Genomic DNA, 143,451 nt, shown 5'->3' with positions numbered 1-143,451 from the left:
CGTTTCCAGGAATTCAGCATGAACTCGGCCACTCTGAGCTCCTAGCGGCCACACTCAGGTCGAAGCCACGTGGCCCCGTGACAACATGGCAGCTCACTTCTTCAAAGCCAGCAGCAGACGCTCTCAACAGGTGGACTCTAGGAGCTGAGGTTCTCAGTCCTACAACCACAGGGAATGAATTTTGCCAAAAAACAGCGAGCTTGGAAGAAGACACCAAGGCTCAGATGAGACAGCAGTCCCAGCCGACACCCTGATTTCAGACTGCAAGATCCAAAGCTGAGACCCCAAGTTGAGCAAGCAAGCCCTGATTTCTGACCTACGGGAACTGTGAGATAATAAATGGGTATTTTCAGCTGCTGCGTAGCAATAGAAAACTAATACAGATTTCAGTGCCTGGAAGTGAGACATTGCTGTAACAAATACCTAAAACGAAGAAGGCTGGAGGAATTTTGAGGAGCATGATAAAGCCTGCATCTCCTTGTAGAAATGTGGGTGGTTGCTTTGGGAGGCCGAGGCAGGAGGATTGCTGGAAGACAGGAGTTCAAGACCAGCCTGGGCAACAAAGTGAGACTCTGTCTCCACAAAAAATAATTTTTAAAAATTAGCTGGGCCTGGTGGTGCGTGCCTGTACTCCCATGTACTTGGAAAGCTGAGGCAGGAGGATCACTTGAGCCCAGAATTTGAGGCTGCAGTGAGTTAAATTGCACCACTGCACTCCAGCCTGGGTGAAAGACTGATGTTCAGGATGTGGCAATAAGAGGAAGGAAGTGAGGAACATGTTATTGGAAACTGGAGGAAGGGGATCTTTGCTGGATAGTGGCAGGAAGCTTAGCAAAATTGTCTCCTGCAGTGCTCAACATCACTAATCATCAGGGAAATGCAAATCAAAACCACGATGAGCTATCATCTCACCCTAGTTAGAATGGCTATTATCAAAATGACAAAGTAACAAATGCTGGCAAGGATGCAGAGAAAGAGGAATGCTTGTACACTGTTGGTGGGAATGCAAAGTAGTACAACCATTATGGAAAACATCATGGAGGTGCCTCAAAAGTCTAAAAATGGAACTACTACATGATCCAGCAATCCCACTGCTGGGTATATATCCAAAAAAAGGAAATCGGAATATCGAAGAAATACTTGCACTCCCACATTTATTGTAGCACTATTTACAATAGCCATCAACCTAAGTGTTCATCACTAGATGAATGTATAAAGAAAATGTGGTTTATATATACAATGGAATACTATTCAGCAATAAGAAAGAAGGAAATCCTATCATTTGCAGCAACATGGAGGTCATTATGTTAAGTGAAATAAGCCAGGCAAAGAAAGGCAAATATCACATATTCTCACACATAGGTGGGATCTAAAAAAGTGGGGCCAGTCACAGTGGCTCATGCCTGTAATCCCTGCACTTTGGGAGGCTGAGGCGGGTGGATCACCTGAGGTCAAGAGTTTGAGACCAGCTTGGTCAACATGGTGAAACCCCATCTCTACTAAAAATACAAAAAGTAGCCAGGCGTGTTGGCAGGCACCTGTAATCCCAGCTACTTGGGAAGCTGAGGCAGGAGAATCACTTGAACTCAGGAGGCGGAGGTTGTAGTGAGCCGGGATCAGGCCACTGCACTCCAGTTTGGGCGACAGAGGGAGACTCTGTCTCAAAAAACAAACAAACATACACCACTGGACGCAGTGGCCCATGCCTGTAACCAGCACAGTGGGAGAATCACCTGAGGTCAGGAGTGCAAGACTAGCCTGACCAACATGATGAAACCCCGTCTTTACCTAAAATACAAAAATTACCTGGGCATGGTGGTGGGCACCTGTAATCTCAGCTACTTGGGAGGCTGAGGCAGGAGACTCTCTTGAACCCTGGAGGCAGAGGTTGCAGTGAGCTGAGATCGAGCCATTGTACTACAGCCTGGGAGACAGAGTGAGACTCTGTCTCAAAAAATAATAATAAATAAAATAAATAAAAAATTAAAAAATGGATCTCACAGAGGTAGAGACTAGAGTGAGGATTACCAGAAGCTGAGAAGAATAGGGGGAGGGAGAGTGAAGTGAAGTTGGTTAAGGGGTAAAAAAAAATACAGTTAAATGTAAGGAACAGTTTCTAGTATTCAATAGTACAGCAAGGAACTTATAGTTAACAATCATTTATTGTGTATTTAAAAATAGCTAGAAAAGAAGACTTGTACTGTTCCCAACATAAAGAAAAGATAAATGTTTGAGGTGATGGAGATATGCTAATTACCCTGATTGACCATTACACATTGTATACAGTTATCAAAATATCACACCTAACCCGCAAATATGTACAACTATTACATATCAATGAAAATAAATATTTTTAAAAATTTAAAAATTATCTCCTGAAGTTATGTGGAAAGCAGAACTTATAAAAGATGAACCATCTATTTATTATTAATTTTAAGTACAGTGTGTGGAAGTAAGGGATGAGCCTTGTTGTGCAGCAAAAGATTTTCATCCAGTGTTGCCAATGCTGCTTGGTTTCTCCTTGATGCTTAGAGTAAAATGTGAGTGAAGCGAAAGACAGAGAGAGAGACAGAGGAAAACTATGGCACAAAAATGAACTAGGACTGAATTGTTTAGAAAAAACTCCACCTCTCCAAGTGGCAAAAGGTGCTAGAAGTCAATGGCTGTGGAAAATGTGACATAGAGAAGAGGCTGAGTGTGTGGCTGTACAGCCTTTGGCTAAAACCTCAGAAAGATCAAAAGGTCAGAGTACTCAGTTCCACAAAGGGCTCTTTCAAGAGATGAAGGGTATGTGCATCTCACAGATCTTCTCAACTCAATCAGGGACAGCTAAGGAGCTCAAGGCCATTATTCCGTGGACATCTTAGCAGGAGTCCAACATAGAAAAGGAATTAGCTTGGAAAGATCTGTGGATGTGGCTTCTGTCTAGTGGAATGAAAAGCACTGAAATCCATGCAAGACCCACAGAGTTCTTGAGAAAATTATCCAAGTAGAAATGTTGCCAGCTTGGGCTAAAAAAGTCAGGAAGCAGGCTGATAAAACTACTCAACTGCAAATATGTGCTATCTCTTATAAAAAAGGAAGAATGGTGAGAGGGTGGAACCATGCCCAGGGGAAGGAGCTAAGAGCCCCTGAGATTATTCCTAGGTCTTGCAAGCTAATCAAAAAGAGTCAAATATTTGCCTGGCTGGATTTCCAAACCATGATAGACTCAACAGACTCACGATGACTTTTGACTTTGTATTCCCCACTTTTTGACCCAGAATGTCTACAGCTGTAATTCCTGTGCCTGTCCCACCACTGTGTATTGAGAGTGCTGGGGCAGATAACTCAAGTTTCCCAGGACCACAGATGGGGAGGAATTGTGCCCCAGCGGCTGCACCTATTGGCTAACACCCAGAAGCCCATCTGTACCTGGACTTGATTTAGATTTTGAACTTTAAGCCACTGATATTTAGATTAAGATGATGACACTTTAGACTTTGAGCTCATGCTGTAATGAGACTCTAGGGAATCTTGGGAGGGTGTAAATGTATGTTGCATGTGGAAGGGATGTCAACTGTTGGGGGCCAGAGGGTGGGCTGTGGTAGGCAAGAATTCAAAGAGGACCCTGATGTACATACCCCACATAATCCCCTTCTCCTTGAGTATGAACAGGATCTGTGAATATGATGGGATAGTACTCCAGTGATGCAATTATGTGGATGTAATTAAGATCCCTGATCAGTTGACTTCTGTGTAAACAGAAGGGAAATTATCGTGAGTGGGCCTAACTTAATCAAGTGGCCCCTTGAAAGAGATAAGAATCAGTAACAAACACTCTCCTACTAGCCTTGAAAGAGCAAACTCTCATGTTGTGGAGAGGGCCTCATGGCAGGGAATGGGAAATGGTCTTTTAGAGCTGAGGTTCTCCATCCTATCACCCCAGCTAACTGATTTCTGCCAACACCCAGTGAGCCTGGAAGAGGACCCTGAATCCAACATAAGATTACAGCCCTAGATGACACCTCGACTGCTGAGACTCTAAGCAGAGAATCCAAGTAAGCCATGACCAGACTTTGGACCTACAGACACTTATATTTGTTTTAATCTGCAAAGTTACAGAGGCTTCAAATGGGCCATTACAAATATGGTCAAATAATTAAAGAAAACTATATTCAAACAATTAAAGGAAAATGTACCAACAATGAGTCAATATATAGGGAATCTCAACAGAAAAACAAACACTATAATAAAGAACCAAATGGATATTGAGTTGAAAACTACAATAACTGAAATAAAAAGCCATGAGATGGCAGAAGAAATAAGTTAACTTAAAGATAGATGAAGACTGGTTCCAGTGGTTCACGCCTGTAATTCCAGCACTTTGGAATGCAGAGGTGGGAGGATCACTTGAGGCCAGGAGTTCAAGACCAGCCTGGGCAACATAGCAAGACCTTTAAAAAAATACAAAAAATTAGCTGGGGGTGGTGGTCTGTGCCTGTAATTCCAGCTACTTGGGGGGCTGAGGCAGGAGAATTGCTTGAGCCCAGGAGTTCAAGGCTGCAGTGAGCTATGATTGAACCACTGCACTCTAGTCTGGGTGACAGAATAAGACTTTGACTATAAAAACAAACAAACAAAACCAGCAGAAGTCCAATTTGAAGAACAGAGAAAGGCATAGAAAAAAAAAGAAAAAAGAAATGATGGCTAAAACCTTCCCAAATTAACGAAAAACATTAAATTACATTCCAAAAAGTTCAACAAACCCCAAGGATGAAAAACACAAGCAGACCACACCTAGACACATCATAATCAAGCTGCTGAAATATAGACAAAGAGAAAATCTTGGAAGGCAGCAACAGAAACATGAATCATCACACAGAGGTAACAATATCAACAGACACCTTCCCATTCAAAACAGGGGAGATCCTACAACAGTCCAATCACACATTCCAGGGTTGAAAGGAAAAAAAAAAGAACCTATCAACTAGAGTTGTAGATCCAACTAAACTCTTTCAATAATGGAAGGCAGAATAAAAATATTCCCAGATAAACAAAAACTGAATTTGTTGCAAACTGACCTCTTCTAGATAAACTACTAAAGTTCTTATGTTGAAAGAAAATGGCACCAAATGGTTACTCAGATTCACAGGAAGTAATGTAGACCATGTGAAATGGTACATATGTCTGTAAATACAACAGACTCTGTGTGTGTGTGTGCGCGCGCACATATATATAAAATCTTTTACTGTTGAAAGTGGTAATTATACCCTTCTATTATTGAGTGTATAACATACATAGTATACATGTCCATAATAGCACAGAGGAGGGGCTAGGAAGTAGATCTGCACTGGTGTAAATTTGCCAAATTTTACTGGAATTAACTCCATGCTAAACTGATAAAAATTGTGATGAATTCAGGAAGCACACTGGAATCCCTAAGGCAACCGCTAAAAAAGTAACTAAGAAATACAGCTAAGAAATCAACAGAGGACATATTTATCCTCCTTATACAGATAAGAAAATGAGTCTGGAGTGAATTCTTATAATTTTATGTTGCCTCAGCATCCGTTTTGAATATAAATTGGGCTTTTTCATGCCAGAAGCAGGACTTAGTCACCCTTGAGACACAATTTCCAGTTCTCCACCTCCTCCCAGTTCCTCAATGTGGTTGATCCAGATATCTGCTTATACAACTGCCTTCTTGTGACAACCTCCCTAGGGGACAGCTAGATACAACCTACTTGAGTTGCCCACCGATCCCTACACTTCACGACCTGTGTAGATATGCACAGCAACTATTCCCAGTCACCTGTGACCTCCCAGAACTCCTGCCTGCTTGTTCTAAACCCATCAATTAAAACTCCCCTTGGGAAACCTGCTTGGTTTTCCTGGATCCCAATAAAGGCTTTGGCCCTGGCTGGGCATGGTGGCTCATGCCAGTAATCCCAGCACTTTGGGAGGCCAAGGCGGATGGAGCACCTGAAGTCAGGAGTTCGAGACAAACCTGACCAGCGTGGTGAAACACCTTCTTTACTAAATACAAAAAATTAGCCAGGTGTGGTGGTGCCTGCCTGTAATCCCAGATACTTGGGAGGCTGAGGCAGGAGAATCGCTTGAACCCAGGAGGCAGAGATTGCAGTGAGCTGAGATTGCGCCATTGCACTCCAGCCTGGGCAATAAAAAGGCTTTGGCCCAAAGGTCCCTCTCTCTTGCTCCCCACATGCTGGCTGAATGCATATTCTGAACAGCTTTCACCCTCCTATTGGCCCTGTGAAGTCTCCTTCCACGGCCTCTCTGATCTGTAATACGCTCTTCTGTTAGTTCATGTGGGGTTTTTTTTGTTTGTTTGTTTTTGGTTTTTGGTTTTTTGTTTGTTTCTTTGAGACAGAGTTTTGCTTGTCACCCAGGCTGGAGTGCAATGGCACGATCTTGGCTCACTGCAACCTCCACTTCCCAGATTCAAGTGATTCTCCTGCCTCACCCTCCTCAGTAGCTGGGATTACGGGTGGCCACCACCACACCCAGCTAATTTTTGTATTTTTAGTAGAGATGGGGTTTCACCGTGTCGGTCAGGCTGGTCTTGAACTCCTGATGTCAGGTGATCCACTCGCTCGGCCTCCCAAACTGCTGGGATTACAGGTGTGAGCCACCACGCCTGGTCTTATTTCATGTGTTTTGCTGAGTTGCTCTTCTGTGTCTCACCTGACCAACACACCCAAACCTACCTTCTTTCCCCATCAGGGCTCTCCTAGAGAGGGGCTGTCTTGGTAGGAATAAACTGGGCACATGTCAGACAAAAGCCACAAAGGCCTCTTCTAGTATAAACAAGTTTTCTGTGAGAGGAACACCCTGTCATGGGTTGGACATCCAGGCATTAGGCTGTCTGCCAGGATGAGGTGTCCCATGAAAGACACACTATAAATATTCATGACCCAACCCCTGGAGCCCTGGCAGGGCAGGGCAAGGGTTTTTACCTATGCTCCTGAGAGAGACCTCAAGACCAAATTAGAGGAGACTACAACAGAGTCCCAGAAGGCGAAACAATCTGTCACAGCTGGGGCTGGCCCCCGGGACTCCAACTCCACATATCAGCCCTGGATTCACACCTGCCAGTGGGGCAGATGGGGCAGGTGGGAACCCACGCAGGCACAATGAATAGATGTGAGAATTCCCTCACATCCCTATGGGCTTTTTCTGAGACTCTTCACCCATTGGTGAAGGGAACGTTTTCTTGAGATATTACAAATTCCTTCCCAGTCTGTGTAAAGATTTCTCTTGACACCTCCCAAAATACGATTTTTATTTTATGTTGACTTTTTTCTAGCCTAAAAATGACTGAATGTGAGCAGATACAGGAGTTAGAGGGGTGACTTCTCAAGCAAAGCTAATTAGCTGCCATGCTCAGCAGACGCTCCAGAAATGCAACCTCTGCAGCCTCCCTGCGCTCTTGATGGATTTTGTCATCATTAATTTTATGTCTGCCTGAACTGTCTCCCTGTATCTGGGAGGACCCAACACCCCTTCGTCAAGCTCACACTGACATGGCAGAAACGGTGGGGAGGGGAGGCAGGGCAGGACTTCCTAACTCATGGGTTGAGTAGGGCATTGCGTCTGTTTTCACAAGTTCCCACAGCGGTAGGAAGGGAAGCTTGGCCCACACTGCCTCACATTTATGAGAACTGAACTGTGTTGAAAGCTATTCCTGCCTGCTAAGGAGCTGCTTAATCCCATAAAGATTTAAAAAGCTAAACTACTTAGTGTTTATTTTTGAACAAATATTAAAGTACATTTCTGAAAATAGAAGCTGATATTTAATAAGCCCATACTGTGGGCCAGTGTCAGGGGTGTTCAAACCACAGTGACTGCATCTTTAACAGGGACTGGGTAAAATGAGGCTGAGACCTGCTGGGCTGCATTCCCAGGAGGTTAGGCATTCTTAGTCACAGGATGATAGAAGGTCAGCAGAAGATACAGGTCACAAAGAACCCGCCGATAAGACAGGATGCAGTAAAGAAGTCGGCCAAAACCCACCAAAACCAAGATGGGATGAAAGCAACCTCTGGTAGTCCTCACTGCTCATAATACATTAATTATAATGCATTCACCTGCTAAAGACACTCCTACCAGCATCATGACAGTTTCCAAACGCCATGGCAATGCTAAGAAGTTACTCTATATGGTCTATGAGAAGGAGCCCTCAGTTCTGGGAAATCCTTGCTCCTTTCCCAGAAAACTCATGAATCATTCACCCCTTGTTTAGCATATAATCAAGAAATAACCACAGAAATAGCCAACCAGTAGTCCTCGGGGGTGCTCTGTCCATGGAATAGCCATTCTTGCTTCTTTACTTCTCTAATAAACTTGCTTTCACTTTACTCTGTGAACTCACCCTGAATTCTTTCTTGTGCGCAATCCAAGATCCAGATCCCTTTCTGGTAACACCAGGGCCTAAGCCCTGACCTGCTCTGTGCTATTTAATCCTCACAGCTATCCCATATCTTGATTTCATTATCCCTGTTTTTCCAAAGAAGAAACTGAAGTACAGGGAAGTTAAGATGCATCAGATGGATTCGAGCCAGCCCAAGCCAAGTTGTTTCTGGGTAATTGTTAAACTGGTCCTTGCCAGGATCTGAGTGGAGAATGTATATCAAAAAGAGCCTGAGACACATACCTTTTAATCAATTCCACGTGTGTCTTCATCGCTCCCATCTGATTGGTCCTGTAAACCAAAAACTATCTGAGACAGGTCTCAATTTAGAGGTTTTTTTTACCAAGGTTAAGAATCATGGCCTGTGACACGACCTCAGGAGATCCTGAGAATATGTGCCCAAGGTGGTTGGTTACAGCTTGATTTTACACATTTTAGGGAAACAGAAGTTATAAGCAGACGTAACTTGTTTGGCTGGAAAGGCAGGACATCTTAAAGAAGCGGGAAGGGGGTGGGGGAGGGGCGGCTTCCAGGTCACAGATGAATTCAGAGATTTCCTGATTGGCAATTGGTTGAAACAGTTAAGCTCTGCCTGAAGAGTCCAAGTCACCTTGAGCTAAGGTAAGTGTCGGATGGTTGTGGAAGCCAAGGTTCTTATGTAGATGAAGCTCCAGGTAGCAGGCTTCAGAGAGAATAGACGTGAAGGTCTCTTATCAGACCTTAAAAAGTGTCAGACTCTCTTGCAAAGACCTAGTTAGGGGAGGAGATTCTCTACAGAATGTAAATTCCCCCCCCCCCAACCTCCCCACCCCCAGCCCTGCCCCGCTCTGGCTGGCAAGAGACAGCTTTGCAGGGCCATTTCAGAATATGCTAAAGAAATATATTTTGGGGCAAAATACTTGGATTTCCTTCAGGGTCATAGGATGTTACATCAGAGTCAGGTTGGAATTTGGTATGTATTGCTACAAAGAGTCTGTTTGGTCCATCTTAAGAGCTGTGTTTTAACGTGAATGCTGGTCAGTTGTCTTTAAACTCCAAAGGGAGGAGAGGGTAATGAGGCTTGTCTGGATACTGCCCCCTTCTCATCATGGCCTGAACTAGTTATTCAGGGTTTTGGGGGGTCTTCTTGGCCAAGAGAGGAGTCCATTTCATCAGATGGGGGACCCCAGAATTTTATTTTTTATTTTTTGAGACAAAGTCTGGCTCTGTTGCCCAGGCTGGAGTGCAGTGGTGCGATCTTGGCTCACTGCAACCTCTGCCTCCTGGGTTCAGGCGATTCTCCTGCTTCAGCCTCCTGAGTAGCTGGGATTACAGGCGCACACCACCAGGTCCAGCTAATTTTTGTATTTTTAGTAGAGACGGGGTTTTGCCACGTTGACCAGGCTGGTGTCAAACTCCTGACCTCAAGTGATCTGCCCTCCTTTGCCTCCCAAAGTGCTGGGATTATAGGCGTGAGCCACCGCACCCAGCACTAGAATTTTATTTTTGGTTTACAGTACAAAAACAAAGATCTGCAGTCAGTGTTCTCACATCTTTTTAATCATTCATATTGACTTAATCAGGTTTACAAAATCTCAGGGTTGATCTGGGATCATTCACAAATCAGAATTACTCAGAGAAATGTTCACAGCAGTTGTGGCAGCACAAACTCGAACGCTGATTTAAATTACTAAATGCTATTAATGAACAAACTTGTAAAAGGAATTTCATATAGAACATTACATTTCTCCCTGACACTACTGTATGATAAAAATTAAAAATGGTATAAACATGTTTTAAAGTCATAGTGGTAGCTGCTAAAGGCAACCAGCCACACTACAGTGAGGCATTGTTAGAAGTTCGCTCTCAAGTTTACTTAGCTTAGTAAAGCAAATTGTTCTTTGAGATTTCAGCTTTGATTAGTCCTCTTTGGCTGACATGAACATTATGGAGTGTTAACTGTGGTAGCAACACATAACCAAAAAGCATTCTTTTTAAAATACATCTAGAAGATCTCAAGGACCTGAATAAATCAATATAGTGTGCCTAGTGTCAGTCTCTCCATACCGGGAAAACTTTAACCCCACAGCTGAGATATAATCAGTTAATGCATAGTACGTTGTTTGAACCTGATTTCCACCCATGCAGATATCTTCTCACCTGGGAATTCTGTAAATATCAAAATAAAATCTTTACCTTTTGCTAAATGAGAGTAAAAGGCTTGACTGTAAAATATACATCTTGATAGAAAAATATTATAAGGTTTTAATTTTCTAAACACCAAGGGTTAACATCTTATGATTACCCTTTGAAAATAGGGTATTTTGGAACATTTAAAAAGTTTTCAAAGTAAGTACAAAGCTTATTCACATTTTTACTAAATCGAACACAACTTTTACAAATGGCAAAATGATTCCCTCCTCAAAGCAGAGCAGCCTAGTTTTTGGAGGGCTCTGGTCACTGCTCAGCTAAGTCTCTGTTGGGCAGAGTCCTGGCTCCACAATCTCCTTCGATGGGCTCCTTGATACACAAGGCTTCATAACATGCGCTCCTTGAAGAACCATTTCTGATGATCTGAGTTGGTGCAGTCTCGTAAGAGTGGAACGAAACTGTCACTCGACTCCTTCCTCGCAGCCTGGACACATTTCTTGGACTGTTCGTGAAATAAAGAACCATCCTACAAAAGATAACAGAATGACAGGCAAGTTCATCAGAAAAGTCTCTTTTTCCTAAAAACATGTTCTAAAGAGATCAGGATCTGATTTTTACCATTTTAGAAATATTTTTATTGAGGGGTAAGTGTCTTCCGTGTAACGCAGCAACTCAGGACTGTCCCGGGGAAGGGGAGCACCAGAGCCCCAGGCTTGTACAGGCTGCGTCCTGCTTGCCTCTCACAGGACTGATGGTGCCACCTGCTGGCTGCTCTGGGCATGTGTCAGACCCTACATCTCCCTATTGCACTTGGCTTCCTTCAGGGAAATCAGGAACAGATTATTTGTTTATCTCTTTCGCTCCTCTTAGGTCAACTCATTTCCGTGTAGGGTGATCTCTTTCTCTTAGGTATTTAAACAGAGAGTGTGGAAACTTGGCTGTAGTCCCAGCTCAGCCACAGACCAGCTGGATGAGGAAGCCAGTCACTTGGCCACATGGCCTGAACTCACCTGTCACACATTAGGGTGAGTAGTGGGTTATATGCCCCATGCGAATCCCCAAACCCCAAAGACGATGGTCTTCTTTAATGACCGCCTGCTTCTCTCCTTTCTGTCAGCCCTTGCTCAGTTATCTCAGCAAGTCTGTCTCTCAGGCCTGGGGTTTATCTTTTCCCTCTGCCTCTCTGTTATAAGCAGTATGCAATGCACTTAATCATGGCTGAGCAGCAAACGGGCAGAGTGAATAACAACATCGGTGAAAAACCTTTGTGATGTGCTGTTTTATATCACTAAATGGAACTTGTGTTTTCATTCAAAAAAACCCAAACTCATGTTTTGTAGAATCCAAGAAATGACATTTCAGAGGTTTTTAGGCCTACATAAGAAAATACAAGGCTGGGCACAGTGGCTCATGCCTGTAATCGCAGCACTTTGGGAGTCTGAGGCGGGTGGATCACTTGAGGCCAGGAGTTCAAGACCAACCTGGTCAACATGGCAAAACTCCATCTTTGCTAAAAATACAAAAAATTAGCTGGGTGTGGTGGCATGCGCCTGTAGTCCCAGCTACCAGGGAGGCTGAGGCAGGAGAATCGCTTGAACCCAGGAGGCGGAGGTTGCAGAGAGCTAAGATTGCACCCCTGAACTCCAGCCTTGGTGGGGCAAGGCTCTGTCTCAAAAAAAAAAAAAAAAAAAAAAAAAAAAAGATCCAGCCCTAAGAACTAAAAACAAGCTTTCTATTATGGTCTAGTGAATATAAGTGGGGACATTTCCTTCAGAATTCAAATGTTTCTGTTCAATATATATTTGTTTTATATATATATATTTAGGGCATGACTGATGAAATATAATAAATCAAGCTGTATCCTTTTCACATATGAATCAAAGTATTAAGTGTCCTGAAGAAAGGTAAATAATCCAATTAAGTATCCTTCTTCCCAGCCTCCTAAACAAACTCCCTTTTCCTTAAATGGTCACTGAAGTTTAAGATAAAATTTTTGATATGTCAAACTAATTTTATTGTTTCTCATGTCCACTACCATTCCTTGAGGGCTTATAATGGCTTATGGTTGGGAGAAAGCTGGGAAGAGGAGGACATTCAAGAAGATCAGAGACTTCTGGGGTGTGCAGAAGTATTTTTCCTTCTTATTTTTCTATATCCAATAGATAACACTATGGTGTGTGGCTTTTCTGGGCAGCCTGCAAATGTCATTGCTAGTGACATTTTTCTGCAGGAAAACATATTCCAGCTGTTAATCATCTTTAGAATAAACCCATTTATAAGCAGTACATTGGGAGTGAAAGCTGCCTAGGGAGATTAAAAAAACAATGAATTTTTTTCTTTCGAATGATTTTCTTTGGATTTATTCCCTCGTGTGCTTTTTAGTGAGTCAAAGGGTATGATCGATTTACAGGTCCTGATGCAAGCTGACTGCAAGTGTGACGGGGCTAGCACCCTCAGGTCTGAGGTAACCCTCAGTTTCAAATCAACTGTGACCATCCGGGGAGCCTACTCCTCACTGAAGTAAGGCTGCTATTATTGCACCTTTTTTTTTTTTTTTTTTTTTGCGATAGAGTCTTGCTCTGTCTCCCAGGCTACAGTACAGTGGCATGATTTCAGCTCACTGCAACCTCTGCCTTCCGGGTTCAAGTGATTCTCCTGCTTCAGCCTCCCAAGTAGATGGGACTATAGGGGTGTACCACCACACCTGGCTAATTTTTTGTTTTTGTTTTTTAGTAGAGATGGGGTTTTGCCACGTTGGCCAGGCTGGTCTCGAACTCCTGGCTTCAGACGATCCACCTGCCTTGGCCTCCCAAAGTGCTGGTATTACAGGCATGAGCCACCGTGCCTGGCCTATTGTACCTATTTTAGACCTGGGAAAAACAAGGCTTAGAGAGATGGGGTGGCTTATATCTGGATCTAACACTTTGGCTAACATCCTTACACTTGGGCTATTTGGCTCACTCGTTTAAAGCCCTTTCATCTCTGAATGCATTTGTAAGAGCTGTTTCCATGCCGATGCCTGCAGCTCATGGGGGTGCAAGGGAAATGGAAAAGACTGAAAGGGACTGGACAATGAGGAAGGAAGGCAGTGCTTATGACACTGCGTGCCAGGGGACTCCAATCTCCTGCCATTACCGCCCCCCAGGCTCACTGGGGCTGAGGTTCCAGGTCTTCCAGAGCAGAGCTCCTGTCCATGCGTGACCACATCCCTGATCCTCACCAGGACTATGCCAGACAGAATGTCTGACTCTCACACTCTCCCTTATAGCCCAGGGACCGTCAGCAGGAAGGAAGGAGAGAGTTCACCTACCTCCTGCAAGATGAACTTCTGATTCTCTGGGGCAGTTTCTTCGCAGAGATGCATGATAAGGATATCCATTCCTGCTTCCACAGCAATGCAGCCCTCTGGCTGGCGGGTGTTATAGCGTATTTCTTTCTGGGACGTGTACTCGAAAAACTAAAAATGGGGTAGCCAACATGTAACACAACGTATTCCACTGACATGGGAAGAGGAAAGATCGCTGGACAAGAACCTGGGATCACGAGAGCGTGGGTGGGGTCATGTATTCGCGTCACCACCAACACGAGCCTGTGTGATGGGTTCCTCTGCATCCCACAGCCCTCAGTGGACCGCTGCTGCAGTGCTTCAGGAGCGTGGAGGAAATGGCCCTTCCCATGCCTGCCCAGCTTGCTAGACAGTGAGACAGGGCTCGTGCATGTCACCCCCTGCCTGCAGTGCTGAATGCTGTGTTGGTGTGGGATGGGAGGAAGGGAAATGGACCCATCCCAGCACTAGCTCTTCGGGGCTCTCTGTGACCTTGACTAGCTACTTCCTCTCCTTTTCCTCAGTCTCTCCTCCCAAACCCCCAATCTGACAGTTCCCAGAAAATGTAAAGTGTTGTGCACAAGTAGGTAATGTGACCGCTAACAGGAAAACTTGGTTCTTCCCAGACAACAGTTTTCCTACCTGAGTGTACTGGGAACAACCTACAGTGCCTGTTAAAAATGCTGATTGCTGGCCCCATCCCAGAGACGGAATAAGGATTCCTTGTGTGTGAGGTGGGGCCTAGGAAGCTGCATGTTCTGTGTCTTTGACAAGACACCCACCCAATGCACCAACCCCTTCCAAAAATTCTGACACAGGTGGGTGTTCTTAAGGCACACAAAGCAGGGCTTCTCACATCATTATCTCCTGAAAAGCTGCTTAAAACAAGAGTCTGGGATTTGGTAGGGTTGGGATCAGTCTGAAAATGTGCATTTCCAAGCTCCCAGATGATGCTGATGGTAGCACTCAGGTACTATCAGCTTTGAGGAAGGTTGTTCTAAACAGTGTTGAAAACCTAAATAATTTAAGGTTGCAGGGGTTGGAATTAAGAAAGTTTACTGTTGACCATAAGAAGGCTTCACATTCAAGTGGCACTGGGGTGAATCCAGATTGGAAAAAAAACATTTGAGTCTCCATCCCTTCGTTTCCTGGCGTCTGATAACTCCTTAGTACGGTAAAGCTTCAGAGGCCCAGAACCAACACTTCTCTCCATTCCTGCATCCTCCAAGGGTCCTGTCAACTGCTTTCCAGCGCTGGGGGTCCTTTTCTGGTCTTCAGACTCCCCCAGGACTGAACCTCCCCTGCCCAGCCTGAAGTACAGCCCTTTACCAGATACACCTGGGCCCCTAGTACAGGCAATGTCCCTAAACACCACCTTGCAAGGTGGCCCTATGCATTAAACCTATCATTCCACTTAACAATTAATTATAAAGAAATCATCTGAAACGCAGATCTGTTACTTTATCCTTCCTTCTGTCTGACCCAAGGTGTTACAGGCAGAGTTATTTATAATTGCAAAGACAGGGAGGCAGAGAACCAGTTAACTAAACAGCAATACAGGTACAAAATGAAATATCAAGAGGCCACTAGGAATGATATTCTCAAAGGATATCTAATAACATAAGAAACGTGTGATGAAGGGAATGGAAATGATGGAATATAAAACATACAGACATTATGACAACTATTTACAACACATAATCTCTATGTGTCATGTATAGAAGATGATGGGAAGAAAACACATTTTAATTTTAACAGTGGTCTCTCTGAGTCTGGCCATTCACCCCAGGCTTCTACTTTTTATATTTCCCAAATATTACTTTTACAAGAAAAAAATTCAAATATTTAATTTTTTTAACAAAACACATAGCTTTCTCCTCTTTTGAGGCTCATACCTACCTGATTATGGCCCATCCCATGACAGACGTACAGAATGACCTGGTGTCCCACGATCTGGTTTTCATCGGGAGGGTTATAGTCAAAGCAGTAATCTTTCAGTCCTTGGTTCTGGAGCTAAATAAAACATAAATGTGGCATTTCGGTCCAGATTTATACACACTAACAGATGCCACACAAGGCTTGGGGAGGGTACCTGGCATGAAAGGAGAGCCTGCTTCAAGAGCTAGATGCAAAGGTAAGAGGCTTTTCTGCACAGCACCTTCTAGCTTTAAAAGTGCTTCCTTGGCTGGGCGCGGTGGCTCATGCCTATAATCTCAGTACTTTGGGAGGCCGAGGCAGGCGGATCACAAGGTCAGGAGATCGAGACCATCCTGGCTAACACAGTGAAACCCCGTCTCCACTAAAAATACAAAAAATTAGCCGGGCGTGGTGGCAGGCACCTGTAATCCCAGCTACTCAGGAGGCTGAGGCAGGAGAATGGTGTAAGCCCAGGAGGCGGAGCCTGCAGTGAGCCAAGATCGCGCCACTGTACTCCAGGCTGGGTGACAGAGTGAGACTCCGTCTCTTAAAAAAAAAAAAAAAAAAAAAGTGCTTCCTTGTTCTGTAAGCAAGAATCCTTACCCCTGTTTTAAGTTGATAAGCCTGAGGACCAGAGAGATAAACTCTTCATGGCCTGAAAGCTCCTCTCTCTTCCTTTCTCATTAGTGGCAGCCTTACTGCTGCACAAGTTCAAATATACCTGGGTTGTTACCTCGAACTAGATTAAGCTAACTAAATCAAGCAGGAGATAGACACAGAGAAAGAATTATTTTAGGCTGGGTTCAGTGGTTCACGCCTATGATCCTAGCACTTTGGGAGGCGAAGGCAGGTGGATCACTTGAGGCCAGGAGTTCTAGACCAGCCTGGCCAACATGGCAAAACCACGTTACTAAAACACAAAAATTACTAAAAACACAAAAATTAGCCAGGTGTGGTGCCATGCGCCTGTAGTCCCAGCTACTTGGGAGGCTGAGGCGGGAGAATCACTTGGACCCAGAAGGCAGAGGTTGAGCTAAGATGATACCACTGCACTCCAGCCTGGGCAACAAGGCAAGACTCTGTTCCCCACCTCCAAAAAAATAAAAAAATTAATTTAAATCACTTTAGAGCATGGTATGTTTGAAAATACTACCTATGAAATATATTCTATAAACAAATTGAGCTGCAAAGAAATTACAAACCTCATTCAGTATAATACTCTTAAGCTACAGTACTGTATTAATTATCTTGAAACTATTTTAAATATATTTTAGGATAAAGAAAATAAGTAATTATGTTAATATTGTTTAAAACCAAGATTTTCAGGGGAAGAACAAAGAAATATGAGTATGCTACCAAAGAAAATTTTTTAAGACTACATTGGATTTTCAGATATTAATATAAGCTCATGATCTATTTCTCAAAAACACAAATTTCCTTTCTCTGCCCAATGAGAAAAATTTACAGCTATGCTATTCCATGTGGCGGCCACTGGCCACTGTGGCTACTGGACACTTGAAATGTGACTAATCCAAATTGAGATATGCTATAAGTACAAAATTCACACCAGATTTCAAGGCTTAGTATGAAAAAAGAATGTAAAATGCCTCAATGAATAAATACTTATATTAATTATATATTGAAGTGATATTATTTGGGATATACTGAGTTAAACATTTCATTAACTTTACTTTTTTAAAATATGTTTACTAAAAAAAATTAAGTTACAACTGTGGCTCTCATTATATTTCTGTTAAACTGCATGGTCTGGAGGCAATGACAACGCATAGCAACGGGTACCACCAGCATTCAGACTGACTCCCAATACCGTTACCCAACAAAGGAGCAGGGCTTCTGGGAGGAATGGCAGGAAATGTTTAAAATCAAATGGGACAACTTGGCCAGAATCAAGGAGGCTATCAACGCCACTATAAGGTGTCAAAGACCACAGAAGCCAAAATAAAGGGTCTGCCACTGGCCAAAAACAATAAAAGATGAATTGGGCTGGGCACAGTGTCTCACACCTGTAATACCAGCACTTTGGGAGGCTTGGCAGGAGAAATGCTTGAGCTCAGGAGTTCAAGACCAGCCTGGGCAACATAACAAGACCTTGTCTTTACTAAAAATAAAAATAAAAAATTAGCCAGATGTGGTGGTGCTCACCTGCAGTCCCAACTACTTGAGAAGCTGAGGTGGGAGGATCACTTGAGTGTAGTGATCCAGGCTGCAGTGCGCTACAATGGTGCCACTGTGCTCTAGCCTGGGTGACAGAATAGAAGCCTGTCTCAAAAAACAATACAAAGAAAAAAAGATGAATTGATTGAAGCACACTGGCTATTTAAACACCCATTAGTTTACAACGACACTCAAGAAGAGAAAAAGCCAAAAAAACAATGAGCCAACAACAAAAAACAACCCACTAGATACAACTGAAGGAAACTAAAATACCAACTCTTACTCTGAAAATAAGCAAATAAAGAAAAGACGTAAGAATTTGTCATGCCTTGGCCGGGCATGGTGGCTCATGCCTGTAATCCCAACAGTTTGGGAGGCCGAGGCTGGCGGATCACCTGAGGTCAGTAGTTCGAGACCAACCTGGCCAACATAGTGAAACCCCGTCTCTGCTAAAAATACAAAAAAAAAATTAGCCTGGCGTGGTGGCAGGTGCCTATAATCCCAGCTACTCAGGAGGCTGGGGCAGAAGAATCGCTTGAACCCGGGAGACGGAGGTTGCAGTGAGCTGAGATCGCACCATTGCACTCCAGCCTAGGGGACAACAGCAAGATTTGGTCTCAAGAAAAAAAAGAATTTGTCATGCCTTTTCTGTATGAATTCTAAAACTCACATATACCAAATTGCTTTAGTTAATGAGGGAGTGTTCTTTATAGAAAAATTTCAGCTAATAAATGTAGAATAAATGAAAGAGAAAAATCACCATTTGGCAACTCCATTTGAAATAATGGGTCTAGGCAATGGTTATCAGTGGCTACTAAAAACATGAGACAGAAGCTGATGGGGGGTCTTATAATGACTGGTCCAGGTGAGTAATACTCCATGAACCCCACTGGTCAACCTTATCACTAAAGATGACCATACTTCGTATGCTCCTGATAGGACACAATGTGAACACATAACATCACCCACAAAGTGTTCTTGCCAAAAAGGTGGATCCTGACTCTAATCAAACCTTTAGAACTCACTTCTATCTTAAAGAAATATGGGAGAGAGAGGCACAACTTAAAGACACCACAAAGAAAAAAACAGTAATTGCAAGAGTGAGACACTCCACAGGTAACTGACCTTGTTTTTTCAACAAGTTTCAACATTAACAAGAAAAAGGAAGATGACTGCCTTAGATTAAAAGAGATTTAGCAGCCAAGACACAACCGCCACATGCAATGTGTGCACCTTGTTTGGATCCCAATTTCAATTAGCCAGCTACTCAAAGAGAAACTGGAAAAGTTGGGGGAATATGAATTAGAACTAGACATTAAATGATCCAAGAAATTCTTGTTCATTTCTACAGTTTTGTAAGATAATGTCCAAATGTTATGAAAATGCATAAAATGCAGAGGAGAGAAATGACACCATGCCTGGGATTTGCTTAAAAAGAGGAAAATGTGGAGGTGAAGCAGAGGAGAGAGAAAGCAAGAGAGGCAGGATCTTGAAAATTCTAGAATCTCAGGGATGGTATTCATTATGCCATTCTCTCTGCATTTCCATATGTTTGAATATTTTCATAATGAAAATAGAATGTCAGATGAATATACTGCTTTGTATTTATCAAAGATTTCCAGAACGGAACACGAGCACTTCTGATCAACACATCGCAGCAGAGGAGACCTCGCAAAGCTGGTGTCATTCCCAGCACAAACAAAAGACACTGGACGTTTTATCTGATCTCATCCCAAAAACATGTTTTAGCTTTTTTGAAATACTGGAAGTGACTCCCCTATACCCACTATTGCCTCTGTAGACTCCCAAACTTGGAATTATGAACTAGTCCAGTCATTGAGACTAGAAGTAATATGATAAGGTGTTAGTAAAAACTAGGACATGGAAACACCAGATAAGCCTCAGTTTCCTTATCTACAAAATAGTTGTCAATTTTGAGATGTCTTCCAGCTCTGACATTCTGCACCTAAGGCCCAGACGCTCACAGGGAGAAAGAAGGGCAGTGGATAAAAAGGTGGCAGGGGGTGGGCAGGTGGGTGGGAGTGGAGGGAGCCAGTGACCCCTATGATGGGGCCTTTCTTGCCCAGGATTTGTAGATCAGACCTGGAGGCCAGGGAACTCCCTGCCTACCATGGGCCCACTGCCCTCACTCACCATCCCGAAGAAGCCAGGCCTGTCCTCAGGCACATGCAATTCTGGATACACAGTCTCCAAGAACCACTTGAAGTCCTTACACTGAAGCTTGGCCCGGAGCTGCTTCCTCTCTGTCACATCCCCAAAAGGTTCCTGAGAAAACAACAAAACAGTGAGACCCCACGGGTCCTAGTGCTTCCTTTCAAAGCCCCTGTGTTCACTGATGCTCACTTACTACCAGCCAGCTTTGACAGAGCATTCATTGCATGCCAGGCCCTGTGTGGAGCACAGAGGATAGAAAACAGCCTTGGGTCTAATTCCAGTTTCTAGTATGAGAGGCTGTCACAGAGACAATTCCATTCCTAGGTGCTCTGTTGGCAGGGCGGTGAGACCAGATGCACGAGCCCGCCTGCTGATGGAGTGAAGGAGCCAAGCCCTGGGGCTGCACTGGCATCTATGGATCCTGGACCTGTGACCCATGCTTGTGATCAGAGGTCATCCTGAAACCCAACCGGGGAAATGTCAGTTTCACCGAGACATATGCCGTGACTTTCCGGTTTACTACTAATACCTGAATATCCACTTTCAAACACAGGTAAATATTCTAGATATAATCATGTTACTAATATGAAATAAGCAATAAGAAATACTTGTGCAAGTTTGGTTTTATGGACAAAACTAATGACTGAGAGCTTTTGAATATTTAAATACAGCAAGCCTCTATTTAGTATGGCAAACGTGCAGCCACTAGAAAAATGCTGAGTGCAGAAATGTTACCGTACCTGCACTGTCATGTTAAACAATTAAAAGCTGACAAGTTAAATATTGAACAAAATGGTAATAATAAGTAAATGTTTGAATAAGATTTCAGATTTCTGCTATTTCCCAGAGGTCTGTCATTGATGAGTCACTGTGCCCCCAGCTTCAGCAAAGGATCCATTTAGCACTCAGCCCTTGGGCATGCAGCCTAAGGGTGCATTCAGTGCCTCCCTAAAATATTCTCTGGGGACCCTCAGGAAAAGGGAACTATGGGTTCCAGACTGTGCATGAGGAAAGAGTGGGTGTTTCTACTGTATGGTGCTGGGCAAGACAGAGGAGGCAGAAGCAAATGACTGTGGAGCCCAGAGCCAGAGAGGGGCTGAGTGGGAGTCTGACTGAGAGCCCATGGGCTCTGCAGAGCAGAGCAAGAGGTGTGCTGCAGAGTACAGGCCTCAAGCCCAGTTCTACCTCCCATCAGTTATGGGGCCTGGACAAGTTCCTTCCAACAGCTTCTCTCTGAGCTTCAGTTTTCTCATCTATAAAATGAGAATTTTATTGCTACCCTGCAGGGTTGCTGGAAGGACTCAGAAGAGCCTTCCATGAAGTGGCCTGATGAGAAGCCTTAGAGCAAGACCTTCTTGTGTTGCCAAAAAGCCCTACTAGCTACGCAAATGCAGGGCGAGCAGGCACCCTGCCATGGGTCATGCAGAGCTGGCTAGGGCAGACGCAGTGGACTGTGTTGCATGTGAAACCCAAGATCTGGGAAATAAGAGGCAGATCCCTCATCCACAGTGGTCCCTGAGGTGGAGGCAGAACAAGGATCTGGACCAGGCAACAAGTCCCTGAGATAAATAGCTCTGAGGAAGGACACAGTCTGGGCTGAGCCTCAGCCTCCGACAGGCTCAGTGCAGTGGGTGGTTGGGCCAGTGTCACTGCAATGTGTGGCTGGGACCCAGAGGAGCAAGCCCACAGAGCTGAGACTTCAGCAACTACAGGCACACCTTCACTGTCATTCAGAGAGATGGGCCCAGCAAGTCCTCTGAGTGAGGAGGAAGATGGGCATCTGTTATGCTGGGCAATGGGGGCGTTTCCATGACCATGACATATGGTGAGAAATAGTAGCAGCGGGGGCCTGGGCCACTCTCCAGTAGTCCTTCCATCTGGAAATGGAAGCAGAACAGACTCCCTGTTTTAGAAAGGGGAAGCTTCCAGGGTGCTAAGAAGAAGTCTCTAGAGGGAGGTAACAGACCCCTAACTAGTAAGGTGGGTGTGTCCCTAAGCAATAGCTTTAAGGTAAAAAACTGTGCCTTAACTTGTACCCTGTGTTTGTGGATTCACCCCTACTGGCTACAAAGAAGAAAACCATAACACATGGACAATGTCTGGCCTGTGGCACCAGGTATCCCCAACTGTCTATGTTGGTACAGTCCAGCCTCATTATTTACTGGTTCTGTAACTGTGAATTTCCCTACATGCTATAATAAAATTGATTTGTAACCTCCAAATCAATACTTGTGGTGTTTTCTAATTTTCACACACATTCATGGACACAAATTTTGAGTTGCCCAACATTCCCATTCTCAGGTGACGCAGAACAAGGGCAACCGCCTTCCTGTTTCAGCTCTCATCCTGTAAACCACTGTCCTTTTCACCGTCTACTGGGCACCACATTTTTTTCTGCTTTGTATTGGTGACTGCACCAGCTATTCTAGAGTGTCCTCCAATCGTAGTGCTGAAGTGCCATCTAGTGTTCCTAAATGCAAGAAGGTTGTGATGAAGAGAATAACACGTGCTAGGTAAGCTTCATTCTGGCATGAGTTATCGTGCTGTTAGCCATGAGTGCAATGTTAATGATGCAACGATATATGTTAAATAGGTGTCTTTGAACAGAAACACACGGAAAACAAGGTTCTGTATTGATCTGCTGGCAAAACTGTGCCGCAAGGCTGGCAGGAACCTAGCCCTGTATTTCCCCAAGAGCAATGGCTCTATTTTCACGAATTCAGTATTTGTGGTGGCTTTATGGAATATAACAGTTGTAAATAACAAGATTTGACTGCATATAATTATTATAAATGGAGGAATAAATTCTCCCCATACTCGTATCTGAGCACCCAAATTATTCCCTATTTCTGGAACCCGATTGACTATGTTGGGGAAGCCACGATTAGCTGCTGTTGTTCAGATGAAGCCAGATGGAGTGCAGGTGGGCTGAGGCACTCACCAAGCGGGCATGGGGGTTGCGATGGTAGTAGAGCTCTTTAAATTCATCCATCCACACTTCAGCTGCACGCACACTGTTGGCCAGAGCCTTGTTGCGGGAGTAGGGAGCTTGCTTGGGGAAAACATGGCCAACATGGGAACACGGGTGTGTTTCCAGAACCCCACCACACTGCCAGATCTGCACACAGAGAAAAGAAGAGGTCAGGTGGTGAGCAGGGGATGAGCTGCAGGTCCACAGTATCTGCAGCAAGGACGCCAGGCACACACAAGGCATGATGGATGCTGCCAAGATGCTCAGCCTCCATCGGCAGGAGGCCACCTACCCAGCACACTTGTGACACAGAATGTGGGTAAAGAGCAAGAAAGCAGCTCCCAAAATAAATAAGCTGTGGGAACCAAGACCCCAAAGTCCACGCACTAAAGCTCATGCACTTGACTCACAGGAGCATCCACAGAGACCTCACTGGCAACCCACTTACTCATTACAGAAAACACAGGCTTGATTACCTGATCTCCTAGCCACAGAAGATAGGAAAGCAGCAAGGAAGAAGAGAGGTTTGGAAGGGGGAAAGGAAGAGCTTCTAGAAACAGGTAGAGCAGCCTGACACCTAGGGAAGAGGCAGAGAGACCATTAAAAGCACACCCAAAGACTCAACAGGCGGAGGCATCTGAGCCCATCTCACACTGGGACCGATGGCCTTGAACATCTCATTTTCCCAAAGATGGGACAACCAAGCCCAGCATCTGGTACTTATTATGGAGGGTGTAAGTCCTCAGTAGAAGGCCAAATTCTTGTTTATTCACAGTTTTTATGAGGGCAGAACACCATATAAAATATTATTAAAAATCTTAATTTTCCACTGAAAAGCACCAACATTCACACAAAGTTTTGATGTTTAAAATGTAAGACTTCATTAACTGGAAAATCTACTGAAATGCTAGGAGTTTTCCAATATGGTTTCCATGGGCCATGTAGACTAGCATCAGTAGATAGGCTTGTTACAAAAAGCAGAATCTTGGTCCCACCCTAAAGCTATCAAATCTGGCTTTCTAGATTGTGCTTGTCAATCTGTCTTTCTAACAAGTTTACCCAGCAATTCTTATATGTGTTGGCTGGGTGCGGTGGCTCATGCCTACAATCCCAGCACTTTGGGAGGCCGAGGCAGGTGGATCACCTGAGGTAAGGAGTTCGAGGTCATCCTGGCTGACAGGGTGAAACCCCATCTCTACTAAAAACACAAAAATTAGCCAAGCGTGACGGCACATGCCTGTAAACCCAGCTACTCAGGAGGCTGAGGCAGGAGAATCACTTCAACACGAGAGGCCGAGATGGCAGTGAGCTGAGATCGTGCCACTGCGCTCCAGCCTGGGCAACAGAGCGAGACTCTGTCTCAAAAAAAAAAAAAAATTTTCACATCTGTCAAAGTTTGAAAGCCAATGTGCTAAATAAAGAGGCCACTTCATAAGGAATTAATCAAATAAAGGCTCCAGAAGACAGGATCAGGAGGAACCTAACCCTGAGCAAGTTACCTCTCTCCTGGTTTCATTTCCTCCTCTCCATAAAGTGAGAGAGAACTACGTGACTTGCAAGGCCCTTTCTGGCCCCAAATCTAGTAAAAGAACGCTTTTTAAAGAGCTGAAACAAGAAGGCAAGCATGTTTATAGGATATGCATGTCATCATCTTCCAGGGCCCACCAGGCTCTCACAGCAAATCCCATCATTCCCAAAGAGAATCAGTTAAGAACATGTCCAAAGAGAAGACTGGAATACTTACCCTAAAGGAGAATTCGAGGTTTTCTCCTCCCCAAACTTCCATTCCTGTATCATAAGACCCCAGATATTCAAAATATTTCTTACTCACAGCAAACAGCCCACCGGCCATTGTTGGAGACCTAAAAAAGTGTTACATCCATATTTCACTGTAGGCAGCAGGAAACCATCACAGTTATCCAACTACCTTCCCACCACGAGCCCTTTCATCTGTTCATCCATCATCTCTAAGCATACCCTGCCTTCACCTCCGTGCCCCACACTAGGCTGGGCCTGGAAGCACTGATGTACCCTATAGTCCCTGCCTTGAGGTGGCTCCCAGGCTTCTCAGCAGGCACTGTTGAGTACTGCTCAACAGTATTAGCACACGGTACTCTGTGTGTGCTAAATATGTTAACTAAAGTCAGCCGGGGTCCTGGGGGAACACTGAGGAGGGCAGGGGCAAAAGGGTAGGACTAGGTTCCCTGGAGGAGGCAAGGTCTGCAGGACAAAGGACAGTTAGCCAAGAAGAAGGGAAATTGAATGGTTCTCCAGCATGAGCAAAGGCTTAAGGGTGGGAGAAATCCAGGGACATTTAGAAGCACAGAGTACAAGGAGAAGAGAGAAGCAAGAGACCACATTCCAAGAGGAAGGGAGGCTCCAGGCCATGGTCATCTGAGGAGGTGTGATCTCACAAGGCAAGAACTCACAGATACCAAGGAGAGGCCAGTACGCAGAAGACCCTAAAGGCAACTCTGGCATCTGAAAGCACCAGGAGGGCCAGGTCCTCTCCTGCTCGAGTGGTTTCCCCCACCAGGACCCAGCTAGCCAGCCTTGTTTCCCCCCACCCGCCACCAGGTTTATCTGGAAGCCAGCACTGACTTCAGAAACGGCCCACAGCTTCCAGCCTACACAGCAGAACAATGTAAGGTCAGCACGCCCCGGAGTTGCACAGGCAAAAGGATGAATGCAGAAATAGGGAAAGGGCTGGGTGCGGTGGCTCATACCTGTAATCCCAGCACTTTGGGAGGCTGAGGTGGGCGGATCTCCTGAGGTCAGGAGTTCGAGACCAGCCTAGCCAATATGGCAAAACCCTGTCTCTACTAAAAAAATACAAAAATTAGCCAGGTGTGGTGGTGGGCACCTGTGATCCCAGCTACTGAGGAGGCTGAGGCAGGAGAATCACTTGAATCCAGGAGGCAGAGGCTGCAGTGAGGCAAGATCGTGCCACTGCACTCCAGCCTGGGCAACAGAGCGAGACTCCAACTCAAAAAAAAAAGAAATAGGGAAAGAGAACATTGAGAGCACAACCGCTGAAAATGTTAACATCCTCCAGCATCGGAGCCTGCCCTGGACTCCAAGCGTGGGGTCAACTGAGAAGACAACAGCAACATCCCCAGTGGGAGGGAAGGTTCTAGAATACAAAGCACCTTCATGTGTGTTTATCCTAAAAATCTAGGAAACAGGCAGGCTGGTACCTATTACACAGATGAGATAACTGAGGCACAGGGATATTATGGGATGGGGAGGATAGGTGCTCTGAGCATGTGGGGTAAGGGTGGGCAATCAGAATTCATGGCCCCCCATGAATTCATGAGAGGCTGCCTAAGTAGCCTGGATTAGAGCCTCCTACTCTGTGTCTCAGTTTCCAAACCTGTTCAGTGAGGGATTGAGCAGGATGTTCTCACTAAGGGCTCCTACAGAAGCCTGGGTGCCATTCTCAATTCCTTCCTTCCCCAATTCCCACTCAGTTTCTCCCAATTCTTCCATCTTAACATCTCTGGAATCCACAGTGCCCACCATCTCCTGAACCATTGCTTCCGACCTGGAGGACTGCAGAGCCTCCTAATGGTATCCCTGTCCAAAATGGTCCCTCCAGGGCCCTCACCACATGGCAAGCAGCACATGGTCAGGTCACTTCCTGCTCGGATCCCTTCAGTGGCTTCTGTCTGCTCAGGGTCAGGTCCAAACCCCTTCCCTTGGCCCCACCCATCTCTCCAGCCTTATCTCTGGACACTCTCCTCACTTGCTCCACTCCAGCCAGCAGCAGGTCATCTTAAGGTCAGGACTCTGGTGAAAGGATTCAGAAGCCCAACTGCCAAATGTGGATGTAGAACTAAGAGCCTCCTTCCGGTTCAACACACCAGTGGTGAGGCTGAAGTCCTGACCTCCTTCTGCCCAACTCCCACATCTGTCTCCCACTTGCTTCTGAACTTGGAAGGGGAGGAAGAAGCAAGGCTATCACTTCAACACCTCCAGAATGAGAGCTGCTGAGCCTCCCTTGGGCCCACTCTACTCAGACCTTGACTCATCCACTGGCCAGAGCGGGCTCTTCCACCTGCCATGGATCCACCCACACCCCAGGTCAAAGGGGCCTAATGATGTTTCCTCAAGAATGCGCATATGACCAGCAATCCCCCTCCTAGGCATATACCCGAAAGAACGGAAAACAGGGACTCAAGCAGATAAAAGTACACCGATGTTCACAGCAGCATTATTTAACAATAACCAAAAGACAACCCAAGTGTCCACCAACAGAAGAATAAATAAACAAAATGTGGCATATATGTACAAAGGAATATTACTCAGCCATCACAAGGAATGATGTTCTCTAGGAAGCTTGAAAACATGATGTGAAGTGAAAGAAGCCAATTACAGAAGGACAAATATCGTATGATTCCTCTTACATGGGGCGCCTGAAAGAACAGAGGTTCCCAGGGGCTGGGAAGGGGAGAATGGAAAGTTATTGCTTAGTTGGGGATATTTTCTGTGTGGGATGATGAAAAAGCCCTGGAAACAGGTAAAGATTATGTTTGCACAATACTGTGAATGTGCTCAACGCCACTAAAATTGCGTGCTTTATTTAATTTATTTATTTTTTATAGAGATAGGGTCTCGCTCTATCACCCTGGCTGGAGTGCAATTGCGTGATCATAGCTCACTAAAGCCTTGAACTCCTCGACTCAAGTGATCCTCCTATCTCAGCCTTCCAGCTAGTTAGGCCTACAGATATACACTACCACGCTCGGCTAATCTTTATTTTTTTGTAGAGATAGGTTCTTGCTATGTTGCCCAGGCTGGTCTCAAACTCCTGGACTCAAGCAATCCTCCCACCTTGGCTTCCCAAAGAACTGGGATTATAGGCATGAGCCACCATGCTCAGCCTAAAATTACATACTTCAAAATGGTTAAAATGGTAAATTCTCTATGATGCATATTTTACCACAATTTAAAAATTAAATAAATAAAATATACTGATATAAAATTGACTTGTGTAGCAGACATGTTTAATAAAAATAAACAAATATTCTAGGCAAAAAAGTGGGAAGAGGAGAGGTAGTTAAGCTGACAGCTAATCATTCCACCCGAGGGCCTCCACTGACAGGTCAGCCAGATGCAACGAGGCGTGCTTAAAAAACAAGTCACCCAGAGGTCAGCTCCTGACCTGATGACATCGATGGGGGATCGCATCCGTATCCTCTCCCGCTCAGGAACCATGTGCCACGTGAACGCCAGCCTCCAGTCGAAACCGCCGATCTGGGGCTCCCCAGAGTTCCCCAGGTATTCGAAGGTGTTCCAGTCGATCACATCAATCACTGGGCACACAACTGCCGACTCCTCTTCATGGATCCTGAAAGCACCCAAGACATCCATCTGTCTCTCCTATGCAGACGGGCAGCAGGAAGACAATTGGGAAATTCAAGGGTGAATTCATGTCTTCCTTCCAAAAAGAGGGAGGACCACCTGAGAAAGGCCTGCTTTTCTTATTCCAGGTGTCCGTAGCCGTGTCGGAGCCCTGGCAGGTGACCACCATGGGGGGGATCTGGGGGCCAGGGAGGGCTTTAAAACAAAAAGTGCCGTGACTTTAACATGCTCTGATTCTCTCCACAGACATTCTGACCAAACACTCTATGATTTCAATTTCTCAGGAGTGCAAGAGGTTTAATCACAATGAAACATCTTAACATCAAGAAATACTTATCTCCTAAGAACAAAGGTACACCCAGACCAAAGGGTCACCTTTGGAATTAGAATATAAATTCTAATCGTGCTATTTATTTGCTGTGTGACATTAGCCAAGTCACCTAACTATGGCCTGTGGTCACCTAACACAGAGCCTATGGCCTCAGTGGTAACACTGGAATTATAATATCCATTCAGAGGGTTAATGTGAGGATTTCCTGGGAAAATGTTTCTAAGATGGCTGGCAGAGAACCTGAAACTATTGCTATTTTTTTTTTTATTTTTGTTATTGTGAAATATTACACATAGTGAAAAATGCTATAATTTCCTTTTGCAGGTATCAGCCTGTGTGTTGGTTTCAACTGTTCTCTCCACAACATTATTACAAATCTGGCCATCCCTCAGCATGCTTCCAGGCCGTGTTTCTTTGCATTTGACACCACACCAGGAAAGATGGACTGAGACTAGACCACATGTGAACATGAGATTTCCTTGAGTACATTTTGAGGAATGTTGTCTGGAATTTGAGACCTGAATCTCCTAAGAGTCACACCACACAGGACAATGAAACAGAGATCAATCAGACTCGAGCTTTCAGTGTCCTTAGAATGGTGTGAGTCACGCCACACAGGACAATGAAACAGAGATCAACCAGACTCGAGCTATCAGTGTCCTTAGAATGACACCAGAAAGTCAGAGAGGATATTAGAAATACCACTCTGGGGTAAGAATGACAACTATCGGGGAAATTGCACTCTTCAGGACAGGTTGTGTGAGACAGAGTTTCAGATCTGTGAGTTCCCCAAATTGAGGAACTTGCATACTAGGTATCCACCAACATCCGCTTATTTAAAGACATTGAGGGCATTATTTAAAATGTTGAAAGGGCCAATATCAGACCTGCTGGGCAAGTTCCAGCTGGCCCCTGGCAAAGGCCAGCTCCCCCAGGAACTGATGGCTTGTGATCAAGCTGGTGGGAACCACAGACAGCCTAATTTTTACAAGAAGGGGAAAACTGGGGAATGCTGTACCAGCACTGGAGTATAGGACTCCTAGTCCTGGCTGGAGAATGTGCAGGACCCACAGGGATGCTATTGGCATCTGTGCCAGAACCATTCTCCACTGCACAGGGCTGATCTGCAGGATAGTTGGCCTCCCTGATACACAAAATGCCAGGAACCCTACCTGATTGACATGACAACCAAGAATACCCTCCCACATTTCCAAAAGCCCCTGGATGGAAAGGGTAAGTTACCATTCCCGTCTGGGGCCACCTTAGGGACAGTCCACAGTCTGATGTGTCCCAATGCTGGTACACACCAAAGTCCCCTGGGGAGCTTCTGAAACATGCAGAAGCTGAGGTCCCAGCCCCAAGAGTCAGATCCAAATGGGACCAGGCATTGCTGTGTTTAAAAAGCTCCCTAGGTTGAACCGTCATACACCGTTAGCGGGAATGTAAATTAGTACAACCTCTATGGACAACAGTTTGGAAGTCCCTCAAAAAACTAAAAATAGAACTACCATATGATCCTGCAATTCTACTCCTAAGTACATATATCCAAAAGAAAGGAAATCAGTGTATCGAAAAGATACCTGCACTCTCATGTTCATTGCAGCACTATTCACAATAACCAAGATTGGGAAGCAACCTCAGTGTCCATCAACAGATGAATGGATAAAGGATTTGTGGTGCATATACTCACAATAGAGTACTATTCATCTGTAAAAAAGAATGAGGTGCTGTCATTTGCAACAACATGGATGGAACTGGAGGTCATTATGTTAGGTGAAATAAGCAAGGCACAGAAAGACAAACTTTGCATGTTTTCACTTATTTGTGGGAGCTAAAACATAAAACAACTGAACTCTATAGACAGCGAGCAGAAGGATAGTTACCAGAGGTTGGGAAGGGTAGTTGGCTGGGGGAGTGGGGATGGTTAATGGGTACAAAAAAATAGAAAGAATGAATAAGACATACTAGTTGCTAGCACAACAAAGTAACTATAGTAAAAAAAAATAATAATTTAATTGTACAGTTAAAAATAACTGGGTGGGCATGGTGGTTCATGCCTGTAATCCCAGCACTTTGGGAGGCTGAGATGGGCAAATCACTTGAGGTCAGGAGTTTGACACCAGCCTGGCCAACATGGTGAAACCCCATCTCTACTAAAAATGCAAAAATTAGCCTGGCATGATGGTGCACGCCTGTAATCCCAGCTACTCGGGAGGCTGTCAGGAGAACCACTTGAACCTGGGAGGCAGAGGCTGCAGTGAGCCGAGATCACCCTACTGTACTCTAGCTTGGGCAACAGAGCGAGACTCTGTCATAGATAGACAGACAGATAGATAGACAGACAGATAGATAGATGGATGGATGGATGGATGGATGGATGGATGGATGGATGGATGGATGGATGGATAGATAGATAGATAGATAGATAGATAGATAGATAGATAGATAGATAGATAGATTAAAAAAAAAAAATACTAAGAGTATGACTGGGCCAGGTGCGGTGGCTCATGCCTATAATCCCAGCACTTTGGGAGGCTGAGGTGGGTAGGTCACTGAGGTTAGGAGTTTGAGACCAGCCTGGCCAACATGGTGAAATTCTGTCCCTACTAAAAATACAAAAATTAGCTGGGCATGGTGGCACCTGCCTGTAGTCCCAGCTACTCAGGAACCAAAGCAGGAGAATCGCTTGAACTTGGGAGGTGGAGGTTGCAGTGAGCCAATATCATGCCACTGCCCTCCAGCCTGGGTGACAGAGTAAGACTCTGTCTAAAAAAAATAATAAAAATAAAAATAAAAGTATGAGTGGATTATTAGTAACATAAAGATAAATGCTTGAGGGGATGCATATCCCGATTACTCTGATGTGAGTATTATGTATTGCATGCCTGTATCAAAATATCTCATGTGCCCCATAAATATATACACCTACTATTTACCCACAAAAATTAAAAATTAAAAAATATATTTTTTAAAGTTCCCCAGGTATTTCTAATAGACAACCGAAGTGGAAAATCCCCTCATCTACAGGTATGCGGCAAGGAGGGGGCTGGCCCGTGTCCAAAGGGTGGAATGAAGAGAAATTCTAAAAGCCTTAATCAGTTGAAGAGAAAGAAATGTCCTCCCCCCATGACTTCAGACCTGCGTAGAGGTGGTCATCTATGAGTGCAGTGGGGGAACAGAGGAGGGGGAGCCCACTGGTCCAGGTTACAGAGGGAGCACTCGGCCATAACTGTGCTCTAAATAGTCTCCAGCTCCATCACAGGCCAGAGGAGCCTCGAATCTGCTGCTAGGGAAGTTCATCAGAGCTGAGGAGGAGAAAGAGACAGCTATAGCACCCGCAGCTGACAAGAAGCCAGGACAGTAGGAAGTGGCAGGGCAGGGGGCAGCTGGGTCACACCCAGAAAGAAAGGCAAGTGGGTCCCCAGCTCTTCCAGACAACCCTAACAACCACAATGTTGGCGTCTGTGGAGAAGTAGTTTCCCAGCTGCAGAGACCCTGCCCCTCCAGCCTTTTGCCTGCTCCACAGAGGGGAAGCCAAGCAAAGACCCCTTCCTTCCTCTCCCACCTGGGGAGCTCCTGGTTGGCCCGCCCAGCTCCTGACTTCCATGACACAGAAACAGAAAGGGCAGAGAGACGAGGCAGAGCATGGGGAGGAAAGAGACAGAAGGAAACAAAAATTGGGCCCCAGTAGATGGTGGTTTCTTGATGGGGGAAGGTAGGTGGGTGAGAGTGAGATGCCGTGGAACAGCAAGGACAATGGCCTTGAGAACAGGGCCACATTACAACTTTCAGGGGCCCTTCCTCTAGAACAAGCAGACAGATTAAAAAGCATATTTTATGACTGTACTGGTATAAAGACAAATACAATCCATGCTAGATTCATTATTACATACTCATTATTATGATATTCATTTTTCCCTTCTGATTTTAAAAGAAATACATAACATTTATGTGGGTTCCTTCCAGTTTCATGGGCCCTAGGCATTGTTCCTCCTGGGTGTGAGGGATAAGTCAGCCCGGCTTGAAAGAAATACATCGAAATGTGTATTCTCTAGGAGTGCCATTCTACTTGATTGAGGATTTTAAAAATGTCTTGGTTGATGATACTTCCTCGGTTTTCTGCAACAAGCTCAGATAAGAAGGAATAGTAAGGCCGGGTGTGGTGGCTCCCGCTTGAGGTCAGGAGTTTGAGGTCAGGAGTTGGAGACCAGCCTGACCAAAGTGGTGAAACCCCATCTCTATCAAAAATACAAAATTAGCCGGGTGTGGTGGTGCATGCCTGTAATCCCAGCTACTCTGGAGGCTGAGGCAGAAGAATCACTTGAACCTGGGGCGGAGGTTGTGGTAAGCCGAGATCACGCCATTGCACTCCAGTCTGGATAACAAGAGTGAAACTGTCTCAAAAAATAAAAATAAAAAAGAAGAAATAATAAAAGCAAACAGTGACACAGGGCCTTCTCCAGCTGGCACTCCCAAGCAGCTGCCATGTATTAAATCATTTAACAGCCTCAACAGCCTAACAAAGCAGGACTGCTCTCCTGCCCAGTGACAGAGGAGCAGCTGAGCCCAGGCAACCCGTTAACTCTCAAGTGACATGATGAGTCTGTTCCTCATGCTACCTACACCAGGTAACATGCTGTCTCTCCCGTGGTGGGCGGCTCACGCACCTCTGCAGCAGCGGCTCCAGCCACCCCTCGTGGCACTCACAGTGACAGTCCAGGAAGGTCAGGACATCGCCCCTCGCCGCAGACGCCCCCAGCAGCCGGGCTCGCACCAGGCCCTCTCTTTTGTTGGCACGGATCAGGCGTACCTTGGGCAGTCCCGAAAGCTCACTGGCCAAGCGCTCCTTCAGGTGCTCTAGGGAGGCAAACAAAGCAACAGGGGTCACCGTGACAATCTTGGAGGAGTGCCTCGTCCCAAGCCGGGGCCTTCTGGGCCTCCCTGTCCCAAACAGAAGATGAAACAGACAGGAGCCTCCTTTGCTCTGCCACCTGGGACATCCTCACCTCACCCAGAACCAAGGCTGGAGGTGCTCTGAAGGCCAGGAGGAGGTTGGGGGAGGAATTCCAGAACCACCATTTGCTCCCCATCAAAACACATGCACGTTGAACTGTGCACTTCAAATGGGTGAACTGAATGAATTATTTCAATAAAGCTGCTACAAAAAATGCTTTAGTTTTGACTCATGAGCATTTAAAAACCAAAAAACACATGAACCATCTAATTGCAATTTTTATAAAAACAGTAGTTATGCTAATAGAAATTTTCTCAAGAGTACTTTACAGTTTCAGTAGTAGTAACAATAATAATAGCAGCTAAAACTCAAGAGGACTTGCTGTGCCAAGTAACACCAAGGCGATTTCTAGATAACCCATCTGATCCTCATAACAATCCTCTGAGGCAGCTACTAGCATTATCCCCATTTCACAGATGAGGGCACTGAGGCTGGGAAGGCTAAGTAACTTGCCCAAGCTCAGAGTAAGTAAGTTGAAAAGCCATGAGGGGAACCCGGCTCCAAATTCTACAAGCTAACACTACTGCCCAGAGCAGCCACCAGAGTGACAGCCTGTCTATAAATAAGTCAATAAATAAAAGCATTCATTGGTTGATTTTTATTTTTTTATTTTTATTTTTATTTATTTTTTTTGAGACAGGGTCTCACTCTGTCAGCCAGGCTAGAGTGCAGTGGTGCGATCACAGCTCATTGCAGCCTCAACCTCTTGGGCTCAAGTGATCTTCCCACCTCAGCCTCCCAAGTAGCTGGGACTACAGGCATGCGCCACCACACCTAGCTACTTTTTAAATTTTTTGTAGAGATAGGGTCTTCCTATGCTTCCCAGGCTGGTCTCAAATTCCTGGGCTCAAGCAATCCTCCCGCCTTGGCCTCCCAAAGTGCTGGGATTACAGGCATGAGCCACCGTGCCCAGCCAATTTTTTAAAAAATCCAAATTATAACCACAAATGAGTTGATGGCAGGAATAAGGCAGGTAACTTTGCAAGCAAAGCTAATTAGCTACAGTACCCAGTGAACCCATGAGTGCAGCGTGGCTGCCCTGTACTCGTGATGGATCTTGTCAGTGTTAATTTTATGTTTGCTTGAACTGTCTCCCTGCATCTGGGAGGGCCTGACACCCTTTCATCAAGCTCACACTGACACTGCAGAAATGGTGGGGAGGGGAGGCAGGGCAGGACCTCCTAACTCATTACACGTTAAAGCGGGACATCACGCCTGTTTTCCCAAGTTCCCACAATGACAGGAAGGGAAGCTTGGTCCACACTGCCTCACATTTTTATGAGAGAATTGAGATGTGTCAGAGGAATTCATACTGTATTCCTGCCTGCTGAGGCGCTATTTAATCCCATTATGATAAAATAAATAATCTGCTCTTTGCCTTTAGATTTATTTGTGAAATGCTGTTTTTTTATTTTGCAACTTTTTAAACATTATAAAAATAGAAATTATCATCTAACAAGAGCTCACTAAATGCCAAGCACCTACCCAGCACATTACCCTCTTCATCTCATTCAACACTCGCGATGATCCTACAAGGTAGAAGCTATTATTATTCCCATTTTATAGAGGCTGAAGCCAAGTTTGAAACTGGTTAGGGTCATTGCTCAAAGTTGTATGGTCGCTAGGGGTTAGAGGGGGATTCAAGCCCATGCAGTGTGGCCCAGAACCAGTGTCTACACAGAGAGATTTAAAATAACCCTGGGGGAAAATGGAAAAACGAAATGTAGATGAGCACCTACTATGTGCCAGCTGCTATATGAGGTTCTGTCCTATACATGATTCCATTTATTCCCCACTATAATTCTCTTGAGATAGGTGCAGACAGACTCATTCACAGGTGAGAAACCGAGGCTCAGAAAAGACAAGCAACTCGCCCAAGGCGCTATAACTGGATCATGGGAAAGCTTGCCTCAGACCCAGGTGCCCTAACCCCAGAACCCAACACCTTCTAGGCTATAGTCAGCACCAAACCCCAGCCTGGCTTATCCCAGCCTGGCTTACACACTGTCACAGACACTGCTCCTTGTGCCTTAAACCCATTCTTCCTGTGACCTGTAACTGAGCACACGGCCAGCAGGATAAAGGTCACAGCTCCCAGCCTCCCTTGCAGCTACACGTGGCCAGGCAACCACGCTCTGCTCAATGGGATGTGTGGAGAACTTCCAAGCAGTGCCCACGGGAGGAAGGGTGTAGCTCTCCTTCCCCTTTAAGCCTTCTGGTTGAACAGAGTGAGCAGGAGGTGAAAAATCAGCTCGGTCCACAAGGACCAAGGCAGCAGAGCACCCTAGAGAAGGTGGGAACAGACGCAGAAGGAGCTGAGGCCCCATCCACCAAGGAGCCACCACACCCATTCTAGACTAGCACACCAGATTTGTGATGTGAGAAGTCTATTTTTATCTTGTGTGAGTCACTATTGAGTCTGTGAAAACAGCCCAATGCACATGCCTATTAGAACACACAGAGGCCAGTTTTGAAGTCAGAGCAAGTGCAGTGTCTGAGGCAGCAGATGCCCCATCAGCAGGGATTGCTTCCCTTTGAGACAGGCTGTAGAGACTAAGCCCACAGCTCTACCTGCTGTTACAGCCTTGACACTTGCCCTTGGTTAAGCTTAGCTGCTCTCACTTCAGCTAGATCCCAAGGATTCACGGGCTGATGCTACTCCGTTGGCACTGCCAGTTCCGGCCAAGCCAAGACTCTGCTGCATGTGGGCACCACAGAGGCCCCTCCACCCTTCTTTGCCTCCATCCTCACCCAGCCCCTCCCCTGCCATGGACCATTCCCCACACAGCCAGCTCAGTGAGCTCCTCAGATGGACCTGGACCTTACTGTCCCCAAAGCTCCCCATCAAGCTCACACTTAAGCCTCAACGCTTATGGCGGCCTCCAAGGCCCTACCAGATCTGGCCCTGCCCATCCTGCAACCTCACCTCCTAAATCACCTCCACTGGCCAATGGTTGTCCCAGAAACTGCCCAGAGAATGCCCTGCTCCTTCCAGTTTCCCACACCTGCTGTTTCTGGGCTACTATCTCTGATGTCTTCTTTGGGTGTAGGGGGACACAGGAAGCCCATCCTTACTGGGCCTGCTTGAACGCCCCGCTCCTTCCAGTTTCCGTGCCTGCTGTTTCTGGGCTGCTATCCCGAGGTCTTCTTTGGGTGTAGGGGGACACAGGAAGCCCATCCTTACTGGGTCTACTCTAGCCTTCCTGCATCCCACTCTTACCTCCCAGACACTGCCACAGAAGGACAGACTCTTCCCAGAGCCCTGGCCAGGACTCACCTCTATCACTGTAGTCATCTACAAGGATCACTTCTTCTAGCAGGATATCCGGGGATGTCTCAAGGACACTGTAAACTGTCCGAAGGAGAGTTGACCAGGCTTCATTATAAAATGCTATGATAACAGATGTCCTGGGCAAATTATCATAATCATATTTCTTCTCTTTGCACCTGCAAATACAGCGCAACTTCAGGAACTGAGGATCGAGCCCAGGCTGGCACTGGGGATGGAGTGACAAAGAGGACATCGGTTCATGGTCCCCTGGGGAAGGGGACATAATCCACTGAAAGATCTTCCGGAGCTCCTCTTTTGGCATTAGCGGCCCCAGCAGACTCCAAGAAAGGTCCTAACCATGATACCCACCTAGCTTTTACTGTGTGATATTGTTTTAAGCTGTTAAGCAACTTTTGGATTTCAGTAACATACAAACCAGGCAGAATCAGAAGTCAGGGAATTGGCACTTCTTTCTTCCCCATCGCCCTCCTCTCTGTCCACTCCGCCCCAATCTCACTCCCAGACCTTTGCTCAGACTGTTCCCTCTGCCTGGAATGCCCCTTCCTCCCTTCTCTACTTGGCAAGCTCCCAGCTCAGGCCTGTTCTCCTTTGTGAACCACCCGGGACCACCTATCTCGGGCAGTTGTTGTCTCCTCAATGCTCCTCCAGCACCCGGCCCACCTCCATCTCAGCATGCACCACTCGCAGTATTCTGAGTCCTCATGTAACACTGTACCACTCCCTACCTTCTCCCAGCATCCAATACTGTCTAGGCTTAGCAAAGGTGGTGTCCCAAACACATAAACTAGAATTGTGGCTAGGACCTATGAACACTCCAGGAAGGACTCTGCAGAGGACACTGGTTACCTCCCTAAAATCCCCACTGCCACCCACCCCCCAAGATGTGGTAGTCATGTGGTGAGGTGGGGCTGAGCCCACTCAACGCAAGCAGTGGACCTGACTGGCAGTGATTAGAACCAATAAGCTCTCTCTTTGTTTAGCAATTTGCTGTCACTTTGAACTGAAGGTTCCCTGGTTGACACAGAATTCTATCCTGAGTGACTGATGACAAATTCCCAGTGTCACGGGACTGACTAAGGGGCAGTACCTGGAGACCATCAGTGGGAAGTAGCTGATGGCAAGGTGGGAGAGCAACACCATGGGGATACCAGAAGGGGCAGAGTTTGAATGCTGGGGGCTGGCCAAAGGTTAGACCAAGAGATCAGTTAGATATTCAAGAAGGGCATGAAATGCTGGAGACCAGCCAGGCTCCCTGGGTTGCTAAGGCAAGGCCTTCCCAGATAAGTTAAATGACAGATCAAAGAGGACAGGAGCAAAGATGCCAAACTAGGCAGGAGGAGGAGGGAAACTGACATCTGCTGTCTACCACATGCCAGCATTGTGCTACTGGGCCCTTTATCAGTCAGTCACCAAAAACTTCCTGAACACCTACTGTGTGCCAGATAGGCCAGGCCCCTGCTCCCATGGAGCTCATATTCAGGGGACAGTAATCAACTAAACAAACAAATCAGGAATTCAGAAAGTGACAGTGCTATGGAAAATGGAAAGGAGACTGATGAAAGAGAACAACTTTGAAACTATGAAAGTGAGAAACAGAGGAGTGCAGAGGGGGAAGGAGAGCAACTATAGGACAGGTAATCTGGGAGGGGCACTTGGAGGAGGTGACATTTAGGATGAGACCGGAATGATGACCCCCATGAAAAGTTAGGGAAGAGCCCTTAGCATACAAAAGTATTTGTTTTTTCCTCTTTTACTTAACTAGTAGAATTTTGTTTTGTTTTGTTTGTTTTTGAGACTGAGTCTCGCTCTGTCGCCCAGGCTGGAGTGCAGTGGCACGATCTCGGTTCACTGCAAGCTCTGCCTCCCGAGTAGCTGGGACTACAAGTGCCCACCACCACGCCCGGCTAATTTTGTTTTTGTATTGTTAGTAGAGACGGGGTTTCACCGTGTTAGCCAGGATGGTCTCGATCTCCTGACCTCATGATCTGCCCACCTCGGCCTCCCAAAGTGCTGGGATTACAGGTGTGAGCCACTGCGCCTGGCCAGAAATTTCAACATTAAAAAAGCAGAACAGGGCCAGGCACAATGGCTCATGCCTGTAATCCCAGCACTTTCAGAGCCTGAGGCCAGGAGTTCGAGACCAGCCTGATCAACATGGCGAAACCCCATCTCTACTAAAAATACAAAAATGAGCCGGGCATGGTGGCACACGCTTGTAATCCGAGCTACATGGGGAGCTGAGGCATGAGCATCACTTGAACCCCAGGAGATGGAGGTGGCAGTGAGCCAAGATTGCGCCACTGTACTCTTGATTCATCTATGTCAACACCACTCCCTCTGCCCCAGATTATTTCTAAAGAAAATCCAGCATATTGTAGCATCCAAAAATAGTTCAATATGTGTCTTTAACAGGTAAGGACTCCTTTTAAATACACATAGTAACTTTGTCATACCTTAGAAAATTACTTTTGTGCTCCAGTCTACAGTATTTCAACAAAGTTGCGCAGCCCTGGGTTGGAAGACACAACATTCTTTAATGAACCAATAAGAAGAGATACCACCCCACACTCATCAAAATGACTATTATTAAAAAGTCAAAAAATAACAGATGCTGGCAAAGTTGCGGAGAAAGAGGAAAGCTTTTACACTGCTGGTGGGAGCATAAATTAGTTCAACCATTGTGGAAGAAAGTGTGGCAATTCCTCAAAGACTTAGAGGCAGGAATGCCATTTGACCCAGCAATCCCATTACTGGGTACACACCCAGTGGAATATAAATCATTCTACTACAAAGATACATGCACGCATATGTTCATTGCAGTACTATGCACAATAGCAAAGACATGGAATCAATCTAAATGCCCATCAATGAGAGAAAATGTGGTATATATATACCACGGAATGCTACACAGCCATAAAAAGGAATGAGATTATGTCTTTTTCAGGGACATGGATGGAGCTGGAAGCCATCATCCTCAGCAAACTAATGCAGGAACAGAAAACCAAATACCACATGTTCTCACTTAAAAGTGAGAGCTGAATTATGAGAATACATGGATACATGGAGGGGAACAATACACACTGGGACCTGTCGTGGGGGGTGGGAGGAGGGAGAGCATCAGGAAGAATAGCTAATGCATGCTGGGCTTAATACCTAGGTGATGAGACGGTCTGTACAGCAAACCACCATGGCACACATTTACCTATGTAACAAACCTGTACATCCTGCACAGGTACCTATAAACTTAAAACCGGGGGGAAAAAAGACAAGTGCTGCCTAGCATAATGGTAAGATGCACTGATTTTTAAGACACACGCTAATTTTAGAAGTGTTGAAATGTGGGAAAAAATGCGCCTCCGAATTGATGACATGTAGTACTTCATTTTACCTTCTAAACGACTTCCTATGTTAGCATTTATTGTTCCCATGTTAAAGGCTAAGAACGGTGAAGTGACTTGGTCGGTTCACAGAGCACCTGCTAGTGTGTACCGGGCTGAGATCTTTGTGTCGAGGGATCTTGTTGCAAGGTTCTGGCTTGTTCCTTCTACCCAACAGGAGGCTCAGGTGGGCCATCTGAATCTAAAGATCCCTGTATCACATCTCCCCATCTGGCCTTCCCTCCTACCAAGATAAGGACAATTTCTCTTCTCCTTCTCAGGGTCCAGGGTCCTCTTCCCTGGAATGAGTTCCAGGTCCCCCTTGCTAATGCCAGGACAGCCTCTACAGCAAGTTCCAAGGCTCCCTGGCAGTGGCGTTGCTCTGCTGTCACTGGGATGATTTCCCTTCAGCTGTGAACAGGCTTATCTGAGAATCTCTGATAGGGGCTGGGGCTGTTCTCGCCAGCTTTATATACTCACCCCTGCTGCATCTGGAGGCCCTGCTCTGGGTGCTTGAGAAAAGGCCAGCCCAGGCTGAAGCATGAAAGCTGTGGTGTGGTGAAGACACTGGGCATCCCCACCAGCACCTAGCCAGCCAGGAGTCGAATCCCCAGACACCATAGGCTTTCAACTCATGCAAGTAGTTAACTTAGCACTGACCCTGTGGAAGCCTTTGTGCTCCAGAGAAGGGAGTCTGGTCCACATTCAAAGGGAGGAGAATGCGGCTCCATCTCTTGGACAGAGGCTATCGGAGAATTTGTGGATATATTTTAAAACTACCACACATGAAAAGCAGGAGAAACAGTGTATGACTTCCAAGACTACATCATAAAACACTGATGATTCCTCTTTGTTTCCTCAACGGAATGTATCATCCATTCTGGAGAAAGCCGGCTGCCATGCTGTGAGGATACTCAAGCAGCCCTATGGAGAAGTCTATGTGGCAAGCAACTGAGGTTTCCTGCCAACAGCCAGTACAATCTTTCCAGCCACGTGAATGAGCCATTTTGGAATCAGAACCTCCAGCCCCACCCAGTTATGCCTTCAGGGGATCAAAATCCCAAGTGACATCTTGGCTATAATCTCAAGAGAGATTCCAAGTCAGAACCACCCAGTTAAGCTACTCCTAAATTCCTAGTCCATAGAAACTATGTGAAATAACAAGCGTTTATTGCTATTTTAAGCCACTAAATTTTGCGGTAATACATACCATAAAATAAATCACAAGGAAAGTATCTGACAGACCCAAACTGAGACATTTTATAAACCAATGGGCCTTTACTCTTCAAAAATGTCAACGTCATAAGAGACCATGAGAGGCTGAGGAAATGTTCCCGATGGAGTGAGGCTAAAGAGGCACAGCAATGGCCTGATTAAAGTGTCACACCTGATTCTTGCTTAGTTACTGGATTAGGAAGGATAAATCTTGCTACAAAAGTTGGGACAGCTGGCCGGGCACGGTGGCTCACACCTGTAATCCCAGCACTTCGGGAGGCCAAGGCGGGCGGATCCCCTGAGGTCAGGAGTTCGAGACAAGCCTGACCAACACGGTGAAACCCCATCTCTACTAAAAGTACAAAAAAATTAGCTGGGAATGGAGGTGCCTGCCTGTAATCCCAGCTACTCAGGAGGCCAAGGCAAGAGAATCGCTTGAACCCAGAAGGGTTGCAGTGAGCCAAGATCACTCCATTGCACTCCAGACTGGGCAACAGAGCGAGACTTCGTCTTTAAAAAAAAAAAAAAAAAAAAAGTTGGGACAGCTATAGACATCCAATATTGGATAAATATCCTGAACTTGATATTACATCATGGTATCATGAGAGAATGTCCTTGTTCTTTGAAAATACATGCTAAAGTAGAGACAGGTAAAGAACTGTTATTTCTGTAACTTAATCCCAAATGTGTATAATATTAGAGTAGACATACAGAAAGAGAAAAAGTAAGTAAATGGGCCAAAACAATAATGGGTGGATCTAGATGGAAGATTTATAGAAGTCTGTTATGCTAGTCTCATAAATTTTCTCCAGGTTTAAATGTTTCCAAATTAAAACAAATATAAAAAGAGGAAAAAAAGGTCTAATGTTGCGAAGGATACACCCAAACACCAAGTCCATTCTGATCTATAGCTATGTATCTCAATTTTAGTGGCCCTTACAAATGCCCTCCTCAATCTCATTATTTCTCATATCTACCAAAACATCCCCACTCTGGGCCGGGCATGGTGGCTCATGCCTGTAATCCCAGCACTTTGGGAGGCGGAGGTGGGTGGATCACGAGGTCAGGAGTTCAAGACCAGCCTGGCCAACATAGTGAAACCCCGTCTCTACTAAAAATACAAAAATTAGCCAAATGTGGTGGTGGGTGCCTATAGTCTCAGCTACTAGGGAGGCTGAGGCAGGAGAATCGCTTGAACCCAGGAGGCGGAGGTTGCAGTGAGCCGAGATTGTGCCATTGCACTCCAGCTTGGGCAACAAGAGTGAAATTGCATCTCAAAACAAAACAAAACAAAAAAAACAAAAACAAAAAGAAACATCCTCCCTCCAACAAATACGTTATAGCAAATGGTAAACATATGTGTGTGTATTATAAAAATATTAATAACTCTGTCTTGATTATTAAGCCCCTGAGTACTAGACAGGATGCATAGAAAAGCTAGATTGTGTTGAGTTGTAGCCCACCAGGAGCCTCAGAAAGAATTAACTGCGAGGCAGGGCATGGTGGCTCACACTTGTAATCCCAGCATTTCGAGAGGCCAACGCGGGAGGATCGCTTGAGCCCAGGAGTTGGAAATCAGCCTGGGCAACATGGCAAAAACAGGTCCCCACCAAAAATACAAAAATTAGCTGGACATGGTGGCACACACCCATAGTCCCAGCTACTCAGGAGGCTGAGGTGGAAGGATGGTTTGAGCCAGGGAGGCGGGGGTGGCAGTGAGCTGAGACGGCGCCATTGCACTCTAGCCTGGGTGACACAGATCCTGTCTCAAAAAAAAAAAAAAAAAAAAAACCGAAAAGACAAAAAGAAAAAAGTTAATTGCTCACACTACATGAAAAACAAAAGTGTTTTTGTGAAACCTAAAATGAAGATTTTTTTTCTTAAGATGCTGCTAAAACTTTGTTTCACACATGTACAAGTTCAAGAGAAATAAGTGATAATAAGGATGGTGAAGTGAGGTTTTCAAAGTGAAGTGCATTCAATGTAAAGAACTATCCTTTAGTCTGAAATCACATCCCTACTATTTTGGATGACAATTTATTTCTTCTCTGCTTGACAAAACAGAGTTGGAACTATATGTCAGCCCTGCTTTTTTTTTTTTTTTAATGTGTTCCCACTAAAACCAATGGCCTATGGCCACCATTCTGAAATGTCTAGGTGGGCTCTTTATTTGTGTCATCTAACTCACAAGAAGGCTGGGTGGTAATTTTTCAATTAATATTCAGAGCTTTAAAATGTTTCTCTTTTCTTTGATCTCATATCACTATACATAAACATTTCTTGCCTAAGTAAATAATCAGAATACCCTGAAGGAGGCTTGTTCTAAAATTTTTTCTTTGTAACATTATTTATAATAGCAAAAAGTTGTAAACAATTTCAATGTCCAACAAAAAGAAAATATAGTATAGTATGGCTGCATGAGGAAATCACGGCCATGTATTTTCAGCACGCCTTGTACTTTACCTGGTAATAACTGCACCCTTTGTTGAGTGCTTACTACATGAGAGGCACCATGTAAAACAACAAAATAACTTTTTTAGAGAATATTTAATGATAAAGGAAAATGGTCACACTATAATGTTAAATCAAAAAGGCAGGGTAGAAATCTACAAATAGCCAGTTCAAGAAACAACCACGTGTATGTGTGAGTGCGTTCACACATAAACAATAAATAGAAAGAAATATGCCAAAATGTTATCAATGGTGATCTCTAAGAAGTGAGATTAATACTGATTCTTATTTAATTTTTTATATTTTTGTGCATTCTAACATTGTCCTACAATGAACAACTATAATTTTCATAATCACAAAGAAATATCATTTTTTAAAGATTAAAGATTAGATCATATTTCTTTAGCTCCTCATAGCAAATGCCTTCATTGATCAATAATTTAATACTCTACCCTTTCTCATTTTCTTGTCCTGGTATAGTTTGTTTCTTTTTTGAAAACATCTCCTAAAGGCATTCTGTTTTATGAGGTTCAATACCCAATGTTCCTTGACTTACGGTGGGGTTACATCCCAATAAACTCATCATAAGTTGAAAACATTCCAAGTAGAAAATGCATTTAATACACCTAACCTACTGAACATCACAGCTTAGCCTAGCCTATCTTAAATGTGCTCAGAACACTTCCGTTAGTCCACAGTTGGGCAAAATCATCTAACACAAACCTACTGTATAATAAAGTGTTGGACATCTCATATAATTTATCAAATATGTACCAAAAGTGAAAACCAGAATGGTTGCATGGGTACTATGATAGAGTTGAAAAATTTTAAGTCAAACCATCTTAAATCGGAGATGGTCTGTATATCTTTTTGAAATGTCTCTAAGTTTGCTTCCAGAAAAAAACACTTTCTCCTTTTCCTGACTGATAAAAAGCTGTGCATCCTTTGATCATAGAAAGACAGCTAAGGATCACTTTAGGGTTCTACTTCTGCCTTGAGGACAAAAGGAAGCTCAGAACTGGATTTAATGCCACATCACAGCACACAATCATTTCCCTTCGTTTCTGGTATATTACATGTGCGTTGTAAGGGTAGAGACTGAGTTGTGTTTGTCTCTGTATTTTCAGCACGCCTTGTTCTTTACCTGGTAATAACAGTACTATTTGTTGAGTGCTTACTACAGGAGAGGCACCATATAAGCATTTTATACACATTACTTCATGTAGCCTTCATAACAACCCTACTGGGTAAGGACTACAACAATCTCTGCTAGTAGAATATTTATTTATGTATTATATGGATATGAATGAATTAATGGATGCAGTTAATGCCTCTTGAACTTCATTTCTTTTTTTTTTGCCCAGGCTGGAGTGCAGTGGGGGGATCTTGGCTCACTGCCACCTCTGCCTCCCGGGTTCAAGCAATTCTCCTGCCTCAGCCTCCCAGGTAGCTGGGATTACAGGCGCCCACCACCATGCCCGGCTAATTTTTGTATTTTTAGGAGAGATGGGTTTTCACCATGTTGGCCAGGCTGGTCTCGAACTCCTGACCTCAAGTGATCTGCCCTCCTCGGCCTCCCAAAGTTCTGGGATTACAGGTATAACCAAATGTGCCTGGCCCCTCCTGATCTTCTTTTATCTTTATATTAAGGTTATCACATAAATGTCTTTTAAAAAAGAATCAACTCATATCCTCCGTAGAACAGGCCAAGGAGATCATAATATACATTTTTGTGTCTTACCTGCCTAGAATCCTTTCTCCTTTCTTCACTGTTCTGCACCTTGATTTCTCTTTCAAAAGCCAATTTTCCAACTGTCAGTCTATGTGGTTTGTGGAGGGCTGAACATACATAAGCACATGCATATACATAAACAGACACACACCCCTACCCCTGGAAAGGTTACATGCCTCAGGCCTGACCAATTAATAATTTCCTCATGACATCATTTGAGTCCCTAAATCCAGGGCCAAGAATAACCTGAACCGAGTTCTCATCCCAGACTTTTCTGTAATAGAACCCAATATATTTTCTTTTATATTTAAGTCAGTTCGCATTGGGTTTTCAGTCACTTTCAACCAAAAGAATCCTGACTAGTATAGAAAATAATTATTTCTAAAAAGTGAATATAGGACTTCTACTTTCAGCAACATGGAAGACTACGATGTCTAGGGAAACCCTCCTGGTGTATACACCCAAAAAAGTCTTGATAAAAAGTTTTTAAAAAATCTTTTGGCCGGGTGCTGTGGCTCACACCTGTAATCCCAGCACTTTGAGAGGCCAAGGTGGGAGATCACCTAAGGTCAGGAGTTCAAGACCAACCTGGCCAACATGGTGAAACCCCATTTCTACTAAAAACACAAAAATTAGCAGGGCGTGCTGGCAGGCGCCTGTAATCCCAGCTACTAGGGAGGCTGAGGCAGAAGAATCACTTGAACCCAGGAGGTGGAGGTTGCAGTGAGCTGAGATTGCACCATTGCACTCCAGCCTGGGCAATAAGAGCAAAACTCCATCTCAAAAAAAAAAAAAAGAAACTTTTAAATGCATGGCTTAGCTGACAGGAAAGTAAAAGAAGTCTTCATCATGCAGGAACAACAAGAAAATACTAATCTAGATAACATAATTACCAGACATAGAGTATAAAATAAGTATGCCTAATATGCTTAAATAAAAGAAGACCTCAAATGAATGACAAAGAAAGAAGAATGACAGAGAGATCTGGGTCACTGTAGGCATCTCATAGCAATGGTGCAAACCAGATGATAAGGGAATAATACCTTCAAATGTCAAACTACCAACATAGAATTATATACCCAGCAAAACTTCCATGAACAAGAGCAAAATAAAAACAGTTTCAGATAAAGAAAACAGGAATCACAGTAGACCTCTCTACAGCAGTTAATACATGATGTATTTCAAGAAGAAGAAGAATCCCAGAAAGGTCTCTGACTCAGGAAAGAATAGTGAGCAAAGAAAATGGTAAACTTGTGGATAAATCTGAACAAATAAATACTGCATTTTTAGCTATCCTAATTTGTCGGTTTAAAAGCAAGACAGAATTAAAATATTGGAGCAAAATGGCATACAAATTAGGAGAGAAGATGATCAATACTAAAGCATTTTATGGCCCATAGTTAATGATTAATTTTAGACTTTGTTGAGTTAAACACGTACCTTAAAATTTGCCACTAGGGTTAGAAATAGATAATATAACTGCTAAATTAGTAGAGAGGAAAAAAATGGAATGAGAAGGAGGGGAAAGCCTCTATCAACTCAAAAAGCAGTAGGAAAAAAGAGGAAGAAAACACCAAAAAAAGCGTAACAAATGAAAACATTAAATAAGATGGCACTATCAAATCCAAAAGTATCAGTAAGCACAATAAATGTAAGTGGATATAACTATCTAGTTAAAAGTCAATGATTGTCAATCTGGATTTTTCTTTTTACATGCAGTCTTGTTCTGTTGCCCAGTCTGGAATACAGTGGTGCAATCTTGGCTCACTGCAACCTCCGGCCTCCTGGGTTCAAGCAATTCTGCCTCAGCCTCCCAAGTAGCTGGGATTACAGACACCCACCACCATGTCTACCTAATTTTTGTATTTTTAGTACAGACAGGTCTTCACCATGTTGGCCAGGCTAATCTTGAACTCCTGACCTCAAGTGATCCACCCACCTTGGCCTTCCAAAGTGCTGAGATTATAGGTGTGAGCTACTGCGCCTGGCCTTAATGACAACACAAAATTGAGCCATATACTATTCAAAGACACACCAGGCCGGGCGCGGTGGCTCAAGCCTGTAATCCCAGCACTTTGGGAGGCCAAGACGGGCGGATCACGAGGTCAGGAGATCGAGACCATCCTGGCTAACACGGTGAAACCCCGTCTCTACTAAAAAATACAAAAAAACTAGCCAGGCGAGGTGGTGGGCGCCTGTAGTCCCAGATACTCCGGAGGCTGAGGCAGGAGAACAGCGTGAGCCCAGGAGGCGGAGCTTGCAGTGAGCTGAGATCCGGCCACTGCACTCCAGCCTGGGTGACAGAGCGAGACTCCGTCTCAAAAAAAAAAAAAAAGAAAAGAAAAAGGTATCAGGAAAATACTAACCAAAATTGAACATGTTCTGTGGATTTGAAGTACTGAAGTACTAACTCAAGAAAGAATGCCACTCTGATGTTCTCAAGATCGATCTAATAAGAAATCCATAAAATTTCCACAACTATGTTGGAGAAACAAAAGTCTAATGTCCTACTCCCTCCTGCAACCCTAGCAAGACATACTTTTGCTGAATTACCTGTTTAAAACCACTACGAGGCTGGGCACAGTGGCTCACGCCTGTAATCCCAGCACTTTGGGAGGCCAACACGGGCAGATCACCTGAGGTCAGGAGTTTGAGACCAGCCTGGCCAACATGGTGAAACCCCGTCTCTACTAAAAATACAAAAATTAGCCAGGTGTGGTGGTGCTTGCCTATAATCCCAGCTACTTAGGAGGCTCAGGCAGGAGAATGTCTTGAACCCAGGACGGGGAGGTTGCAGTGAGCCAAGATTGCACCATTGTACTCCAGCCTAGGCAACACAGCAAGACTCCATTTCAAAAACAAACAAACAAAAGAACTACTTCGAGACTCTTTGCCATCCCAGCACCCAAATCCTGACCCCTGAACTCAGATACACATCTGCAATTATAGTATTAACAAGTCTAAAACCAGAGCAAGCCAAGAAATACAAACACCATGCTTTCCTTGACCAACAGTTCACAGTTCTTCTGCCCTGGTAGAGAATGGCTGGTGTTCACACGAGAATGGCTGGTGTTCACACGTATGGTATCCCCATAGATATACCTGGAGAAATGTCCAGCCCTGAGGGCACTGTCTGTTACTCCACTCTTTCTCTTCTGCTAAATATCAGAATGCAAATGAGAATGATGTTACAGTGATCATCTCGAGTTCCCCATATTCTATGAAAACTAAAACTTTTTGCAAATTTCAGTACAACATTATTAACAACCATTTCCTTGTGACACAACATTCAACTATGATGTCATCACTGGCTTGAACTATATTTGACCTGTTATTAATCCTTTGTCTAGTTCTGGTATTCTCCACGCCCTCGAAAGCACTCACCCTAAATCTTCTGACTCAGAAATCCACAGGCTCTAGGCCAGTAGCTTTCACCCGTGGTTGCATATCAGATTCAGCCTAGGTCCTAGCCACAGAAATTCTGATTTCATTGTTCTGGGGAAGATTCCCGGCATCAATATGTTTCTTAAAGTTCCCCAGGGCCACACACCCAGCTATCTGTCTCCCCACTTTGATCTGCTATCATCTCAGAGTAAAAATTCCCCTTCTTTGCTGAGATGCTAGTCACAGTATACTACTGTGCTTACTTACTATACTATCTGTACTTACTATACTTATTTATATTAATATTAATACTTACTATGTTACCATGCAAGGAAGGATTCCTAGTCATCATGAGCCTCCTTCTCCTCAATTCAGTGTCATAACTAACAAAACTATACTCGAATCCACTGACACGTAAATTATTAGAGTCATAGAGGCGCCTAGGTCTATACTGGGTCTCACAGAATTAGGACCAGCACTCTGAAATGTCTTTTTAGTGGTCTGGCCTTCTTCAAGAAGGCAGACACAGTGCCACACCCTTCTGACACCAGGAAGAGCCAAACCAAATGGTCCCTTAGTCATTCCCCACTCCTTTCCTTTGGTAAAAGGCACTGCAGAGTAAAGACTTTCATTAAAAAGTCTAGGAAGCACAGCAAAATGTTAACAATGGTTCTCCCTGAGTGGTAGGTTTATTGATTTTTATTTTTTTCCTTTTCTGTTTCTCTGTGTATGCCAACATTTCTAGAATGAATATGCATTGCTTTTATAATTAAAATAAACATAGAAATAATTGTACCTGGCCGGGCGCGGTGGCTCAAGCCTGTAATCCCAGCACTTTGGGAGGCCAAGACGGGCGGATCACGAGGTCAGGAGATGGAGACTATCCTGGCTAACACGGTGAAACCCCGTTTCTACTAAAAAAAATACAAAAAACTAGCCGGGCGAGGTGGTGGGCGCCTGTAGTCCCAGCTACTCGGGAGGCTGAGGCAGGAGAATGGCGTAAACCTGGGAGGCGGAGCTTGCAGTGAGCTGAGATCCGGCCACTGCACTCCAGCCTGGGCGACAGAGCGAGACCCCGTCTCAAAAAAAAAAAAAAAGAAATAATTGTACCCACCCAAAAAGGGCAGAATGAGTAAAAGATCTGGACTGTGGCTCTGTGTGACCTGGGTGTCTGGCTTTTCCTCTCTGGTTAGACTAGATGCTCCCTCAGGGCCCTCCTTCCTGCAACATTCAGGGACCCTCATTATCCCTGTTTGTTTATTAGACTCACAGGGAACCCCATACCCACACTGTGAACTCATGATCTGACATTCAGGTTTCTCAGGCAAAATCTCCAGACCCTGATTAGCTCCTGGATGAACTGTAATAAAAGTGAGATGCCACAAAAGACCCTGACCCCACTAACCACTCTGAAGTTACACTACCTCTCAAAGCCTGGCCCAGCGGAGACCCACACAGCTCAGGCTCACCTTTCTCTCTGGCCGGGTAAGAATAACCCAACAGGCCTTGCTGCAGGAATTAGAAGCAGGAGGCATTCACACTCCTTATCATGCTGGGTTTGGCTTAACTTCCAGGGTCAATGCAACAGCAGGATCTACAAGCAAATCCTGGGAGGACACAGGGCAGCTGCGTCACCATGGTGACAGGTTACCATAAGCCCCACAGGTTGTCTGCAGTGTTTCAAAGAGATATTCACAACCTGGGACAATAAAGGAAGTTGGATCCAGGAAAGAAAAACTACAACCAATCCCTGGATGACTCTCAAAAGCAACCTCCTGAGTACATTCTTGGCAACAGGGAAAGGTGAAAAAACTAAGATTTAAGCACACAGTGTGCTCCCAGGTACTGGTGCTTTATTAATTCCTAAGTTGTGTTCTTTCCACTCACTTTTATGTAGAATGTATGGAGACTCACTTTTATGAGTTTCCTAGTTTGCAAATGGGGGGAAACCAAGGCTCTGAGAGGCTAAGTAGCTTGCCAGAGATCACAGAAGTGACAAGCAAAAGAGCCAGGATTTTATCTCCCCTGGGCTGGATTTAACCTGAAGCTGCGTATAACCTGAAAGCTTCCCCTCCACCTTGCCTCAGCGGGCACCCTCGGGGTTTTGAGGAGCCAAGCACGCATTAGGCTGGTGAGTGGAGGAAGTACTATCAATCCCAACAAAGTTTTACTCAAAAAGACTAACATTAGTGAAAAATGCCTCAGGCAGAAGCATGAGGCTAGGCATGAGGAGATCCCCAAAACAGGGAGGACAGTGGAAACAGCGGGGCAGAGGTGGGGCATCCTCATTCCATCATTCATGGTCTCTCTGGCCAAGGTACCATGGAGCAGGCCCCCAAAATACTGAGATCAGCATGGTGCCAAGTGGGCCAGGAGGGCCATAGTCCCTCCAGACCAGTCCTACCTACCACATTCCAGCTGAGGGGCCTTGGGTGCGTCACCTATCCTTTCTGAACCTATTTCCACACTTGTAAAGCAGGAATGTCTTGGAGGGGAGAGGAGTGGCAGATGCCTGGTGCACACAGTAGGCTGCCCCCACCAGCTTCGATGCGAACCCCCTCTCTGAGCCCTCTTTTCCTCAAAGTCTGTAAGGAGGAGGCTCAAAAAAGGACTTGGAAGATCCCTGACACCTCGAAGAAAAAGTGAGAGCCCAGGAGGCTCGAGGGCAAAGGTAGAAGCAGCCGCCAGTCCTTCCTCCTGCTGCCAGCGTGTGCCCTGGATCCTCACCTAGGCAGGGGCACAACCTGCCCAGCCAGTAGCTCCAACAGGAACTAGGCCTCTGACCATGCTGGCTCCAGTCCAGTACCACCCACATGAGTGAGCTGGGGTGGATTACGGCCAGAAGGAGCCCTTCCCACCCCGTGCCCTTTCCCGCCTTCCTCCACCCAAAGCTTGGAAAGCCAATGCCCAGGGAGAGCGCAAGGAGGCTTTCTAGCGCTGAGGGGCCTTCCAGCCACCTTTCGTCTCACCTGTCCGGGGCTCCCTCGCATCCTGTTTGTCCCTTAGGCCCTGGGACACACAGATGAAGGAATGGAGCCAGTCCCCGCCCGGAGGAGTTGTCAGTTTCGCCGAGGCACTGCGAGCCGGGTAGAGCAGGGTTGTCCTGTGGGTGCTGGGGGGTCCTCGCCTTAAACCTGTCTGCTTAGCCCTGACTCCCACCTTTTCAGGGAGACGATAACTTCTTAAGGAGAAGGGAGCTAAGAGATCACTTAGTAACAGACTTGCCAATTTCTGTAATTTTTTTTTTTCTACTTTCGTCTTTTTTACTTTCTTGCCTTCCCGCCCCCATATGAGCTCTTACACGATCTTCTTCGGAGAGACTCAGGAAGACGCGCCATCCTGGAGACCCCAGCTCCCCGCCCTGCCACTGCTCTGATGGAGAAACTGAGGCCCGGGGCTCTGAGGGAGGGCTTCCTCCCCCGAGATGTGCACTCACAGCGGGTTCCAGCGCTCGGGCAGGCGGCGGTGCAGTGAGATGCGGTCGCTGAGGTAGATGTTAATCTGGTGCAGCCGCACGCTCTCCTCCTGCAGCCGCAGCTCCTCGCCCTGCAGCTGCAGCCGCACCGCCTCACCCCGCGCGCCCAGCGCGTTCGCGGGCACTGGCGGCCGCGGCAGGACCGGCTCTCGCCGCCCGAGGCGAGGGGTGCGCGGGGGTCCCGGATCCGCAGCTCTGGCCCCGGCCCCGCGCCGCGCCCGCAGCACCGAGCCCAGCCCGGCCAACGCCAGCAGCGCCAGCAGCACCAATAGCGCCTCGCGGCCGCGCCGCAGTCCCCGCGGGCAGCGCCGCCGCGCCGTGCGCCCCCACATGCGCCCTCCTATAGCGGCCAGCGCTCAGCGCGCCCCAAGGCGGCGGCGGACGCCGGGACCCGGATCCCGGAACCGCCGCGCCGCCCCGCCCCCGGCCCGCCCCACCTGCGCGCCGCCCCCTTTCCGTCCCGGCGCCCGCCAGCCCGAGAGCAGCCCCCGGGGTGGCTCATTTCAGCTGGGTCCTCACGTGGGCTGGCTGAGACTTGCATCTTCCTTCTTGGGCTATGGTGCATTATTAAAGAGATAGTGGTGGTAAAACCCTTAGCGCCTGGCATATTGTAGGTGCTCAGTAAATGTTGGCTGAATGCACCCTGCAAGGTGCTATGAATTCTACTGCCATTATCTCATCTGATCTTTACACAGTCCAATAAAACAACCATGAACTAAGATTACGAGCTCCCTTTTACAGATGAGGAGATGGAGATGCGATCAGATCAACAGACACCACGCTGCCCCACTGACTCCTGCAGGCCCAGCCTCAGCCATACTCTGGAGTCCTTGAATAGCAAACCCTCGCATGGCTCGCCTCATGATAGCTCTGTGACCTCTGAGGCTAGGTGCAAAAGGCCATGAAGGCTGTACATGATAGTTCACACCTGTAATCCCAGGCCGAGGTAAGAGGATCACTTGAAGCCAGGAGCTTGAAACTAGACTGGTCAACACAGCAAGACTCCTATCTCTACAGAAAAATTTCATAATTAGCCAGGCATGGTGGCACGTGCCTATAGTGCCAGCTACTCTGGAAGCTAAAGCAGGAGGATTGTGTGAGCCCAGGAATTGGAGGTTACCGTGAACTATGCGCCACTGCGCTGCAGCCTGGGTGACAGAGCGAGATCCTGTTTCTATTAAACAACAACCAAAAAAGGCCATGAAGCTGCTGCCTTGTTCATGAGATCACTGCTGTGGGAACCTTGAGCTGCCAGGGGGGAAGTAAGACTAATGGAGTAGACAAATATTAAAAAGATAATTAGAACTGTGTTAAGTGTTTTGAAGAAGAATTACAGGGCACTAAAAGGGCTTAGAATAGTAGAACTTGATCTAGTTTGGGGGGTCTGGAAAGCTTTTCTGATAAAGTAATGTTTACACAGATATCTGAATGCAAAAGTGATAGCAGAGATTTCAAATTATATCTTAAATTAATCTGGAACTCCCTCTGCTGGTGTCTAGTTCAGGGAAAAGAATCGTTCTACATCCCCTGTAGAAGGATAGAGTGTAAGCTGTATTTTTATTGTTGTTTGTTTTACCATGGGAAGTTGGTCCAAAGCTTTTTATCAAATATTCTCAAGGAGACCAGAAGCCCAGAAAGTTTAAAAAGCACAAATCTGGTCCAATTCTCTCGTTTGACAAACGCGGGGTCTGAGATACAGCGTGGGGAGAGGACCTTGAACTTGGCGGCTTAGATAGAAGTAGAATCTAACTTGCTGTTGTCTTCACACAGCCTCTGGCTACTGGTATCCCCAGAGGAAATCTCCCTCAGGTTCCAGGAGGGGGATGGGTTTTGAGATGAACCCTGCAAAGCAACTCCCACTCAGGACAACCTGCTGCTAATGTTAGACTAGAGGGAAGTGGCTGTGCCCACAGTGCTCAGGGCCCCACCTGCTTCCCACGCATAATAGAGTCTGCTGGTTAATGCCAGAAGGCGGATGTGATAGGTTGGCCTGGACCTGAGCCCTTTGGCCTCTGTTCAGACACCCAACACATTTAAGATCTGGGGTCAGATTAGAAAACAGACAAGGATTACAATTCATAATGTCTTGGATCCACTTGCCAAATTGGAATGCTTCTCGATAGAGGTTCAGATGCAGAGAAAAGAGCAATGCAATTAGGCCTTATAAGACATGGGCTCAAGCCCCAGGTAATAGATAAAGGCTATTGTTTACTGAGCACCCACTGTGTGCTGTAAACTGCTGGACCTTCTTTTTCGTGTACTTTCTCATTTCACCCTAAGACAACCGTGCAAGGTTGACAGATGAGAAAATGTCTAGGCTCAAGAGAAGGGAAGCGACTTACCCAAGGTTACAGAACATGCAAGCGGCAGAGGGAGGATTTGTATCTGGGTCTCCTGACTCCCAGGCAAGGATTTCCCACCACACCACTCGCTGTTGGGCAGGCTGCAAATGAGATCCAAAGGCAGCTTAGTTTATGGGGTCGGAACACAACCTTGGAGCCCACTTGCCAGAGCTCAACCCAGCCCCATCACCAGTTGCAGTGTGACCTCAGGCAAGTTACTTTACTTATCTCGGCTCAATTTGCTCATCTATTAATTGGTGATATAACAATAGCACCACCTGAACAGGGTTGTTGGGAAGATTGAGTGATACAGTCTACACAGTCAGCCTCCTGGGGCACAAAGCAGAGTGGAGAGAGTGTCAGCAGGGCAAATGGAAGATGTCCAGCACCTTACTGCGTGAAGCGTGATATTTAGAACAGAAGCATTGGTACCACCTGGGAGCTTGCTGGAACTCTAGCATCTTTTCAACAGAGGTAAAACCCTTGGGTTTGTTGCTATTTTTAGGGGGCTTATCTGTTTACTAACTGTACCATGTTATGTCATTGGCTGCTCACCAACAAGTAGATTTCTCTAGAAGGCACTTTTCATTTGTCATATTAGCTCTCTTCATAGGAGTTATTACATTCCTTTTAGAGTTTAATATGATCTATGGTAGATGTGGTATTTCAAATATTAGTGAGGAACATGTGCCTAATTCAAGTAACAATTGGGACAACTTGATAACCATTTGGAAAAAATTCAAATCAAGTCCCATTGGAAAAAATTCAAACCAAGTCCCAACATCACACTTTACATCAAAATAAATTCCAAATGATCTAAAGATGCCACAGTAAATAAGAAAAAAAAAAGGGAAGGAAGAAAGGAAAGAAGGAAGGAAGGAAGGAAGGAATTTAATGATAAAAGTATTAAAAGAGAAAAACCAAAGACCAAACGGAAAATATTTCTAAATGTGACTATATTAAAAATTTTCGAATTCTGTAAGGCTTCCAGTATAATAGTCCAGAAACAAAAGGAAAGTCAGAAAACGATATTTGCAGATACCCTTTACCCAGTATGTGAATCAACAGGGAAATGAAGAGAACAAACAGAAATAAAAACGGGCAAAGGATTTGAATAGACAGTTCCCACCCAAAAGGATATAAATGGTTTATACATGTATAAATATATGCTCAATCTCTCTAAAATACATACAAAATAAACCTACCCTGAAATATTTTTTCGCCTATCAGACTGGCAAAAATGAAAAAGGTTATTAATTCCAGTGTTGGTAAGGATGTGAAAAAACACTCTCATCCACTGTTGGTAGGAATGCAAACTAGTATAATATTTTGGAAAGCAATTAGGCCACATTTATTAGAAATGTTAACATTAACATCTTTTTGATTTTACAATTCCACATCTAGGTATCTGTCCAACAAACATAGACTCATAAGTGCTAAAAAGATATGCATACAAGGAAGCTTATGGCAGTATTGTATACAAAAGCAAAAAGTTGGAAACAACCCAAATTTCCATCAAGAGATTATAAAATAAAATATTGCACATCCATACAATACCATAATATACCACAGTGCTATTTACAAGCATGAGTTAGTTGTAGGCATTTAACATACACATGTGTTCAAGATGCATTGTAAAGAAAAGAGAAGCAAGTCGTGGAGCTATATGAATAGTATGATCCTATTTTTGTAAAATAATATATATTAACATATGAAAGGGGAAAAATCTAAAGGAATATTTACCAAACCATTAACTATATTATATATATATATTCTGATGGGTGAGATTCTGTGATCCTTTCACTTTTTTTCCATTTATTTGTTTTTTTCAAATCACCTACCATCTGGGAGCCAGTGTGCTAGATTCTGGGGATTTGACGTAAACAATGTCCAAAGTCATTGATCTCAAGGAGTTTACATTCTATATTTCTACAACATCAGAATTCTTTAAAACAATCATTACCTTATTAGGGAAAAAACACATTTAGAGTAAATATTGTACTCTTTCGAGATTATTTTACTTCTAAGCCTTTCTTATCTCCTGCCTAATCCACTCTATCAGTCTCTAGTCCTCCTGTCCCCCTGCTCTCTCCTTCCAATATGTTTCCTCCTTTTTCCTACAATGACCTAGACCCCACCCATCATTTCTGCCCAACTTGTAGCCAAGCTCTCCCATGAAGCTGTCAGCGGCATCCTCCAAACTGTGATATCTTCTTTTAAATTGATGATGAAAACTCATAGACCCCACTGTTCTGCAGTCATGTGGGATACCCTGGGAGCCATGAGGCCATGTTTCTATCATTCAACACACATAATGCCTAGCACACAGAAGGTACTTAGTAAATGCTGGCTGAGCCTGGTACCGTGGCACACACGTATAGTCCCAGCTACTCAGGAAGCTAAGGCAGAAAGATCACTGGAGCCCAGGAATTTGAAGCTGCAGTGCACTATGATGGTGTCTGTGAATAGCCTCTACACTCCAGCCTGGGCAATAAAGCAAGACATCATATCTAAACAATTCAAAATTAAGAAAAAATTTTAATTTAAAAAAGTTGGTTGAGGCCGGGCGCGGTGGCTCAAGCCTGCAATCCCAGCAATTTGGGGGGCCGAGACGGGCGGATCATGAGGTCAGGAGATCGAGACCATCCTGGTTAACCCGGTGAAACCCCGTCTCTACTAAAAAATACGAAAAACTAGCCGGGTGAGGTGGCGGGCGCCTGTAGTCCCAGCTACTCGGGAGGCTGAGGCAGGAGAATGGCGTAAACCTGGGAGGCAGAGCTTGCAGTGAGCTGAGATCCAGCTACTGCACTCCAGCCTGGGGGACAGAGCGAGACTCTGTCTCAAAACAGAAAAAGTTGGTTGAATGGCATTGTGTTGGCAATGAGGTGCATTGCTCAGATCACCCTTTGGGAGAACCTTTTAGGGGAAACATGGTTGACTGCGAGCTCCCAGTGGCTGTGCCTTTGGATCCTTTGGCTACTCCCAGTCAATGGTATCCTCTGGCTACTCCCAGTCAATGACCGAGCATGGTGTGGTACCAGAACCTGGCCACATCTGCATGATACAGGACACAACCCGTGCTTGGGAATCCCCCATCTGCCTGGCTGAGACTTTCCCTCCTCACTTCCCACTCTCCTTTCTCAAGTATCAGAACTGCATCATGGTTTGAGGGCTCCCCATCCCTTTTCCCCTACTTTCCCCTTTCCCTCTTTTTTCTTGAGACGGCATCTCACTCTGTCTTCCAGGCTGGAGTGCAGAAGCATGATCTCTGCTCACTGCAACCTCTGCCTCCCAGGTTCCAGCGATTTTCATGCCTCAGCCTACCAAGTAACTGGGATTACAGGTGCGCACCACCACACTGGGCTAATTTTTTTTGTATTGTAGTAGAGATGGGGTTTCCCCATGTTGGCCAGGCTGGTCTTGAACTCCTGACCTCAAGTGATCCACTCACCTTGGCCTCCCAAAATGCTGGGATTACACACTTTACCTCTTTATCCTTTGTAGGTATTTTTCCCAGAAACAAACAAACAAACAAACATCTAGGCATCTGATTCTCAGAGGATCCAAACCAACACAGGGACCAATGAAAAAATAAAAAAAGGCTGGAAGAGAATTCATAAACAATAAGGTTATAGCTATACTTGCATAGAAAGATGTGCTGGATCTGTACTTCACAAACTTTAATGTATGGTATGGTGAGTCACCTGGGGATCCTGTTGAAATGCCAGATCTGGTTAAGTAGGTCTGATGTGGGCCCAAGATGCCACATTTCTAACAAGCTCCCTGGTGATACCAGTGCTGCTGGTCCAAGAACCCCAGATTGGGCAGCAAGGTGCCAGACATCGTCCATTTGTCCCTGCTATTTCTTTTCACCCTGTTCTGTGCCCTGGGAGGCTGACTGTATGAACTGTATCAGCAGGCTCCAAGCCTCTAGCTTCCAGTAGGGTTTACTAATGAGGAGCACTGGCAGGAGATCAGAGGGCAGGAGCGGAGTGAGGTCAGAGGTTTTTATTCATCTGAAGATAGCTCCCTACTGAGTTGCTCTGGGTTGACTCTGTCCCTCTACCAAAGGCTGTAGCTCCTATCAGGTAGGTCTCTGCAGTTTTCTCTCTTGCAGAATTCCAGTATCTGCTCTCCCTTTATCCCCTTCAGGCCTGGGGTGGTAACAGCTCTCTACTATTATCAGCCCTGGAGTACTGCATCATCCCTCGTGGCTCTTAGCAAATCCTGCCTATACTTCTGTAAATGGTCCTTTAGTAAGCATTCCCCAGCTCCTCAGCCAAGTGTGCCATCTGTTTCCTGGTGGGACCCTGGCTGCTACAAGCGCTGTCCAATGCAGTATTTCTATAAGAGCAGAAAACTGGAAACAAGCTAACTGTGCCTTGTTTCTGTTTGTTTGTTTGAGAGTCTTGCTCTGTCACCCAGGCTGGAGTGCAGTGGCATAATCTCAGCTCACTGTAACCTCTGCCTCTCAGGTTCAAGGCAGTGCCTCAGCCACCTAGGTAGCTGGGATTACAGGCATGTGCCACCACATCTGGCTATTTTTTTTTTTTTTTTGTATTAGAGATGGGATTTCGCCATGTTGGCCAGGCTGGTCTTGAACTCCTGGCCTCAAGCAGTCCACCCACCTTAACCTCCCAAAGTGCTGGGATTACAGGCATGAACCACCACACCTGGACTCAACTGTGCCTTATTCTAAAATGATTAAATGGGCTGGGTGCACCGGTTCACACCTGTAATCCCAGCACTTTGGGAGGCTGAGGCGGGTGGGTCACTTGAGGTCAGGAGTTCAAGACCAGCCTGGCCAACATGGCAAAACCCCGTCTCTACTAAAAATGCAAACATTAGCTTGGCACGTTGGTGGGCGTCTGTGATCCCAGCTACTAGGGAGGCAGAGGCAGGAGAATCGCTTGAACTCAGGAGGCAAAGGTTGCAGTGAGCCAAGATCACACCACTGTACCCTAGCCTGGATGACAGAGTGAGACTCCATTTCAAAAAATAAAAATAAAATAGAAATAAATAAATAAAATGATTAAATAGATTATATCTGCTGAATGGTGTTTTGTGCAATCATTTATTTATTTATTTATTTATTTATTTATTTATTTATTTTTTTTTTTTTTTTTTTTTTTTTTTGAGACGGAGTCTCACTGTGTCACCCAGGCTGGAGTGCAGTGGCCGGATCTCAGCTCACTGCAAGCTCTGCCTCCTGGGTTTACGCCATTCTCCTGCCTCAGCCTCCCGAGTAGCTGGGACTACAGGCGCCCGCCACTACGCCCGGCTAGTTTTTTTTTGTATTTTTTAGTAGAGACGGGGTTTCACCGTGTTAGCCAGGATGGTCTCGATCTCCTGACCTTGTGATCCGCCCGTCTCGGCCTCCCAAAGTGCTGGGATTACAGGCTTGAGCCACCGCGCCCGGCCCTATTTATTTTTATTATTAATTTTTTTTGGAGATGGAGTCTCACTCTGTTGCTCAGCATGGAGTGCAGTGGTGTGATCTTGGCTCACTGCAACCTCCACCTCCCAGGTTCAAGCAATTCTTCTGCCTCAGGCTCCCGAGTAGCTGGGATTATAGGCACATGCCACCACGCCTGGCTAATTTTTTTTGTATTTTTAGTAGAGGCAGGGTTTCAACGTTTGGCCCAGGTTGGTTTCGAATGCCTGAGCTCAGGCAATCCGACTGCCTCGGCCTCCCAAAGTGCTAGGATTGTTACAGGCATGAGCCACATCGCCGGGCTGCAATCATTTTTTTTAAATGTAGCAGTCTGTATTTACCTACATGGAAAGGTGCCCAAGACATTTGTTAACAGAAAAAGAAAAAAGAAAAAAAAAAAAAGCAAGATTCAGAATAGCATGCGTAGTATGAACCCATTCATTTACAAAAAAAGTAAATTATCCATTTGTTAAGGCTTGGAATGCAAGTGACTACAATGCTCCTGAAAATAAACCTCACCAGAAAGAATGTGGGGAGGGATTTTCTAACTTAGTCTCTTTCTGTCACTTGGTTCTGCTTTCTTTTGTGGTGACTTCACTCAGGCAGGCTGTCTTCAGGTGGTGGCGGAGTGAGCACCAGTTTGGCTTACAATATCCTGACATCCTGATAGCTGGCAACCTCGGCAGAGAGGGCCTCATTCTCAATTGCTTTAGCAAAAATCCTGGGCTGGGCCGGGCACGGTGGCTCATGCCTGTAATCCCAGCACTTTGGGAGGCTGAGGGAGGAAGATCACTTGAGGTCAGGAGTTTGAGGCCAGCCTGGACAACATGGTGAAACCCCGTCTCTACTAAAAATACAAAAAATAGCTGGGCATGGTGGCAGGTGCCTGTAATCCCAGCTACTCGGGAGGCCAAGGCAGAGAACCACTTGAACCCAGGAGACAGAGGTTGCAGTTTGCAGGGATTGTACCGCTGAACCCCAGCCTGGGAGAGAGAGTGAGACTCCATCTCAAAAAAAAAAAAAGTCCTGGGCTGAAGTCAATCAGGATATGTGCTAACCACTGAAGCACACAGACTGTGAGTACGGGAGAAAGGCTTCCCAAAAGAAAAAGGGTGTCCGGAGAGAATATTTCATAGTAGACATTTGTTATCCTTTTTGACTGCCCAGCATCTGAACCCCCTTCCTAGATTTGGGAGTCTCCTACCTTCTGAGGCAGAAACTACTTCCCACTATTACATGAGCACATGACTGAAGTTGGGCCAATCAGGCATTCCCACCTCAGCCTCTGAATATGAAGCCAGTAATACCAAAAAGGGCCTGAACCAACCCCATCTTCCTACAGGGTGCACCCGTGGCATGAGATTTGGGTCATTGTTCCTGGCTTTGGGGCCTCCAGAACTGGTTCTCAGGCTCTCATGGATCTGTGAGCTACAGAAGAACCTTGTCGTAAATCCTGCAGCTTTTCCAGTACCTTGAACAGTGTCTGGACATAGCAGGCACTCAATACATATTTGTTGAGAACGGAAGACCGGAGTCCTACTCACAGTTCTCCTGCAGAATAGTCATGGAGTCTTTCACAAGACACACCCTCTTTGTGCCTCAGTTGCCTCCTCTGTAACCTAGGGATGATCATCTGGGCCCTCCCCCGGTTGCTTCATTGCAATGAAGATCAAATGTGGGTCTCCAACTTTAGAGTGCATCAGAATCACCCAGAGGGCTTGTTAAAATACAGGTTGCTGAACCCACACCCAGAATTTCTGTTTCAGTAGATCTGGGGTAGGGCCAGAAAAATCTGCATTTGTAACAGTGTTGCAGCTGGTGCTGGTGCTGCTGCTGTGTGGGACACACTTCAAGGACCGCTGATAAAGAGAGAGAAGGTATGTATTTCATTTTCTTTGTGACCATTGTAAATGAGGTTGTGTTCTTAATTTTGTTCTCAGCTAGAATGTTATTGGTGTATTGAAATGCTATTGCTTTTTATACATTGATTTTCTGTCCTGAAACTTTACTGAATTTGTTTATCATTTCCAGGAGCCTTTTGGCAAAGTCTTTAGGGTTTTCTATGTATAAATTAATACTATTGGCAAAGAGAGAGAGTTCGACTTTTTCTTTTCCTATTTGAATGCCTTTTATTTTTTTCTCTTACCTGGTTGTCTGGCTAGGACGTCCAGTACTATGTTGAATAGGAGTGGTGAGACTCTTCTTCCAGTTCTCAAGGGGAATGGTTCCAGCTTTTGCCTATTTAATATGATGTTGGCTATGGGTTTGTCATAGATGGCTGGTATTATTTTGAGGTATGTTCCTTCAATACTTAATCTGTTTTGAGGGTTTTTATTATAAAGGGATGTTGGATTTTATTGAAGGTCTTTTCTGCATCTATTGAGATGATTATATGGTTTTCATTTTTGATTCTGTTTATATGGTGAATCACATGTACTGATTTGCGCATGTTGCGCCAACCTTGCATCCCAGAAATAAAGCCTACTTGATCATGGTGAATTGACTTTTTGATGTGCTGCTGGATTCTGTTTGTAGTATTTCATTGAGGATTTTTGCAGCTATGTTCATCAGGAATATTGGCCTGAAGTTTTCTTTTTTCGTTGTGTCTCTGCAAAGGACATGAACAGACACTTCTTAAAAGAAGACATACAAGCAGCCAACAAACATATGAAAAAATGGTCAACATCATTCATCATCAGAGAAATGCAAATCAAAACCATAATGAGATATCATCTACACCAGTCAGAATGTCAATTATTAAAAAGCCAAAAAACAATAGGTGCTGGTAAGGCTGTGAAGAAAACAGACTGTTGGTGGGAATGCAAACTAGTTCAGCCACTGTGAAAAGCAGTTTGGAGATTTCTCAAATAACTTAAAATAGAACTACTATTTGACCCAGCACTCCTACTACCAGGTACATACCAAAAGGAAAATAATTCATTCTATCAAAAAGACACCTGTATGTTCATTGCAGTGCCGTTTACAGTAGCAGGGATATGGAATCAACCTAAGTGCCCATCAGCAGTAGATTCGATAAAGAATATGTAGTATAGAGTCAGATGTAATGGCTCACACCTGTAATCCTGGCACTTTGGGAGGCCACAGCGGGCGAATCACTTGAGCTCAGGAGTTTGAGACCAGCCGGGCAACATGGTGAAACCCGGTCTCAACCAAAAATACAAAAAATTAGCTGGGTGTGGTGGCACTCGCCTATAGTCCTAGCTACTGGGGATACTGAGGTGGGAGGATTGCTTGAGCCTTGGAGGCAGAGGTTGCAGTGAGTAGAGATTGCACGATTGCACTCCAGCCTGGGTGACAGAGCAAGACAGAGAGAGAGAGAGAGAGAAAGAGAGGGAGGGAGGAAGGGTGATAGGGAGGAAGCGGGATAGGTAGGGAGGGAGGGAGGGAGGTAAGAGAGGGAAGGAAGGAAAGAAATGTGGTGCATATACACGATAGAATAAGACGGAATACTACGGAATACTATGCAGCCATAAGAATGAACGAAATCATGTCCTTTGCAGCAACATGGATAGAGCTGGAGGCCATTATCCCAAGCGACCTAACAAGAACAGAAAACCAAATACTACATGTTCTCACTTATAAGTGGGAGCTGAACATTGAGTACACATGGACACAAAGATGGGAAAAATAAACGCTGGGGATCGCTAACCAGGGAGGGATAGAAGGGACTCTAGGCTGAAGAACCTCTTGGTGGGTATTATGCTTACTGCCTGGGTGACGGGATCGTTGGGACCCCAAGCCTCAGCGTCGCGCAATGTACCCATGTAACAAACCTGCACGTGTACCCTTTAATCTATAATAAAAGTTGAAATAAAAGAGAGAGAAAAGGTACAGGAGGCGCTTGTAGCCCCAGCAGCCCGGCCCAGATGAAGGAGGGGCATTAAGGGCACTGCAGGACACTGTGAGGAAACAATAAACCTGCTCGTTCCTTAATTCAGCCGCTTCCTTATTCTGGAAGCGCAGGTTCAGCGCCAGAGGCTGGGGTGGGGTCAGCGGAGCCCGCTAGTAAAGTCAAGGCCCATGCAGCTGCGGACTCAGACCCGGGCCCAGGGCCCTGGCCGCAGTGTGAAGAGGGGATGGGGTCGCCGCTCCCACCTCTGCCCTGGCAGGAAGTCTCTGGAGCTCCGGGACAGGGCGGCGAGCGGGCGCCGAAGAGGCAGAAGGGGACATGCGGGCCTGCAGCAGGGGCTTCTCTGAGCTTCCCTGGACTCCGGGGTGCGGGCACTGGAGGTGCGCAGCCCTGGCCTTGGCGCGCTCCCGGCACAAAGTAGGCGCGCGGCCCCGGCTCCAGCGCGCTCCCGGCACACAGTAGGCGCGCGGCCCCGGCCCCGGCGCGCTCCCGACACACAGTAGGCGCGCGGTGCGGGCGGGCGGGCGGCCGGAAGGGGGCGCCGGCGGGCGGTATCCGGGGGCGGAGCCGACGCGGCCGGCAGGGCGGACGGGCGCGGGCCGCGCGTGGCGGCGGCGATGGGCGAGGGCGGGCTGCCCCCGGCCTTCCAGCTGCTGCTGCGCGCGTGTGACCAGGGCGACACGGAGACCGCGCGGCGGCTGCTGGAGCCGGGGGCGGCGGAGCCAGCCGAGCGCGGCGCGGAGCCGGAAGCGGGCGCGGAGCCGGTGGGGGCCGAGGCGGCCGGGCCCGGGGCCGCAGCAGCGGCGGCAGTCGGGGCTCCGGTGCCTGTGGACTGCTCGGACGAGGCGGGCAACACCGCACTGCAGTTCGCCGCGGCCGGGGGTCACGAACCGCTGGTGCGCTTCCTGCTGCGTCGCGGTGCCTCGGTCAACAGCCGCAACCACTACGGCTGGAGCGCGCTCATGCAGGCGGCCAGGTGAGGCGGCGGGGCTCGGGGGCTCGGGACGCGGCCCCCGGCGGCCGGATCTCCCCGGCGGCCAGATGCCCCGGGAGGTCAAGAGTTAAGGACTCCTTAGAATTGGAATGGTCAACTTTGTGTAGTCTTTGGTAAACTTTGAGCATAGAAGTGGAAATACTTTTGTATTAACATAAAATCAGATTCTTAGAAACTTTGGCCTTTCAAAATAGAATCTGGAGACAGCGAACAGACTCGTAGAGACTTAGAACCTTAGAGATTTAATTCATTTCTTTTTTTTTTTTTTTTTTTTGAGATGGAGTCTGGCTCTGTCGCCCAGACTGGAGTGCAGTGGCGCGATCTCAGCTCACTACAAGGTCCTCCTCCCAGATCCATGCCATTCTCCTGCCTCAGCCTCCCGAGTAGCTGGGACTACAGGCGCCCACCACCACACCCGACTATTTTTTATTTTTATTTTTATTTTTTTAGTAGAGGCGGGGTTTCACCGTGTTAACCAAGATGGTCTTGATCTCCTGACGTTGTGATCCGCCCGCCTCAGCCTCCAAAGTGCTGGGATTACAGGCGTGAGCCACCGCGCCCAGCCTGATTTAATTCATTTCTTATTGTAGTAAGGGTTTCCTCAGAACCTGCTTTCCCTTCCTGGCTTGGCGTTGAGGATGCTCCGAGACTAGGCAGAGTCACCACCCAGGGCAGTGGTGGACAGGCCAGGCAAAGGAACAAGCTTGACCGGAAAGGTTTGACTAGCTCTGGGGGCAGTTGACCCATTTTGGAGACATTGGGGAAGGTTTCTGGTAGAAATGATGTTTATATCCACGTGGAGATAACCTCCACGTGAATGCCTGACAATTAGCCAGGACAGAACAAGTGGGATGTGGGAAGGGCATCATGGGAGGCCCATGCAAAGGCTTGGGTGCACGAGCTGGTAGGACTGGTAGAATTATGTATGAGTAGAATGATGTACTAGTCCCCCCTGGAGAGAAGGCAGATGCCAGGGAATGGGGGGAGGGGGGAGCTGAGGAATTTACTGAGTGAGGTTTGTGACTGCAGCACTAACATGCCTCGGAGTGTCTCGGAGACCCCGATCACCAGTTTTAACCAAGTTCTGCAGGATAGTCTGAGCCTGGGTATTTTAAAATGTGCTGTTCTTCAGTTGGTGTGACACCGACTATATATTCAGGTAGCATCTCTGCCTGTGTTGAGTTGTGCTCCAGCTTTCTGCTGCGTAATTAATACCAAAAGGTCAAGTTGAGGAGTAGTATGTATGGAAGACTTCCAGAAGGATGTATAGTGTGTCTGTCCCTCAGATCGGGGTCGGCAAATGCGTGGCCCATGTGCTGACACCTTCCAGCCTTGTGCTCTTCTTCTTTGGATCTGGATATGCCCCAGAATCCTGCTCAAAACCGCACCCCTGGCAGCCACCACGCTTGGTCTAAGTGAGCATCTATTTATCATCCCAGCTCTCTGTGTGCATCAGGCCAGACTATCAGACACCCTGTGCCTTTGGGCTCTTGTGGATGTTTTAGTATTAGAAATGGTGACGTTAGTGTTTTTTCCTTTTTTTTTTTTTTTTGAGACAGAGTCTCGCTCTGTCACCAGGCTGGAGTGCAGTGGCGCGATCTCGACTCACTGCAACCTCTGCCTCCTGGGTTCAAGCGGTTCTCCTGCCTCAGCCTCCCAAGTAGCTGGAATTACAGGTACGTGCCACCACGCCCATGCCACCCTGCCCAGCTAATTTTTGTATTTTTAGTAGAGACAGGGTTTCACTATGTTGGCCAGGCTGGTCTCGATCTCTCGATCTCTTGATTTCGTGTGAGCCACTGAGTCATGTTTTTTCCTGTTCTTAAAATAACAGGTAACCTTTGGCCAGGTGCGGTGTCTCACGCCTGTTATCCCAGCACTTTGGGAGTCCGAGGTGGGCAGATCACGAGCTCAGGAGATCGAGATCAGCCTGGCCAACATAGTGAAACCCTGTCTCTACTAAAACTACAAATATTAAATGGGCGTGGTGGCGTGGGCATGGTGGCACGTGCCTGTAGTCCCAGCTACTCGGGAGGCTGAGGCAGGAGAATCGCTTGAACCCAGGAGGTGGAGGTTGCAGTGAGCTGAGATTCTGCCACTGCACTCCAGCCTGGCAACAGCAAGACTCCATCTCAAAAAAAAAAAAAAAAAGTAACCTTTATTGAGCGCCTACTTTCAGTCAAGCACTGTGCTAAGTGCTTTAAATGAATTAACTCATTCGATCTATACAAAACCTTAGGAAGGAGGTACTATTGTCATCCTCATTTCATAGATGAGGAATTGAGGAACAGAGAAGTTAAATAACTTGCCTAAGTCACATAGCTACCAAGTCGCCAGACAGATGCACACCTAGGGAGGTGGCTCCAGAGCCTGTGCTCCCAGCCATGAATCCTGTAACTGATAGTTTCCCTCTTGATGTTGGTGGCGAGGAAGCGGCTTGCCAAATTTGCCGGAGACTTCTCTCCTAGGGACAGGGTTGCATAGTGTTTACCTTCTTTCCCTACCCTTCGTTTCCTGCCTGCCAGTGGGGCAGAGCTGGACTCTCAGCCCGGTGCTTTGAGAGGGGAAAATGTGTGACAGCTCTTTAAACACAGGTGTTAATTGCTGAAATTCATCAGTAATCACAGCACCTGTTCAGAAAGCCCCTCGCATGCCCATCTCCAGCAGTTACCTATTAGATACTTAGCCTCCACAACATTATCTCAGCCTTGCTTGAATCCTGTTTTATTTTCCGCATAGTTGAGTGCTCTCTTGGGCTACTCACTAATTCAGAAAACCTTCCAAATTTCACTGTTTCTGCTCTAATTCGGCCCTTTTTTCTTCCTTAAAAATTGGTTATACTGGAGCTTCGATTTTGAGTCCAGGTTCAACTTTTGACTTTATCACGTTCAAATTGAGAGGCTTTAGATTAATTGCTTTCCACTGTAATCTTCAGTTTCCTAATCTGTGAGTTTATCTCGGGGTTTATTAAGATCAAATGAGATAAAAATGTGACAGCACCTTGTAATCTGCTGTTAGGGATTATGCTAGATTTCATCTCATGCTCGATAGCTAAATAGTGTAAACTTTTAGAAATCTCTGCTACAGTAGAGGATACACCAGTTCTTCAGTGATTTCCACTGCTCACCTCTGGACCTTCCCCTATGTGGTTATGCCATTTATGCATTCATTTACTCAGCTTGTTTGACAAAATTTACTGAGCCCTGATGTGGATCAGCCACTATGATAGGGGCTGGGGAAACAACATGCCTGGAACCCTGTCCTGTCCTTGGAGAGCCCGCCACTGGTATTAGGAAGTTGGTGGGTGCAGAGAGAGAATTAGAGAAAGAGGGCCCACGTGCAGCCAGCGGCAAGCCCGTGGAATTAGGTGCTTAGAAGAGGGGCACTGACCTAGTCTGGTGAGGGGTGGTCTGGAAGCTGCTTGGAGTGGGTGAGAGCTGAGCCGACTCCTGAAGCAGGACACGGTTGGGGGTGTGCTGAGTAGATAAGGACAGGAGAGTCCTCTGATGGTGAAGGTGTGGTGGAGGCAGGAAGGTGTGGTGTGGGAGCGGGAGGAAGTAAGGTTGGCAAAGCAGTCAGGTCTTCGGCAGTCAGAAGCTGGGGAGTGACAGATTTGGGTTTGGAGAATATCATTTGGGGGTCGCATGGAGGATGGGCAGGTGGGAACGAGACTGGAGGTGGGGGGACATTGGGGTGCAGCTTTCTGCATTGAGTTGGTTTCAGTTTGCCTTGTCCCTTTCTGCTCTGGGAGTGGAGGTCAAGAGGCCCAGCCCCCTGCAGCTGATGGAGCTGTGTCACCAGGCTCTTGCTCCGCAGCTGAGGAGCCCCATGCTGTTCAGGTTCACGTCCCAGAAGGTATTCAGCTGGAGCCTCGGACAGAGTTCAGCCCTGGCCCCGGCCGCTAGCTGCCAGCTGCCAGCTGCCAGGAGGAGGGAGGTCCTGGGTTTAGATGAGGTGCAAAACTGGCGCCCGGGAAGGAGGGCTGAGCATCAAGAAACCCAGAAAGCTGTCTCACAGGTGCAGACATGACAGTGGCTTTGTGGTCTCGAAAACCTGGAGTAGACAGCCCCCATCTCGTCATTGTTTTCTTGTTAGGCCGGGGCTGCTTCTAGCTTGAAGATACACAGCTCCGAGCCCACCAGAGACACCAAAAACATAACTTTTCTGCCCTCTGGTGTTAAAAGAAGGAAGAGATTTTGCTGGGAAGAGGCACCTGTTTTCCTTCTCCAGTATTAGGAAGTTGGTGGGTGCAGATTTGTCTCTTCAGGGGCCCAGCAGTGACTTCATTGAGGAACATCTGGCCTAGGCCGGATCCTCAGCCACCTGCAGCAAACATTCCTGCCAGCAGGTGGCAGTAGGCCTCCAGGCTGCAATGCCCAGCCCATCTGCTGACCACAACCTTGCCACACCTCTTGGCATGGGGTGTGTGCTTTTGGGGATGGGGGGGGTAGAAATGAATCAGACATGGGCCCTGCCTGTGTGGAAATTAGAGCACAGGCAGAGAGACAGATTCCCAGGCTATAAAACAATAAAACGGACTGTCTGAAATGTAAGAGACAGCATGGTGTAGGGGAAAAAGCAAGGGCAGCGGGATTCACACAGACCTGTCCTGACCCCGATTCCGCCCCTTACCAGCTGGGTTACCCTTGGCATGTTGAGTAATGTAACATGAACAATTGTAATAGCTAACAATCGCTAACATTGATGTGATGCTTCCTGTGGCCAGGCACAGAGCCAGGTGCTTTACATACAACTCATTTAATCCCCAACAACCCTTGAAGTAGGCACAGTTATATCCCCATTTTACAGATCAGGAAATGAAGGCACAAAGAAATCCAAGTTCTTCCTAAAGGTCATGCACCTGGTGGTGGGGAGAGCTGGATTTGAACCCGGGCAGGGCAGCTGCTCACCTTCATGATGGTGCATCCCTATCTGTGGGACTGGCACAGTGCCTGGCACCAGAATAAGACTCTTATTATGAATAGCTGTCAGGACTAATAATTCATGACAATTCAGGACAACAAAAGCTGTCTCCCGAGTGCTGTGTGTTTAGTGTCACTAATTCTCCATCTTCCTGGCAGATTTGGGCATGTGAGTGTGGCACACCTCCTGTTGGATCACGGGGCTGATGTCAATGCCCAGAATCGGCTAGGGGCCAGTGTGCTCACTGTGGCTTCTCGGGGCGGCCACCTGGGTGTGGTGAAGCTGCTCCTGGAAGCCGGTGCCTTTGTGGACCATCACCACCCTTCGGGCGAGCAACTGGGGTTGGGCGGCAACAGGGATGAGCCCCTGGACATCACGGCCCTGATGGCCGCCATCCAGCACGGGCACGAGGCCGTGGTGCGTCTACTGATGGAGTGGGGCGCGGACCCCAACCGCGCAGCCCGGACCATGGGCTGGAGCCCACTGATGCTGGCTGCACTCACTGGGCGGCTTGGAGTGGCCCAGCAACTGGTGGAGAAGGGCGCCAACCCTGACCACCTCAGCGTGCTGGAGAAGACCGCCTTCGAGGTTGCACTGGAGTGCAAGCACAGGGACCTTGTAGACTACCTGGACCCGATGACCACCGTCAGGCCCAAAACAGGTCAGGCTGCATGCCCTCCGTGACTTCACAGAGGACCCCAAATTGTGTTTATGTGGCTTAAGCTGAGGATTGCTCTACTGGAAGGACACACAGAACTCAGAGTCCAGCCCTGCAGACCAGTGAGACTGAGGAAGTGGTGTGCTTAAGTATCGGGGAGATTGCCTGTGACATGCAGGTTCTGGGCCCACTCTCTGCAGAGTCTGATTTGGTAGCCCTGGGCAAGAGTCTGGAAGCCTCCATGACAAGGCTGCTCTCCCTAACCACATCATTCTGATGCAGTTGGTTCTGGGGTCCTTCTAGAATAAGGTTTGGCAAACTTTTTCTGTAAAAGGCCAAATAGACTGTATGGACGATACGGTCTCTGTTAAAACTACAGTAGTCACTTCTGCTAGAGTGAAAGCAGCCTTACATATGTAATGAGTAAATGAATGGGTGTGGCTATGCATATAATATGTAACTGAGTCAGTTGTGGCTAGGTTCCAATAAATTACAATTACAAAGACAGGCAGTGGGGCATATTTGAGCCATGGGCTATAGTTTGCCAGCCCCTGCTGTACAATAGTGTGCCTGACCTCCTCTGCCCTGATCATTTCTCAAACACTAATTCATGTAAAATTGGTGAAAATTAGTTCTTTTAAAAACATCTAGCAGTGTGTCTTTTTTTCTTTTTTAACTTCTTGCCATCTCTCTGGCATGTAAAGAGTTGTCTAAACAATCCTTAGCAAATCTGCCACAGGACATACCACGTTTCAAAACCTCTAATGCACCGTTTGCAATAAGATCGCGACACACAGCCTTGGTACCCTCTGTCTATGTAAAAGGCCTGACTTCGATGGCAGGACTGACAGTCAGGGAGTAACAGTAGGTGGGCTGCAGTGTATATAAGCATCTAGCTCTGAGAGGTCAAGAACTGACGAAAGTAGCTTCAGGCACATTGGCTAAAAAGACCTGAAAGTGTTAAGTTTGTTACCATTGAAAGAATATACAGTGGCCCCATCAATTAAGAGATGCTAAAAATTTGGTAAATGCTTATTAGAAATATACTCTCCAGGGCCGGGCGCGGTGGCTCAAGCCTGTAATCCCAGCACTTTGGGAGGCCGAGACGGGCGGATCACGAGGTCAGGAGTTTGAGACCATCCTGGCTAACACGGTGAAACCCCATCTCTACTAAAAAAATACAAAAAGCTAGCCGGGCGAGGTGGCTGGCGCCTGTAGTCCCAGCTACTCGGGAGGCTGAGGCAGGAGAATGGCGTAAACCCTGGAGGCGGAGCTTGCAGTGAGCTGAGATCCGGCCACTGCACTCCAGCCCGGGACAGAGCAAGACTCCGTCTCAAAAAAAAAAAAAAAAAAGAAATACACTCTCCAAAAAAAAAAAAAAAAAAGAAATATACCATCCAATCAGAACAAGTCTGAAATAAACATGTTTTAAAAGCCTGTAATGACAGAGAGGTGGCAAAAATGAAGAGGACGCTCAAATGAGAAGGAAAAAGAAGTGAAGTTTAGGAAGACCTATCTGAAGCTAAGGAACTCTTACTTTGTCCAGGTGGGAAACTGAGGCCCAGAGAGGGAAGAAAGCTGGTCAAAGGTCGCACACCCATTGGAAACTGAGTGAGTGACACTCAGGAGTTGAGGATTCCATGGGAAGAGCACCTAGAGGTGATTCTCCCACCTGCACCTTCTGCATGGGCTCTAGAAGCTGGTTTCACGCATGACTCTTCTGAGCCTTTGCCTCATCTGTGAAATGGACACAATGACAACTACTACGGGGTGGTGGTGAGCAGAAGGCAGGTTATCCTCTGGTGTGTGAGATACTCAGCACAGTAGAGTGTTAGGTACTCATAAAGGCTTGCAATTAGAACTTAGGGTCCCAGTCTCCTAGGACAGGGTTTTGTTTTGTTTTTGTTTTGGACACAAGGCCATTGCTCTCCTTTAAAGGTTTGGGTTGTTTGTGGCGGGGATGGGGAAAGGATCTGCCTTTCCCAGGCCCTGTCATGCCCAGCACACCTGCCATGCTGAATCTCCCCTCACCCTCGCAGGGACCCTCTGAGGAGGGTGTTCCCCCATTTTGCAGGGGAGGGAACTCAGGCTCAGAAGTGGACACTCCAGAACTTGCACCTGCCCGTGCGTGCTGAGCTGTGCCTCTTCTGCTGTGTGTGCGTTTTCCTTCCCAGGTTTCCTCAGCCTCTGCATCTTGAATCTTCACGGAGTGCCCTCGGGCTTAGCTTCTGACAGGCCTCACTTTAGGGATTGTCCTGGCATCATGGGATGGTGATGCCCTCATTTCCCCAAGACGCAGAGGCTGAGACACATTGGTGGATGTGGCCAAGGTCACTGTTTACTTGGTTCGACCCTGGCTATGCCCCTGCTGGCCAAGGGACCTTGAACTGGTTGCCTGAGTTCACCAAGCTCCCATTTCCTTCTCCACAAATGGGTGGTAGGAGTGACACCCACCTCAGGACTGCTGTGGGGGTCACGTGAGATCCTACCTGGCCCAGAGGGAGCACATGAGAACTGGCGTTACTCCATAGTGTTGTCGGTGTATTTGACGGGAGCGAACCTCGGGTCTTCCAGCAGGATCGGGTCATGTTCCCATCAAGCAGACCCAGCCTGAGGCTCAGTTCTCCCACTCTGTACCTGGGTGGTCTTGGTGATGTTAATTAGCCCTGCAGGACTTCAGTGTTTTTTTTCATAAAATAGTCGTAATAAAGACACTTTTCTTGGGAGATTTTTGTGAGGAATAGTAAGATCATGCCTGTAAAATTTTTATCACAGTGCCGTGGCACATACACAACGTCCAATAAATGGAAACTCTTATGTTTTGATTGATCATACATTCATTCCGATACTTCGCAAATAGGTACTGAGGCCTGCTATGTATCAGGCACCTTTCTAGGCAATTTGGATACATCAGTGAACAAATGAGATCCTAATCTCTGCCCTTGAGGACCTTGGCCTCGATAAGGGGAGACAGGCAGTCAATAGGAAATATACGTATTAAATATATAGTAGGGTAGGTGGTAAGTGCCATGAGGTTAAAAAAAAAAAAGGGCAATGTAAAGAGGTTGGGTGTGGCAGAGCTGGGACAATGCAGGCTGCTGTGTCAAATGGAGTGGTTGGGCAACCTTGAGAAGATGGGACTGCAGCAGACATGCAGGACCTGAGGGAGTGTGTTGGCCCTGGGGGATCCCTGGGAAGAGCCCCAGGTAGGGTGCAGGCTGTGCTATTGAAAATGACAGATTATGAAATAAATAATAGGAGCCCCAGCTCTTACTGTGCAGTGCCTGGAAATCCAGCCCCCACCAAGGCCTTGGAGGTCCCCTGGTCTCTGCCTTTCATTAGCAGCAGAACAGAGTACCTTTGATGCGGTAGCTGTCATTGTGACGCCCCTGACTCCCCACTGAGGTTGTGGTGTGGAGGTTGGAGCAGATTTCTTTTCCTTGGGATGGGGCAGGGTCCCTGGGACTGCTTGGATATAGATGAAAAAGCTGAAGCCCCAAGTGAGGAGGAGACATGCCCAGAGTCACTGGGTGTCAGGACACAGCTGCCCCTGCCTCCTGGGGCCAGGCTCCGCTGTCAGTGATTAACTTGTGTCAGATGGTTGCTTAGCAGCAAACACTAAGACCAGGTGACACTCTTCTGTGGAAAGGTCTTGGCATGAGAAGACCCCCCCCACACAGCAAAGATGGTTCTTGAATACTTGAAGGAACATGACATATTTTTTTAAAGTCAGGTGCAAAATTGTTTCTTGATAGTAATTCACAGGCAAAATTGATGTACTGTGTCCTGTGGCAGTGTCTGTACTTCTCATTAAGAATTCTGAGATTCTGGCCGGGTGTGATGGCTCACGCCTGTAATCCCAGCACTTTGGGAGGCGGAGATGGGTGGATCATGAGATCAGGAGTTCGAGACCAACCTGCCCTAGATGGTGAAACCCCGTCTCTACTAAAAATGCAAAAATTAGCCAGGTGTGGTGGCAGGTGCCTGTAATCCCAGCTACACTGGAAGCTGAGGCAGAAGAATCGCTTGAACCCAGGAGGTGGAGATTGCAGTGAGCTGAGATCTCGCCACTGCCCTCTAGCCTGGGAGACAGGGCAAGACTCCGTCTCAAAAAATAAAAAAATAAAGGAATTCTGGGGTTCTGGCCTGGAGCGGTGGCTCACGCCTGCAATCCTAGCAGTTTGGGAGGCCACGGCGGGCAGATCACTCGAGTTCAGGAGTTCCAGACCAGCCTGGCCAACATGGCGAAACACTGTCTCTTACAAACGTTAGCCGGGTGTGGTGGCATGTGCCTGTAATCCCAGCTACTCGGGAGGCTGAGGCACGAGAATCACTTGAACCCAGGAGGCAGAGGTTGCAGTGAGCTGAGATCACACCACTGCACTCCAGTCTGGGCAACAGAGTGAGACTCCATCTCATAGAAAGAATTCTGGGGTTCACCTTGCTGGTTGCTAGTAAAGAAATAATTGTTCTTTGAATGGGGCTTTAACATCATTTGATCCCTGCAACAGCCAGATGAAAGGGATGTTATCCCCACATTTGTGATGAAGAGGCAGCTTACTCTAAAAATGTGCACTGAAATTCTTATGCACTGACTCCACACTCAGTGCTCCTTGCCCCGGGCTGCAGCTTCCTCCCAGCTGCTTGAGAGGGCTTATCTGGACCAGAGTCAGCCCAGATTCACAAGTTCCCTCTGGCAGCTGCTCCGTCCCCTGGGATCAGTTAAAGACTGCAGAAGGCCTGCCTTCAGCCCCCTAGCAAGCAGACTGGCCATGAGGATGCCTGCTCTTACAGGAGCAGGGTACCTGCTGGCCCAGGCTTGGAGGAAGGTGTGGGATGAGCATGTGAGAGAGGGGCTAGCATCTGGTGGCTGCAGCAAGGCTCAGCTGTGCAGGTAGGCATGGGGTCTGGCCCCAACCTAGCAGCTGGGCTTCAGGGTACAGCATGAAGATGCCCAATTAGGCAGTGGCCTTTGGGCAGCTGTGTCTGCAGGTTTGGGGCAGGGAGCATGTTCTGATTGCTTCTTACATGGGAGGGAAAGAAAACATGAGCATTGGCTCTTCTGTTGGCTGTGTCTGTGAACTTCCTTAGAGCTCAGCTGCTCGGTATCTCAGCAGCTGATTTGGAATGACGATTGTACGTTTAGTTTTTAGAAGAAAAAAATTTTTTAAAACAATGTCCATAGGAATCCAAGATTTTCCAAGACCCCAAGACTTTTCAGTATACCTAAGAAAGGATATGCCAACATTTGTTTTGCCTGAAATTGATTGCTTTATTTGTATGAGATCAGGGCCGTGATCTGCTGCTCTTTCGTGTTTTGTCGGCAAAATCTGTCTCTGAAGTGTTTTCAGATGTTCTTTGGTAATAAACCTTCCAGAAGAGCTGCTGGATTTGTCCATTACGTAGGTCTCCAATTAGATTGCTTTTGAGAATTAGATGCTTTTTAAAGCCAGGCTGTGTTGTTACACCCTTGTGACTTTTCTGTTATATTAAACCTTTCCGTGGTTAACTTTTAAAATCTTTGTTTACCCAGATGAAGAGAAAAGGCGACCTGATATTTTCCATGCATTGAAAATGGGTAAGCGCTTTAGAAAATCTTTTTGGATATTTAAGAATACAGGACTACATTCTCCCAACCTAATATTTGTAGTCCTTTGCAGGGCCACCCAGGGTATTTTGAGAAAGAAACAGGCATTTTGGTGTTTGGTGTTTGGAAGTTCAGATCCTGGAGGCCAGTATTTATTATGGAGCTCTACATATAGACTCCAGAGGGCCTCCAGCCCCACTCCAGCCAAACACTGGCTAGCTATATGCCCCAGCTCTTCCTGCCTCTGAAATGCCTCTCTGCATACCCACTCCAGTCTCTTTGTGACAAAGAGGCATTGAGCCTAAAATTTTCTCTCTTGATATAGACCCTTCCTCCAGGAAGCCTTTCCCGATCCTCACCCCACAGCAAGACCTGAACTCTCCTTCTGTCTTCTTCTGTCTCCTTCATCTGTTCTCTGAAGACACTAACAATACTTCTGTCTTTTAGTAACACTTCTACCCATTCATGTGCTTGCCTCTGTCCTGCCTAGACTGAGGTATTTGAGAGTCGGGGCTATCTCTGACCCCCTCTTAGTATCCCCTATGATGCCCAGCAGCCCACTGCAGGGGCAGGGCCGGCAAGTGTTCGTTACATGAACCACAGGATAAATCAGCCTATGGTCCCAGGCCCACAGATCACCCAGACTCTTGCTTGTGTTTGCAGGAAACTTCCAGCTGGTCAAAGAGATTGCCGATGAAGACCCCAGCCATGTGAACTTGGTCAATGGGGACGGGGCGACGCCCCTGATGCTAGCAGCTGTTACGGGGCAGCTGGCTCTGGTGCAGCTACTGGTGGAGAGGCACGCGGATGTTGACAAGCAGGACAGCGTGCATGGCTGGACAGCCCTCATGCAGGCGACCTACCATGGGTCAGTGCCAGCTCCACACCCTCAGCAACAAGGCCAGACATATGTTCTAGCCTGAGATGGGGGTTTCCAATGGGCTCTTCTGGTCCTGAGATGCTGCATACAAACCCCAAGACTGTGACGACATTGAGGCATGCAAAAAAAAGAAAAAAAAAAAAGAAAGGAAAAGAATGAAAGCGGCACAGGCTCATTTTATTTCCACCCTTCTGTGTCCAGATTCCTGTTCTCCCATCACAGAATTTCACCAGTGGCCATGAAAAACCATGCAGCAGGAGCATTTTATGCAGAGAGATAAGGTTCTCTAGGTTGGTTTCAGTTGAACACAATGACTGGTTCATTGGAGTTTTCACACTGAGATATAGTGACCTCCTTAAGTAGGCCCTATATGAAGTAAACATTGGTGATTCATACCATTGTCGTCTTGTGATGATTGATGGTGAGATGTGTCCTACCCCTCTCCTTTTGAATAAGCTTCAGTGTTTACAGGGTGCTTATGAACCCCTTCTTATGTGATCATCCCAGCAGGGTGGGCTGTCATCCTGGAGGCCTCCTCTTTGGGGTGGGCATCTTGTAGCTGCTAAGTTATCTGACTCCCAATTAGAGGTTCTTTCCTTACCCTCTTTTAGGTGATCAGATCACTTTCCTGCGTCATCTGAAAGCAGTTTGTTTTCTTCTTCAATGAGCATTGAATTCCAAGATGAAATTTTATTTCAGACATCTTGGTCTGTAGGAGACTTACCCAATGGAGATGTCCTGGTTTAGGGTGGAAGAAGTGGGGTCTCCCATGGGGTCAGTGATTTTTGGGCAGAGTCCTTGGTTTGGTCCCCTTCCCCTTCCCCTTTCCCTTCCCCTTCCCTTCCCTTTCCGACAGTATCTCACTTTGTTGCCAGGCCGGAGTGCAGTAGCGTGATCATGGCTCACTACAGCCTTGACCTCCCAGACTCAAGCAATCCTCCCGCCTCAGTCTCTCAAGTAGCTGGGACTACAGGCTTGCACCACCACACCCAGCTAATTTTTAAATTTAAAAATTTTTGGTAGAGACAAGGCCCCCCATGTTGCTCAGGCTGGTCGCGAACTCCTGGGCTCAAGCGATTCTCCCGTCTTTGCTTCCCAAAGTGTTGGAATTACAGGTGTGAGCCACCACATCTAGCCTCAGTTTTCATTTTGTTCCTGGAAGGAACACTTAGACTTTGATTTAAATCATGTTCCTGCTTGACCTGCCCATGTGCTAGGGAATGAGAAAATGAGACTTTTTGCCCTTCCATGCCCTTCTTAAATGCTCAGAGACTGAGCTTTGTAGTTAATGTTGTTGGTTTTGTTGCCCAGGAGCAAAGCCATGCTTTTGCTTTCAGTGAATGTAACTCTAGCATTTTCTTCCCAGGAATAAGGACATTGTCAAATATCTGCTAAACCAAGGGGCTGATGTCACTCTTCGTGCAAAAAATGGATACACAGCCTTTGACCTGGTGATGCTGCTGAATGATCCCGGTGGGTAATTTCAAGAAAAGGGTTGTAAATCTACCCAGCGTTTCTCGGGCTGGGAGTCAAGACAACCACCTCCTCTGTGACTTGTGTTTTATGCGCTTGCTTATTTGTGGGAGAAAATCATTCTGAAGTGTCAGGAGCTTACCACATGATCCTTAGGCAAGTCCCTTCCCTCCCCAGTGGAGCACTGGACTTGGACCAGGTGGCCCTGGGGGCTTCTTCCAGCACCAACCTCCTAGGAATCTCCAGAGAGGGAAGGAAAATAAGACGTGTCTGACTGTGTCTGACTTCGCAGTCCACACACACCCTAGAATGGCATCTGTGCTTCACAGCCAGAAATCCTGAGTCACTCAGGCGGAAACATAAAGGCCCCTTTGATAAGCAGAATGGGAGATAGAGCAATGGCCCCCTCAGCTTAATTGTGTAGGTAGAGGCTGCAGGGTCAAGGGTCCTGTGCTGGGAATGTCGCCATTAGTTCCACCCCTCTTGGTCCTCGGCTGGTACCTGCTACTCCCCTTTGACCTTCCCCTGCTGTGACAGGCCCTCATTTGGGACCTGGGCTTCCAGTTAGCCAGCTCAAGGGGAAAGGCCTCTGATATGTCATCTTATTACCCTGGAGTTTCAACCCAGAGAGAGAGAAGCTCTGAGGCCGTTCTGACCCACTAGGCTTGAAGCCTGTGCTGGGATTCTAGCTGTTGGCTGTGGGGAGAGAAGACTTTGACGTCTATAGTTACAAGTCACCTGCTGGCCCTCTTAACTAGAGAGGAAGCCAGCGGGTGTGCCCTTCCTCATCACAGCACCACCACCCTTGCTACCCCTTCCCTGCTGCAGGCCCCTGTACTTCACAGATGCACACTTGGTTCTGTTTGACCCTCGAAGAGGTCTGAGAGGGGAAGCAGAGGTTCACATCCTCTTGAAGAGATGAGGTCGCCAAGACTCGGGAAGTGATCTGTCCCAGCCAGAGAGTTGGAGTCCTGTGCCCCAAGTCTAGTGATCCTACTCCATCTAATTGGAGACCTTCTTCACGTGCCAAGACTTGGTTATTTGGAATCAGTCCCCAGCCACTCTCGCTGGATCTCATACACACTTTTTCTGACAAACTTGTCGTTTCAGTGTTCCTCTTCTCCCTAGCCTCCACTGCCATTTATTCCCTTTCCCAAATAAAACAGCCTATTCCTAGGAATATTTTTCCTAGTGGGTTTTTTAATAAGGTGTTTACACAAAACTTTTGAAAAAACTCATGCCTATTATTGAGTACTTGGAGAGAAAAAAAAAATAGCCCTGCGTGGATGGCGCACGCCCATAATCCCAGCACTTTGGGAGGCTGAGTTGGGTGGATCACTTGAGGCCAGGAGTTCGAGACCAGCCTGGCCAACATGGCGAAACCCCATCTCTACTAAAAGTACAAAAATTAGCCAGGCATGTTGGCGGGCCCTGTAGCCCCAGCTACATGGGAGGCTGAGGCAAAGAATCGCTTGAACCTAGGAGGTGGAGGTTGCAGTGAGCCAAGATTGTACCACTGCACTCCAGCCTGGGTGACAGAGCAAGACTCTTGTCTCAAAAAAAAAAAAAAGAAATAGTCATCAAGAAGAAGCATTGTTAATAGTTTGGAGTAGTTTCTTCTCAATCTTTTTTTGCAATGCTTTTTTTATATAACTGAGTTGGGTTCATAATAACTTCGTAATACTTAATATTTTTAAGGTACTTGTATTGCTCTAAAGGAATTCCCATGAATCGTCAAGATACCTTTGTGTGGTGGGTATTAATGTCGCTGACTTGTCTGTACAGAGAGGCTTTGTAATTTACTTGCAGTTGCATAGCCAGGGAGGGACAGAGGCAGAATCTGAGCCTCTGCAGCCTGTCTGTGAAGCCTGCGCTTTTAAACACACTGTCCGCCCTGTGTTCCTCACGAGAGAGGACTTCCGGTTTTTCTTTCTGGTTAAGTAGGTTAAGCCCTGCTGGCTTTGTTTGCCACCTTTTCAAGATCAGATGGAGAGGCAGGTGCCTTGATTCTGGAATTACACAGGCCCTGGAGCTCCAGAGCTGAGTTCTAAGTCTGATAGGGGTCATCTTGAGTCTTCTCCTCATGGCCCAACAGACATATTTGCAGGTAAAATGCTGCCTTTTGTGTCCATAGACACGGAACTTGTTCGACTGCTGGCATCTGTGTGCATGCAGGTGAATAAAGACAAAGGCCGTCCGAGCCACCAGTCGCCCCTGCCCCACTCGAAGGTGCGACAGCCCTGGAGCATCCCAGTGCTGCCCGATGACAAGGGTGGGCTGAAGGTTTGTCTTTTCCTGTCTTAGAGGGGCTTAGGGGGCCAGGGAGCTGGGAGCTGGCAGGGAGCCTGCTGCCTCCTGTGCACCCAGGCTGGTTTTTGCTGGGGAGTCCCAGCAGGGGTGGCAGGTGAGCTGGCATTGAGCAATAGGAAACGAGGGGGACCAGGAAAAACTGGGGTGACTGTGACCATATTGTGGCAACAGTGGCTGCTTTGTAAGAATGTGGGTCCACGCCTGTAATCCCAGCTACTCCAGAGGCTCAGACAGGAGAAATGCTTGAGCCTGGGAGGCGGTGGTTGCAGTGAGCCGAGATCACGTCACTGCACTCCAGCCTGTGCAACAGAGCAAGAACTTGTCTCAAAAAGGACTGTGGGTCTATATTACTAGACCTCTTTTTTTTTTTTTTAAGGAAAAAATGGAAATCCAGATTTTGATATGGAATCTTAATTTATAAGTATAGGGAATTTTAGAAAATTCTGCATGATTTAGTACTGAGCTGGCCAAAGCAAGCACTTCTCTTCCCAAGGAATCCATTTGCAGCCTCTGCTTTACTGTGCAGGATATTTGCTGATCGTGCCACTCTGGGGTCTCCCTGCAGTCCACAGGCCCTGCCAGCTTCCTGGAAACACCAGAAACAAGCTCCAGTGGCTGCTTGTAACTGCAAGCTGAGACTTCCTCTTGGGATTTCTCATTTTCCACGTCCTGCTCTACTTGTTTGAAATCAAACTTACTTTATGCCTGAGAAAATAAAACAACACACTGGTTTTGTCTGCCCACCTCCCCACTCTACATGGAGTGGCAGTGCCTTCTGAGGGCTGCAGACTCGGCGCTGGCTCAAGCTCTGCATCCTTCCTGACTGGTGTTCTCATAGCTCCCTTCGTTCCTGCTCTTACTGCCATTTCCATAGGCTAGGGCCTCACAGACGCTGTTCGTGGCTGTTTGTTAACCTCTGAGTGGTCATGGGTTACAAGTGTTCCTGGGAGGTAGTGCCTGTCCTCTCTAGGCGAGGATCAGCTATAGGAGCAGCTGGCCCAGGCCCTGATATAGAGATCCTGATGCCTCTCATGTTATCACCAGAGCAGGAGGAGGGAGATTATGCAATGATAGATGCTTAGGAATCTGGAGTTGCCTCTGTGTCCATCTGTCCCTGTTTCACTGTAAGACCTCAAGTAAGTCAGCACTCCTGTCTGAGTCTCCAATTCTCATGTGCAATGAGGAGATTGATTAGATGAGGGATGGCAAATAGGATTCACTGCCACCTCCAGGCTATTGGAAATGACTGCCTAAGGTATGGGTCAGGAAAGGTTTAGTGAGTAACCGTGGCTTATTGGGAATGGGTGCTATCGTTGATCAGTAATGTCTGTCCAGGCCCCAGGAGAGGGGAGGGCAGGCACCTGTGAATGTAGTCAGTATCTCTGGGCTGGGCGGGTCCTGCGCCTACTCTCCTTGCCCTTCCTGGAGCATGACTTCTGCTCTACGTTCCTTTGGCAGTCCTGGTGGAACCGAATGTCCAATCGGTTCCGAAAGCTCAAACTGATGCAGACATTGCCCCGCGGGCTGTCCAGCAACCAGCCTTTGCCTTTCTCTGACGAGCCTGAGCCAGCTCTGGATTCCACAATGAGAGCTGCCCCCCAGGACAAGACAAGCCGCTCTGCACTCCCTGATGCAGCCGCTGTGACCAAAGACAATGGTGAGAAAACCCTGCCCATGCAGTAGAATTTTTGGAATGGTCTGAGCCTGCACCCTCTGCCCTTCATCCTACCTCCTGGGCTGCTGTCAGGGGTGAGGTGATGTTGGAATGTGACACTGGAGCACAGAGTCTGTTCTGGTAGAAAAGAGACTTAGGCAGGGACACAACCACCAGGAGTGTGATAGAATGAGAAGGTGCTGGCCAGTGGCAAGAGTCCCAGGTTCCTGTCCCACACTCCCTGCTGAGGGGTGACAGGGAGTCATCCTCTCTCGCCTTTGGTAGGTGGTTTTCCCCACCTATAAAATGTGATTGGTCTATGACACTGAAAGCATCTTGAAATAAAATGAGTTACTGGGAGGGTGTGAGTAGTGAGCTCCCCATCACTCAAGGTATTCAACAGCTTGGATAACTTTGTCAGTTTGCTGAAGGAGATTCCCATACTGACTGGAACATAGATAAGATCCCTTCTAACAGTCAGATTCCCCATAACTGGATTAGCTCCTCTGGCACCACTGTCTGAGACAGACTATTGAGCTGGGGGCACCACTCTCTGACCTAACACGGCAGTGGTTTATGGAAAAGCTGAAAACATGCTCCAGTATACCTTTTAAATGCCTTCCTTCTATTAAAATATCAAATACCAATTATTATTAAATATTTAAGCACCCAGGAGAGTTGGTTTTCCAGGATGAAGCCAGCCCCAGTCACTCATCCTCATGCTGTGGACACGTGGAGGGGTCATTTCAGGAAATTTCCATTTGTCTCTCAGGTCCTGGGAGCACAAGAGGAGAGAAGGAAGACGCGTTATTGACAACTATGGTGAGTGTGGGGCTTTTCTAAAAGCATTTTAGGTCTCTGGCAATCATCAGTTGATTGATTTACAAGGAGGGATATGGGCATTTGTCTTGTCTTTGTGGTGGTCACAGATAGGGTTGGTGATCAGAATGTGTAACAATAGGCTTAGCTCTGGCACTGAGGAGTCAGAACAGATGCCACCTCTAAGCTGGAGAGGGCTGTGCTGGTGATCAGCCGCTGGGTGTCAGCCCTCGCCCTGTTCTCAGGGAGGCAGGGGATTGAGGGTAGGAATTGATGGGCAGCATGAGAAATGAAGACTCACCATTTGGGCTGTGGAGAACCGGGGAGAGAGGATTCAAAGAGGAGGGTATGTTTCCAGCTGGGGAGGCCTCAGTTTCCTCATCTGTAAATTAGAGATGTATTAGGATTAGGGTCAACTGTGAGTAACAGAAAGTCCCCAAATAACAGTGGTGTAAATAAGATAGCAGCCTACTTCATTCAAGTAAGCAAAGTTCAGAACTAGTATATGACTCCTTGGAGTTAGGGACTTGAGTCCTTTTTGCCTGTTGGTCCCCCAAGTGTGGTTTCTATTTCTAAGGTCACCTCTTGGTTCAAGATGGCTGCCAGAGCTCTGGCCATCACGGCCTCATTCCAGCCAGCAGGAGAGAGGAGGGGAAAAGAGGTAGCCATGGGCACATGCCAGCTGTCTTTAAAGAAGTTTCTTGGGGCCATGAGCAGTGGCTCACGCCTGTAATCCCAGCACTTTGGGAGGCAGAGGCGGGTGGATCACCTGAGGTCAGGAGTTTGAGACCAGCCTGGCCAACATGGTGTATTTTTAGTCTCTACTAAAAATACAAAAATTAGCTGGGCGTGGTGGCGGGTGCCTGTAATACCAGATACTCGGGAGGCTGAGGTAGGAGAATTGGTTGAACCCGGGAGGCAGAGGTTGCAGTGAGCCAAGCTCGTGCCATTGCCTGGCTGACAGAGCAAGATTCTGTCTTAAAAAAAAAAAAAGGTTTCTTGGAAACGATTCTACTTAAATCACAGCAGGGAAGCTGGGAAATGAAGTCTTTGTAACAAGTGGTCCTGTGCCCATCTAAATAAACATCAGGTGTGTCATTTCTAAGATGTGAAAAATAGATACTGGGGGACAGTTTGCAGTCTCTGACTTTGGGGATTCCTCATGGTTATGGTTTTTAAACAAGATCACTCCCAGGAAGTTCTTAGCCTAGTGTCTGGCCCAGAATAAGCTCCGTGGTGTGAACTTGGATGTGTTACCTCCCCTCTCTGAGTTTCACATTCCTTTCCTCTGATATGGGAGCTTAATGATTAAAGTTGGACTTGAGTCCCTTTAGTGTTAAGACCCTAATACTAGCCAGCAGAGGGCAGTATTGCAGAGGACAAGGGAGCAGGGGGTGCTCCCAGAAAGGCATCAGCAGCGTCAGGAACTGCAGAGCCCAGCAAGGAGTCCTGACCCAATCTGCCCACGGCTCCCTGCCACCCCAACAGGTGTAAATTGATGGTTCTAACACTGACTGTGGGAGCTTGTGCTGCCTTACATTTGATCATGTTATTAAATAGCAATAATTATTTTTGGTGGGAAGACAGAAATACTATTTTACAAATTTTAGAAGAAGCAGTAAAACATAAAGAAGGAAAATAAATTCACCCCAATCACACACCCAGCTGTAACCGTGGTTGGCATTTTTATGGTATATGTCTTTTGAGTATTTTTTGTAAGCAGTTTTTTAGCATGTATAAATGTGATGTTATATGTAATAATAGCAAATACCATAGCTCTTACTAAGTACCAGCTACTATTCACCGCACTTTACATATATTAGCTCATTTAATATTCGTGAGGTTGGCACTGTTAATATCTTTGCCATATTGTGTTGAATCCAATCTATTTGTGATTTGTATGTTGTGACCGTCTTTTCCATGTCATCAAACACTATGTAGCCACATCATATTTAATGGCTACGTTAGAACATTCCAGGGTAGGAACGTGTCTCTTTATCTAAGACTGAACTGTCAGACTCTGGGATTTCTAGTTTTTTGTTATTTTAACAGCTCAGATGAATGTCCCTATACCTTCATTTCCCCCACTTGCCTGATACTTGCTCAGGATGAATACCTAGAAATGGAATTCCTGGGTCAAAGGTTGTGAATGTCATTGGCTTCCAGAAAGATAGCAACAATTTGGACTGTTACCCCAGGGAGGGAAAAGACCCTTTTGTGGTGATGGGTTTGTCACTGTGAGTGTCCAACTCAACCCTGTTTGCTGGATGAGCTTGTTGTGGTCTAGAGGGAAAGAGGGGACAGCACTTGTTTACAGACTTTCAGAAAAGCAGGACAGAGCCAGCCTGGGAACCCGGGAGGTGTACTCCTTCCCCGACCCCTCATGCTCTGTAGAGGACGCCAGTGTGCCTGCCCGCCCATAATGGGTGGGGTGGCCCGGCTGCTTCGCTGATGGGCATGTGCAGCCGTCAGTGTGGAGATGCCCGCCTTGCTCTGCTCCTGAGGCAGGTTTAGCTGTGGGATTCCCGTTGCTGCAAAGCACCATCTGGGAAAAAGTTCACTGTTTTTTCTTAATTAAGGTGAGCGTGGTCTGTGAACACTTTCCTTGATGATCTAACCGTCATTACTGTGTAGAGTTTATACTGACCCCCCAAATCACATTTTCAAAATTTAAAATCAAAATTGCAATGAAATGTCAGCAGCAGGAGGCGTGCTTGGAGAAAGCTGGTGTGTGGGGGGCTGGAGAAGAGAGTGGCTGGTGCTGGGTCCTAGCCCTTATCCCCTCCCCATTCCTCCTTCACCCCCAACGGCTGCTCAGGCTGGTCTCGCAGCACTGCACCCATGTCCTGCTCCTCTAGGCTCCAGGCCTTTCCGTATTCTGGCCCCTCACTCAGTCTGGAATGCCCCTTCTGGTCCTCACTGGCCCAGCTTAAACTGTCATTCAGGCTCAACTCAGTCCCCACAAAGGCGCCCTCACTGCATAGCAGTGGCACCCTTCCTCTGTGTTCTCCCAGTTCCCCTGCGTCCCCCATAGCACACCAACATCATCTTCTCCTTGGCGCTCTGTCTCCTCTGCCCCATTCTGATCTTGCTGCTGTGGGGAGAGATCCAGGAGAAGCCTGGCGTTGGCACAGAGCAGACATGGGTGTTGTGCGGTTACTGGGAGGAGGGCTGCAGATGCCACATAGCTCCCGGCTTAGGTGGAGGGGCGGATGGTGGTGCCATGCCCCAAGAAGCAGGAAAAACATGGAGTCTTTCCCAGCGAGTTGGGAGCCCTCCTGGGGGCTTATCTAACCCTCAGCCTGTCTTTTTCAGCTTCGAAACGGAGCTCCCCTCACCAGACTCCCGAGTGACAAGCTGAAAGCAGTCATCCCCCCATTCCTACCTCCTTCCAGTTTTGAGCTGTGGAGCTCTGATCGGTCCCGGACGCGTCACAATGGGAAGGCAGACCCCATGAAGACCGTGCTGCCCCAGAGAGCCAGCAGGGGCCACCCTGTGGGTGGCGGGGGCACAGACACCGTAAGTTGTCTTCTGACACACTTTTACACAGCACTCACTGCTCGCTGAAATCATGGTGTGTTCCAGGCAGAGGGACCTCAAACCGACGAATCCAGAAGGGTTGCAACTTTTTTTTTGCTTTTGAATGGATGATATCCTTTTGTCTAATGAAGCCCTACAGAGCAACTCAATATGGAAAACAGATTAAAATGTTGAGGTAGCAGGGAACATCTGTCCCCTTACTGGAACCGTAGAGCTCCAAGGAGCACAGTTAGAAGACCTGATGTATCTAATCCAACCTTCCTTTTAGTAGATGAGGAAACTGGGACCCAGGGAGTGGGAGTAATAGCTGAAGATCACCAGCCAAGTGCGGGTGAACCACGATCAAGAGCAAACACTCAGTGGCAACTATGTGTGCTACTGGTGTTTTCTTGTGCCCAAGAGTGTGACTTCTATCCTTTTGACTGTAGTGGTTTCTAACTTGGTGGCTCTTGGTCTGTTTCTGAAATTGACAGCCCTGTCAATGTGGAAGGTATCTCTGTATATAGCCTGTATTTGGATGGTAGATGCAGCAAACGGGCAAGACAAAGGGATTCAGGACTGACCCTGTCGTGTGCTGGGTGATTGGAGAAGCTTACGGCCTCTGTCTCTATAAGATGGGGCTGACCCCAGCACTCACTGCTGCCTCCTAGGGCTATGGTAGTATCAGATCACCAGCAGGAGACCAAGACCCTGGCGCCTGGAGATGCTCTCAAAACAGGCAGGACAGGTTTGCGTTTAGTCCCCTATTCTCGATCAGGTAGGAACATGGGGGAGTTGTAGAACCCATCCCTGAGACCTCTTCTATGGCTGTGTTTCCTTGATAATTTAACCTTAGAGGGACAGAACATTAACTTGACTTGCTTCATTTGCTCAGTGAACATTCACTGAATCCCACTGCCATGTAGCCCAGTCAGCCCCATTCTGCCCTAGAAGAGGCGGTGGTCTGCGTGGCAAAGATGTAGGCACAGAACATGAGGCGGGGAGCAGTGTTAGGAGTGTGCGAGCACCAGAGAGGTGACTGTGTGTGGTAGGACACTCAGGAGGCCTCCAGGAAGAGGCAACAGCTGAGCTGGGATTTGCAAGCTGTGGAAGAGTTCTCTCCCCAGTGGAGTGCAGGCAGCAGCGTCCCAGGTAGAGGGAGAGAGAACATGAGCTATAGCCTTTGTAAGTGTGTTCTGTTTTGCTTACTCAGCAGATGGGCCTCATTCTGGGCCCTGGGGATCTTGTCACTGTCCCTCCCTTAGGAGTGCCCACAGTGTGGGGCCAGGGCCCTGGGATCTGTCACTGTCTCTCCCTTAGGAGTGCCCACAGTAGAGGACCTACAAGAAGACCTTTGTTTTGGTGTCCTATGGCTGCTGTAACAAGTCACCTCAAACTGCATGGCTTAAAACAACAGAAATGTATTCTCTCACGGTCCTGGAGGCAGAAACTGAAATCAAGGTGTCAGCAGGGCCCCGCTCCCTCCGGAGGCTCCAGGGAGATCCATTCTTTCCTCTGACAGCTTCTCTTGACTCTAGGCTTCACTTGGCTTGTGGCTGCGTCACTCCAGTCTCAGCCTCCATGGTCACATTGCTTGCTCGTTTGTCAAAATTCCCTCTGCCTTTTCTCTTATGAAGATACATGTGATTGCATTTAGAGCCCACCGGGAAATTCCAGGATAAGCTCCTCCTCTCAAAATTCTTGACTTGAGCACATCTTAGGTAAGCACATATAAGCTCATCCTCAGTCTGGTGCCTTATAAGGTAACAGTCAAAGATTCTGGTAATTAGGACACTGTGTATCTTTTTGGGGGTGGCGATTCAGCCCACTCCAACTTTAATCATATCTACTGAGTGCCTTCTTTGTGCCGAGGCCAGAGCTGGGTACCAGGCGTACAGCAGAGAACCAAGTCCCCATGGAGCTAACAGTCCACTGGGGCATCAGACACACAGGCAACCGCAGTAAACGTACACTCACAAGCCATGGTAAGAGTCACAGTGTAAGCGAAGAGGGTGCTGGAAGGGAGCACAGCTATGTGTCGGGGAGCCAGCCCTACATGGGAGCCCATCTTAGACCAGAGCGCACATTACACCGCTTAGGCAGTGAAGGCCTCCGAGACCTGAGACCCAAGGACAGGGAGGAGCCGCTGTGGGAGGAGTGGGTTAAGGATGGGGAGGAGCCGCCAGGTCCATGTAGAACAGGCTGCCTGGGCAAAGGCCCCAAGGCACAAAAAGGATCAGCAGGAAACCCAAAGGAGATTGGTGTGCCCGGAGCAGAGCAAGTGAAGCAGGGGGTGGAGTGAGGTCAGGGTGGAGAGGACGTGACCAGGAGCCCTGGCACCAGAGACAATAGGGCCAGGAAAGGCACCATGAAGGATGTGAGGAGGAGAAGACCCATTCCAGGCTGAGGGACCAATAGGGACAGCATCACGGAAGCAGGCTTGGAGTTGGGGAGCTGGTTACTGTGCCAGGCGGTGCTGAGGGGGCTAGATTTTGTCACTGGATGTGCTGAGGCCTCCATGGGTTGTCAGTGAATAACCTGGTCAGGTTTTTTCTTGGAAGGCCCTGGAGTTCAATGAGACTGAAAGCAAGGTGGCTCATGGGAAATGACATCACATGGGTTCACTGAGCTAATGGGCGAGTTGTCAGCACATAGAAGCAAGCTCTATCCCTCAGGGACTCCTCTGCTGGGCCCTGGCAGGGCCGTGCTGGGCACAGCGAGCTTTGGTGGGGTGTGCACCACCTGAGCGCAGGAACCCTCACACTGATCTGCACGGCTGGAGGGAGGAGCAGCCTCCTGCTGTACGTGCCTTATTCTTGCAGACACCCGTCAGACCTGTTAAATTTCCAAGCCTCTCCAGAAGCCCAGCCTCTCCTGCCAATTCTGGAAACTTCAACCACTCGCCTCATTCATCGGGCGGCTCCAGTGGGGTAGGAGGTGTGAGTCGGCATGGTGGGGAGCTGCTTAACCGCTCAGGTGAGTAGCTGGGCAGGGCCACTCAGGGAGGTGGGATGATCCCTTGGGACTGAGGGTGTGCGCTGCCCAGATATTCAGGCTGCAGACAGTCGCAGAAATGACCACACAAGAGGGACTTTCTCCTTGATGTGGCTAAGAGATTTTTCAGTGAATTCACAATTCACATTTTACACAGTTTCTTGGGGATGCGGGTGGATGGAGATGGAGGAAAATAAAGTCCAGAATGCTTTTTTTTTTCTTGTAAAATTTTACAAGAGATTAAAAGAAATGCGTGGTGTTTTCACAGTGTTTAAAATCCCTGAAGGTTAGACCTTGGGCCTTCTCATTCTGCCCCTTCATTGAACAGATGAGGAAAATGAAGCTCACACTGGGCAAGAGATTTGCTTAGGGTCACACAGCAAGTTGGTGGCAATTAGGTCTCAAAGCAGAGTGCCCCAAAGTTATGATGGGCTTGCAGCATACTTTCTAGTCCTCCCTAAGGTCATCCGGGATTAACCAAAACCAGCTTTGCAGGAAAGCCACTGTATTAGTCTGTTCTTGCGCTGCTATTAAAGACATACCCAAGACTGGGTAATTTATAAAGAAAAAGGATTAATGGAGTCACAATTCCACATGGCTGAGGAGGCCTGACAGTCATGGCAGAAGCTGAAAGGCACAACTTACATGGCGGCAGGGCAAGAGAGAGCTTGTGCAGGGAAACTCCTTGTTATAAAACCATCAGATCTCATGACACTTATTCACTACCATGGGAACAGCACAGGAGAGACCCGCCCCCATGATTCAATTACCTCGATCAGGTCCCTCCCATTACATGTGGGAATTGTGGTAAATACAATTCAAGATGAGATTTGGGTGGGGACACAGCCAAACCGAATCAGCCACCCTGCTTCTAGTGGAAAAAGCTTTAAGACTAGATGAGTCAAGAAACTGAAACAAAGTATAATCTCACCCACTACAGATCATTATCGTTTTCATATATATATGTATATATATCTGGAAAGTGGTTTTGTCTATGAATATTTATAAAAAGGCACAATAATTTATGGAGCACTTAATATTTGTCAAGTTGCATGCCAAGCCCTTTGAATGAATAATCTCCTTCAGTGCCCCAGCAGCCAATGAAGTTACCACCTCTGTTTTACAGATGAGGGATTGGGGCTAAGGGCAGTTAGATAACTCGTCCGGGGTCATATAGCTATCAGTTGGCAGAGCCAGGATCCAAACCCAGGCAGCCTGACTTCAGAGCCTGTTCTTGGAACCACGTGCCTTTCTAAACTATAAACTGCTCTGTAACTTGTTTTTTTCTTTTTCCTCACATTGCTAGATTGTGAGCACCTTTTTACGTTGATACATATATGTCTTACAGCACCTTGTTTAATAATCAAACAGTGTTCCATTTGTATGAGGCATCACAGTTCATTTAACCAATTCCCTGTGTTGAACACTGAGGCTGTTCCTAGATTTTTGCTTTTTGTAGGTAATACCTCCCTTCGTAATACCTTCATGCCTCCATATTCACGTATATGTTCAGTGATTTCTATTATTTAAATTTGCTGGAATCAGGGTGACTGAGTTCATGAGTATGCCTATTTTGGAGGCTTTTGATATGTTTTGCCCTCTAGAATAGCTCTCTTTAAACATGTGAAATATTTACAGCAGGGCTTGGCACATAGTAAATCCTCTATAAATGTTAGTCATTAGTGTCCCCTCTTGAGTACCTCCCAGCCCTGAGTATTATCACTTTCTTCCTTTGTTTGTTTGTTTTTTGTTTTGTTTTGTTTTGTTTGAGATAGAGTCTCACTCTGTTGCCAGGCTGGAGTGCAATGATGCAATCTTTGCTCACTGCAGCCTCCACCTCCTGGGTTCAAGCGATTCTCCTCCCTCAGCCTCCCGAGTAGCTGGGACTACAGGCGCCCGCCACCACACCCAGCTAATTTTTTGTATTTTTAGTAGAGATGGGGTTTCACCATATTGGTCAGGCTGGTCTCGATCTCTTGACCTTGTGATCCGCCCGCCTCAGCCTCCCAAAGTGCTGGGATTACAGGCGTGAGCCACCACACCCGGCACCTTTCTTTTATAATAGTTTGAGATTACCTGTAGATTTGGGGAAGCAGGGTGAGGGAGAATGGCAGTCAGGGTTCAGTCAGGAAGCAGACCACTCTGAGCATTATGGAATTGGGAATGTATTGACTCAGTCTTGGGAGTAGGTGGCCACATAAAGGGAGAGTGAAAGGGAGAGGGACCAATTGCTCACTAGCCCTCCTGAAACCCTGGTGCAGCCGGACAAGGTGGTCTGTGCAGCTGCTGGCTGGCACTGCAGAGGGACTGCTGCGGGTGTCGGGTGCAGGGTGTTGTATCTGTGCCTGATGGGGCCAGCACGAGCTGGCCATGGCAGGGGGAAAGCAAGGATGGACTGGGTTTTGCCTGTGCTGCTGCTTCCGACCTCTTACCATCACACCTTCGCAGCACAGGGCCTGCTGCCTAAACTTCCACCTCCCGGTTCTCCTGCAGAGTTCTCCTGTTGTCAGCCCTGTCCTGGAGCCACATGGGGAAGGGAGTCTGGGAGACTGACTCCAACCCAGTCATCACACGGCAGTCCACCACCCTTGTGTTGGAGTAAGCCCTCTGTGCCCACGGTGTTCACTCCTTTTGTGTTTCCTCAGGTGGCAGCATAGACAATGTCTTGTCCCAAATCGCTGCCCAGAGGAAAAAAGCAGCCGGATTATCGGAGCAGAAACCCAGCCATCGGTCAAGCCCTGTGGGGCTAGCACTGGGGTCCAGCCCGTCAGAGCTTCCAGCCTCCCCTGCAGGTGGCAGCGTTCCCGTTGGCAAGGTGCTTGTTCTGTGCGTCCTCCTCCTGTTACACTCAGATTCTGTCCTAACGTGGCCCACTTGCCGGGGAGCATGGGCAGTGCCTTAGTCATGGGACAGGACTAAAGACAGGCCCCTTCCAGCCAGCCACTCCTGGGCTTCATGAGAAGGGCTGAATCGGTCCCCCGCACCAGGCATTTACCTCCTCTCACATCTCCAGGTTTGAGGGGCATTGGGCTGCTGCACAGTGGCAGGGTACACACCCACTTCCTGCAGCCCCACACGTCACCCAGCACATGGCACACTTTTGTTCCTTGATGAGGATGAATGGTTTAAGAGCATGAGTTGAGGAGCAACCTGCCTGGGTTCAGCTCTCAGCCCCATACCTCAGCATTTAGAACAGGGCCTGGCACAGGGTAAGCCCAGGTCCGTGTTGGCTGTTCCTATTGACAGTGTTCTTAGTGGTCTTTGTTGTCCTTCAACCGTATTCATCCGTTGTGTACATCCTGGGAGCATCTGCTCTGTGCCTGGCACAGCTAACAGTGAGGACCCAGCTGTGAACTGGGAAATTTGGTGACCACTCTAAGGACACAGGCAGTCACAGCTCAGTGTGACGGGTTGTTGTGAAGCAGCAAGGATGCTGTAGGGGCACAGATGGGTGGCCCTACCCAGGTTTGATGGCATCAGGGCCGTCTGGATGGGGATCTGAAGGATGAGGCTGGAGCCAGGTGAAAGGGGTATGGGTGGGCCAGGGGTATTGGTGCGACTGTTCTGGGGTGAGGGAACAACTTGTGTAGCACTCCAGAGGCTACAGGGAGGAGCTGAAGGTAGGACGTGAGCAGTACAGAGCCGGGACCTTGCCTCCCTGCTTCTGGGCATTGTGCTTCCATTAATGCAGCCAGAGAACAGTCACCACATTGTTAGCGTCTACAGATTATGCAGTAGACAAGAAAACCTAGATGCCTTCCTGGAACGAGAAGTTTTTTAGTGCCTTCAGACTCTGCCTCTGCCTCCTGAACCTCTTCGCCTTGGTTGATATCTGGTGTGAGCCCCCAGAGTGCGGGTTCCTAGTTGTGAATGTGAAGTGGCTCCTCCACCAACTGGCTCCCTACTAGTGCAGCATAGCCCTTTCCTCCTCTGAGGGGACTCTGTCCAGGCATAATCCTACTCTTCATAGTTCTTAGATGTCATAAGCTTCCTTCGGTGAGAAAAGTCTGAACACAGAAAGCCTCCCTCATCCATGGACCTTTGCCCACCAAAGAATCACCTCCAGAGATTTATGCTCCCAGGATGTACATGTACTGTGTGAGAAATAGTCATTTTTTCCCCAGCTACAGTTGGTTACACAACTCTTTTTGTTATTCAAGATCCCTTATGCAATAGGACCTATATAATTAGATTCCTTTTACAGTGTAGCTCCAGAAAGATTCTTTCTCCCTATATATTCACTTATTTTCCATTTTTTTATCTTCAAAATAATTTGTGTAAAAGTCCTATACGATTAAGTTCCTTTTATAATTTGGCTGTGGGGAAAAAAGTCTCTACTGATACTTCGATATATTTTATCAGATAGTAAGAATTTTTATAATTATTGTATTTCTTTCTTTGCCTTTGCTACTAGGAAACTCAGCTACTCATGAAGTGTACTGTTTTGAGGCTTTGATACAGTGTTTCTTTGTTGTCTAAAATTTTGTTTATTTTCTGATGGTCTTATTGGATGTGTTATATATTAGCTTCCTTTAATTTTTGTTGGAAATAAGCAGACATTTCCAAGTTATAAATTATATTAACTATTATTTATATATTAAGTATTAACTATTATTTTGATGTATTGATCATACATTATATATAAGTATATTTTGATGAAAGGAGATTGTATCAAAAGATGCATTCAGGAAGCCGTAAACTGGGGAAACCATACATTTCAACGATCACCTGACATTTGTAACATAATGTTAATAGTATGTTATGATCTTGGGGAGCTGTCTAAAAATTCAGATTTCTGGGCTCCACCCCAGCATACCTGAATGAGACTCTCAGGAGAGAGTCTGGGGAATATTTTTCCTGCCAGAGCGTCTATTGCAGCCAGCCCAGTCCAGGACTCATAGAAACCACAGCCTTAAATCAAAGGACATAGAAGTGGGTTTTCTATCCCAGCAGCAAAATAGAGACATGAAGTGCTTTTTCAAAGATTACCTTAGTAAAAATTAGAAATTAGTATTCAAAATATGAGCCTCCTGAATCTGGTTTTTGTACTTTGCTTAAAATAACTTGCTGTAATGGTGGAATATCCACAGGGCATGGCATCTAGCAGGGCCATGAATCAGTGTGATATGAGCTCCAGGAGACATGGCATAGATGTCATTATAGTGTGCACCAATACTTCCCAGATCTCTGGAGGCCAAAAGGCCTGCTAGATATATCAGCTTTCTATTCCTACCCTAAAACTCAGTCATTTCAGACAAAAACATTACTTAGCTGCTTGTGTGTGTGTGGGTCAGCAGTTTAATCTGGACTTATGTGGGCAGTTCTCTGGTCTGCAGCGATCACTCACCTGGATGGTGGCCGAGGTGGCCAGGACAACTGAGCCACATGTGTCTACAACAAGCCTGGACATGGTCTCATGGCAGTGGCTAAAGGCATGGGTTGAAAACCAATCGGATTGTTTAAGCAAGTTAGTATGCCTATGGCAGGAGAGCATACAGAACTATGTGCAGAGGGAAGGGTAGAGATGATGCCCTTAACAGAATCAACCTACCACTCAAGGGATATTGAGAACAATTCAAATATTTCACAGAATCCCAAATAATCTTATATTTCCACACCTCTTCCCCAGTATGTTGCCCATATGGTCCAGAGTTTCATGTTACTCGCTTTTGGCTGGGCTAGATCTGTGGGGATATACTAATCATCTCCTGCTTAATCAGAAATTCTATTGGGGATTGTCTGTCTTCATGGAAAGAGCAGAGAAAAGAGAGAAGAATATACTAGTGGTATAGCCAGCTTTTTGGCAGTCTTTCAAAATCTCAGGGAGGGTCTTCTTTTTCCACTCAGGCATATAATCAGCTAGAAGGAGCGTTAAAGTCTTAGTAGGAAGAAAGATATATCCATTTATGCTTATAAATCTCAGTCTATACTCTATAATACGTCCAATTTTTAGCAAAATTTACAAGACATACAAAAAGACAAGAAAAACCACACTCCTTAGAAATGAAGCAATCATGATAATCAGATCTGACAAAGGTGTTAGAATATTTGACAGGGAATTTTAAATAACTAAGATTAATATGTTAAAGGTCCTAACAGAAAGTATAAACAACATGCAAGATCTTATGGGTAACTTTGGGTAACTATTTTAGTAGAGAGATGGAAACTATGAGAAAGAACCCAATGGAAATGTTAGAAATAAAAGAACAGTAATGGAGTTGAGAAATACCTTTGACAGGCACCTCAGAAGACTTGAGGCAGCCAGGGAAAGAATCAGTGAACTTGAAGTTAGATCAGTAGAATTTACCCCAACTGAAACACAAAAGAAGAAAGAAGAAACACATACAAAACAAACAGTACTCAAAAGTCATGGCATGATATCAAATGCCATAGCATAGAGATAATTGGAATCCCTAAAAGAAGAGAGAGAGGTGGGGCAGAAGGAATATGTAAAGAAATAATGCCGCCGGGCGCGGTGGCTCACGCCTGTAATCCCAGCTCTCAGGGAGGCAGAGGCGGGAGGATAGCTTGAGCCCAGGAGTTTGAGACCTGCCTGGGTAGTATAGCGAGACCCCGTTCTCCACAAAAAGGGAAAAAAAAAAAAAAAAGACAAAGAAATAATGCCTAAAAAATGAAAAGAAATAATGGTTGAGAATTTTCTCAAATTGATGACAGATGCGAAACCACAGATCCAGGAAGGTCACAGAACACTAAATGGGGTAAATATCAAAAAGAATATACGCCTCCATATTATGTTTAAACTACTAAAAACAAGCCAAAGAGAGAATCTTGAAGGCAGCCTTTTCTTGAAGGAAATTACATACGGAGAAACAAAAATAGGAATTATAGCAGACTTTTTGTCAGAAATCATGCAAATCAAAGACAGTATTGTGACATCTTTAAAGTACTGAAAGAAAAAACTAGAGTCATGTTGGCTCATAAAATGAATTGAGAAGTATTATCTCCTCTTCTAGTTTTCTAGAAGATACTGTGTACAATTCTTACTACCTTTTCCTTAGATGTTTGATAAAATTTGCCAGGGAAACCATTTGGGCCTGTCATTTTCTCTTTTGGAAGGTTTCAACTTACAGAATGAATTTCATTAATAGATATAGGACTATTCAGGTGTTCTATTTCTACATGAGTAAGTTTTTGTACTTTGTATCTTTCAAGGAATTATTCCCTTTTATCTAAGTTGTTGAATTTATGGATATAGAGTTGTTAATAGTATGTATCTATTACCATTTTATTACTTAGGATCAGTAGGAATTCCTCCTTTTTCAATCCTGCTATTGGTAATTTGTGACTTACCTCTTTTTTTCTTAATTAGTTTGGCTAGAAGTTTATCAATTTTATTGATGTTTTCAAAGAACCAACTTTGGTTTTATTGATTTTCTCTATTTTTATGTTTTCAATTTCATTGATTTCTGTTCTTATCTATAATTTCTTTCCCTCTACTTCCTTTGGGTTTTATCTTGTTTTTCTAGTTTCTTATATTGGAAGCCTAGATTACAGTTTAGAGATCTTCCTTTTTTTCTAATACAGATATTTAATGCTATAAATTTACCTCTATGTGATGCTTTTTCTACATCCCACAAAATTTGATATATTTTAATTTTAATTCAGTTCAAAATATTTTCCCCTTCTCTTGAGATTTCCTCTTTGGCCCATTGATTATTTAGAAACATATTGTTTATTTTTCAATTATTTGTTTTCCAGAAATCTTTCTGTTATTGGGGATTTTAGTTTAATTTGATTATAGCTCTGTTTCTAGTTCTGTCCCTTTAAATGTTTTGAGGTCTATTTTGTGCCCTAGAATGTGATCTATTTTGGTGAATTTCTCATAGGCAATTGGAAAGAAAGTGCATTCTGTTGTTATGGTTGAGGTAGAGGAGTTCTATAAATGTCCATAAATGTCTAATTAAGTCTGGTTGGTTGATAGTGTTGTTCATGTCTTCTATATTCTTACTGATTTTCTGTCTACTTGTTCTATTAATTTCTGAGAGAGGAGTTTTAAAGTGTCCAACTATAGCTGCAGTTTGGTCTATTTCTCCTTTCAGTTATGTTGGTTTTTGCTTCACGAGCTGTGTACACATTTAGGATTGCATGTCTTGGAGAATTGACCCCTATATTATTATAGAAAATCCGTAAGATTTTCTTTTCTCCTAAGATTGAGAACAAGGATGAATTTTTATGACTAACATGAAAAGAAAAATGACAGACCAATACCTCATGAATATAAATGTAAAAATCCTTCACAAAATATGAGCAAATCTAATCCCATGATTAAATAGAAAGTATAATGCCTTCTGACCAAGTGAGGTTCATCCCCGGAAGGCAAATCTGGTTCACCATTATAAAATCAATCATTAGCTTTCACCGTGTGAACAGACTAAAGAAGAATATGCAGAAAAAGCACTTAACAAAATTTAAAATCCATTCATCATTAAAACTCTCAGCAAACTAGGAATTGAGGGAAACTTCCTGAATCTGACATAAAATATACATAGCCAGGATTATACTTGATGGTAAAATATTATTTTCCCCCTAAGACTGGGAACAAGGTTGTTGTCTCTTACCTCCAACTGTCAACTTTGTACCAAAAACTATTGGTAGTACAATAAGGCAAGAAAAATAAAAGGCATACAGACGGGAAAGGAAGAAACAAAACTATCTGTTCTTAGATGACATGACTGTCCACATAGAAAACTCCAAAGAATCTACACAAAAGCTCTTAGGATGAATAAGTGAGTCCAGCAAGGTCTCAGGATACAGTACAGGTCAATATCCAGAAGTCAGCTGTATTTCTCTACAGTAGTAATAAACATTTAGCATTAGGACATTTAGAATTTTTTTATTTTGAAATTTTAAAAATATTTATAATACATTTAACGCGTATGAAATTGAAGTTATGTGAAAATGTATTATATGGAATATAATACTATAATATACTTAGGTATAAATCTAATAAAATATGTATAGAATCAATAGGTCAAAAACTACAAAACACTGATCAATCAAAGAAGCTTAAATACATGAAGAGATGGAAGGCTTGCGATTATGAAGATGCCAATTCTCTGCAATTTGATTTACAGATTAAATGTAATCCCAATCAAAATCCCAGCAAACTCTTTTTACAGAGATCTAGAAACTGATTATAAATTTTATATTGAGATACAAAAAATTGTAATAGTCGTATGAAAAAGAATAAAGTTGGCAGGCTCATACTACCTAATTTCAAGACTTACCATAAAGCTCCAGTGTGGTATTAGCGAAAGGGCAGACAAATAGATGAGTGGAACAAAAGAGAGAGCCCAAAAATAGACCCACACAAGACAAGCCAACTAAATTCTTTTTTCAGTGGTACAAAGGCAATTCAGTGGAGAAAGGGTAGTCTTTTCAAGGAAGAGTGCTGGAACAATTGGATGTTCATATTGCAAGAAAAGGAACCTCCATATATATCTCACAGTGCCAAAAGCATGGTACATAAAAGAAAAAATTGGCAAATTTGGACTTAATCAGAACTCAAATCTTTTGCCTTGCAAAAGATACCATTAAGAAAATGAAAAGTCATGCCACAGACTAGGAGAGAATATTTTCAAATCATAGATCTGGAAAAAGTTTTTTATCCAGGAACCAGGTGCAGTGGCTCATGCCTGTGGTCCCAACTACTCGGGAGGCTGAGGTGAGAATATTGCTTAAGCCCAAGAGTTCAAGGCTGCAGTGAGCTGTGATGTTGCCACTGCATTCCAGCCTGGGCTACAGAGTGAGGCCCTGTCTGTATAAAAAACAAACAAGTCTTTTTTTCCAGACTAAATAAAGAACCTTCAATTCAACAATAAAAGTAAATGTAAAAATGGGCAAAATATTTGAACATATACTTCAAAGAAAATATAAATATGAAAAGATGTTTAACCATCATCAGTTACTAGGATAATGCAAATTAAAACCATAATTAAGAGAACTATATACCTATTAGACTGGCTAAGATTTAAAAAGGTACAGTTGCTGGTGACAAATGTGGAACTACTGGAACTCCCATGAATTGCTAATAGGAATGCAAAATGGTACAGCCATCTTAAAAAAGATAGGCAGTTTCTTATAAAACTAAACATTCACTTGTGATGTGACCCAGCTAACTGCTGACTACTAGGTAGATTTTTAAAAAATTGCTCTTCATGCAAAAATCTGTGAATCTTTGTATTCGTTTTACAAAATAATCACCCCAAACTGGAAACGTCCCAAAAGTTCTTCAACAGGTGAATAGATAAACTAATTGTAGTACATTCATTCAATAGAACACAACACAGCATCACAAAGGGACACACTGTTGATACATGCGATTGCCTGAGTGAATCCTAAAGGCATTATGCTGAGTGAAAGAAGACAGACCCAAAAGTCTACAAATTGTGTGATTCCATTTATATGACATTCTGGAAACAGCAACACTGTAGGGATGTGTGATAACTGTGAAATGTGTATTTGGTCTTCATCCAGTTTCCTGTCATACAATTCCTAAATCCTTAGAATCTCCAAAGTGATGTCATTTTGTGTGCTAATGAATTTAATGATGGCTGGCAGCCCCTAAGTAACTTCAGGATGGCAGCCAGTCACAGGAAAGACCAAGGCAGGATTAGAGGGTTGAGCCTTTCACTCTTCCCCACAACCTCTGGGGAGAGGGACAGGGTTTGAAGGTTTAGTTGATAATCAGTGGCCAATGATTTAATTAATTGTGCCTCTGTAATGAGGCTCTCATGAAAACCTGAAAAGGACTGGGTTCAGAGAGCCAAACAGCTGAACACCTGGAGACTCCTGGAGGGTAGTATGCCCAGGAAGAGTGTGGGAGCTCCTTGCGCCTTCTGCCATGCCTTGCCCTGTGCATTTATTTATTTGTATCCTGGTAATATCTTTAAATTTTTATTTTTTTCATTGACACATAATAATTGTACATATTTACGGGGTACATAGTGATATTTAGATACGTATAATATATAGTGATCAGATCTGGGTAATTATATATCCATCATCTCAGACACTTATTATTTATTTGTGTTGGGAACATTCAATATCCTCTTTCTAGCTTTTTGAAACTGTATATTATTGTTAACGGTAGTCATCCTGTAGTGGTATAGAGCACTAGAACTTATTCCTCCTATCTAGCTATAATTTTGTTTTTTTTTTTTTTTTTTTTTTTTTTGAGGCGGAGTCTCGCTCTGTCGCCCAGACTGGAGTGCAGTGGCGCAATCTCGGCTCACTGCAAGCTCCGCCTCCTGGGTTCGCGCCATTTTCCTGCCTCAGCCTCCCGAGTAGCTGGGACTACAGGCGCCCACCACCTCGCCCGGCTAGTTTTTTGTATTTTTAGTAGAGACGGGGTTTCACCGTGTTAGCCAGGATGGTCTCGATCTCCTGACCTCATGATCCGCCCGTCTCGGCCTCCCAAAGTGCTGGGATTACAGGCTTGAGCCACCGCGCCCGGCCTAATTTTGTATTCTTTTAACAAATCTCTTCCTGTCCCTCCCTTCCCACCTTCTAGTATCCTCTGTTCTACTTTTTACTTTCATTGATCATCTTTTTAAGCTTCCACATGTGAGTTAGAGTATGTGGTGTTTCACTTTCCATTCTTGGCTTATTTCACTTTACATAATGTCCTCCAGTTCCATCCATGTTGCTTTGAATGACAGGATTTCATCCTTTTTATGGCTGAATAATATTCCATATAAACCAGTAAATGTAAGTAAGTGTTTCCCTGATTTCTGTGAGCCACTAGCCAATTAGTCAAACCCAAGGAGGGAGTTGTGGGAACTCTGATTTATAGCCAGTCAAAAGCACTTTGAATGACAGGATTTCATCCTTTTCATGGCTGAATAATAGTCCATATAAACCTGTAAATGTAAATAAGTGTTGCCCTGAGTTCTGTGAGCCACTAGCCAATTATTCAAACCCAAAGAGGGAGTTGTGGGAACTCTGATTTATAGCCAGTCAAAAGCACAGGTGAAGCAATCTGGGACTTGCAGTTGGCATCTGAAGTGGGGGCAGTCTCCTGGGACTGAGCCCTCAACCTGTGGGATTTGATGCTGTATTTGGATAGATCATGTCAGACTTGAATTGGAGGATACTCAGCTGGTGTTCACTGCAGAACTGATTGCTTGGTTGGTGTGTAGGGGAAGAAAGCTCCATACGTTTGGTCACAGACACATTCTGTGTTGATTGTTGTGGGGTAAGAACAGAGGAAAAATAGTTTATTTTTTTCCTCTCTAGTCACAGGATGGAACATAGAGTATTTGTTTTTATGGCTTGGGGTTAGGAGGAGGGATTAGCTAGAAAAGGACCGCTTAAGGACATTCAGAGGATGATGGAACTCTTCTGTATTGTACTCTCTTGGTGGATACATAACACCGTGTTTGTCAGATCCCGTGGAATTGTATGCAGCAGAGCTATTTTTTTTACTGTATGCAAATTAAAAAAAAAAAACAAAATCAACCAGGAACCAAAGATGTAACGCAAACTATGACAGAAGGTCTAAGGTATTACAAATGAATGACCTAACCACATTGTAGGAGGTGGAGGAGAAAATCGTGTGTTGAGTGGATATTAGGCTAAAGACAAAAAGTACTGTATACAAGTATTGTATTCTAGATGATATTTTTTTTCTTACCAGCATATGGGCTAACAATTCTGCTATCCTTACCAGGATATAGGCTAAAAATTTTTTTTGCATACATGTATGCTTAACATGTATACCAGGATTGAATAAATAAGTAGCAAAGTTTTTACTGTCAGAGACAGAATCAAAGGAAGAATGCTAGAACAAAACCTGTGGATGTTGGATTGAAGTCAGAGATATCAGTATGAATCAGTATGAGTGCATGCTTTTAAATACACAGAGAGTTGCACACACACACAGTTAGTAGATATAAAAGTAGATATGACTATGTGTGTATACATGGGTTAGTGTATATGTGTCTTTGTCCACTTTGACGACTTAGAAGCAGTGATGTCCCAGTACTGGTGAGCAACCTAGTGCCCAGATTTTGGTTTCTAAATACCGTTCTCTAATAAAAGGGACCTTGGAAAGCTTTGGAGAAGTGGTTTATTCTAGTACTGGGTCAACAGAAATATAAGATGAGCTTAAAGTATTTTGTGGTGTCAGAAAGTAGGGAAATACTTTTAAAAAGAAAGATGGCACATGTCAGAAGGGTACAGGAGCCAACCCAAAAGATCTCCCAGTGGCCAAAGCTGTAATAATGAGCTACAAAATAACAGTAATATTGTATTATGGCCCAGAGCATAAAAAATACCCATAAGCCCATACTGATAGGAATAAATGATTGAGCAAATAAATGGGAGAGAAAGAACAACTCTTCCTTACAGAAGTATTATAGATAATAAATGTGGAAGGAACGAGGGTGATTGAAAATCACCGTGGGAACACCACTGTAACACTTGCCTCAGTGAGACTCGCCAATGAATGCAAAATTAATGGACAGAACCTTAATAAATAGTTACCCAAAAAATCTTCTCCCAAATAATATTTTATTTTTTATTTTTATTTATTTATTTTTTGAGACAGTGTCTCACTTTGTTGCCCAGTCTGGAGTGCAGTGGTACGATCTCAGTTCACTGCAACCTCTGCCTCCCAGGTTCAAGTGATTCTCCTGCCTCAGCCTCCCAAGTAGCTGGGACTACAGGCGCCCACCACCACGCCTGTCTAATTTTTGTATTTTTTAGTAGAGATGGGGTTTCACCATATTGGCTAGGCTAGTCTTGAACTCCTGACATTGTGATCTGCCTGCCTCGGCCTCCCAAAGTGCTGGGATTACAGGTGTGAGCCACTGCGCCCAGCCCAAATAATATTAAAAAGAAAAATAGTGACTTTATAATGGAGAAATCTGGCAGACATCCCCTCATGTAAGTGATGAAGGTTACCATCACCAGTAATCAGATACTATGTCCTCTCTGCATAACGATGCACTGAATGGGCATACCACCTCTGTGGTCATTGCCCCCTACATTCACAAGCACATCTAATTATGGGAAAACATTAGACAATCCCAAAATGATGTGCATTCTTCAAAATACCTGACCAAGACTTCAAAAATGTCAGGGTCATGAAAGACAGGGAAAGACAGTGCTGTCACAGGTCAGAGGAGCCTACGGAGATAAACCTCAGCTCCATGCAGCGTGGGGTCCTGGATTGGATCTCGGACCAGCATAAGGACATGAGAAGAATAGCCAGTGAAACACAGTGAAGTCTGTAGTTTAGTTAATAGTGTTGTGTCAATGTCAGCTGCTTAGTTTTGATCATTATACTGTGATGATGTAGATGTTAATATCAGGAAGCTGCGTGAGGGGTATATGGGAACTCTATTCTATCTGTGCAGCTCTTCTATATGTCTAGAATTATTTCAATGTAAAAAGCCTTTGTTTTAAAGCTAACCAATGAGAAAAAGGGAAGAATACCTGTTCTTTGGTGAAAAGCTTGGAAGTGACTGGTGTAGATGAAGGAGCATCAAGAACAGAAAGAGACTTTGTGCCTCCGTAAGCCACACTTTGATTTTACAACTGGTTAACTGAGGCCCAGAGAGCTCGGAGGACTTGGCCAAAGACACAATGCAAGTAGCTGGAGGGCAGGACTGGGACGGGGTTTCCTGACGCATAACATGCAGCTATTTGATCTCATCCTGTCTCTGCTCCAGGGTTGGATGTTCCTCTAATTGTTCTGATACTGCTGTTTCTGCTTTGCATGTTTTTAAAAGTAGATTTCATAGCCCTGGTTAAACATTGTGTTGAGTCAGATACCGCCCATGTTCCCTGTTGTGGGTGTCTGTTTTCATCATTTCTACCCTACAGGCGATGGCTTATGTATTTGTCTTACTCTGTTCAGCAGAAATTGGAGACCAGCAAGAGGCCTCCATCTGGAACTTCCACTACCTCCAAGAGCACCTCTCCAACCCTCACGCCCTCCCCCTCACCCAAAGGGCACACTGCAGAGTCTTCAGTGTCTTCTTCCTCATCCCATCGGCAGTCCAAGAGCAGTGGGGGTTCCAGCAGTGGCACCATCACAGATGAGGGTGAGTCCCCTGAGGGCTTGAAACCCCACCTATTCCTCTTACCATGATGACCTGGCAGCGAGGAACTGCAAGGTGACCTTAATTGTTGTAACCATCCTAGGTCAGGTTTTAAGAAAATTTACAACAAACATGTCCCTCCTTTTCTCTGATTCTGCCTTGTATTTTTGTCTTCACTGTGTAAAGGTATGGTACGCTCCCTCGGAGTTTTTGAGTATAGGTGAGTTTTGTTTATATGCACAAACATACACCCGTGGAAATGCTTCTCCAACACAAACTTACTTTCCCTGGACCCTGGACCAGTCAGGATTCTTTCAGTTGCAAGTGAGAGAAACTCCATTCACACTGGTTCAAGGAAAAAAAATGAAACCTGACATTTCATTGGCTCATATGATGGGAGTGTCTAGGGTGTGCTTCAGCCATGCGTGAATCCAGGTGCTTTGGGAGTGTTTCTAGGTCTCACGTAGGCTTTCTCCAAGTAGTGGCAAGCAGCTTCAGGCATAGTTTTGTCTTCGTACTAATTTTTCAACCCCAGCAGAAAGAGTGCTACTTTCTCAGTAGGTCCAGCAAAATCCCAAGTAAGGCCATTGGCTTAGCTGTATTTATAATGACCTGGGTCAGTTGCCCATCCTTGACTATCTCTGTGTCCACAGGGGTGGAATGTGTTGATTGGCCATGCCCCTTGGGTCAGTTGTCTGCTTTGGAGCGGAGTTGGGGTCAAGCCTGCTGACATTTGTGTATTGGAAGTAGGAGAGAAATAGTTCCTCAAAGGAAAATTTGGAAATACTGTTTCCAGGAGGAGGGGGATGGGTGAGGGCAAGCAAAAGCAGTTGATGTCTGCTGCAGCCAGGAGAGCCTCGGAACCTGCCTTGTGAATTACAGCCTCTGCAGCCCCCATGCGGGAATGATGAGGGAAGGTGGAGTGGGTGGTAGGGCAGGAGCAGAGGCTTTGCACTCAGGCCCCAGGAAAGATAAAGGCAGATGAAGAAAGGAATCTCATCCTTTTAAACTGCCGTCTAGTGGCCCCTAGGAGCTGGGAGGGGGGAAAGAGGAAGGGAGCTTTGGTGAGACCTGGGGCCCAGGCAGGTGCAAATCGAGGAATATAGATCAGCAGGGAGGAAAATCTGATTGTGTATGTGGCCCTCACAAATGCATTTGTGGGCGGCTCGCTGCAGCTGCTGAGGAGGAGGGTGCTGAGCAGGTTCTGCTGAGCAAGATAAGTTGGAATCACCTGCACAGGCTCTAGTCTGTACTAAGTTGATAAATGCGTGCTGCCACTGGTATCCTACTTATTTGGGGGCTACTTTTATTGTTTTGTGATATCCAGTGTGATCATTTATCAAGGCCTCAGAGGTTCACCAGCAAACTCATTCCTCCCCACCCGTATTTTCTATGTGGAGTCTTGAGTTCCACACTCGTGAATTCTCCCACCTCTGAGGTTTTCAGGAATTGAAGCCTCTGGAAATTCAGTTTAGGTTTTTATGCCCCATTGTTTTCCAAAAAACAGTGGAGACAGTGGATGTCTGTATGGACTGCCCATACCCACTCTCTTTCCCTTTTGTTCATTATTAAAAATGGTTTGCAAAGTCCTAATTGGGATGAAGAAGGAAGAGGGCCAATAGCACTTTCCTTGTAGAATAATTTCTCTGGTTCAGAAAGCTTAGTTTTCCCATTGAGAGTTCCTGGGTCTTGAGGCCACAAGCTGTTTGTCCTGTGGGTATATGATTGTTACAGGCCAGGGGCTGCAATCCATCCCCAAAGAGCTATTTTTATGATATTCTGGGAAATATGTGGTCCCAGTCGAGGACACATGTGAGCTTTGCCCTGCCTCATCTCTCCATCTGCATTCTTCCTCTCTGGACTCCACCTGTTAGAAGCAGCAAGGCTTGTGACAGCATCACCTTCTCAGCCTCACATTAGTTCCAGGAGATTTTATTGGGCAGTCCCCTGGGTGCCCTAACCTGTGCACCCAGGGGAACTCACAGGGAGACAGACACATTCAACATAATGACATTAGAGTGTAACACAAGGTGAGGTCATACCTGCTATCAGCACCATGTGCCATGGAAGGCTCCGCTGGCAAACGGGCACTCCAGCTGGACCACGACGCTGGGAAGAGACAGGCAGTCCGGTGCCAGAGCTGGCTGTTCAGTTTGTAGGAAATGCCCAAGCTGGTTGTTAAACACAACCATTATTTATAAATTACATGGACTTAGAATTAACTACATTATAGAAATATAACAGTATATTGTACTTAAAATGTATTTTTTACTCATTTTTGTATATTTATCTGTGCTCTTGAGGTTGTGTATATCTCATATCTGCATTGTGAATACCCCATAATGATGCATTCCTACTGCGCATCTCTGCTCAGCTTCACTCTCAGGGACATTAGATTGATAAGTTGAAATTGGCTATGATGGGGGTATTCATACCATGGAAATTGGCAAATGCTGTCAATCAGGGCTTGCTTTATTTTTTTGAGACAAGGTCTTACTCTGTCACCCAGGCTGGGGTACAGTGGCACGATCACAGCTCACTGCAGCCTCAACCTCCCTGGTCGCAAGCAATCCAGGGCTTGGTTTGTTGTCTTATAGATATTGTCTACTTGTAATCTAGGCAGTGATGGAAAAATGTTAACAATGAGGATTAAACTTAAAAGAATGTTGTGTCTGTAACTGTTATCTTGTGAATCGCACAAAAAATTGAGAAAATATTCTTCCAGTATTTGAAAATCGTTATCTGATTCAGCCAAGTTAGTCACCTGAAGTTCCAACATTAAGTATTTGTTGTTTCTTTTTATCTTTCTTGTTCATGTAAACAAAACTCTCAGCCAGCGTTCATGTTGGAAACATATTCCTTGGCTGTGGGTACAAGAGTAGGGCAAAAACAAATGAAAGCATTTGGTGAGAATCAATTGGCTGTATGGAATTTATAAGAAAGAATATTATATGTTTTATTATTTGTAAATTGTGTGCTATAAATCATCATTATTAGTAAAATCTGCAATAGATTTATGTGACTGTATACATGCATACATCTTCCCCCCGAGAACCAGTTGTTAAGCATTTACCAGCACGCCACTCTGGACGAAGGCTGCATGTATAGGGAACGGCAAGAGCAAAGGTTTAGTGTCATGAAATAAACAGATTATGTGTGGATTGGGATTTGATTTGTCTCATACGTCCTCGCTCAGTAGCCTTTCTACTGTGAAGCTTTCCCTACTCCCTTGGGCTGGGTCAGCTGTCCTCTTTGTCCCCACCTCGCCCTATTCTTGCTCTTCACCGTAGCATGCACCACCCATGAGAAAACTGGAGAGCAGGTGCCTAGCACAGGCCTAGTAGCTAGACCACTGGTCTTGATTCCCTGCTCTGCCACAGTCTAGCAGGATGACCTCACCCAAGATGTGGTATCAAGCCTTTCTGTGCCTCAGTTCCTCATCTGTGAATGGGGACAGTAATAGGATCTACCTCATTGGTGTTGTGAAGAGCAAGTGGTTCATCCATGTACAGGCTGAATGATAGCACTGTGTATTAGCTTTCACCCTCCTCATCCTATCTTCCCAGCCACACTGAGCTTCACAACAGGGATCTCTCCATCCTTGCTACCCAGTGTCCATTGGGCACAGTGGTAGTCACTGCTGGAAGGAAGGAAAGGAAGTGGGGGAGGGAGGGAGGGAGGGTGAGTTAAGAAAAGAAGGAACCCAAGCCTCCTGATCACTTATTTAAGCTGCATCCACTGCCTCAGGACCTTTGCACCTGCTCTTCCCTGTCTGGATGCTGCCTAATGCTCTTACTCCAGATATCTGCATAACTCACTCCTTCATTTACTGCTCATAGGTCACCTTAGAGTCTTTCCGTGACCGTCCTCTGTAAAACAGCGTTTGTAAAACTGGAAATGCTGTCATCTACCTTAATGCTGCTCTCTTCTCCCTTGCTGTCTTGCCTATCAGCCTTTGTTTGTTTGTTTGTTTGAGACAGGGTCTTGCTTCGTAGCCCAGGCTAGAGTGCAATGGCATAGTGGCATAATTGCAGCTTACTGCGGCCTCAAACTCCTGGGCACAAGTGATCCTCCTGCTTCAGCCTCCTGAGTCACTGGGACTGCAGGCACACACATCACACCACCCAGCTAATTACTTTTAAATTTTTTGTAGAGATGAAATCTCGTTATAGTGTCAGGCCTGGTTTTGAACTTCTGGGCTCAAGTGATCCTTCACCCTTGGCCTCCCAAAGCCCTGGGATTACAGGCATACACCACCTGCCTGGCCCCTGTCAGCCTTCTTATTGTCTGTTTTGGTATCTGTTGAGTCCCCAGTGCCTAATTTGGCAAATCACGATTGAATGTGTGAGTGAATTATTTCTCCAAGCCCCTCAGGTGCTGGTTTTGTCTCCTTTTCTTTATTCTCTCTGTTCTGACACCCCAAATCATCCTCTTTTGCCCTTCTGGCTCTGCTGTTCCACATAGATGCCTTTTTCCTTCAGGAAGACCACAGCCTCTGCACACTTGAGCCAAACCCCAGCTCTGCTCTGAAGCCCACCACCTTCTTTCCTAAGTTCTTCCTCACACTAGCTGAGGACTTGCTGGCATTGGCATTTACTGCAGGCATTGGCATTTACGGTGCCTTCTCGCACAGAAGGCAGAGTTTTAGTTCTGGCAGCTGCAACTCCCAGAACTTGAGGGTCGCATTCTGGAGGGAATCAGTCCTGGCCCAGACTCGATGTGTCTTTGCAGCCTTACATGGGGTTTTGTCAATTGCTGAGGGCCTACCTTGAGGGGAAGAGGGTGCAGGTAGCTCAGGACCCACCTCCAGCCTCATCTGCAGGAGCCCAGCTGAGATCAGCTTTCTGTGTTGGTGTTTCTTATAGAATTTCATTTGAAATAAGATTACCACTACTTTATAGAAGTTTGAAGACCACTTTTTTGATAACATGTTACCAAATTCTAAAATGTTTTTTTTTTCACCTTTCCCTCTTGAAGATGAACTGACCGGAATCCTTAAGAAATTATCACTTGAGAAATATCAGCCCATTTTTGAGGAACAAGAGGTAAGAATGCTCTTTTTGAATGTCAATTTAAATCTTACTGTAAAAGAAAACTTTGGGCCGGGCGCGGTGGCTCAAGCCTGTAATCCCAGCACTTTGGGAGGCCGAGACGGGTGGATCACGAGGTCAGGAGATCAAGACCATCCTGGCTAACACTGTGAAACCCCGTCTCTACTAAAAAAAAATACAAAAAACTAGCCGGGCGAGGTGGCTGGCGCCTGTAGTCCCAGCTACTCGGGAGGCTGAGGCAGGAGAATGGCGTAAACCCGGGAGGCGGAGCTTGCAGTGAGCTGAGATCCGGCCACTGCACTCCAGCCTGGGCGATAGAGCGAGACTCCATCTCAAAAAAAAAAAAAAAAAAAAAAAAAAGAAAGAAAGAAAACTTTGTCTGAATGTGTAGGTTTTCATTTTGCAAGACTAAATTGATCTCTTGCACTGAGACAGCTGAGGAGATAGAATTCATGCTCAGCGGGTTTAGTTCAGTTTGTTATTGTGAAATCCTGGGGACTTATGGCTAGCTTTGTTATGATAGAATTTTGTAATTTTGAGCAGTACTTTCTCTAGAAAAGTTTATTTCTGTCCTGAAAACATTTTTTTGTTGTGTGTGATTGACTGGCAGACTTATAGGCTTAAAGTGGGCTGATAGTAAACCCTAAGGAACCTGTGTTATGTGTCTGGATCTAGGGTCTGTGGTGGTCTGAGAGAGTTGCTATGTGTTTAAAAGCATTCAGATTCACATAAAAAAAATACTATTCTGGAGTTTGGCACTTCCTCAAAATATTAAACATAGAGTTACCATATGACCCAGCAGTCCTACTCCCAGGTATATTCCCGAGAGAAATGAAGACATGTGTCCACACAGAAACTTGTACACAAATGCTTGTAGCAGCATTATTCATGAAAGCCAAACTGTGGATACGACTCGAATGTCCATCGACTAATGAATGTATAAATAAAATATGCCTGTGCCATGGAATATTATTTGGCCATGAAGAGAATGAAATACTGGCACATGCTACAACATAGATGAACCAGAACACATCTTGCTAAGTGGAAGAAACCAGTCACAAAAGGCACATAGGGTGTGCTTCCATTTATATGAAATGTCCAGACTAGGCAAATCTATAGACACGAAAAGTAGATTCGTGGTTGCCAGAGAGTTGGGTGGAGGGGTGGGCGGGTGGAATGGGCAGAGTAGGGAGTGACTGGAATGGATACACGGTTTCTTTTGGGGGTGATGAAAATGTTCTAAAACTGAGTGTGTGGTGATGGTTACACAACTCTGTGAATGTACTAAAAATCATTGAATTGTATAAATAGGTGAATTGTATGGTGGATGAATTATATCTCAGTAAGCTGTTAAAAAATTTACTGTTTTAGCCAAGTAAAACTCCTCCACAGGCCCACCAGCCACCAGGGTATAATCACTGGTTTAGAACATTCTAGTGAGCAGCTTAGTAGGTGAAAACTGTCACAATTGCAGAGCAATCATGAGAATCACTCATTGTCCCCACCAGACTTGAGATGCAATTGAGGAGCTTGTATTTTAGTTCAAGAAACAAACAGAGGGCACAGTAGCTTTCCTCCTCCCGTTTGCTTTTCTGCCATATGCAGTCTGCCATTCCTGCCTCTCTGGTGTTTTAAACCTTAGCAATGACTTTCTCCAAGAAATCTTTCCCTATTGCTGATCGCTGCCTGCTTTTGCTGATACGTTTATGCCTTCTTGGAGTATAAGGAGAACACATCTTAAAGTACACTTCTGCTTCTTGAGGTATCGTGTCTCTGGCTCACAGGGTGACATTTGTTCTGATTTCTTGGCCTTACCCCTTTTTCTGACCTGGCATGTCTGCGAGTTCATCTGTCCTTCATTCAGAGGTTGTTGTGGTTGTCCAGCATAGGGAACAGGGGTATGTTTCAGCTGACATACAGAGCTTCGACAATGTTCATGGGGAGAGGAAGGCAGGCTGTGCAGATTTGCTCTAATTTTTTTTTTTTTTTTTTGAGGCGGAGTCTCACTCTGTCGCCCAGGCTGGAGTGCAGTGGCACGATCTCAGCTCACTGCAAGCTCCGCCTCCCGGGTTCACGCCATTCTCCTGCCTCAGGCTCCCTAGCAGCTGGAACTACAGGTGCCCGCCACTATGCCCAGCTAACTTTTTGTATTTTTTAGTAGAGATGGGGTTTCACTGTGTTAGCCAGGATGGTCTCGATCTCCTGACCTCGTGATCCGCCCACCTCGGCCTCCCAGAGTGCTGGGATTACAGGCTTGAGCCACCGCGCCCGGCCTGCTCTAATTTTAATAACTCACTCACCTAGAAGTTTCTGTAGCCTCTGGGGTCAGGGAGGGAGCTGGGGCCTGAGGCGGTGCCATGAGGAGGGCTGGCAGCCACTGGCTGAGGACCTCTGTGTGTGTTAGGTTCATGTGAGGTTAGCTGAGGCAGTGCCCGCGTCTCTACTTGACACAGGTGCCTGTGCTTGCTGGGGGCCGAGTTCATTGTCTCTTCATTTTACTTAGTTTCTCTCTGGCAACATAAGAGCTGGTTACACTGTAGGGGTGCACTCTCTGTATGGACCCACAACCCAGTGTTTTCCTTGGAGGCTTTAGTAGGACTGAGGTTTTAACCCTGCTGATTGCCACCAGACCCAGTCACCACAGCTTCATGGGTACTTCTCAGTCCCTTGCAGAAACTCCTGGAAGTATCTGGCATGTAGATAGTACTTTTCCCTAGTTTCCAACAGTAAACAATTCTCTCCATTAATATGCACTTACAGTCAATCAGTGAGAATTTGGAAGAGGAATGAAGTTAATTGATGTTCTCATCTTGCCACATTGAAGCTAAAGACAGACTAATAATTTTCATCTTTCTACCTGTATTAAGGTGGATTTGACTATGTGTATTGAAAAATACCAAAATAATGGTACCTTAAACAAAAAGTGATTTTTCCCACAGAAAGTTTGGAGATGAATCATCTGGCTCCTTTTAGCTCTCTGCTCCACCCCACTAGTATACGTGGCTTGTATCCTCAAAGTCCAAGATGGCTACTGGAGCTCCAGCCATCACATCCACATTCCAGGCAGCAGTATGGAAGGAGACTGCAAAAGGACACATTCCCTCCTTTTTAAAGAGACTTCCCCAAAGTCCCACACAGTCTTGATTATATCTCATTTACCAGAAGTTTATCACCTGACAATACTTATCTGCAAAAGAAACTCAGAAATATGTTTTAACTGTGTGGAAATGTGCCCAGCTAAAAATTGGGATTCTGTTGCTTAAAAAAAATAGGGCATGAATATTGAAAGGATACTGGGATATTTCTGCCTCATTCCTGCTACCCCTTCACAAGTAGGCGTAGGAGAGGAATTCCATCTCTGGTGCTCTCCACCTAGAATAAGCCCTGAGAGTTTGGCATCCCCCAGGGTTGACGGAGGTCAGAATTGGGAAGGTTGGCCAGGCACGGTGGCTCAAGCCTGTAATCCCAGCACTTTGGGAGGCTGAGACGGGCGGATCGTGAGGTCAGGAGATTGAGACCATCCTGGTAACACGGTGAAACCCTGTCTCTACTAAAAAAAAAATACAGAAAAACTAGCTGGGCGAGGTGGCGGGCGCCTGTAGTCCCAGCTACTTGGGAGGCTGAGGCAGGAGAATGGCATGAACCCGGGAGGCGGAGCTTGCAGTGAGCCGAGATCCAGCCACTGCACTCCAGCCTGGGCGATAGAGTGAGACTCCGTCTCAAAAAAAAAAAAAATGAATTGGGAAGGTCAGTGCAGATGGAGAGGCAGAAGATTGATTGATTGATGCAGTCATTCATTCATTCAGTCAACAAACACATACTAAGTACTTGAGACCCTGCCCCTGCCAGACCCTCTGCCAGAGCTGGGTGCTGGGAAATGCAGATGCCCAGAATACTCTGGAACCCAGAGAAGGGGTCTATGAAATGAGGGCCAGAGAAGACCTGGGTTGAGAACTAAGCTGAACTTTGGAGAAAGAGGGGGAACGGACCTGGAAGAGCATCTGGGAAGAGGGAGCAGGACTCATTGAGGGAGCCTGTGGTACTCTGGCTTGGCTGGGGCTGGGCCAAGGCCAGCTCATCAGGAGGAGGGAATGGAGCTTGACCAGGCAGGGCCTGGACAGCGTGGACTTACTTCTGTACACCATGGGCTTGAGGTAGTTGCAGGCTAGACAGGTCTGTAACCTCTGGTATGGAGGTGGACAGGGGTTGGAAGGGCAGAAAGGGAAGAATAACTGAGAGGGAAAGACCAGTTAGGAGGTGGAGGGCCCCTCACCAAGAGGGCAGGTGCTGAGGACATCAGAATCGCTGAGGACTGGCCATGGTGCCAGGCTGGATGTGGGTCCCTGCTAGGGGTTGGGATTGTGGGGAGAGACTCGTGTCCAGCAGGGCTGCGGGCAGGAGGTTTCCATTAAAACGACATCACCCATCCATTCAGCCCCTCAGCACACCGTGAACTGTAAAACACCCAAGAGATGCCAGGAGCTTGCTGTTGCCAGAGGGGTAGGGGTGCCTGCATCTCAGACAGGGCTAAGGATGGGTTAAAGGAGCAGATTCTTCCCCAGTGACTCAAACCTGGTTCAAGGTTTTGTTTGTTTTTAATCCAGAAAAGTAAAATGACTGTTAACAGAGAAAAGGAAAGATGGGGAGTAGGGAAAATTTCAGAAAGAAAATCTCTATCCCTACATAAATCAAATGTTGTTTTTTTTTTTTTTTTTGAGGCGGAGTCTCACTCTGTCGCCCAGGCTGGAGTGCAGTGGCGCGATCTCGACTCACTGCAAGCTCCGCCTCCCGGGTTCACGCCATTCTCCTGCCTCAGCCTCCCAAGTAGCTGGGACTACAGGCGCCCGCCACCTTGCCCGGCTAATTTTTTGTATTTTTAGTAGAGACAGGGTTTCACCGTGTTAGCCAGGATGGTCTCGATCTCCTGACCTCGTGATCCGCCCGCCTCGGCCTCCCAAAGTGCTGGGATTACAGGCGTGAGCCACCGTGCCCGGCCTTCAAATGTTTTAAAGAAAAAAAATTTTAATCTTGATAGGTATGAGGGAATATAAAATAAAGCCTGCTTATAAAGTGAAAGACTGAGGATTTTCAAGAAGTTATTCAAGTGTTATTTTAAATGGCAATAGCATATCTCTAAAGTGTAATAGTATCTTGTAGTTTGTAAATGTAGATCATAAAGCTGTTTGTAAACTCTCTTTGTAGATCCCGCATCCACCCTGTAATTTATATGGTGGGACTATAATTTTTTGGTGGGGAAACTGAGGTAAGGCACCTGCCGAGGTCCCCCGGCAGTGAGTGGAAATTGGCACTCTATCTGTCTCCAGGGCAGCACACCCTCCTGCTGCTTAGCTCTGGCTGAAGACGTGGGTGTGGGCAGCCAGTTCTCTGTCCCATCTCCCAGATGAGCGCTGTTGTTGGAGTCTGATTTGTGAAGCTGTAGCATTGTCTGCAACAGCATCTCCCCGGGGGAGGGGCCCAGGCTGGGGACCCAATGCCTTAATGCTTAGGGAAGTGAAGTCATGTTAGCAAGAGGGCTACTGCCCTCAGAAAAAGCCCATGAGGGAGGCCAGGGAATCTGCGGCTGAAGGGTGATGTGGCATTGTGGAAAAGGGCGAAGATGCTGGAGCCCTCTGCCAGGGTTCAAAGCCAGGCCCTGCCACTTACTGGCCATGTTACATTGAATGCTAAAAAAAAAAAAAACTGTGCGTCAGTTTTCCTGTCTCCAAAGTGGGGATAGTGATCTACCCCCCTGATGTTATGAGGGTTAAATGACTCAGTCTATCTGAAATCCTCAGAAGGTGCTTTGCATACATAGTGCTAACTGCCCTCCTCTGGTCTGACAGTGAGACTGGCTTCCCAGTGGACCTGGATTGGATCCTGCCAGGTGTGGACCCCTATGCCAGAGGCCATTGTTGTCCGACATGCAGGGTGATGGATGTACTTCCTTCATTGGAGTCCCTTCCGACCTTCCCTCCACCTTGCCATAGAGGAACAGAAGCCAGTGGAGCAGAGGGCTTGATTTCCTGTCCAGGGGCCAGGCAGGGCTGACAGAGCTATCAGGATCTCACCCATAGAAACCAAGACTTGCAGTTTTGAGATGCCCTTATTCTGAGCTCTGCTCTCATTCTCCATGGCCCTCTCTCCTTTATTGCTTCTGCTTATTTCCTCACTCTGTCTTTCCACAGTCTGTCTCTGTCTGGTGCGTGGTGGGGGAGACGAGGTGAGTACTGCCATACGTTTGCACAGTATCCGATGTTGTTAAAAGTACAGCAACATTGCAGTTACCTTTCTAATAGCAGGTCTTGGATTTCTCCTGTTCTAGCCACCCAGATGACTATCTCAGAGATTTTCCTTACTTGGCTCATTTTAAGGGTCTTCCTAAAATGCAACTGTTCAGAAAATCCAAAAGCCAGATCTGAGGAGAGTTCGTTTTTCTTTTTTTAATGTTTTCAACAACGCTTTAAAGATAAAGTCAGGACTTAGAAGTAGTAAATCATCATCAGTTTACTACTAATAAGCACTCATAGCTCATAATCGTGAGATTACTGTTGTGGCTGGGAAGAATCTGTGGCATCCAGCAGATGGTGGCGAATCCCCTCTCTCTCCCCAGGTGGACATGGAAGCGTTCCTCACACTGACTGACGGTGACTTGAAGGAGCTGGGAATTAAGACAGATGGGTCCAGGCAGCAGATTCTGGCAGCGATTTCTGAACTGAATGCAGGCAAGGTACTGTTCTCTGTTTCTTGTATTTCCGTGTTTCAGACATCTGAGAGCTTCACCAGGGTCCTGGGATCTCGAGAAGGTCTTACTTCCTCTCCTCTGTCATATCTGACAGTGAGCAAGCACTCACTACCTCCCAGCATGGTCTCTTCCCCCGTAAAGTTTCTCCCCAGATTGAGCTGAAATCTTCACTTAGCTAATATCAATGCACAGGGCTGGGTGTGCCCTCGGGAGCGCTGTGAAAGCAGAGCCTTCGAGCCTTTGATACAGACAGGCCTTGGGGTCAGGCTGGCCTGGGTTTGAATCCCAGCTCCTTCACTTATTCACTGTGTGGTGTGAGGTGAACACCTCTCTGAGCCTCGCTGTCCCCATCTGTAGGGTGGGGATGGTGGTGGTGTGTCAAGGACTGAAATGCTCAGCAGAGCTCCTGGCACACAGACAGCCGTCAGTCACTATTGTTGGCTTCCCACGTTTTTGTCTCATGTTAAATTTCTCATCAGCTTTAAAACTAAAAATATCAATGCTCCCACCCTGCGCCCACCCAGAGCCACACACACACCAAAAACAAAAAGAACCACAAAAATAAAGACAAATCACCACTCACTTTGCAACCTTCATTGTAGTTGCTGTTGGGTTTTTGGAACTCCTTTGCTGTCTGCTTTTTTTCTTAATATACGGTGGCTTTTTTTTTTTTCCAGCAACAATGTGCAGTACCTGTTTACCTGCTGCTTTTTCACACTTTGCCTAATAGCTTTCCACTTGCTGGACAATAGTCTCATGCCTGGAATTTTGTTATTATGGATATTGCCATAATGGACATCTCTGCCTTTTTCCCCTTCCTTCCTTCCTTCCTTCCTTCCTTCCTTCCTTCCTTCCTTCCTTCCTTCCTTCCTTCCTTCCTTCCTTCCTTCCTTCCCTCCCTCCCTCCCTCCCTCCCTCCCTCCCTCCCTCCTTCTCTCCTTCCTTCCTTCCTTCCTTCCTTCCTTCCTTCCTTCCTTCCTTCCTTCCTTCCTTCCTTCCTTCCTTCCTTCCTTTCCTCCCTCCCTCCTCCCTCCCTCCCTCCCTCTCTCTGTGTTCCACAGTATGCAGAGATATCAGAGAGCATGGCCACTTTTATGGTTCTTTATGTTGCTGGACTATGCACAGAAATATTGAACAGACACATAGCACCAGCAGCAAATAAATATTTACATGGTACTTTATCATCTACAAATCACTACATATGTTTCCTCATCAGTCCTGGAGACAGCCCAAGGAGGCCGGTGTCCTTACACTTACTTCGTCTGGCTGGCACGGGTGCACAGTCTAGGGAGGGGAGCATGGTGCCCAGGTCACACGGTGGTGGGCAGTGGGGGGAGACTCTAAACCCAGGCTTCCTGGCCTCTTTCTCTTCACCTCTCTGCAGCACTGTGCCGTGCAGAGGCGGCTCCTCTCAGCCCTGCCAGGATTGGAGGCGGTGGTTTTTGTTGTCACTGTCGTCATTCCTATTTCCTGCCTGAAGGCTATGAGGTGATCCTTCAAAGGGGTGCCCTTAGCATTGCTTTGGGCATCTCAAGGCCAAGTAGTTTTCCTCCAGTCTTTACTAGTTCCTTCTCCTCTGTAAATGGCCGGATTCTAAACATTTCTTGGTTGTTGCAGGGGCCTGGACCACCTCACTTTACATATAGGGAAGCCCAGGCTCAGAGTTGGGCAGTGATGCCTGACTTCCGGACCAGCACCGCTTCTGCTCTGCTGTTAGATATCGGCGGGGAGGGCAGGGGGGTAAGGCAGGTATGGAGTTTGTCAGAGGCAGGCAGATCTCGGCTGTTAGGAAGGGCATCATCCAAGAAACTGAAGCCTGAGGGTGGCTCACAGAAGGTGAATCAACCAGAACAATCTCTAAAGACTGGGGCATTGATTTAGTCATGAAAAAGAGCCTTTATGTCTCAGGCACCGTGTGAGTATTGACCATTCAGAATCACTCTGTGCCTCACGTTGTGCTCTGAGCATGTCATACATTATAGTCATTCATTTAATCCTTACGAAAGCCGCTGAAGTCAGTTTCAGTTTATAGATGAGGAAACCAAGGCTCAGAGAAGTTGAGGAACTCACCCAAGGACTCCAGCTGCCTCAGTGTAACTAACCCACAGCACATAAAGGAGAGGCAGGTGGTACTGTGAGAGCTCCTGGCTTGGAGTCAGGGCTGAGAAGATATCCCTGAGGGAGTGGCAAAGCAGCTGAGACCTGAAGCAAGAGTGGAAACCAGTAGAAAAGTGCGGAGCAGGCAGAGGTAGGCACACATGCAAAGGCCCTGTGGTGAGGTGTGCAGTGTGTTTGAAGAATAAAGGAATGACTGGAGCACAGAGCAAGAGACATGAGATGTGGGGAGGCCCAAGGGACAGAGCAAGGCCCCCAAGGTGGTAAAGGATGATGCCGTCAAGTAAGGGAAAGGCCTTTGGGGAGGAGAGGTGGCTGAGGGATGGCGGGGCGGTGAAGGGCTGTGGCCCAGGCGTTAGAGGAACCTTTCACCACCTGGCCTCCAGAGGCCAGATGTGTGAACCAAGGAAAGGGTGGAGTGGGGAAAATCCAAGCTTAAGCCAGTTAAGGAAGAAGGACAGAAAAGGCTCTGGAGGCAGGGCCAGTGAGAGGACAGGCCGGGAGCTGATGCCACCAGATGGCAACTGCTAATGCTTCCAGAACCTCCCCTCTGCCCTCTGTGACTGTGGCCTCCTTGGCCCAGGATCACAAAAAGCAGACAGACTGGGCTAGTTTGCAAACCTTAGGAAACTTAACTGACATCATCAGAGTGAATGATGTGACATCTTGAGCCCATCCCGATAGAGGACATTGTTCTTAAAGTTTATACAGACTAGAGCCTTTTTTCAGTTTCCTCTCAAATTCATCCCCCTTTCCCCCCATTCCCTGTTCTATGACAGTCTGCATCCTATACTAAGCAGGCCCCATCAGGAGAAGCAGAAGGGACAGCTGTTAGTGGTTCTGCTTCGGGGCCTAGCTCACCAGCTCCCAACCAAGAGGCCCAGGTGCCTGTGACATGCCAGGCCAAGAGCACCACTCAGTCCCACCCATGTCACTCCAGCAGGCAGCATCCACCCTGCAAAGTCAGGCAGTTCCACACAGTAATAGGTACAAGGAGAAGGAGCCGATCTGAACCACCTCCCTGGAGAAAGACCCTGTTATTCAAGAGTAAATAGTACCAGAGAAAGTCCTCTGAAAGTGAGGACCATGTATCATCATGAGTCATCGAGAAAAGGCATGTTTAGGAGAAGTATAATAGTACAAAAGCAAATTTAACTTCTGCTGCATTATTCTAAGTTAGCACTGCAACTGCGTGCTGATTCTCAGATGTGCAAAGACCTCCTCAGGCCAAAGGTGGCTTCCAAGAGCCAGTTCACTGCGCTTACAGCCTTCAGATGCTCTGGGCCTTGGCTCTTCTAGACTGGACTTGCCTAACCTTGACATCAAGCATTCCTGCCTCTTTGGTTTTGCTATAGGGCATGAATTTCTCTTTGTAACATTCATACTTTTTCTTTTGCAACGCAAGCTTGGCCAACCAAGAGAGAGTACCCATTATGGCTCTCGTGCTCTGTACACATTGGAGAGCCTAGAGAAGGACACATGAGATGGGGAGGCCCAGCTTTCCTTCCCTGCAATGTCTTTCTAGCTGTGGCCCACAGCACACTGGTGGGTTTTAGAATCCATTTAATGGGGCATGAGTAGCACATTTTAGGAAATAGAATAGAAAATAGCAACATGCTTTTGCAGATAGAAAGGACAAAATGTTTCAGTTATATATGTTTACATGAAAACAGGGTGTGATATAAAATGCATTTTTTACACAATCAATAAGATTGAGCATTTTGGCCTAAAATTTTTTTGAGTATTAACCAAACACCTGCCCCATAATATAATAACATCAGCAAGTCTTATTAGGCATAGTAATATTAGCAAAGCTTGTGGACTCTCAGCCTGCAAGCCACGTCACTTGCAGATGAACCCACCCCAGTACTGGAATTGTAATGTGTGCTCGAGTCTGCTCATTAAGTTTGTTAGCTTTGGGTGAGTTATATATTGGAGGTTTACCAGAAGTGAGGAGTTAGTTGGTCCTAAGTCATTGTTTCTTTCTGTTGCCCTTTTTTGTGGTTGTCACTGCAGTGCATATGATTTTATTAAATTTACACAGTACCAAAATGGTGAAAATAATTTCTTTAAGAAATCACAATCCAATCGCTCAGAGGCCAACACTGTTCACCTTTGGGCAGATTACTCTGCAGTGTTTTGTGTCCTTTTTCTTTGTTTTTTCTTTTTTAAAGAGATGGGGTCTTCCTGTGTTACCCAGGCTGGCCTCAAACTCCTGGCCTCAAAGGATCTTCCCACCTCAGTCTCTTGAGTAGCTTGGATTATGAGCACGCATCACCACACCCTTAAATTTTTTTAAAAATATCACTGAGATAAATTTGGGTCTGTAATTTTGTCTCCTGCTTTCTTTAATATGAAATATATGCAGCTACTCATGTCATTAAGAACTCTTTTTCATATAAATTTGCATAGATGTGCTAAAATTAATTTTTAAAAAATTCCTACCTGTTGGTTATGTAGATTTTCAAACTTTGTATAAATGGTGCTGCAATGGACAGCTTTGTGTCTAAGGCCTTCTAATCATCTCCTCACAGTAGATGTCTGAAAGTGGAAATACTGAATCAAAGAGTCAGAATCAAGGTGTATGTATATCTGAATAACTTTCTGGAAAGAGCCAGTGAGCAGTTCCACTGGCTGTGAGTGTGTGAGAGTTTGTTGTTCGTTTCACTGCAGCTTTGCCAGTATTACATCAGTTTGTTTTTTAATCTTTATTAATTTGATAGGCAAAAAAAGGTACCTTGTTTTAATTTGCATTTTTTGAAATACTAGATAGGTGAACCTTTTTTCTACGTGTAATGGCTGTTTTTTTTTTCCTTTTGAGAGTTATCAGGCAGGTCCTTTAAAACTCAGGGGTTTTTAAAGGGCAATTATCGTTATCATCTTCAATCAGTTGTAGATGCAGGAAACAATTATGGTTTTAATCATCTGCAGCTCCCTCCTAAGGTTAGCAGGCAGTGAGGGCCGGAACCCTGTCTTGCCCTGACCTCATTTCTCAGGCAATTAAGGCTAAGGTGGTGTTTAATAATAAAATTGTTGTCAACCCTTCCATTTACATTTCAGCCCTCTGCAGTTTGCACAGTGCCACCCCATTCATTATCTCAGGGTGAGCTTCAGTGCAGCCCTGGCAGGTCACATTATCCCCATTTTACAGATACTTAGCGGAAAAGGGGTGGGCCTGGGATGCTGGCGCTAATCAGTGGTAGAGTGGGGATTCCAGATGCTCTGACTTGGCATCCAATGCTCTGTCATACCCTCCAGCCTTTGGATTGTGTTGATGGAATCTGGAGGGCATTTTTCCAGCTTATTTAAAATTGTTTGGATGGGTTGGGATGAAGGGAGAATCTTACTGTCCTCTTGAGTCTAGGAGGCCTCATCAGCACAAGACGTGTCTATGTGGGGGTCTGGAGAGGGGCCCCTCTGGCCTATGGGGAGCCCATGAAATGAAAGTAAGTTTGAAGTCTGGGCTCATTCAGTGGATTTTCCCCCCTTTTCACTCTTAGTAGAGAACAATCTACCAGAGATGATACATTTTTAATTTAATTTACATTTTGACCATATTTATTAATTTTTAAAAATATGTTTAATCCGCTGCTGCCCTCTGAGGATACGACCTGTCTGCTTCCAGCTACCCACACAAGGTCTGATGGGGAAATGTGCTAAAATTAATTTTTAAAAATTTCCTACCTGTTGCTTATACAGATTTTCAAACTGCTGCAATGGACAGCTTTGTGTCTGAGGCCTTCTGACAAATCCCATAGCCATCACATGAGGGACTGTTATCATCCCTGTTTTGTAGATGAGGAAACCAAGGCCCAGGGAGATGAAGTATCTTGCTCAGGGTGACCCTGCTAGCAAATGGGAGAAATGGGCTCTAAACCTAGACTTTGACAGGGTCTCGCTCTGTTGCCCAGGCTGGACTTGACCTCCTGGGCTCAAGTGATCCTCCCACCTCAGTCTCCAAGTAGCTGGGACTACAGGTGCATGCCACCATGCCCAGCCCAGTCTCTGTTCTTTGTTGTTGTTGTTGTTTTTAATTTTTTATTTCCATAGATTATTGGGGAACAGATGGTGTTTAGTTACATGAGTAAGTTCTTTAGTGGTGGTTTGTGAGATTTTGGTGCACCCATCACCCAAGCAGTGTACACTGCACCCTATATGTAGTCTTTTATCCCTCACCCCCTTCCCATCCTTTCCCCCTCTATCCCCCAAAGTCCATTGTGTCATTCTTAATGCCTTTGCATTCTCCTAGCTTAGCTCCTACTTACACGTGAGAACATACGATGTTTGGTTACTTCAGTCCTGAGTTACTTCACTTAGAATAATAGTCTCCAGTCTCATCCAGGTCACTGCAAATGCCATTAATTCATCCCTTTTTATGGCTGTGTAGTATTCCATCATATATATATATGTGTGTGTGTGTGTATATACACACACACACACACACACACACACCACAGTTTCTTTATCCACTCGATTGATGGGCATTTGGGTTGGTTCCACGATTTTGCAATTGTGAATTGTGCTGCTATAGACATGTGTGTGCAAGTATCTTTTTCATATAATGGCTTCTTTTCCTCTGGGTAGATACCCAGTGGTGGCATTGCTGGATCAAATGGTAGTTCTACTTTTAGTTCTATAAGGAATCTCCATACTGTTTTCCATAGTGGTGGTACTAGTTTATATTCCCACCAGCAATGTAAAAGTGTTCCCTTTTCACCACCTCCATGCCAACATCTACTGTTTTTTTATTTTTTTTGTTATGGCCATTCTTGCAGGAGTAAGGGGGTATCACATTATGGTTCTGATTTACATTTCCCTGATCATTAGTGATGTTGAGCATTTTTTCATGTTTGTTGGCCATTTGCATATCTTCTTTTGAAAAATGTCTATTCATGTCCTTAGCCCACTTTTTGATGGGATTGTTCGTTTTTTTCTTGTTGATTTTTTTTTGAGTTCATTGTCGATTACGGATATTAGTCCTTTGTCAGATGTATAGATTGTGAAGATTTTTTTCCCACTCTGTGGGTTGTCTTGTACTCTGCTGACTGTTCCTTTTGCCATGCAAAAGCTCTTTAGTTTAATTAAGTCCCAGCAATTTACCTTTGTTTTTATTGCATCTGCTTTTGGGTTCTTGGTCATGAAATCCTTGCCTAAGGGTTTCATGTAGAAGGGTTTTTCCAATGTTACCTTCTAGAATTTTTATAGTTTCAGGTCTTAGATTTAAATCCTTGATCCATCTTGAGTTGATTTTTGAATAAGGTGAGAGCTGAGGATCTAGTTTCATTCTCCTACATGTGGCTACATTGTTGAAAAAGGTGTCCTTTCCCCACTTTATGTTTCTGTTTGCTTTGTCAAAGGTCAGTTGGCTGTAAGTATTTGGGTTTATTTCTGGGTTCTCTATTCTGTTCCTTTGGTCTATATGCCTATTTTTATACCAGTACCATGCTGTTTTGGTGACTGTGGCCTTATAGTATAGTTTGAAATCAGGTAACGTGATGCCTCCAGATTTGTGCTTTTTGCTTAGTCTTGCTTTGGCTATGTGGGCTCTTTTTCAGTGCCATATGAATTTTGGAATTGTTTTTTCTAATTTTGTGAAGAATGATGGTGATATTTTGATGGGAATTGCATTGAATTTGTAGATTGCTTTTGGCAGTGTGGGCATTTTCACAATATTGATTCTTTCCATCCATGAGCATGGGATGTGTTTCCACTTGTTTGTGTCATCTGTGATTTATTTCAGCAGGGTTTTCTAGTTTTCCTTGTAGAGGTTTTTCAACTCCTTGGTTAGGTATATTCCTAAGTGTTTTATTTATTTATTTATTTATTTATTTATTTATTTATTTATTTATTTATTTATTTATTTTTTGCAGCTATTATAAAAGGGGTTGAGTTCTTGATTCGATTCTCAGCTTGGTCGGTGTTGTATAGAAGAGCTACTGATTTGTGTATATTAATTTTGTATCTGGAAACTTTGCTGAATTCTTTTATCAGTTCTAGGAGCTTTCTGGAGCTGTCTTTAGGGTTTTCTAGGTAAACAATCATGTTATCAGCAAACAGCGACAGTTTGACTTCCTATCTGGTTGCTCTGGCTAGGACCCAGTCTCTGTTCTTAATCTCTGAGTATTGATGCCTCTGAGCCTGGTATGCAGTGATGATGTTTTCTGGGCTTAACGGAACATTCACATCCACGCTCTTTTCTCATCTGAAAATGTGTGTATAGGGGGCAGGGGGCGTTGTAGGAATAGAGTGAGAAGTGAATCTCTGTGAAGACAAATCTGGCAGCTTTTGGGCAAAGGGAAGCAAAGGCAGTTTAAACTCTTATCCTGTAGCAGAAGGAAACTGGGCTCCCATTGAATTTTCTGAAAATCTGAGGACTGGAAAGATGCACAGAGGCGCAGGAAAGGAGACCTCGAATCTGGGCCATGTGACTCGGGAAGAGTCAGTCCTGCCCCGGGCTCAGCCTCCCGCTCTGTCCAGGGGTTTGGGGTCCTGCATCCTGGGGCCTCTGTATCATTGACAGGCTGTGATGGTGGGTGCTGGGGAGATTCTGACTCAGTATGTTTTTATTGAACTCGGTACTCTTTCAATTAGATAATTTATTTTCCCCAAGACGCCCATGGGTTTTTCAAGTATAGTTGAACATTAACAACACTGTGTCAATTGAATTAATGGTTAAAAGGTTTAATAAGACTTTCTGTGTCTGTTTTCAATTTCCTCCACAGGGACGCGAGAGACAAATTTTACAGGAAACCATTCACAACTTTCACTCTTCCTTTGAGAGCAGTGCCAGCAACACCAGGGCCCCTGGCAACAGCCCCTGTGCGTGATCCTCCTTCCTGCGGCCACCAGCGTGAGCTCTCTGAATCCCGGGACCCCTTCACATGGCCACGGCCCCAGCCCTGCCCCCGTCACACTGCTGTTGCTTAGTCACATTGTTCCCTTTGCTCGGGATGCCCGCTTCACGTCCACTGCATTCGTTGGTAGTACTTGTTGCTGCAACGAACTTCAACACACAGAGACAGATTCCCATGTAACAGTCCAGTGGGGGTGCTTCTGGTCGGCAGGTTGGGTCACTCAGTGATGCAGGCACTCAACTCCTTTCATCCTGTGCTCCGCCCTCCCTGGAAGCCTCAGAGTTTGCTTCTGGCTGGCAGCAAGGGAAAGGGACGATGGAGAAGGCACAGCTTCTTCTTACCTGCTTTGCTCTTAACTGACACACATCACTCCTGCTCATGTTCCCTTGGCTGCTGTTAGTCATGTGACCCCACCTGGATGCAGAGGAGGCCGGGATGTGCAGTCTCCACATAGTGGCTTCCCAGCAACAACTTTTGACTTAGATGGGGGGTATGTATTATGGTGAGAGGTTAGCCCTCCTGCCACATCGTCCCTTAAAACTTCTAAGTTGTCCCTCCTGGTCCAAGTCACCTGTCAGATGGAGTCTTTTTGACCCCTTCCAGCCGCTGGGTCCCTCAGTGCTATGTGTGTGACTGCTCTAGCATTCCATTGCACCTGCTGCATACAGCTTACAGCACGCGTTCAAGATGCGTATGTCAAACGCGTTTTTCTTTATTGCAAAGACAGTCTATTATAGAAGGAAAGAAGTAGAGGCCTGCTGTGTGGATCCCTTCTTCTTCCTAGCTTTCAGTTTGCTTATCTGCAAAGTGGAGGGTCAGACCAGATGATGCTCTGGTACTCCACAGTGCTCACCCGTATCACTGCAGGGCTTTCTGCACTGAAAGTGGAAGCAGAAGACTAATGGGTCACATTGTGAAAGTCCTCTGGTGCTCAAAGGTTCTAGGCAAAGAAGTGAAAATTTGGAATTTTTTCTACATCCTGTCAATGCTGTGTTCCTCAAAAGGAAATTGGCTTGTGTAGTTTCCTACCATATCATATTACACTAAATTAGAGGGGCCCTGACTTTTAAAACCCGGTGGCTTTCTGAAATATTTTCCAGTGAGTGACTAATTCAGCCAGTGCTTGTTGCATTTATGTTAGATACCAGGTGCCGAGTGTGCAGACACCATCCAGAGCCTTCAGGCTCTCGACGGGCAAGAGAACACCTGTAAATAGATGGTCCCGACATTGAGAAGCAGCATGGTAGAGTGAGCAGACCTTGTGCTCTGGACTCAGGTTCAAAGTTCAGATGCAGCTCAGTGGCCTCTTAGTTGGAGCTTAGAACCAGTGTGCCCAAAGTGCTGGGTCTGCAGGAAGTACCCAGTAGATGGTAGGCTGCACAGAATTCTAATCTCTACCCTGAGTAGTGCTGAGCCACAAGTTGGTCTCCTTGGGAGGTGCCATCTCTCATCTGTCTCTCCCCCAGCCATGAAAGCCCACTCCCCTATGCTGGCTTTCAGAGGACATCATTACCTTACTGCCCAGAGCCTCGTCGTTTTCTTCCCCTGCCCTCATAGTGGGTGTTTTTCCTCTAAATCCTCTCAGCCTTCCACCCACAGAAGCCAGCTTTCCACAGGACTGAAGACAAAGTATTTCATTTAGCTGTTACTGACAGACACCTATACAAAGGTTTCTCATGTTCCAGCCTTTTTAAGGAGACAACTCATTCATCCCCTACTGTGTGTTGCAGCTTTATCTTTGTCATTTCATCCTCATGGCCACCCTGGAGGGGGCATCGTGTAACCTCATCTCGCACATTGGGAACTGGATGCTTAGGAGAGGGAAGCTGCTTGCCAGTTAAACAGCCCAGAAGGAGGAGATCTGGGCTCAGAACTGGACCTGGTGGGCTTGCAAGCCTGTGCCTTTTCCACTAACTCCTATAGACTCTCGGAGCTAGAAGCACTTCAGATTCTTGTTTTAATTTACTGATGGCTTCGGGGATGAACAGTAGGCCTAGAATTGTTTGCCTCTGAAATTCATGGCCCCTGACGGTATGTACTTTGAGGTTTTGTGCCTGCTTTTTGCTGTGGTGCTGTTGTTTTCATAATCATATATGAAATATATGTGGTAAGTCTGATTGAACACCAGTGATACACAGCTGTGCCGGGGGGTCACCTTCCCACAAATGTAGACCTCCATGAACTCAGTTGATGACCCTGGACGGAGCGGGGCTATTCCCATTTTGCAGACAGGACAGCAGAGGCTCCAGACAATGCTTCTCTTTTCTTTTTCACTGGACTCAAATGTCCGAGGCTTTTCCTCCTAGGAAGTTTGTCTGCTGGTTCACAAGAGGTCCCTGGCACCCTTTCTGGGCATGTTTGGATGTGGATGATAGGGAAGAGAAAGGGCACCCCAGCGGGGGCATGTGCGCAGGCAGCACGAAACGTGTAGGCTATAGATCGTCAGGGAGGAGGGGTCAGTTGGGTGCTTGTTTTTGTGATTTTTGGTCCTTTATCACCCCCTTCCCTTCTCACATGTGTCCCCAGCCTGCCTTCAGGAGGCTGCGCCCCCCAACAAGAAGCGCCTCCCTTGCTCGTTGACCTTCACCAGCATTTCCCAAAAGTGTGCTCCTTGGAACCCTAGTTCCACAGGATGTTAATAGGTTTTCCATAAAAGTAGGGTGCATATGTGAAAGTGGGGTGAGGTTCCCTGGTCAAGTAGGTTTGGCAGACACTAAGTTAAAGCGAGCTACGTGATCATCTTTGCTGCAGGCCTCTCATAACCTTCAGCATGCCCACACGTGTCAGGCCTCTTCACAGGACCAAGAAGCTCAGCATCTCCCACATTACTCTCATCACTTCTCCAAGGTGCTTTTGCAAGACTGGAATTCCTTGGACACCACTGGGGAAGCCCCGCTTTGACTGGAACAGCGGCAGGCAAGAGGCCTCACAGCCCTGGGAGTGGGTCAGGGCCGTTGGTGGTCACCTTTTTTGTCCCCAGCAGCTCTCTGCAGAGGTGGTCTGCTTGGCAGTGGGACATCGGGACGGGGCCTGCTTTGAGATGGCAGGGTCCCTGTTCCGAAAGCTCTCCAGCCTTGAGGGCATTGAGCTCAGGCTCCACCCTGAGCTCTCCTGTAGGGTGGAGGGCGTTGTTTCCCAGCACCCAGGCAGTGTCTTGCGGGTGTGTCCTGGGTACTGGATGTCCAAGTCCCCGCTGGCCACAGAGGGCTCCTGCCTCTAGTTCAGTGCCACAAAATTGTATGGAGGCCAGCTGGTTTTGTGAGGAGAATGTTTACTTTTTAATTCTTTTGTTTACCGACATTTACTAAGCATCTACCCTGTGTGAGCCCCACTCGTATGCTTTGCCTCCAAAGATGAAAAAGGACTTCTCTGCCCTCAAGGGAACCCCACAGTATCTTAGAGGAGACAAGCACGTCTGTGAGATGGTGTGGTGATGAAGCGTGTTGGGTATATGGCTCAGGAAAAGTCATCGATGATGGCTCAGACTCTGCCTGGGCAGACCCCAGAGGAGAGAACTGGAGTGGGGCCTGGAAGGGCAGGTTTAGGCAGGAAAGAGAAAGGGCATCCCAACCAGGGCATGTGCTAAAGGCAGCACATAATGTGTAAGTTCTAGATCGTCAGGGAGGAGGCGTCAGTTGGGTGCGTGTTTTTCTGGTTTTGGTCCTTTGAAATGAGTGGAAGCAACCTGTTACCCTGGGAAGAGCACTGGACGTAGTCAGACCTAGCGCTGCGTGACGTTGAGCATGTTTCTTACTCCCTTTGAGTCTCAGTTTCCCTTTTGGTTACAAGGAGATAGCAGTCCCCATGGATCAGGTGAAAGTGAAAGCCCTTTTCACACTGGAGCAGTGCAGATGTGGGAAACCTCAAAGATGGTTGCACATTTTACATCCTTTCATCTCATCTCTCTTCTTTCTTCTCTCCCTTCTGCCCTGACATAGCCATGGCTGGGTGGGTGAGGCCAGAAGAAACTCCCTCCAGCAAGAGGTAGCAGCTGCTGACGTGGCTCTGCTGGCATCGGAGCCCACAGAAGTGAGGAGTGGCCGATGGACCTGCCCTCTAAATGTGCCTGACTCTGGGTCTTGCTGTCAGTGAGATTCCCAGCACAGCAGACAGAAAGGTAGTTTGGCCAAGTCGTAGAAGCTGATCTAGCAGGTAAAAAGGGGGCAGGAACCCGTCTCTTTTGCTCTTGCCTTGGAGCTGCCTGAAGACATGGGCCAGGCCGGAGGCTGGACAACTTTGGACAGATATGCTGACCTGTGCTTCCAAGTAAATGCCTCCTGAAGAGCCCGGGACCCTTCCTAGGAGAATTCTGCAGCCAGAATGAAGGTGCCATCAGCAGGAGGTGCTGTGAAGCACTCTCCTGTCGCTGTCCTTGTCCATTCCTAGCAAGTTAATCGTGTCTTGTTAACCAGCAGTTCCTGTTCAACGTGTAAAGAGACCTGATATTTTCCCTAATAAAGCTGATACCAAATTTTGCAGGCCTGGCCCTGGGTGAGGTGGGTCCTCTGGCCTCAGGGCGCTCTGCTCCTCCTTAACATGCAGACTGAGTGGATTTAGTCCCTGCCTTAATTTCAGCCCCCCAGCAGAGAATCCAGTCCCCAAAATAACAGTTGTTGCCAAAGCTTGGGAATGACAGAAGGGAAATCCACACAGAATCACGGATAGTGAGCTCGAGCACAAAGCCCAGTTCATTGTCCTCGGCTCTCCTGCCCGGCACCGCGCTTCCTTCCTAAGGCCGAGACCACATCTCCCTGCCCTTGAGAACTCCCTTTCCTCCAGGACCCCCGCCAACTCGGGGCCCTGTCCAGTGGAGTGGAGCCATCTCGCATCAGCATAGGGACCCTCCCAGGTGTCCATTTCCTGCTGGAGCCTTTTCCAGGGCAGAGACACAGGGCATGGCCATCCTTGTCAGGGAGACTCTGTCTCGACCTCCAGGTGGCTGGAGTGGGTTTGGCCTTCCCCTGTAGGACCCTCACTAGGGCCACTGTATCCACTACCAGGAGTCTAGAATGTCATTTTAGTTTCTGCCCAAGAGAGTGAGTTTCCATTTTCCTCACCATAGACACTTTTTTATTATTTTATTGTTATGTTTATGCAGGGACTTAATTATTTGAAAGATTATTGTTTGTCGGCCTGTGTGTATTAAATGTTTTGAAGTTATTTTCCCACTTTGACTGCATTCATCCAAGGCGTAAAACACTGCCCAAATGCCTGCCTGTCATGGCTGCTATGGAGCGAGCCCCTGGGGCCACCAGGCGCAGCTTCTAGAAGTCACCTTGCCTCATCTTCACAGGAACCCTGTGAGGCATCCTGAAACTCCTCTTTCTGTCAGTGTGGTGACTGTGGCACACAGATACTAACCAACTTTGCCGAGGTCACACAGCTGACAAGGGACAGTCTGAGTGCAGGCCTCACACTCCCTAGTGTCTTGCTGCCTATTGTCAGCACAGAGGGGAATGTGGAATTTGAATAAGCCCAGCCAACAAGACAAACGAAACCTGTTGTTTAGCCTCTGCAACTTGTTCACGATTTGGAGAGGAGGGCTTCTGAAAGCTATAAATAGCTTGGTGATTCTCTGTTTCTTTTAGGAATTCTCACAAGTGGCCTGGCACGGCGGCTCATGCCTATAATCCCAACACTTTAGGAGGCCGAGGCAGAAGGATCACTTGAGGCCAGGAGTTCAGGGTTGCAGTAAGCTATGATCACACCACTGCACTCCAGCCTGGGCAACAGAACGAGACCCTGTCTTACAAGAATAGTAAGAGTTCTTGCAAGTTGGGACTGCCCTGTTTATGCTTCCCCGGTCCCAGTAGCTTAGCCCTAGGGGCCCTTAGGAAGGTGATGGGGCGAAGCTGGGGGTCCCTGGAGGGTGGGGCAAGGGTCTGGGGAGGCCATGGGCATGGGGCCAGCACTCCACAAGAAAGAACATTCCAGGGATCTGAGCTGCCCGGGGACGGGAGCATTCTTCAGGCAGGAACAGAAGCTAGGCCAGCCTGTTCCAGGGCAGCTAGAGAAGGGATGCAGACTTGGGCTGGGGATTGGACCAGGTCAGTGGTCCCCACACACCAGTACCAGGTGGAGGTGATAATGAGAAAAACAAGAACGAGGCCACGAGTTTGACACTGGATATTTCCATTTTACATGCTGGCCTTCATTCCAACACAAGTCCCTCCTACTTTGGGAGAGGCTGAGTGTGGTGGTGATAGTTTTAGTTTTACTGGTGTGTGAAATCCAAAAGTTTGAGCAACACTGTTCTAGGTCACTTTTGTGATCCCTTCCAGCCCGGTGGTTCTATGAAAAGCTATAAAAAGAAGGGGGAGTGGCTCCTCAATAAGTTCAGAGTAGAATGGCCATGGAACCCAGCACATCCACTCTTACGCATATGCCCCAGGGAACTGAAAAGAGGTATTTAAACAAAAGCTTGTATGTGAATATTCATAGCAGCACTATTCACAATAGACAAAAGGTGGAAACAACCCAAATGTCCAATGGATGGATACACAAAATTTACATCCATACAATGGAATATTATTCAGCCATAAAAACGAAGTTGATACATGCTGCAACCTGGGTAAACCTTGAAAACAGTAGACTAAGTTAAACCAGAAACCAAAGGCCACATATTCCATGATTCCATTTATGTGGAATGTCCACAATAGGCAAATCCATGGAGAGAGCAGGTTCATAGTTGTTGGGCTGGGTTGAGAGAATGGAAAGTGACTGTTAATCCTTTCAGGGTGATGATGAAGTTGTAGAATTAGCTAATAGTAATGTACAACGTTGTGAATGTCCTTAATGCTACTGAACTATAGACTTAAAATGGCTGGTTTTATGTTACATATGTTTCCATAATTTTTTAAAAAGGTTGGGGTGGAGTGGGGGGGTGCGGGGGTGCTGTGGGTGTGCTGGTGACCTGGCTGGTGTTTTGCCTTCAGTGAGCCTTGTTCATCTCTACTATGCCGTTCAGTGTGACAGGTGTGTGACCCTTCTAGGGTCTTTCCTTTCCTCTCCCTCCCACATACATGTGCCCCTTTGTCAGAGAGGCCTAGATAGACTGAGGGTCTTCAGCCAGTATCTCCAGAGCCCAGCACAGAAAATGCTTTGAGAATGAGCCAGCGAATGAGGTGGGGCTGCCTGGTCCTGGTCCTGTGGAGGGGAGAGGTCAGGACGTTCTCAGGGCACCAGCTCATCTCACCTGCTCCGCTCCCCTTCATCACTCCTCTGGTTCTCATTTCCTGTCTCAGCGTGGCTCAGAGCTTCTCCGCCTCATGTGCTCACAGCTCTTTAGCAGGATAATTGTCTCCACTTTCATCATGACCCAGACACTCCCTTTGAGTCCGAAGATGAGTGTTCCCTGAAGCGCCCAGGCATTGGAGTGGACACCCACTTGACTGACCTGTTCAGCTGTTGGTGCCCTCGAGGCAGTTGAGGCTGCCCTGTGGACCCCCATGGACTTCTGTCCCCCACCTCAGCCACAGCCCTTGGCCTCTCCTTCCGTGCAGTCCTACATTTCTTCTTTCCTTCCACAGGTGTCTGTCCCAAGACCAGTCCCTAAGCAACAGGCTGCAGGCTCTGCTTCACCTCAGAGTGCATTTCCCAGGGAACCCGGCCTGTGACAAGGGGTTTCTAAACGGTTGGGTGTGTGTGTGGAGGGGAACCTTGGCGACGAAGAAAGAGCTGAAGCTGGAGGCTGCACACCATTGTCACTGCAGCTTCTGTGGGGTGACTTCATGGGTGCCACATGACTAGGAGGCCCTGTGGGGGTGCTGACAGCCTTTCTCGGGTAGGCGAGCACGTCCATGCAGCAGACACTGATGGCACACCCTTGTAGGCACGGGGGATGCACCAGGGAGCAAAGCAAATTCCCTGCCCTCTAGGAGCTTGTGATCCACTGGCGTCACAACACCCCAGTTCACAGGGCTGCTGTGAAGACTCACATTGTTCAGTGCCCAGCACAGTGCCTGGGACATGGAGGCCATCCTTGGGCACAGAAGCTTTTAATCATTCGTTTTCTCACTGTTTCTCGGAGGGCATAGGAGCTTCCCAGCAGCAGCCACCGTGCCCCTGGAGCTGAGAGCAGGCAGAGAAGCTGGGATATGGACCAGTGGCAAGACCCAGGGATGCACTGGCCACACTTACTGCAAGAATGAATGGAAAATACTTGTTAATTTGGTAGCAATAAAAACGCACATAATTTAGTTTACAAACCATAGTCACATAAGGAAGAATATGGAGCAAAGGAAACTGGGGGAAGCACGAAGTGCAGGCTGTTTTTTGAGCTGCGTGATAGGTCTCCGTTGATCCCCTGTCTGTCATGGACTTAAACATAGGCCACTTACCGTTCCTGGGTCACACTGACTTCGCTTTTTTTTTTTTTTTTTTTTTTTGAGACGGAGTCTCGCTGTGTTGCCCAGGCTGGAGTGCAGTGGCGCGATCTCGGCTCACTGCAAGCTCCGCCTCTCGGGTTCCCGCCATTCTCCCGCCTCAGCCTCCGAGTAGCTGGGACTACAGGCGCCCGCCACCGCGCCCGGCTAGTTTTTTGTATTTTTAGTAGAGACGGGGTTTCACCGTGTTAGCCAGGAGGGTCTCGATCTCCTGACCTCGTGATCCACCCGCCTCGGCCTCCCAAAAGTGCTGGGATTACAGGCTTGAGCCACCGCGCCCGGCCTTCGCTTTTAATTTAAAGTTTATTTTAAAGAGTTCACGAGTCATTATCAATAAATTTTTTTTTGTTGTGCAAGATGTAACACATTGATGTTTTTATGTCCTCTATTGAGAGCAAGACCAGGGAGAGCTTTCACCAGAACCCCGTAAGAGTTCAAGGCTGTGCAGAGACCAGGGCTCAGGCCGAAGGAGCCCTTCTGACAGAAATCTCACACCCCGATAAAACCACCCAAGGGGCTCCTGCTCACCTGCAGTGAGCTCTTCAAGCTTCTTGAGCTTTCTACTGCTGGGGGCATGGCTCTTTGCATAACTGATCACTCATAACACCTGTGTGGGGCTTTCCTAGCTACAGCCTTGCTACTCAAAGTGTTGTCCATGGACAGTTGTGAGAAATGCAGGCCCTGCAGGGTCCCCAGGGGATGCGTATGCGCACTGCAAGCGTGAGAGGCGGCACATTTATTTTCTTAAGCACCACATGCGTGTGAGCACTGTGATGCTGTTCCCTCCTACAATGGGGGAAGCAGGCTCCGCAGGCAAGATGACCCACCTGGAGTCACACAGGTAGGGCAGAACTGAGACTCACCTAGGCTTTTCAGGTCTCCCTTCAACACCAGTAAGCATTTCTTCTGGTTGTACATGCATGCTTAATCCTCTCATCCACCCAGAGGTACCATTACTACAACCCGTGTTACAAATGAGCAAAGTAAGGCGCAGAGAAGTGAAGTAACTTGCTTAAAGTTGCCATGCCTTGATTAGACCTGATTTATTTGTGGAAATGATCATTTAGGAATAAGCATAGTGGGTGATCTGCAGGGCAGGGTATTCATATTCATCCTGGTGCAGTAGAGGTTTCATGAAACCCTGGTTTCAGCTTCAAGGGCTGAAAGCGCAGATGGCCTCATCTCTGAGGCCTCAGTTTTCCCATCTGTAGGATGGGGGGTTAGCAGATGTTATCTGGCAAAGCTGTGGTGACGATTAAATGAGGTAATAACTGCTGGAGTATATTGTAAACTCAGATGCTGTGCACATGCTGGTTACTGTCTTTATTCTCCATGGGCCCAGCACGATGGTGGAAGAGGAAGAAGCTTGGAGAACGGGGAAGTTGCAGTAGGTGGAACTTCAGGGTTACCATGGGAACCAAAGCTCTGAGGCTGATCAAGGCAGGAAATACCATCTGGTTTTAGACACCAAAAAGCTTCGACTCACACTGGACTTATTTCTGTAAACAGCAGAATTAACATCATCCTCTAGCAACGACGTCAACCTAGACAATCTGGAGATTATTTGTCTTTCTCCTGATTTCCATGATCAGATCTGGACAAAGTGCCTCAGGAACTCCGTATTCATTGCCTGTCACTTCCAGAGAAATGTGGACAAGTCACTTAATAAGTTTGAGCTTAAATGGAAGAAAAACACTCAACCCCTTCTCTACCCAGGCTTTGCAAGCTCAGGAGGAAAGCTGGAGGTGGTACCCAGGGACAGCAAGGGCGGGGAGCTGGGTTTCCAGTGGGTGCTAAAGCTGGAAAGGCATTTAGCATCCCGTCTTTCCTCCAATGATGGAGGATAAACACCCAGAATGAGATGGTGCCAGCCCAAGGTCACACAGCAGATCAGTGACAAAACAAACTTGCACCTAAGTCTCTCAACTCTAAATGCACTGTTTTTCCACTCCACCAATGACATCTTCCTTTGATATTTGTTCCAGCATTGTAGTGATGTTCCCCAGGAAGCATTAGACTTGGGATTTCTCTGGTTCCCTATGGGCTCTACAAGAGGAGAAGCAGAATATTTCTTGAGTCCTCCCCTCCCGGGGATTTCACACAGGAAGCCATCGTTTCTTTGTTGTTTTCTTGGGAGAAAAGATTTCTGTAAACTCCATGAGACAAAATGGTTCAGGGTGAAATTTTAAAACTAAGAGGGCTATGCCTTAAAGTTTTCAAAATCTAGAGGAATATCCCTGGTTCAATGCAGCCCCAAACTTGGCAGAGGTCTCATGGGATGAGGGCTTTTCTCACGCGGCTGCTAGGAATGATTTAAGCAGACAGCATTGGTGAGAATGTAGGCTCAGGGTGACATCTGCTGTGCTGAGCAGCCTTGCTTGCCCTCTCTGAGCCTGTTTTCCTCATGTGCACTGTAAGACAGGTTTGATGTCACCATCTCTGAGGTGTCTTCCAGCTTTGACATTCTGTGACTTGATAATCATTTTCTAAGAAAGGAAAGGAGATTCATTGCTCCTGGAGTCACCTGATGCTTTATTCATCTGCTGACATGAACCCGTGTTGAGAGGGATCAGCCCTGGGCCCTTCAGTGCTTGCCAGCTGGGACCTGGGAGTTTCCTATGAATGGAGCTCAGAGGGAAAGGGTCTCTATCCAGTCTCAAGGGGAGGGCAACACCTGAACCTGCCATCCCCCATCATGGCCCCAGGATCATTAGCCTGAGCTGGCAGGTGACACCTGAGGGTAGCTGCCACAGCTCCTGTCCTTCCATGCTGTATTTACTCCAAGTCACCGCAATACATCCTCAGGTACCCAGGCTGTGCCCTCAGTACCTCCGTCCTATGTCCACCGGTGGGGTTCCAGGCAGCTTCATCTCCTGGAAGTGGAGTCAGGGGGCTGAGGAGCTGGACAATCTCCCAACCCCGCAGAACTCAGGGAAAGCTTCCCTCTTGGTCAGTGCCCTTCCCTGTGTGCCACTGAGGGCTGTGGCTGGGTCCTGTTGTGTTAATGGAAGATACATCATTGGGGCTGGGCTGTCTCTCACCTTCTGCCCCTTGGGATAGACACGGTCTTCCTACCCCTTTTCCACTTGCTAGGAGCCGTGGAAACCACTTTAGAGCTGTCTCAGGGGACCCTCTGAGCCTCTGCAACTGGGTTTGGAGATCTCTGGGGTTGCCAGAATGTGAAGAACTGCCTCAGCTGAGGGGAGGGAAGATCTGGAAAGCACTATCTGAAATTTGTTTCTTACCTGGTTCCCAGGGCAGGAAAATGGGATGCTTTAGTGTCAAATAACTTGACAAATACAAAATAGAAAAGCTAGGATCCCCAAAGCAGAGAGCTGCATATTTCTAGTCCGGCTAAGGGAAGGGGGAGAATAACAATCCTAGCTGTGTAAGCCTGAAGAAGTTACTTAATCTCTCTGAAACTCTGGATCTCTCAGTCTTCCCACCAGTAAAATGGGTATAATAAATTTATCCTTCTATGGTGGTTGTGAGGATTAAATGAGAAAAAGCATCCCCAGTGCCTAGCACTTAGTAGGTGCTTAAAAATTTGTATAAGTTGTAAAGCACTTCCATTTCCACCCTCCAAGTGAAACTTCTTAAGGAAAAGTGTGCATGGTAAATTGCATTTTATAGGCCAGGCAAAACTGCAGCTCCAACAGGTGGGATGACTTGTAGAAAGATCACAAGTCAGCTCCATGTTAGACTGGTGTCTGTCTGACATCTGAGTTCAAAGCTCTTTCTGTCTTTCCACAACCATAATGTGTATCACTTTCTGAAATTTTTTTAAGTTAAAGGAATGAAAATGAACTTGAGGCATGTTTATTCCCTTGAGACATGACACCTGAGAAAGGTGAGAACTGAGAAATCCTCACTTTCAACTTTTTACTTGCTTCCTTTTCTTGCAGTTCTGAGAAGCACCTGGTTTGGAAACCCATTTTGTTGCATGCATCTTTCCTTCATATTCTTCCTTGCTGTTTTCAGCTGTGGAGTTGTTTGTGCTGACAATGTCTAGTATGTTCTCTAGGAATTTAATACCCCAGAAAGCAAAGTCTTTAGTGATGAATACTCAGCCTGGGAAACACAGGTAGAGAACATCTCTATCTGAGAAAATAGCTTAAAATTGGGTCATGTAGAAGATCTGGAGAAACAACCAAGCTTCTTCCTCCCTCTCTGCAGGTGTAGGAGTATAGAATTGTAATCCAGGAAAGAGGGGACGTGAGAGAGCTGGTAAGTGGAGCTAAACTTCTTAACAAGACACATAAAGCACAAAGCCCAAAGGCAAATGATAATAAAAGATTTGACTACATAAAAATTAAAGATTTCTTTTTAAATGAAAGATACAATGTGAACAGACAGGGAGAAGATATTTGCAGTATCTAAATCTGACTAGAGATTAATAAGGGATTAGTGGCTAGAAATATTTGCAAACCAAGAAAAGGTCATTGACAGAAACAGACACTTGAATATCTGACAAGCATAGGAAGAGATGCTCAACCTTACCGTAACTGAGAGACATGAAAATTACAGTAAGACTCCATTGTATACCCATTAATTTCAAAAACTAGGAAGGTGGATAATGCTAAGTGTCGACAAGGATGTGGGTCATGTTTGCTGGCATGGTCATTTGGAAAGCAGCCTGGCATATTTAAGGGAAGTTGGGTATGTGCCTGCCTGAGGTGCGCCCCCCCACCCCCACCCAGTCCTGTGTACTCTGAGATGGGTCTCGTCGTCCTCCTGCTGTAGGCTGTGTCATGGGGATTGGTCCCTCCAGCTTGCATTTCCCAGGCTTCTTGTCATCTGATTTCCACTGAGTGGCCCTGATGGGCTCCACTCTTTCCCCTCATGGAAGAAGTCACTGTGTGCTAGGCACTGAAAATACTTTTTCTCTCAGCACTGAACTGTGTCGACTTGGGGTAAGGACTGACTCATGAGTCTGGGACTTCTTAACCTACCATCTTGCTCCCATCACAAGAAATATGAGAAGTTCTGCAGACTGTCAGAGGAAGGAAGAAGCCAGGGTGTTCCCCTCCTCCCTTAGCCTCAGGTGGAATCTCCAAGCAGCAGCTGCATCCCCAAAGGGCCAGCAGTGGCCGAACAGCTTAGCTGGGATTCCAACTTTACCAGCCAACCTCTCCCCTCTGACCCTCCAGCTTGGGGAAGGGGACAGTTTCCTGCTGTTGCTGTTGTAGATGACTGCCTCCCCATCCCCAAGTTACTTTGCAGCTCTTCCATCCTCTGAGTAATTAATTCCCTGCATTCAAGTCCCCCTGTGTTGCATACTCAAGCAGTTTCTACTTTCTGTTAGACTGATGAATATACCTGTGATCCAGCAGTCCCAAGCCTGAGTGTATATCCTTCAGAGAAACTCCGGCAGGCCCCTAAGGAAAGATGTACAAGGACATTTACAGTGTTGTTTGTAAAAATGGAGTTAGCGGTAGCCTGGGCACTTATTGCTAGAGGAATGAATATTTTATAAGAATAGATAAATATGTGACATGTATCTGGCACATTGGAGGAGTGACCATGTTGGGGGTTGGGAGAAGAATGGGAATTAGGGATGAAGGGAAAAACAAAAGGGGAGAAGGACCTTGCATAGAAAGGATGGTGAATGTGTCTCTAACCAAGGAGGTGATTTGCTTGGTCTCTGCAAATGAGGTTTAAAGCAGTGTACACTCTATCCTCAAAGGATGGATGTGATAGCCCAGGCAGAGGGAATAACATAAGAAAAGGAACAGAGGCCTAGAAACGGTTTATCCAGGAAACAGCAAGAAGTGGGATGTGTCTGGAACCTGGGGTCTGTGGCTGGAAAAACAGGTTATGGGAGGCCCTTGGGGCCTCAGGAGCCATATCAAGGATGCTGGACTCAGTCCTGTAAAATCACAGGATGACAACTACACTCAAAGAAGCTGGAAGATCTGTTGAACCTCTCATGGTTATAGATGGGGAAACAGGTGCAGAGAGGGGTAGGGATTGGGACAAAGTCATGGTGGGGCAAAACTGGTCCAGAGCCGAAATTTCCTGGCTCTTGTTTAGGGAATTTCCTCTTCACTCAACCCCCAACTCTGCTGAGAACTGTGCTGGCTCTGGGGACACAACCCCAGCCCTCAAGGAGTTCCACTCATAGGAGACACAGACTCAGCCCTGATTGATGGTGAGATGTCTGTGACATTGGTGGCCCCCATGAACTGTGTCTGCCAGCATCCATGCCATTTTGAAGGCCAGCAGAAGAACTTTGAGCTGAGCCCAGCCCCATTAGTCATAAGCAAATAAAGGGATGGTTATTCTAAGCCATAACATTTGGGGGTTGTTATACCAGCAATAGATTACCAAAACATGCAGTGTCAAGTGAAGACTGGGGAAAAAGCTGAAAAGGACAGAGTACATGGAGGACATGCAAGGAGAGTGAGAGAGAATTGGACCCAGCAGATGCTGAGAGCAGATGGGCATATGGGAGAAATTATAGAGCGTGTGGAAGACGGGTCTTGGCCATTGCCAACGAATCTCAATAGATTTCTGAGCACCTACTATGTTCTAGGCCTTGGACTGGGCTTAAGAGGAGACAAAGGATAGACAACAGTGTGGTAGAGAGGCAGCTCTGAGTCTCAGCAGTGCTAGTGGTGCCAGGTGGAAAGTGCTCAGGGCCCCTCAGGAGGTGGAGGTAAAGAGCTGGGGGCATGCAGAAGACAGAGGCGCCAACTCCTTGGAGAGACACTGGGGAAGGCTTCACAGAGAAGGCAGAGTTTTATCTGGGCCCTGAAAAGTGGGTGAAGTTTAAAGTTGGTGGGGAAAGCTTTCCAAGGGGAGGGTTTTGTGTGTACAAAGAAGCACAAAGGTCGTGACGTTTGGGCGGGCAGCAGGGAGTGAGAAGTGACCAGTACCAAAGCGATCAGAAATCACAATGAGGGGTGATCACCTTGCTCTTCATCTTGAATACACGTTCCAAACCACACCTATGAAAAGATCTTTTAAAATTAAAGCAAGCCCGAATGACACTGTGGTTATGTGAATTAGGGAAGAGTGAATCCAAAATGAGTAAGATATTTTTCAAAGTAGTTCATGTTATCATCATGGGTTGGGAGGCCCTAAATGCCTAAGAATAGATAGAGAACATAATTTTTCATTGATCATAATATTATTTTCATAAACATTACAAATGTAGACTTTTGGCAAGAAAGGTTTCACAAAACGGAGAACGGAGGTATGTGGGAGGACGTGGCATCTCTTTTATCATCCCTTTCGATCTGCTGCCAGTCTTTTGGAGGGGGCGTGGTAGGGCATCAGAGTCAGGGTGGAAGGGTATAGCTACTAGGGTAGAAGGCTCTAGAGACTTTCAAATCAGTCGGAACCCCAGCTTTGCCCCTTCCTGGTTGTAAAGTGCTAAGCATGGAGTCCAGCACATGGTAAATGCTCAAGACGGTTTTTGTTGCTAAAATTGCTCACAATCATCACTCATCCCATTTTAAAAAGAACCAAAGCCAAGGGGCCCCCAAATGTCAGCATGATGGGAATGGCGTGTGAGTCTCCTCTTTCCTCCTTTGGCTCCCCTCTGTCTCCTCCCTCACCCCACCTGCCTTCCTTGCCCCCAGAGGTGGTGCCACCCATTCCAGGGGTGCTGCAGTGAAAGGGATGGAACTCCAGGGTCTCTGACTCTCTTCTGGATTGTGTTTTGAGGACCTCCAATGTGCCAGTAAATCAACTGACCTTCTCGAGGGAGACTCACACCCAGCATCAAACAACGTCCAGAGAAGAACATGCAAGCCTCAGGTCTTGTCCAAAGAACCAGCAAAGAAACGGTATGAGGCAACAAGCACCCACTTTCAACAAAGGGGAGGCAATAATATGAAAAGTTACAAAATCAGTTGTTTACTTAACCTTCAAGCTGTGGTGTGGCAGAAAAGATTGGCTGGCTGCTTAAATCCAAAATTACTGTCCAAAGTTTGTCACTATTCCAGTGCTCTCTTGGGCAAATCATTCAACCTCTCTGAAAACCCATTTTCTCTTCTGAAAAGTGGGTATACAGATGTCTCACATAATTATTAAAGATAATTACATGCAATGATATATCCAAAGGGTAATATACCCTAGATTGCACTGAACAGATATTAGCCTCAGGTTGGGGAAGGGCATGACCCCTGAAGCTGCCTGCACTTTCCTTTGCATGAGAATCTGTAGCTCCCCCAGATTCCTTTTTGTTGTTGTTAGATGGAGTCTTGCTCTGTTGCCCAGGCTGGACTGCAGTGGTGTGATCTCGGCTCACTGTAACCTCCATCTCCTGGGTTCAAGTGATTCTCCTGCCTCAGCCTCCTGAGTAGTTGGGACTACAGGGGCATGCCACCACGCCCAGCTAATTTTTGTATTTTTAGTAGAGATGGGGTTTTGCCATCTTGGCCCAGCTGGTCTTGAACTCCTGACCTTAGCTGATCTGCCCACCTTAGCCTCCCAAAGTGCTGGGATTATAGGTGTGAGCCACCACGCCCGCCCCCGCACCCAGATTCTCTAAAGGGTTCCTAACAGCTCCCCCTCCCAAAGTTTAGAGACACTGACATCGTTTTTTTTAAAATTTTATTTCTATTATAAGATTAAATCTAATATTGAGAAAGACCAGAGCAGAGATAAAAAGAAAATTGAAACAGGAAAAACAATAGTAAATATAGAAACCAAATATGGTGGGTTGGTTGCTGTTTTGTTGTTGGAGTTTTTTTAAATGAACTGAACTTGCCATCCTCTGCACAAACTTCACAAAAGGAAGAGAAGAAAAGGAGAAAAACAGAAACAACAGCAATAACAAAATGGGAAAGTGATATAAGAACCTTTTTTTTTTTTTAAATAAAAGGAATATATGCCTATGGGAAAAGATAATTCAAACAGTATAGAAGGATATGAAGTGAAAAATACATCTTATCTTATCTTCCTTATCCTTAGACTTATTAGCCAGAGTTTGCCACTCTTGGCAGAAAGAAACTTTTTATTTATTTATTTATTTTACATTGCAAGCAATGGTATCCATTTTCTGAAGGAGAAGATGGAATTTAGAAAAT

The 143,451-nt window shown here is 46.2% G+C and overlaps 2 protein-coding genes across 7 annotated transcripts; one reads left to right on the top strand and one right to left on the bottom strand.

The window, feature by feature from the left end:
* Positions 1-9,930: 9,930 nt before the first annotated feature.
* Positions 9,931-53,113, bottom strand: GALNT12 (polypeptide N-acetylgalactosaminyltransferase 12). Of its 2 annotated transcripts, XM_030920176.1 has the most exons (11): positions 52,236-52,306; positions 39,561-39,616; positions 37,093-37,262; positions 33,469-33,658; positions 28,271-28,456; positions 24,851-24,968; positions 23,077-23,253; positions 20,115-20,246; positions 15,768-15,881; positions 13,854-14,000; positions 9,931-11,069 (listed from the first exon to the last, which is right to left on the bottom strand). In XM_030920176.1, the coding sequence occupies exons 1-11, from the start codon at positions 52,254-52,256 to the stop codon at positions 10,929-10,931; spliced, it is 1,452 nt and encodes a 483-aa protein (XP_030776036.1). In that variant the 5' UTR covers positions 52,257-52,306; the 3' UTR covers positions 9,931-10,928. The 2 variants fall into 2 exon arrangements, with proteins under 2 accessions (XP_030776036.1, XP_010355930.2); XM_010357628.2 differs by lacking the exons at positions 39,561-39,616; positions 52,236-52,306 and adding an exon at positions 52,703-53,113.
* Positions 53,114-64,947: 11,834 nt separating this feature from the next.
* Positions 64,948-130,509, top strand: ANKS6 (ankyrin repeat and sterile alpha motif domain containing 6). Of its 5 annotated transcripts, none has more exons than XM_030919751.1 (16): positions 64,961-65,364; positions 70,464-70,966; positions 76,497-76,541; positions 77,214-77,418; positions 78,797-78,903; positions 81,038-81,186; positions 82,672-82,870; positions 83,640-83,689; positions 87,002-87,205; positions 90,028-90,181; positions 92,845-93,014; positions 105,087-105,270; positions 110,245-110,312; positions 116,929-117,045; positions 125,898-125,994; positions 129,968-130,509. In XM_030919751.1, exons 1-16 carry the CDS (start codon positions 65,006-65,008, stop codon positions 130,015-130,017), a joined length of 2,661 nt encoding a protein of 886 aa, XP_030775611.1. In that variant the 5' UTR covers positions 64,961-65,005; the 3' UTR covers positions 130,018-130,509. The 5 variants fall into 5 exon arrangements, with proteins under 5 accessions (XP_030775612.1, XP_030775611.1, XP_010355931.2 ...); XM_010357629.2 differs by having other exon boundaries at positions 105,084-105,270; XM_010357630.2 differs by having other exon boundaries at positions 105,084-105,270; positions 125,898-126,025.
* Positions 130,510-143,451: the final 12,942 nt, after the last annotated feature.

This window comes from Rhinopithecus roxellana, chromosome 16 (genome assembly GCF_007565055.1).
Source record: "Rhinopithecus roxellana isolate Shanxi Qingling chromosome 16, ASM756505v1, whole genome shotgun sequence".
NCBI classification, from domain to species: Eukaryota; Metazoa; Chordata; class Mammalia; order Primates; family Cercopithecidae; genus Rhinopithecus; species Rhinopithecus roxellana.
Note: the sequence above shows the minus strand (reverse complement) of the source record. Positions and strands in the feature narration are given on the sequence as shown.

Bases quoted from the DNA above. Each gene is read 5' to 3' on its own strand.
- ANKS6 (XM_010357629.2), top strand. From the start codon at position 65,006: ATGGGCGAGGGCGGGCTGCCCCCGGCCTTCCAGCTGCTGCTGCGCGCG. The intron at 78,904-81,037 runs GTGGGTAATTTC...TTGTGTCCATAG, and splicing joins GATGCTGCTGAATGATCCCG to ACACGGAACTTGTTCGACTG. The intron at 93,015-105,083 runs GTGCTTGTTCTG...TACTCTGTTCAG, and splicing joins GCAGCGTTCCCGTTGGCAAG to CAGAAATTGGAGACCAGCAA.
- GALNT12 (XM_010357628.2), bottom strand. From the start codon at position 53,073: ATGTGGGGGCGCACGGCGCGGCGGCGCTGCCCGCGGGGACTGCGGCGC. The intron at 33,659-37,092 runs GTGAGTCCTGGC...TTGCCTCCCTAG, and splicing joins AGATGACTACAGTGATAGAG to AGCACCTGAAGGAGCGCTTG. The intron at 24,969-28,270 runs GTCAGGAGCTGA...ACACTTTTTTAG, and splicing joins TCCCCCATCGATGTCATCAG to GTCTCCAACAATGGCCGGTG.